Source organism: Dromaius novaehollandiae, chromosome W (genome assembly GCF_036370855.1).
Source record: "Dromaius novaehollandiae isolate bDroNov1 chromosome W, bDroNov1.hap1, whole genome shotgun sequence".
In the NCBI taxonomy this organism is placed as follows: Eukaryota; Metazoa; Chordata; class Aves; order Casuariiformes; family Dromaiidae; genus Dromaius; species Dromaius novaehollandiae.
In genome coordinates, this window is record NC_088130.1 from 47,834,748 (window position 1) to 47,950,093 (window position 115,346).

At 37.8% G+C, this 115,346-nt stretch overlaps 1 protein-coding gene across 1 annotated transcript; it reads right to left on the bottom strand.

Moving 5' to 3' along the window:
• Nucleotides 1–22,733: 22,733 nt before the first annotated feature.
• RNF180 (ring finger protein 180) lies at nucleotides 22,734–83,827 on the bottom strand. Its single transcript, XM_064499928.1, has 7 exons — nucleotides 83,699–83,827; nucleotides 78,613–78,744; nucleotides 76,275–76,370; nucleotides 72,040–72,990; nucleotides 40,652–40,877; nucleotides 36,042–36,167; nucleotides 22,734–26,071 (listed from the first exon to the last, which is right to left on the bottom strand). The coding sequence occupies exons 2-7, from the start codon at nucleotides 78,712–78,714 to the stop codon at nucleotides 25,872–25,874; spliced, it is 1,701 nt and encodes a 566-aa protein (XP_064355998.1). The 5' UTR covers nucleotides 78,715–78,744; nucleotides 83,699–83,827; the 3' UTR covers nucleotides 22,734–25,871.
• Nucleotides 83,828–115,346: the final 31,519 nt, after the last annotated feature.

The window sequence follows — 115,346 nt, forward strand, 5'->3', positions numbered from 1 at the left end:
CTTAAATCACACAGAAAATGATGTGGTTTCCATATAAGTGTCATTACAGCGCACCACAAACACTGGCTTAATCTGCTTTTGGTACATGGCAAATGCAGCATGGCTCATTTTTACATGAAAATGTAATATGGGTTGAATCAAATGATCAGTGATCTTTTATAAGGAAACTTGAGCTGTTATTCTGCCTTATAGGCTTTCTTAGCTTTGCTGCTGTGAGTAATTGCATTGAAATCATGCCATTTTCAAGGGAAATACATACTGCAAGTGTCTAAGTCCTACTTAGGAGGAGTCATCCATCTGCTTTCACATCTACTAAATTCATAGTTTTTTAATGTAAGGAATATAATTTTCAAGTCTTATTTTTTGGCAGCTTGGAACAGTTTATGTAACTTTCATCAAAAACATATTTTTTGGTGTACTATTACTTGCTTATAAATACATGCAAATTACAAAAATGTATATTTGTTACTATGTCTTGTCAGTTTTCATTTCTGTTGCTTGTTGGTATTGCCAAAATTATTGTATCAATGGCTCATATGAAGAAGAAATACAAACAAAAGAAAAACATCCTCCAAGGGATCACAGGAGATTGTGTTACTTTAAGTCCCATAAAGTTATTTGTATTTGAAATTTCTTTGTTTGTCATCCAGCCTCTACGAAACAAAGGGTTGGCGGTAGGAGGAAGAGAGCAAGCAAAAGTAGCGGGAAGAGGGAAGATGAGTCTGTAATGGCCAGGGGCCTTGGCAGTACCCGCTGAAGAGTTATGCCAGTGATTTTCGCAACGCTTTGCACTGGCTTTCCTCTGCTCTTACTAGTGTTAACTCTCCTTGTACTAAAGCAAATATTAACTTGAGTCAGTGCAGGGTTAGGCTAGGCAGTATTTTAATGCAGACTGCTTTTGTAAACCCCACTCCAAAGCAGAAGAAACCTATTTGGAAGAGAAAGGGAATCTCCCCCGCCAAGTTCTTCCATTCATTCTTTCCACGGAGATAATTTAACACAGAGCAACATATTATTCTAGCTAATTCTATTGTTCATCCTGATTTCTAAAGATCATCTGCACTGTAACTTTTAATACATAGGCAATAATTAACTTAAAATACATGGTAACTTCTCATTTCACTATTCTTACATCCCTCATCTCTAATAAAAGTTATATTACTGAAAAATTAAGTCACGCTACAGATACTACCGGAATACCATACTTACTTAAATCTGAAATCATTCTGAATTAAATTGTTCCCTGATTACTTTCTATGGTGTGAATAGTTTTCCTGGAGAAAATGAGCACCGGTGTGGCCCAGCCGTTCTTCGTGAACACGAGACATGGAAGCACACGCATTCCACCACCAGCTTTTCCGTGCATAGCCGAAAAACCCTCAACTGTAACTCTCATTGGGGGCTAACTTGCTGCAAGCATGTAAAGGGGAAAAATAACTTCATAATACATAGATGAGAATACTGGAAACATGGTAATATGTATTTGTTAGGCTCATGTCATTTATTCCACTGTGAGTCTGCATGGTAGTGGCTACGTTCCCTATACTGAGCAAGTATAATAATGAGATTACGAAGAGCAAAATATATGCATCGCCCCAGGGGCTTCTTTCCATTCTTTTTTCGTATTAGTCTGCCATTTAATAAAGCTTTTGATGTTAACAACGGAATTAAGCCAGCCAGTGTCGCCCCAGCGCTTGGCTCCCGGTACGTGCCCACGGGGCGGGCACCTGCCCTCAGCCCTCAGCCCTCAGCCCCCGCCTGCCGGGCGGCCACTGGGGGCCCAGGCACCCCGGCGCCATCTTGGCCGGGGGTTAGCGGCGGCGGGCGGCTGTGGCGCCCCACCTGTGTCGCAGCTGGGCTTGGACAGGCCCCAGGGCGGCCCCTGTGCGCCGAGGTCCTTGCACGCCGGCCCGGCCGGGCTGCCCCGGAGGCTCCGTGTCTGGGCCCCGGCAGGGAAGGGGCCGGGGGCAGCAGCAGTGGGCGGGGGCGCGGCCTGCGGCGGCCTCCTTCTCTCCCTCCCTGCCTGCGCGTAGGTGGGCTGGGCGCCGTTGTGCGGCCTCGGCCCAGCCCCGGCACTGCTCGGGGCGGGAAGGACGACTGAAACGTGACTCCCTCCCTGCCTCCTAGGCGTGAGGGTCAAAGAAACGCCAGTTCGGAAAGCATCGCCCATAGCCCCCCTCCAGGTGTCGAGGAGGCTACGGTCCTCCACGTGGTTTACATCTGCGGCAGGAGGAGAGAGCGAGGCAGAGCATGGCGGCAGCTCTCGCGTTGGGCGTCCCTCTGCCGTCTGCTGGGCTTTGCGCTGTGCCCGGGGCGCTGGGACTGCTGGGCCCAGCCCCGCTGCTGGGGAAGGCTGCTGCCGGCCCGCTGCTGCCTTGGGGATTTCTATAAGTCACGCTTGTTTTGGCTGTCTTGTCTCAGCTTTAGAAGGAATTGTTAGTTACGGCAGAGCTTGATCCATCAATGGCTGTTCAGGCTGTTGCTGTTTACTGGTACGTTTGCAGAAGCACCACGTTCACTATATGTAGGGGTTTGGCTATTTTCACTCTTTTCACATTGTTTGCACTGGGGAGTTGGGTATTCAGGGGTTTTTAAAGTGCTTAAGTTTTTATAGTTTTGCCTGCTTGAGCTTTGTGTATTCAGTAGGACGTTGTCACAGATGTTTCTATGCTGGTTCATATATAAAACTTCACTGGTCAGATAAAGCCGTTTCAAATGGTACCTATTTCTGACAGGTTTCACGCTGCACTGGAGAAGAGCTTGGTATGCGGCGGTACACAGCGTGGGGGAACTTTGTGGGGGATAACGCTGAACGTTTTGCTTAGTACCTGCTCTTCTTTGGTTCAGGTCTCCCTCCCCTTCCTTCTGCCAGGACCCTAAAAAAGAAGTATGTGCTTTGTTTTGTGTTATGGTTCTGTTTTTAAATGTATAACCAGCTGAAAGTAATTCTATACATTTCAGTTGAAGTTGCTAATATCAGAAAAAAATGTGAATTATCAGTCATAATTTTCAAAACTGCTGCAGATCCACAGGGTTGGTTTGTGCTGTGTGGTTTTTGTTTTGTTTTTTGTTTGAGGAAGGCAATTTAATTTTCAGACTCTCCCAGCAAACAAAAACTGAAGTTGTTTTAAATGAATGCTGGGCCCTTCTGAGAATTTGGCTGTTTGCGACGTGATGAACGTAAGGATAATAATGGGAACCTTCATTTTTGCTCTCCTGACCTTTGAATGTTACATTTACTTTTTTTTTTCCAATTAAAATTATCTAGAAAAGGATTGAGGATGATGGTGCTTGCTGATGATGTTCCAAGGGGGTTCACTGAAAGCAGGAAGACTTTTGAGGAAACCTGGAACTGATTAAATCAGGGTATTAATGTGTTAGAATATGAAAATCAACACAAAAAGCATGTGGTTTTCCATAAGAAAGCAAATGAAAAAAATTTTCTCTTGATATTTTAGGATGGAAGAATGGTGACTTTTTAGATGATATTGACCAGGATTTTCAGTTTTGTATTTTATTAATTGTGTGATTGTGCAAACTGTAGTGAGCTGATGATTGCTTTAATTTTCTCTCTTTTCACCTGTGCAGAAAGTCTGGTAATCCTCGCTGTGGTGCAGTGGTGTTGTGTTGCTGCCGTAGGCTTGTAGTTTTACCTTTTGAAAGTTGTTGGGTGGTTACTGTGGAGGTGGAAAGGTTCATAAATAAGAAAAGTCCTTATGACTGTGGTAGTTACTGTATTGCTTGGAAGCAGAGAAGCATCAGGCTGAGGGCTTTGACTGGCAACTTTTGTCTCTTCTAATTCTTCTTCCTTTCTGCTTCATAGACAGTAGAAACAAGAAGAAAAATGCTTTCTAATGATGCTAACTTGAGTTTTGTATGATAGTGAAGTGAAATAAATTGTTTTTAAGATTCAAAAAAAAATTAAACATGATTATGAATTCTGAAGAGGAAAGGTTTGGGGAGACATATTCACCAAGACCAATGTTTCTGTCCATATATTTCATACATCTAAAAAAAGCAAAGCAGCTTAAGTCTTAATGAATCTTAACTTGAGAAAAGGATAGAGCATGTGGGAGGATCTGCAGAAATTCAGAAAGACATGGTACATCCTTGTCTTGAAACATGTTTTAAAATCCTGCATCAAGCTGTTGTGCTGCCAATAAACAGCTATAGATTGGAGAATGTATGACTACTCTTCTGAAAACATAGGACTGAATTACAGTTTGAAACCAGCCACTTATGTCCTTGCCTTTAATGTTGTTTCATGAATTTGCATTTTCTTTCTTGCCTTTTCTTGTTTCTGTTCTTTTTAGCTTTTTCTTTTTCTTCTTTGCATTAATTCCTTCATGGTTTATGTCCTATATTTTTAAACTGGTACATTTTCATCTTCCATTTGTTCTGTTCTGATGTTACCCATCTACTCTGCATGTCTTATTTTTTCCAGTCTCATTTCTCACTCATTTCTCTATTGCCACATTCCCATCTTTTTTTTTTCTGTATGATCAAAGAACAGTTTATTGATTTGTGTTCTGTTCTTCTAAATGACAAGTTGAATTGTAGTTTTGAAGTTAGCATGTTAGATGACCAAATATGAGCAAAATTCAAAACTTTCCCAGGATTAATTAGGTATAACAATGGAACACCTTCCTAAAGAACTCGTGTTCAGACTATAATGTGAGAGGAAGGTTTATTATACTTATAAAATTAGATCCAACTTCATAAGCAGGCATGAACTGCATCCTACATGGCAGACTTAGAGAGCCAGATCTCTAGTCCTGCCTTTGTTGTCCAGGAGTAACCACAGGTGACTGAGCAAATCATATTCCATATATATAGTGTACATTCCACAGATGTACTATGGTTTAGTGTATACCTCTGAGCTGTTTCTTGCCCTTCTCACTGGGGTGTGCAAAATTGTTTGAACAAGCATCCCAAGGAATAATCAGTGGGATACTCTTAATATGGAATATTGAATGGAGTTCAGCAGAGTCTGGCTCTGTTCTGTGTTTTCTGTAATCACTCAGATGACGTTACTGGGAAAATGATTATTAAAGTAGCAGATGATGTGAATCTGGAAGGGATTGCTGCTGGAATTTAGATAAATGAGAATTCATTGTGATCCTGGCAAACCGAGAATATCATCCAAACCGAGAATATCATCTTTAAAAATGTTATGAAGTTGTATAACGAAATGTGTGAGATACTGTACTTTGGCAGAAGTAATCCGCCGTATAAATGGAAGATTGGGGTAGATAAAATTCTGCAGAACAGGATCTGGGTTATTTGCTGTTGAGCGGAACATGAAGCTGTTATGAAAAAAAACCAACCACCCTGTCATACTAGGAGGTATAGTTAGTGATATAACTAGCCAGACACATGAAATAATCTTTCCACTTAATATTTACTCGGTCTCAGCTTTATCAGCTGCAGTACCCTATCCAGTGTGGTGCCTTGCAATTCAAGCAAGATGTCGGCCACTTGGATGGAGGGGGAGTAGGGAGAAAAAAATCATAAGGGGTCTAGAAAACATGAACTCCACAGAGGTTGCAAGTACTGGAAGTAGAGGACTGAGGGAAACCAAGACTGCAATTCTCAAGTTCACAAAATGCTCCTGCAAAAGGAAAGGAATGATCTCCCTCTCTTCGTCCCCCCCTGCCCCGGAATTATAGAAATACCTAATAAATTTCAGCAAGAGTGTTAGGTTAGTTTGACATTTTTTTCTGATGGTAAGGATAGTGAAGGTCTGGATTCGTTTTTTGCAGGAGACTGTAATTGAAGGTCTTACAGAAAAGGCTGGACAAACTTCTGCCAGAAGTTACATATGAGGTGTTAATCATTCCTTGGGAGGGAAATTGGATTATAGGACTTCTCAAGGTCCTTTTCAACCCCATTCTTCTTGGAATTACAAAAATTCCTGTCAGCTTCATAAGAAATACTCACTCACAAATATTCCTATAGAAGGTAAAACTGCTTTTGCGACCTTCCCCAGACTGATGAAAGGGCCTGCCATTCTGTGGAAGGTTATTTGTCAACTTCAGAGACAGATATTTTCTTCCACTGCCTTTACCATTACTTCAGCATCTTTTCTGCTTTTTAGATTCAGTACTGTCGAAAGCAGCATTTTGTAACATTCAATTACTGGAAATGCTATTCTCAATAGAGCACCAGTAAAGTGATTTAGTGACAATAACATTAGTACTGATTAAATATTCCAGTAATTTGTATGTATTTTAAAGATCAGGGTAAGGAAGAAGCGTGGAAGAAAGGAAGGGAAGGGAAGAGCAGAGACACACGTACTAGCATGTAGAAACAGGATGGGAGAAGCTGGACAGCAACAGAGAATACTTACGAATGATGAGACAGTGAAAAGGAAGGAGATAAAAGAGCAGATATCTAGGAGTGAAGGACAGAATGAGAAAATAGAAAAGGTAGTGGGATACAGAAAAAGATTAGGTCCACATTTTGCCTATACTTTTTTCTATTTTTCCTTCCATTTCCATTCGGAGAACACCTACTATTGACATTTAAAGAAGAATAGAGTGTTCTGAACACTCCTTCATCTGTTCTGTCTGTAAATATTTTGGCTTATTTTGAGGAAATGCCAAACTTTAAAACTTTGTTAATTCTACAGTGGAAAGGAGTTACAAGTATGGATGAAGAGCAGCAAGAACGTGTCAAGTTGGCTGATTGTTTTTCCTTGTAGACTTGCTATAGATACAAAAAGGTTTAGTTCTCTGAATCCACTTACAATTTTTAGTGGAGACTGCTTAAAAGTGTGAGTAACTAAAGGAAAACATATGATTCCTATTTTAAATGCCTTGGGAGTACATTTTCCAGTCTTTCGTAAGTAAATATAAAGTCAGTTGGATTTCATAATACCTATCATCTGTTGGCTTATTCCAAGCTGTATGGGGTCATTTATAGCTTTTTGATTGTAGGTTGTTGTAGATGGGATCTTGCGGTTTTATCTTAACAAAGCCTGGGGTCTCTGTGCTGTCAGCATAGCCTAAACTCTTCATGTGGTGTGTAGAAAGGGATTGTTTTGATGTGGTGGCTGCAGTAGCGCACTGCAGCCTCAGCATACCGTTGTCACAGCAGAATGAGCACGGTATTTTTACAGTGAGAGCACTCTGGCCTGCTCCCAGTCCCTCTTCAGGGCTGGACCGCAACATGTCTGTGCTCTGCAGAGCACAGCTTCATAGGATACGTGGAGCATAGGGAATGCACTTCTACAAGCTCTCTCAGAAAAATGCTCCTAAATGTGGACTGTCTTCTTCAGGAATGAAGGAAGAGTCAAAGTTTGCCTCTGAAATTGCACAAATAAAAGGAAAATCAAATCCTAGATGTACGGGGTCATAGCATAAAATCACCAGTCAACTGTAACATCTTTTTTTAAAAAAAGAGAACAGTGCTCTAATTCAGGTGCTACTTGGAGCAACTGTGTGACAACTTTATTTCAAGGATGAAGTAAATCCAAGACCATTTATATAGGATTTTTTGTTTGGGCTAAAATCCGCCTAGAAATTAAGAGGCAAACAATACAAAGTGTGCTTATGAAAAGAAATACTGTTTAATAAACAGAATAACAGACTCTTCTGTTGAAACAGACTTTGCTTTTGATGTGGGCAGCAAGTGTTCAAACCGCAAAGTAAGATAACGACAAACAGTTTCAGAACTAGTAGACAACAAAGCTGGTTACTGAAAACAGCAGTGCATTAACCTAGTAAATTCTGAAACATAGATTATATTGAAGTAGCTAATGAAATATCTGCAAAACCTAAAGCAGAAGGAGCGGAGCTTATCATTGCTATGACATACTTGGGGTGAATGAGTGACTGAGACCTGCACAGAATACCCATGGAGTAGATCTGATACTGCGTGGCCATGACCGTGATTATTGAATCAAAAGCATGAACATGAATTGTCAAAAAGTCTGATTTAAATAATTTCTCAAAAATAAATATAGGAAACTTTGGTTCACTCTTTCAGTATAATCTTCAAAGAACTGATATTCTGAGAAATCTGGAAGAAGATTCTTTTATAAAATCAGTTGTCAGTGAGTATACTCAAAACCTGCAGATATGTATGGTTTTCTTAATTATCTGTTTAAAAAATAAACAGCTAACAAGAATTATTTTCAAATTTATTTTAAAAAAAAGTTTTCAATGGCCACATCTGTAATATTGGACTGTGAAGCATCTCCATATTCCTGGACATAGAGTTCTACTATGGCTGCACCCTGACACTGTATCTGTGAATTTGGGGCATGGGGAAGCATAAGTAGTCTCTGTTTTATATGCAATCTCAATGCAATCAACTATGCTGCATTTACATTGTAACCAGGGGATTTTCCTGCTTTTATAAAAACAGTTTGCATTTATTTTTCGACAGGAATTTGTGACTTAGCTTCACCTTATGTGCTGAAATGAGGTCCAGATTTGTTCCTGATATAACTCCACTGACTTCAGTAGAAGACCTCATCTTATCAAATTTAGTTTTAATCCCACCTATGAAAATGGCATTTAGAAATTTTGTATTTTATCCAGTTTGAACCTGAAATATTGCTATATCTGCACAATATGGGAAAGCTCATGGTAAGAAACCCTTGACATCCCTCTGCCTCTTAGCTACTGAATTCTTAGGAGAATTAGTTTCTTTTCAGACCTATGAAAATGATTGTTGCCTATACAGTTTTAAAGAAGGTATATGAATTAATTCATCCTTGACATAGCTACTCATTCAGTAGTTACAAGCAATGCTTGTATGTGGCTGGGTGAAAGCTTGCAGCATTCTGTAACATTCTTTTTTATGGATGCTGGGACTTTCTGATTGAAAGATCACTGCATGTAATGAAGAGTGTCCTTTATTATTATAGATATTTGTTAGTAATACTGCTGTAGTACTACAGTCCCTAGAGCTTTGTATTTAAATTCCTTATGTAATTATCACACTCGAGTTGCATAGTACATTCACACTCTGTATAAAATATTTCTGACAAAATATTAAATTCAAATAAGCTATTTCCTCTGCTATGCAACACTGATACCTGTCAATCCCTGGTAGATTTCTGCATTCTTGGCAGTTTGTAGCAGTCTTTGCTGTACTGTGGTAGTGCATCTGCTATATTCTCTATTCCTGATGGGACTCTGGAGATCAGAAGATAATTTTAATTAGGTCGTCTGAATCCACAAGACATGAAAAACTAGCACACATTATAGTAAAACTTTGAGACCGTTAAGATTAGGTTGATGCTGAAGTTGTTTGTAATCCCCAATCACATAACTTTCTCTAAGAATAAGTTTCTATTGCTGGCAACAGATATCAGCAGTAAGTGCAGATGAATTTGTTTTGGGTCTACTTTTCCTTACACTGTCTCGTGTTCTCTTGTTTTTTTTTTTTCTTTCTGGGATGGGGTGGGGTGGTCTTTTAAAATATATGGTATCCAAGGCAGGAATCAAGCCTATTTGTTTGCAGAGCAACTATGGTAAGAGTAAAGAATGATACTTAAAGTGCAGTGGTACTTTAATGAGATAAAATAGCTTGGGTGAAATCCTGGTCAGAGTCTCAAAGGCAACATATTTTTGCAGTTATTTCCACTCCCCAACCCAGTAAGAAGCAATCTGAGAACACATTTTTCTTCCCACATATAAAATCTTCATCTTACTAAATCTGCAGAGCAATTGGTTTTGCCAAATATGTTTTAAATCAAAATGCTATGGAACTATTTTAAAAATGAAAACTTCTACTAATCTACAAATACAGTCAGTTTTGTTGGGATTGCTCTCTCCGTTTTCGAAAACCCTTATTATTTTCTTAGCTAATAATTACTCTTCTTATACTGAATTATTATTGGTTTTTTGAACAGTATTTAACCTGGTGCCCAAATGACTTTAGTTTTATATTGGCTATGTTATTTTATGATGGAAGGGATTAAGATTGGGATTTGGCTTTTCCATCCACCCATGTGTGTGAAATGTTAAAAATCTATAGCAGTCATTAAATCAGCATGCTTGCTTAATTTTCTAAGGATTATTCACCGTGCAACATTAAGTATGTATATAAGTCTTTGCAGCATTGCAAATAAATTGTCCAAATAACAGTATTGCAGTTATTTGGACAATTTTTGCATATATCATTTCTTGGGCACCTAACCTCGAATCTTAAATCTGTAGAACAAGGAAATATATTATATAACCAAATGTTTATGGGAAAAAAAAACCCTCACAGGAAATATCTTTATTTTCTATTATGACTTTATAGGTACCTTTTGTTCAAATCGAGTGCGTGCAGCAGGGGGTTTTACTGTGCATGATCTTGTGACTATCCTATTGTAGATCCACTGCTAGTAGTCAGAATTACAGTCAGAATTATAGTCAGAGAATTACGTACTGCTGAATTACATATTCTTGAAAATGAAGTTTACAGCCAGCCAGCTCCTTATAGAAGGTCGGTAGAGTGATCGTTCAGACTGTTCTATTTGTGTATGACAACATTAGTTGTCCCAGAAAGTTAAAATTTTTCAGTTTCGATTAATGCCGATAATGGTGTCACAAGTGTTGTGTAATACTTGTACAATGTATGATGATTACTTCTCTACAAGACACATTTCTAGTAATATTCCTATATTACACTAGTTTAAAATGGGTAGAATCATATCACATACAGTGCATGTTTGGTTTACAAAATAGGATATTTATCCGGGAAATATTTATTTTTTATTTTGAAAAAACCAACTTCAAGAGAATGACATTTTCATATTGCAAGCTACTAAGTAATAAATTCTGCAGTTAGCTTGATTCTCCAAATGATAGACACATTAATGATTTAGTTAGCACTGAAATGACATGTGATTTAACATGTAGTCCAGATTTTCTATGAGGCCATTAAACAACACGTGCAGATGACCACAGCTATGTCATAATTTTTAGTGTCTTAACATAGATGATTAGTTCTGGACCAAGTTCTGGGCTGCTGGCAAGAAGCCTAGCAGCTGCTGCCTCAAATACCCTTATATTTTAGGGTATTTGGTGAAAGTATGATCTTATTAATCTTATTTTAAGATTGTGTTGAGCAATGTCTGGCTTGTTCTGAGTTTAGCTTTTACTGCATTGTTCCAAATGGTTCATTAATTTGATTTATTCCTCTGCTATTCAGCATTTGTCTTCTTAACTTCCATATTTCTTCAAGTAGCGGGAATAGAGTTTGGATTTGATCCAGATGCAGAATGAGGGCACAGAATTCTAAGTGAAAATTCAAGCACAATATCTAAAGAAAAATAAGGTCTACCTACTTGACAGTAAGGATTAATTGGCTAATATATGTTCTGATATATTTACATACAGTTTCTGAGAATACTTCCTACTTGTGAAGCATTATTTCCATAAAATACAATCTAATGGTGATTGCTAAATTATGAGAGTACACTGGATTATGATTCAATTCTTTTCCCTTTTTTCCCCATCAGTTTTCAAATGCATTCATTTTCTGACATTGCTATCTGTCTTTAGTCTAATGAATATTCCTGCCATCCTGCAGAATATTAGATATCAACTTTGGTTTTTAAATCATCTTAGTCTTCTACTGAGGTTCATGTCTGCAAGTACTATTTTTGCATGTTCAAATTAAGAACAGCTATTTGTAGCCACAATCTCTCAGTCCTATTTGTATGCAAAATGTACATGTTCAATCTGGAAGTTATTTAAGAAGGTGGCTCCAAGCAATTTCAACTTATTTGTTACAAATAAAATATTTGTAATAAAACAAAAAATGATAGTATTATTACTAATTCTTCTGCAACCTTACAGTTCAAAGTAATTTTGAAATAGGCATTAAGTGTGTACATTTATGCATGAACATATTCATTAGATATATATTATTACTCTGGTTTTTCAGGGGAAGTATTCAGGGATGTGACAGTACAGAAGCATCCTACGTTTGGTACAGAAACTACACAGACACTTTCTGCAGCTGTTATTAATCATTTTGAATCTATCGGAGTTGTTCATGGCTTCACAAATGTATTTCAGAATGAGCTTAATTACTCTGTTGAAATCTGCATCATTAACAGGTAATTTAAAATAGGAGGTTCCAGTCAGCTCCAGTCATTACAATGGGTTTTGGAATTTGGTCAATACAAATAGGACATTTTCTCCTGACTCTTATGCAGTATTTAACAGGGATAAGTGCTATATTTTCTTAGAGCAACAATTGCTCAGTATTATGGTTAGAACTGTCGTTTATGAGAATGGGACTGTTTCTCTTGGAGACATGTCTTCTATGGTCAACTTTCAGTCATCCAGGTTATTACAAGTTTGAATAATGCAAACAAAGCTAAAGCGTGAATAAAACAAAACATACAGAAATTAGTCTATGGGAGCTCGACCAGGGTGTAATCATGAAAAGAAAGAGAAATCTGTGACAACCTCTGAGTATGTGACCCTGCAAGCCCATGCAGCCACTGCTGTGTGAATGTGGTCATACTTCTTCCAGATGCAAGCTGGGTTCAGAGTCGGTTGTATTTGGGAGATCGATCCTGCAGGCATATAGAGATGGATTTCTGAAGGGACAGGAAAATGGATGAAGGAGAAAACAGTCTTAGAGTTCAAACTGTGGTTAGAAGTTCTAGTCCCCTTGTACTTGTTAAGAAAGTGGATTTAACATGTGGAGGCTTTGGATTTAGCATGTAAGACTTTTTAGGGACAAAAGCCTTTCTGATGAAATCCCTTTTTCACCTTTGCAAACAGTGTGGGATAAAACTTTTTTTTTTGGGGTGGGGTGGGGTGGGGGGGGTGGGGGGAAGGTCTATCGATACTTCCTGGCACTGTCCCCTTTTATCTCCTTTTCTTTCTTTCCCTCTTGTAAGCATCAAAACTAATGTCTGGAGAGAATACAGAGTGATTCTGTCACTTTATTTTCTCTGTGCACCAGTTGCAGAAGTTGTGTTGCATTAGGTTTTCCATGGTTACAAAAATTGTAATTAATTAAAATAGGCCAGGAAAATGACAACTACGTAATACTGTATCTCTCTTCATTGTAAGAGTTGAGAACTAAAATACAAATCCTAGGGTGTTAGGTCATCCAATTCCCACTGATTTCAATGGATAGGTCAAAAAGGGACACTGGCACCTTTAAAGGCAGCTAAGACTATGTTGCTATTGGAAGATGCCCTATTTAGCTATTGTGTGCTTGAGATTAAAGTGGAATATGTGGATTTTAACACTAATTTACTTGGGCAGGTCTGAAAAAATCCCACCTAAGATTTTATTGTTTAGAGCCATGATTATGGCCCTTCAGGTTTTGTCAGGTTCTCCCCGGTGATATTTGAACAAAGCTGGTTTTTTCAGACTGTTTACTTGTTAGAAGGGAGGAACGCTGATCTGAAGAATTCTTTAAGTGATCCTAATACTAACTTAAAGGTCTTCTCTGTAAGACGCTTTTGCCATCTATTCATGAGCCTTACAGGCTGAAATTTTCATAGCGGTAAACTCACCCTTCTGCCACAAGTTTGAAATATGGAAGGAAAAGGTAAAAGCTGGAATTTACTTACAGGCAGGTTTGGATAATCAGTAAAATCCTTTTAATAATCCAGAAAGCAATTTTCCTTTAGTCAAGGACATGTAAAACACTGAAGGGGTGAGGCATTACCCTTTGTCTTCTACATTTTTGCACTGTCCTTAAATGAACAATTTATGGCAAATCCTAATACTTGCTATCCTGCATCTTGTACAATTTTCCTTGTGCCCAAAACAATGTGAATAAAATACTGTATTTTATTTGTATCATATAACTCACCTTGCAAACTTTCAGTGACAGCTCATTTAGAATCTGTATTGCTTCATCGACAGGAAATTCAGAACATGTTTTTTTAAACCAACAGGACTGAGCTACAGAGAAATCACTTTGTAGTAGATGCAATGTCAAAAATGTTTTAATCTCCTCCAGAAAAGGAAGTCTACCTGACATTCTGGGCTAAGCAGCTGTTACATGTATTTTTTTTAATCCTAAGAATCATGTGAAAACTGAAAATAGTTAAAACCATTTTCACAGATCTAAATTATACAAGCCAGACAACAGATCATACCCTCCTATGATTTCTGCTAAAAAGCACACACACAAAAAAGGAAGTGTTTCAAAACACTAGCATTAGCTAAAACCTTCTATTTGTAATTTTGCCAAAGTAATTTATAACGCTATGTCTCAAAAGGTTTCAGAAATACTGTCAGGAGTAGATAGGTCTTGTTTGAGGAGATATGAAGGAAATCAGGTCAAAGCCACAGAACAAAGCCTAGAAACACTATTAGCATTTCACAATGTAGAACTTGAGGTAATGCAATAATTTATGTAATTTCTGCTGAAAGTAGATGTCTTAAAGTTTAGTGAGAAACAGAAGTTCCTCCTTTTCCCTTTAAGTCTTTTCTTTCACTTTCCTCCCTTAGGCACACTGGCTGTACATTATCTCCTTACAATCATGTGAATTGCTTTATTCTCATTTTCCTTTTCTTTGAAAAGCCAATGAAAAAATCTAACCCTCTGGACCTACTACCTAGCACAAACGTCTCCTGATGGGTAATAAAACTGGCCTAATTGATGCCTTTGTTATTTTTCCTCATTGATCCTGTTGCAGGAGGCATGTTGGGTGCAAGGAAGAGGCACCCTATTCACGGTCTATTCAAAGGTAATACAGCCCCCAGATTGCCTTACCTGGTTCATGAGAACAGAGGACTGGGGCTCTGTAACGGGCTCCCTGATTTGTGAATACAGTTCAAACCAGGTTATTCTCCCCCTTTGAATCCCATACTGGCTCCTTTGTTATTACGACATCATATTTAACCTTTTTTTCCTTACATGACTGATTCAAAATAAATTATTTTTTTTGAGGATGCTCCTTACTTCCCCTTCTTGTCATATTATTTAATTTTTACACTGACTTTCTTCTGTCAGAATAATAGATGATGATATTCACCTTGTACAATATATGGATGAGTTTTAGTTTGTGAATCGTCAGGAATTTTTAATCCTTGAAAAGCTCCTGAGCACTCCACGTTCATGTGCATCCTGCATGTTAGATTTAGTGTGTATGTACTACTCTGCAGCAGTCACACGTACCAACCACATGGTGTGGTAACAGTATTTCTGGAGGAGAAATAGGTAGATAGGAGATATATGACCACTGTTAAGATCTTCTTTCAGCCTGGGGATTTGGGGGCCCATGTCTTAAGACAGTGCGGTAGGTAATAAGAACATAAGAAATCTCTCTAGCATGAAGCAATAGCTGTGCTAACTTTTAGCCTCAGCTCATCTGGATGAGAATGAAAGAAAAGATCGGGTAATGAAGAATAGTTCATCCTATAGAAACTTCTCAAACACCCAGTTATTCCTCATTCATATTCTCTGTAAGCTGGTGACCTGCTGCCTGCATTTCACTGTACAGTCTGTAAATGCTGTTCCTTGGATTCTGACATCGTTTCAACAAGTTAAAGAATGGTGCCTCACTCCAACTACAGTGCTGAGTTCTAGGTACGTAAAAGACAATTATAGGAAACTGTGCAGTTTGAATTATCTATCAGAATTCTAGATTATAGTTAAAAACATTGTTTTAAAATGTTTATGAAATATACCACAGTCATTCTACAATCAGATCAACATTTAAGTTGTTTAAATGACTAGTAGTTAATAATTTTTATTCTATTATTTTATAATATATATCTATATTACTTTAACATTTTTTGAATTTGTTGCAAGCCTTTGAAGAAAGCACAGATAAAAGAACATCAGTAATTGCAGTGCCTGCTACAGAAGGAAGGATTTGTCACATTTCCCAGAAAATGAGGGAACACTTGTGACAACTTAGAATGGCCAGAGAGGAGGGTTTGCACATGCTCACCATGGTTCTCAGCAAAGACTGCGACAATTCTGACTGATTGAATGCGATGAACAATGTCAAGGCCAATACAGTATCTAAAAACTGCATCTCCTTTAACATGGTAATAGCAAACACCAATTTCTTATTAAGAGTTCAGCAAAATCATGTTCATGTTATTTTGCTTTTTATTTCCATTAGCGTTAAAAAGTTTCACTGGTATAAACATTTATTTGAAATAAATACTGAACATTTTGTTAAAATTCATCAAATATCTCTGACAAGGTAAATCTATTTTCTTATTCTTTAAAAAGTAACTTCAGAGACAAATGTTCATATATTTAATAATTCCTTTGATGGCTTTGCTAAACTAATCTTTTTCATATTCTTGCTGAGTTGTATTATAGCAATGATTCTAATTAATTTTGAAAGTCACTGTGCAAAAGTGGTAGTTTGTATTAAAAAAAAAAAACTGTTGGCTTACCAATATCTAAGTAACTAGTACAATCATAACAATGCTTATATAGGTTTAACCTTATTTATATAGATGTTTGTACAACTGGTATAAATAGCCATTAAATTAGACTGTCATAGAAGGGAAAAGCATTTCATCAAATATTTTTCCTTATGACTCTCTATTTAGTGGGAAAGAGAAGTATCTCCAGAGTTTTAATCAGGGATTTTGCTTTGATATGCTATGGTTTTAATGTGTTTGTACTATATTTCTACTTTCTCCCTATATAGTAACAGTGCTCTGGTCACTAAACTGTTATGTAGAATAAGATTATTGTGATCAGTGATAAATATATTTATTATTATATATAATAGATGCTGTTAGTTTATGGGGAGTGAGGTTCCTCAGGTAGAAGATACAGGCCTACTTCATTCTGTGTTGGTCACTTCCTGGGAATAAAGGAGAAATGCCTGGAGAGCTGCAGCCACTGAATTTGCACTTGTCTGTAGCAGTCACCTAGAGCCTGTTGTTCAGGCAGAGCACGGCCAGTTTGCAGTGTCATCTGACCATGCTCCCTGCCATGCTGGCTCTATTCCACGTAAGGATTTCTGCATTAAAAGGGGAGCAGATTGCAGCAATATCAGGTGCAGAATGATGCAGTGGTACAGTAAAAGGGCTAGTGAGAGACCAGATTTGTCCCTAACAGCAGGTAAAAACAAGAAGAAAGAAACAGATTTTTGAGTTTAAGGGGAGTTTTACTCATCTAAGAATACTATTTCTGTTTTTACCTAGTATTTCTAAACCCCGCATTCTGAACATGATGATTTAACTCTACTACCATTAGTTCCTTGCAGAACTGGAATTGGACATTTCAGATAAAGTGATTCATAATTTAGATGAACATGTCAATAATCCAGTTAAGGTATAACAGCATAACCATGGTATAAAGAATAAGAGCAAGTGAGCTAAAGAGAGAAAAATGTTAATCCATGAAAATACAATCAAATGAAATAGGCCAGAGGCCAATAGGAATTCTTTCCATATGTTTGCTTCAAAATGTTTGAATTTGAGGGCCTCTATATGATGAACGTGATCTTAAGTAATAAACAAAAGGCAGAACTTTGAAAAGGATGGTGGGAATGGAAATGGGCCATAGGTTTTATTTAGAATCGGTTCACTAAGTGTGTAAAGTGAAATGTTAATTCAAATAATCCACTATGAGAATTTACAGAAAAATATTCTTACAAAATAATATAGGAACAGATGAATACTATACTTGTGTATTATCTAACACCCATTAGAGGAAAGCCTTAAATAAGAGTTACATTGAATTTATCTCTAAGCTGTGAGCGAGTCTGAAGAAAGTTTTGGACTATCTGATCATACCTCTGCATCACTGTAAGCCAGTAACAAGGTAAAGCAAGCTTTTCTAGAGAATTTTCAAAACTATTTAATTTCTGTTCATCACTGTAGTGTCCAGTGCATCACAACAAGAATGTGAGTACTGTAACAGAGACTTATACCACAGGAGAACGGCTGGGGCATTAGCAAAGCGAGTAAGGCAGTCTTTCTACCACTTGATGTGTGTGAACAGCATGTCTTCTTCATTGGGCACTGCAGATGAGTCACATGGGAGAAGGCCTGTTTGGAAGGTTTCTGAATATGAGCAATGAGTTAAGAGCCTATACCCTCTTTGTAAATCTAGCTCCAAAAGCGCCGAGTTTATTGTCAAGTTCAGTTCATCTCAGTTTCACATTTTTGTGCGTAGCATTTATCAGGCTTTAACCAAAGAGTTGAATGTATGAAATATTAAAAAAAAAAAACAGACAAAACAACACTAGAGCACAGTGCAAGATTTATCAATCATCAGAAACCACAACAATGTGGGAAAACTAACAATGGTAACAAAATTTTAATAGAAAACTGTTCTGGAACAGAATCATAATGTCAAATTCAAAACCTCATTTTTCATTTAGAGAAGCTCTGAGGTGCTTGAGAGAGAAATCAAGTAGGCAAAAAAAAAAAAAAAAAAAAAAAAAAAGACATGCAAGTTAGACATCATGACATAGTGCAGGCAGAACTGCTCTGAGGACCCGGTGGATAAAAATGACAGTACATTAATACTACAGAGTAACCTGAGGAAACCTTCATAAACTTTCAGACAGCAATTAAATCATTTAAGGCAATTATTCTTTTCTTCATGAGATGATTTTCTGCTACCATTGCTGAAAGCCATCTGTTTTATTCAACTTCTTATTTGTGGCTGTTGTGGCAGCAATTGCTGCTTTTCATCAGCCTGAGATTCATGTTGGCAAGTTTAGGAAACCAAGGCCAGATTCAGCAAAACACTTCAGCTTCTGCTTAGCTGTAAGCATATCTTTATATTTGCTAATTTTGGTGAGACTTGTGGACAGCTTTAACATTCATTGCTGAATCCGAACTTCATCTTTACCTGTTTGGAAGACGCTTTTCTAGAACTTGACATTTTACTAATCTAGTCCTTGCTTTTAAGTGTACTGTAATTCCTGTTACTGTATGGTGGTTGGAGTCACTGCTTTACCTTTCAAGAAAAAAATATAAAGGAATCACAGTTGCTATTGTATTTAAAGATTTAACTATAATTCCATTCATTATGTTTGAAATAAATTTATTTGCCTGCTTTTGAGATCTATCCAGTATACAATGTCTAGAGTGACTCATTTCAAAAAATGTTTTGTGTTCATTGTGTATTACAAAGTGCACTGTTTTATTCTTACAGTGTTTTTCAAAGAAACAGCTCAACAGTCTTTACGAGCATCCTGTTTTACAGACAGAAATATTGGTGCAAAAAAGAGTTGCATGACTTGCTATATCCCACCGTAGATCACTGGTGATGCTGACAATGGAGGTTTCTTCACTCTTAGGTTTGTGTAATTACTACTTGATTACTTTACTTATACTTGATAAAAAGCTGAGACGTGCAGTAAAACTCATCTTTCTAGTGAGCAAGAAAACAAAATTTTTTGATAAATCACACTGTAATTTATATTGTGTTGCCTGAAGCAACTTGCTGTGTGCACTATTTAAAGGCTTAGACGTTTTCTTTGCCTACTGAGGATACTTGGCTAAGCAATATGTGGGGGAATGCTGCTAATGGAAATCTTCCAGAAATCTCCTCCTTACCAGTGGGTCATAGGCAAAATCCTGAAGAACCTTATAATTTTAAACTTCCTATAAAGCAGTACATGCTAAACCAGCTTTTTTTTTTAATTGAGTCAATAAAGAATAGAGTTAATAACTACACAAACCATGCATGTGTAATTGGCTGTCCAGTGATTTTAATGATAATTTAATGATAATTTAGTTACTGTTGCCAAAATATTTTTTAAACTGGTGGATTAACAGTGTAATATTTGAATTTAGATACCATCTTGTGCTTGTAAAAGTGCCTTTCATTTGAGGAGCTCGAAGTGCTTTGTGCATTTACTGAACATGGGGAAAGGGAAGTTTTGAAGCATTAGAACTTGCTTTTAGAGATTCAGAACAATGGGAATTTAAACCTGTAAATCACTGTGAAAATAGTGAGTTTGAGGAATAACAAATTAGGGAAGAGAAGAACTCGGATATTGTGGTTTATGCTATTGTTATCATTATCCTGTATTCCAATCTTAAATAAATCTGCCAGTATAGCTTGGTAATTTAATGGCATTATAATTTATTTTTTGTAGTTTAGAATCTAAATCACTGTCTAGATGACAAATAAAAATGAGTTTGGGAGTCTTGTTTTAATTCCTATTTGAGTATAATACAAAACTACCAGACCATTTTGTAGGTTGTGCAATTGTTCATAAAAAATGCACTGTGTGGGTAGTGTAAAAGAGTTTTCACAAGAAAAACCTGCGCTCTTTAAGACAACACAACTAATCATTAATTTCTATAGCCATTCAATTCACAAACTGTTAAAAAAAAAGATCCACTTCTTTAAGAGGGGTCCACTTTAAGGGTCCACTTCTTTAAGAGGAAGCCAGATAGGGCTAAAGATTGTCTGTAACATACTAGTTCCCTGCAAACATGGTCTGCTTGATAAGATGTAAAAGAAAATTAACATATTCTTCCCAGAAAGTCTGATTCAAATTATTGTAGAACCAGTTTAACTTCTGGCAGATGAAATGCATACATTAGCTAGCTAGAGCCATCTGCAAGGCAAACACATTCTTACCTCATATGTTTCTAATTAGAACGTTTTGTCTTTCAGGCACTATCAGATGCCATGCTATGACTGGTAATGAATTCTGAAATCAAGTACATCCCAAAGGATTTAAAATCTTCATGGATTAAGGAGAGCCTTTTGTGAGTTTCAGTTATTTTCACACCTTGTCTGTAAGTCTAAACAGTATTTCTTGGATAGCAACTTAATTATATGAAGAGCTGATATCCCCAAGAGAGGGATTTTTGGGGCAGACTGGGATTACATACAATTTTTTAAAGTATTATTTTTCACTTGTTCATTGAGTAGGACAATCATGTAGATTTTTATGTCAATACCCAACATCATTTATTTTGGAGAGCTAATACAGTGTGGCTACGTGCAGATTTCCCTTCTGCTCAATCTGAATTCCATTCTCTCGCTGAGAAATAGTGGAGTACAGTACAAGATTAGCATTTTAATACTCATTTTTTTATGACAGAGTAAAACCTATTTTATGAAATTAACTTTTAATGCTTGTATGAATATCAAATGACTTAACATGATCTTTTTATTGGTGGCATTTACTTTTTCTGCTTCACCTTCTTGTTTGAGGATAAAAGATTACATATGCGATATATTTAAGTGATTGCTTTATTACATTTTAATGCCTTATTGGAAACACTGAAATATTTCAGCTGAAGAAAATATTTGATGGAAAATAAAATAATTTATTATTAATTTAAAAGACATCTTGCAAAAAGTCATAATAACTGCAGTTTTCTCATCCGAAAACCAAACTGCTAACCTAAATAATCCATCACTAATATGGCATCATATAGTGATGTATATCACTTGCATAACCTCAATCATGAGAAGCATGAAGAATGGTTTTATTTCACTTGTAAATTAGTATTGGCATATGGAGGGCATGAGGCTGAAGGAGTCTTTCCAAATTCTATACAGAAATAGGATGGATGTTTTATAATGTGGTTGAGTGATGGCAGCACTGTTGATGGCTCTAGAGGAATATCTAGTTAGGATATGATGTGGTACTGGATTTTAGAATATTTTTCAATCTCAAAAACTATTTGCTTAAGTACATGAAGGATACTGACTGCTGCTGCAATATTAAAGCAAGTGCTAATAGATAAATTCAAAATTTCAAACAATCCGACCTGTTTCTTTTTTGAGTAGTAACATTTTTCAAATACCATAAACAAGCCTGGATGAAGGACCACGCTTGTCCCCGGAGATGGGTGTGTAAAGACCTCAGGCCCCTGACAGCCCTCAGGAAAGCAGGCCGGCTGAGCAAGGGCCCCGAGGGCTTTTGGCTCTGTGGGTAAAACCAACGCATAGGTTCCCAAGCTGCTCCTCTGTTACCGTTCTCATTTCATACCGCCTTGATTGAAGCTGAGGGAATATTCAGTTGTCTTCTGGACAGTGGTCTGTAAAGTAGCTTCGTGGTGTTAATGCTGACCCTCCTTTTCCTTAGCCAGGCTGAACAGAACTCAGCACCTGCCCCTGCCCCCAGTGCGGCTGCCCAGTACCTGCCCTGCAGCGGCTGCTCGCCTGGCCTCGCTCACCTGCTGCCTTGCACACCTCTGTGGTTCCTTCGCTTCTGCTGCCCTGCAAGCACCGGCAAAGCTCTGGCTCCTGGAAATCTCTTTAGGGAACTTCCACACAGGGGCTCAGAAGTCACTCTGGAAAGATCTTTGGATTTTGTCTGGATATATGTTTTCCTTCTGTTCACATTTGCTTTCGTGGGTAGGTACGTTGGCTGTGAAGGAATCCATTTCCTTCGTTCCTCTGTTTCGTAACAACCGTTCCCTGTGCAGCTATCATTCAGGATTTTTTTTCTTTTAAAAGTGTGGGAGGGAAGCAAGATGACTGGACCTTTGGCAGGTAGAATAGCTGTGAATATATCCACTACTAGGCATGAAACTCACACACTTCCAAATGTGCACAAAGTGCCTTTCCCTGTCAGAGGCAAACCTCTCGGTCTCTTCCTGGGTTTGTGCTGCCTTCAGCGTTTCATCTGTCTGGACTAACAGCATCAGCACCGAGTACTCTCCATTCATAGAATATGTTAAGTGCCCTACTTTGCCCCAAGATGGTTTACAACAAAAGCTGACTGTTCCCTGGAAACTACTGAAACAAATAAAAGATTGCTAGTATGAAAAGCGGTAACCATAGTAATAAAAAATTCAGCAAATCCCAGTTGCACCCCAAACAACAGAATAACAAACATTAAGTTGATTGAAAAAAATATTAAAATTTAATTCCACCATGAAAATTCTATTGAAATGGCTGCAAAATATTACAAACAACCCAAATTTTACTGGAAACATTTTAGTACCACTGTAGATAAGAAAGACAAGATTGCAGAGCAGGATTAACTTCTTAACCAGAAAACTGTTTACAAAGGACCTACTCTTGCTCCCACAGATATCAACAGCATTTCGTTGGCAGAATTCAAAGAAAATCAAATTTGAGCCTTCAAATTCTTACTGTATTTTTACAAAAGTATTTATTTGGAAAGAGCAATAAAGGAAAAAAGTAGAATCTCTCTACACTTTCTATTTTTTTTTCTTAAGGAGGATCTCTCTCCTTAAGAAAAATGTTGCAACTGTCTTATTTGTGTGCCTTTGCAATCTTTTTAAACTAATTGCCCCTTGGAATTAATAATAACCAATATAAAGTAAAACAGTATAGCCCAAGAAACAGTTTACTGTTTATGTCTCAGAGAAAGATACAGCTGTGCAGTTAGAAATGCCATACAAAATTGTTATCCAGACTAAATTTAGGAAAATGTAGCCATCCTCAGTTATCAATTTTTACTGTAAATGTACAAAAGGGGCCAATATTACATTGGATTTTTGACTCTCCTTCTTGTCTTTTTCAGAATAAATCCATGGTAACATGCTATTAAAAATGATATAAGTAATTCTATTCATATACAATTAGTGATATCTATATTATGTTTCTTATGTGTCAATATATTTTGGAATATTAACTTAAGGATATTACTTTATCAGATATCCTAAATTAAATTATTTTAAATTATTATCAGAGTTTCAGACTATCAGTATGTCAGTTAAGTTAAAGTAATTTTTTAAAATACATCTTATTTTAATATTTTTATAAGATCAAAAGATAGAAGCAATTTGGCTGAACAGGTGAATCAGTCCCTCTCTTTGCTGAGATAGGAACAGTAAGCTAATAAGACTAAAGAGAGACAAACAAAAAAATGCAGCTAGAATCCCAGTCCTGGCATAGATGAGAAAAATGTTTAAAATTTTTGATAATTTTTGAGCGTATGGACCTACACATCTGGATGTAGCAAAACATGAAACTATGACAATAAAAAACTAGCTTTTTAAAGACTTGTTTATATCAATATAAGAGGAAATCTGCCATAAGCTTTATTACACCCTTAAACTTATAAAATATCATGCCTAATGCCACCAGTAACACAGCCAATCTCTTATATGTGAAGTAACTGGATATACTGTAATTACATAAAAATCATTTCTCTCATGACCATGACTACACCGTGATGGTGAATTTAAATTACTACATTTCCTTTAAGTTTGTGTACATTAAAGAAATGATGGTGAAAAGCATTTATTTCAATTAGCATAGCTAGACTGGTAATTTTTAATTCTGCACATATATTCTCAAACAGATACAGCAATTATTTTTTGCAGCCTGTAAGGAAAACTAAGTAGTGGATTTACTGCTGTTTTTCAGATTAAATAAAAGTCTCTGGTCCTGATCACTTCATAGCCTATAAGAGACTGAGCTTGCTGGCCCTGCTTCAACAAAGAAGCATAAGCACATGCTTAATGTTAAGCACACCGATAAAACCTCTGATTTCATTCCATTCCATCACATTTGGCAGATGGCAGCTTCCATAACACATTTCTCTTTGTTCTCTGCTTGAACAGGGGAGTACACCACCTACTGAAAAACCACAGGTCTCCCACACAAATCCTAACACCAGAGGAACTACATACATATATGCACATGCTTTTCAAGATTAAACTGCATTGCTCTGTGTAGAATTATGCCCCTTCCTTGTACTTTCCTGAAAAGTAAGCTCTTTAACTATGTTGTACCAGTCTTTGGCACTTGATTTCTGCAAGTTTCTGATATCCCTCCTGTCATTTAAAGAAGTTCTTTCACTTTCATTTGAAAAATACTGTGTAAAGCAGCAAGTATGGACCAAATGCTGAACCGGCTGCAGTTTGGTACTGTAACTCTGTGATCTTTACATACACAAACTATAAAGTGCTTTAGAATCTGTTTACATGAAAGGTGCAAATAAACAGTGTCCTCTTACATGGTTTCCTTGGAGACACATAGTACTGGTGAGCCCACACTCAGGGGTATCCTCAAATTGTTACAGTAATGGAAAAAACATATGAATTCCACACAGCCATGCATAGGCTGAATTAAAACCGAAGAACACTTCTTTCTCCTGTATTTACTGGGGTTAGTGTCTCATGGCATCACAGCCAGCAGGCCTGCTGCTTGCCCTCCTTTAGTTCTGTGTCTTCCTAGATCCATATGCAGTCATCTGGATAGGTAAAAAAGGTATAGTGCTACTCTGGAAATCTGTGCTAAAAGGGTCCCTTTAATGTGCAGAACTTGGAGTTGTTAGTTGATTCATTCTGATTGCCATTTGCTGAAAAGGTGAACTGTTAGCAAACTGTGCGGGATCATTTCTCTTCTTGGTTAGCAGGCTCAGAGTATCAGGCACTGAGTAGAGCACATCCCCACAGCAGAATGCTGACAGGTCTATCAATTGTCAAAATTTCCCCAAATTTGGATTATGTGATTGAAAGAGCTCTGATAAATGTCTATATAATGCACAGTGCAGCACTTCAGTGCTTGTAGTCTACTGTCCCCAAAAGATCCGACTATAAATGGGGAGCATCGTCGTTTTTTTATATATGAGGAATTGAATCACCCATAAGTGAGATGACTTGGCTTAAGGTTGCAAAGTGTGCCAATAGTCAACCCCCCAAATGACCCTATGGATCATGTTCTGTTGTAATGGACAGAACTTCCCTAAGAACAAACAGTACTGTATATTTCTACAGAGTAATTATTTTATACATTAGAGGTAAAGTCCTGCTCCCATCTGAATCACGGCAAAACTCCCACTGAGTTAAGTATGATCTGGATCTTACATTATATTTGGAACCAAAGTCAAGTACTTTGTCACATATAGCAGAACTATCAAGCAAATAGCCTTACAGCATGCTTGATGCAGTCTATTACAATTCTTAATGATAAAAAATGCAATGTCAAACATTGTGCCTCTTTAGATTGTTATTATCATGGTTCACATGACTGCTGTTTTCTTAAACTGTAATTAATACAAACTAAAAAGGGAAAAAGAAATAACAAAGAAAACAGAACACAATAAATCCTATTACCCAGTTGACAGAATAAATGTAGATTATCGCCATATCCATATCAAACCGCCATCCACGGCTATCATCCTCGAAGTCCATGTAGTCCATCCTGTGAGCAGCATGTGGGAAATGCCTCCTTGTTACAGTAGCTGAGCGTCTTTGAAAACCTGCTGGAAAACAGAAGAGGATATACAGATCCTTATAAAAGCAACTACACTGAGTACAAAATAAGAAGTTAACCTCCCCCCCCCCCCAGTTATTTACAGAACAAATGGAAGCAGGCAATCTTACACCTCACTGCTGGGTTTCCTCACTTTATTGGACAAGAAGCTCTCTGGGGATTTGACTTTTAACGATCTAAAATGAAACTTTTCTTCCAAGTCTGGCAAATAATATTTTTGTTTGGATTTGGTACTCTCTACTATAGTAAAATAATATGCTTATGTCATCCAGATCTATGAACATGTCTCTTTTGGTGCCAACTTCCACTGAATTTGATTCAGTCATTTGAAAGTAAAAGGCTCCATATACTGTAATTAATTTCTTGAGTCATTAATCTCTGGATTCCCTGAGCCTACTCATCTGAATTCTTCAGCAGTCGAGCCACCTCCCTATGCATACACAAATACCTAATGAACACATAGGTCAACAGTGCAAAAATATTTGAAATCCTATTGAATTAACTGAATTTTGTATTTGATTTTTTCTCAAAACACTCTTCTGACCAAGATCTATTTCCTTGAACTTGCACTGATTGATGGCAGAGCATGTCTCTATATACACATACCAGGTTAAAACTCATTTTCAAATTACTGTTTGTATGCTGATAATTCTCTAAATATAACTTGGGACACTGCAAACAGGCTTTCAAGTAAATGTAAAAATCTAGTGTGAAAAATAAACCTCAAAATACTTAAAATAATAAATCTAGATACACACTCTTCTACTTTTAAACTCTTCTGTTTTGAAACTGGTTTGGTGGATCTAATGCTGAGGAATCCAGAAAAAGATTCATCACCCACCATGCCACTAAGAAACCCCTTTCCTAAATAATAAGCCTTTTAAATAAATGGCTCATTTGATTTTATGTTTCTATTTTAAAATTGAATTAAACTGCAAATTCTTGTATAATTTTCTTTTTAGCTACATTATTTTTGTAAGCATTTAGGATAACCCTTCTGGCAAGACAGAAGCAGAGAGAACAACTTCAATGAAAGAACATAGGGACTGGCATAGTGGGCCAGAGCACCGGTCCATTCCATCCACCAGTCTCTTTTTAATAGCAAGTAGCAAATGATATGGAGAGGTGCAAAGAATGCTTTTTTGAACAATTACACAATAATCTGATCTAGGGGAAAATTGATTTTAATCTCCAAAGCAATAGACTTGCTTTTGCACTAAAACTGTAGATTTATGTGTCCTGTTACTCTTGTTTTTTAAAAGACTACTCTTGTGACTATATTCTTTTCATCTTTGTGACTCTGCAATCCTACTTTGAATCCTATAAAGCTCTTAGCCTCAAAGATCTCCTGGGCAGGTCATGGGCTAGTTGTGCAGAAAAAGTGTTTCATCCATTTAATTTTTTTCTCTTCAAATGTCTTTGAATATTTTTTGAACTTTTACTACAAAGAAAAAAAATCACTGGGTAACAATACCCTACTACTCTGATTTGCAAGTTTATTAATTTGTACACAACGCTGATTATTGCAACTTCTTCTCTCAGGAAAGATTTTTCCATGTCTAATCATTCTTGTCACCTGCCTCCATGAAAACCCTCTATTTCTGTCATTTTGGAGATGTGTGATCAAATCTAAGCAACTGATTTAAAGACTTTCCAGTATTTTACAGCCTCAGTGTGACTCCAAGAATGGCTTCTTTGAATGCAGGACTCTGCCAAAAGGTCAGTCCTCCCCAGACTTCCCTATATAGTAAGAGAAGCACTATGTATGCACAGTACTTGAATAAAAGCTGCTCGTGAGGGTAAAGAAGCCTCTGATGGACCAGCTGTGTTAGGCCCTGGCTTATGGCATGGGGAAGAGGTGGGAGCTGCACTGCAGAGGCAGACAACCTGACCTTACCTGTGATGGTGGACAAGGAAGGACCGCATTCATACAGCTCTGGATTTATGTACAGCATTCTGTTTTCAGGTAAAATTCAACCTTTATGATACATTCTTTGATTTTGGGAAACAGGTTATCACTGAACTGTCCAGACACTTTTCCCCTAAATTGATATAATGGATTTTGGAACCTCAAGGTGGGGGAGAAACAGTTAAAAGTGCTCCCTTCAGTGGGCATCACTGCATAGCAGTGTGCATCAGTGCACACTCCTCAGTTGCATCTGCTAATGTGCTCCTTCTAGGCTAGCTTAACTAGGCCTTCCTGAAGTTCCTCAGTCTTCTGCTTTTGACTAACATAAATAATTCTGTATAAATTGTGTTCACATGCCAGTAATTTTCATTTTAATACTCTCAGACTTTATTCAAGATAATTGACAAATACATATATATATATAAAGTGTCCTAATTAACAACTTTGGTGGAATTGCACTATTTTTCCTTCTCAATGGAGTGTTCTGAATTAATGTTTTGTCCAGAACTTGTATAGCACAATTTTTTCCATGCTTTCCAAACAAAAACTTTCTCTCATTGGTGTCCTTTTTAAGATAATTTATTGGAGACCTTTTGACTCCTAATAAAATAATTCAGTTGATTCTTATGTGTTCATTTAATGACTGATTTAGCAATGTGACTAGACTACTGAGACACAGATTTTCATTGGAGAATCAGTGCTGGTTAGATATCATGATATCATATGTAGATTAATTTTATTTCTAATGATAATATGCATCAGTTTGTCATGTACAGATATTAAGTTTCCAGGTGTGTGTCTATCAGAATCTCTCTATTACTATTTATCTTATTTTGGAGACTATACATGAAATCTTCATGCCAAAGAAGAGAGTGGTGAAATTTTGTGATGGTTTTCAGTGACTCCAAGTGGGCTAAGATTTGCCTACAGCTAAAAATGCTACAGTGACTCTAGGGAAAAAAAAAGCAGGGATTTTCTTTTATAGAGCTTTAGGTTGGAATACTACAAATTTTATGCAAGTGCATGAGCTAATCAACTGCTTAAAGAGAAGTATGATATGGACTGTCCTTTTTTTATGTTATGTTTTCAATTACATTAATTTAAAACAGTATCTTTGATTACTCAAAAATAACATCAGTAATTCAGTAACTGAATAGTGAAAAATGTTACTCTTCTTTAAGTATCCTTATCCTGCTATGAAGATGTAGTTTATGTGAAAAAAGCTCATTAAAAAACCGACCTCAACTTCAAACCTCAGTTTCTCTTAATTTCTTTTGTAACACTTGTTAAATATTATTGTCACATATAAGTCTGGATTTATGTTATTGTGTTCTTTTTTAATTGAAATTGCAAATGATGTTAAATTTTATCACTTATGTTGTAACATGATCTTTGCCTTTTACACATGAATTTTGGTGTATATTATCCTCTCTGGAGGGTCTCAGTCAAGACTGCTATCTGTGATTTCTTTTTATTTATTTCTATATTTGTAGCAAATAGAACAATTTAACAAAATGCTACTGGCTATTTTTGCATCAACAGTTTGGGAGCATCTTGCAGTCCCAGAATTATGTAAATATTTAGCTACGTTATTTAAGAATTGGTAGTCCTCGCCTTCTAGAGGATTTAGACAAATATTATCTGTGGTTTCTATCTCTATGTAATTTACCTTAAGCAAATCTGCATTCAATTTATCTTAGATTAGACTTTGTAATGTAATCATTCTACATTCAAGAACAGCAGTTTCAATATAGCAAACTATCTATTCTGTAATTGCTCTTGGTATAGAAAGCCCCAGAAAGACTGCTGGCACTGTAGTAATGATACGAATGCAATCAGGAACTGCTTACTGTACAACAAGTGTAATCCCTGTGGCTTCTCTGAGCATAAGTTAAGCAATTGAAAATTGATGGCCAGTAATGTGGAACAGATTTTAATTCTTTTTGAAAGAATTGCTGAATTATTGAAATAATAGTCTCCTTTTTACCATCTATAAATTGATTAAGCTTTAGTTGAAAATGTCAGTATTACAACTAGCCTCTAAAGTGAATTCTGGAACTTAACACGGGCTAACAAAGAACTTTTTTTTTTAACCCTGAAGTATATTCCAAAAGACATTTGGATATATATACACTACTGAAACTGAGTAGCAGATTTAGACACTCTGTCTGATCATGCAGATCGCTTGCTGCAGACTCTATGATCCATACTCTACTACTGTCTTTAATACGTTCTGACATGAAAAATACCTTCAGATGTCTCTCTCTCCAGCTAGAGTGGAAGTAACCTGTGGCTATACATAGCATTTTAGCCAACAGCAAATAAAGTCTGAGAGCTGTGAAGTTCTCCAAAAACTGCTCAGTAACATGGTGTAGGGGTTTTGACTTACGAAACAGAAGAGCTGATGGAGCTCCAAATCACATCTAATGTATTTGTTCCTTTTTTAAAAAAGAAGTCCTGTCTCATTTCAGGAATACAGTCCCTAAATCATTTCTATAAGCATGTATTTGTTAAAATATATACTTTACATAACTTTCTTATGCATGCCTGTGTTGCCACTCTGAACATGGATTTCCACTCAAATCACATGCACAAACATGCACAGTGCCAGCAGAGTCTGGCAGACTTAGTGGAAACCTGTAACTGAAAAAAACCCCAGAAGGCTGTGTGCAAATTATGCTTTTATACTGATAAAAGAGTACAAATCAAAAAGGATTTTCACCAGATCATGAATAGGCATATCTGTTGCATGTGTCCCTGATGAAGTTTTTGCAGCCTCCTATTGAGGTGCTAATGATATTCAAAATAAGACTACAAATAATTTAAAATATTCTCCCTATTTTACAAATTGATGGGACTAATTTTGCTACGACTGAAGGTGAGATAAGAGATAGGAAATTCATCTTTAAAAATATGCCTGAATGAATAATATGTAAGCTACACCTACATTATAAGTGCTCATGTAAGATTAAGTTACCTAAAAGTAAGTGTATCAGATCTACCAAGGTGATTTTGACCTGATCGCTTGTTTTGATATGGCCAGCAGCAGATAGACAGATCTATTGAAACAGTGTAAGAAAAAAGGCAAGTACAGACTGACACCTTCCCACATGTTACTGTGCAGCAACTAGCAGTTTAGGCCCCCTTGGAAGCTGTGCTCAGAACACTGCTAAAAAGTCACTGATAGGCCCTTCTTCCTGTAAGTTTGGCCAATTGCATCTTTAACCCCTTACACTTTTGGCATCCAAAATATTCAATGGCAATGAGTTTCTTAATTTAAGTAAGTAAGTGCTTTGTGAAAAAAAATATTTCCTTTTGTATATATGCAGCCTATTGCCTTCATTGACAATATTCATTGGCTGTTCCTTGATGTGTCTAGACTAACATTTTCATTTGGATCAGGATGCATACTTTTGAACCAGATCTCATATTGCCCCCACTTACTGCACTTTGTGTCCTGTGGTGGAGCAAATAAATTGGACTCATTCCAGGTGAAACTAAATGAGAAGATGAGCTCCAGGAGCTCAAGTAATGCGCTCCAACCACTAGTGGTCATTCGGCCTGTGAAATCAGAAGTAAGTCGTCCCTCTGTCCCCTGGAATGCACAAGTGAACATCTGGTCCTCAGCACCAATTGTTTTGCCCTACCTATTATGGCTCTACTAACTGCTAATGTAGAGAGCTTCTGAGAGCTATTGAACAATCTTTCCTGAAACACCTTTATGCTATTCATAACTTCACAGACCACTTGTATCTGCCTCCTGTAATAGCCCTTTTCCAAACTAAAATGTTGCAGACTCCCTTTGTACAGAAAAGCTTCCATACCCTCAGATTGTCCCTTCTGTATTACAGAAAGATGCTTCACCCTGCTTTATCTTTCTTTGAGATGATGTAATCAAAAGTATATGCAAAACTGAAGATGTGGGATAATCAAAAATCCAGACAATGACATAACGTCTTCCATTTTGTTATGTTCCTAATAATTCTATTTACTTTTTTGACTATGGCTGTGCATTGCATGTTTTCAGAAACCAAAGCATTTCCCAGACCTCTTAAGTGGTCATAGCTAATTTACAGCTCCTCATTGTGAATATTATATATTATGGAGCCTGCACAGCCTCTGGGCAAATGCTCCCCCACCTAACTGTCTGCGTGGTGAGAAAGTTCTTCTTACATGCAGTCTGTTGCCTCTCATCCTCCTGCCATGCAGTACTGTGAACAACTGGCTCTGTCCTCTTGAATGCCTCCTCGTAGGTCTGGGAAGGCTGCTCTGAGGCCTGCCGCAAAGCCTTCCCTTCCCCAGACCGAACAAGCCCAGTTCCCTCAGCCTCTCCTCACGGGGCAAGTTGCTTCAGGCCCTGAGCATCCTGGTGTCCCTCTGCTAACCTTGCTCCAGTTTAGCAATGTCTTTTCTGCACTGGGGCCCAAAATTGGATGCAGTATTCTATATATGGTCTGCTGAGTGCTCAGGAGTGAGGGATCATAGCTTCCCTCAGTCTACTGGCCGTGCTCCAGTTCATGCAGCCCAAGATGATGATGGCTGCCTTCGCTGTCAGGGCACAGTGCTGGCTTGTGCTCAGCTTGCTCTCCATCAGGATGCCCAGGTCCCTTCCAGAGAGCTGCTCCCCAGGCAGTGCCCAGCCTGTGTCATTGCCAAGGCCTGCTCCTTTGCATGTGCAAGACAGCATTTGTTCTTGCTGAATTTCACGAGGTTCCCATCAGCCCATTTCTCCAGCCTGTCTAAGTCTCTCTGAATAGCAAGCCTGCACAGGAGTCTATCAACTGATCCTTCTAGTTTTTTGTCATCTGCAAACCTGGTGAGAGAGGACTCGTTGCCTCCTCTAAATCGCCAATAAAGATAACTCTTAGCTGTCAAGTTCGTTGTTACTATCATCAGCGAGCTGAATAATTCAGTATCATTAGTAAACTTTAGCAGCTCATTGTGCATCTCTTTTCCTAACCACATGTGAGTATGCTGAACTACATGGACTGCTGTGGGATTCCAATGACAATCCATTGTGGTTTGCTAGATGTTCTCTTCCGTTGTACTTTCCATCATATATTCCATCTTTTGTCTTGGTCTGGTTTTATTTGTATGTGCTCTGCTGAAAGAGGCCTTTATTTGCTGAAGGGTCTGCTTCACTGCTTCCCACATGAAGTTTACCATTGTTTGTCCTGTACTTGTTTCAAGGACACAGTGTTTCTACACTGTTTTCACAGAGGAGGTATTATCCCAAACTTCATGCTTGCCTACCAGCCTTCTCCAGTATGTGTGCAAGCTGTAACATATTCTGGTTATGCTAATATAATAGCTAAATTGCAAGATTTGCTAGTTAAAATGAACTATGAGTCCTATACTTCCAACAACAGAAAAGGGCATACATTACTAGCGAGATTTTTGAGAGGATGGCAGTCATCCTGTATGAATGCCTGCAAACATATGTCACACTGATTCCCAGTCTTGTATCCTAATCCCTAGCTTGGTCTGAAACCCTCCACCAAACTCAAGTACCAGAGGCATCCAGTTCCTTCCCAAAGCTAAGGCTGCTCAAACCAGTCACCATCCTTCTCAGAGCCGGAGTTTTAGTTTCTCCCTCTCCTACCCCAAAGCCTCCCTACTCCCCTACCTCAGGTATCAGCTGCACAAACCTCTTGTCTCAGAGATCAAAATCTCATTTTTTTCTACAGCCCTCAACTTCCGAACTCCTTTTGCCCCAGGATCTACACTAGAACTTCCAGCTTGCCTACACTCAAGGTTTACCATTTTTATGTCCAGAACCCTAAAACCACATAACATATTCTGAAAATGGTTTTGTCATATGGGAAAAGTTGAACCATACGAAGTTTGAAAATAGCAGCCAAATTTTCTGTGACGACTACACCTGTTAGATATGTACAGGACAAAAGAACATGCTTTTCCAGCAGGGCCACGTTTGTTTTTTGACAATGCAGCACTTTGTTATGAAGAAGCAGTTATCCTCATAGTCAAAACTCTGCATTTTTCTGTCCCTTTCTAAGCACTGTAATCATATCCCTTTTCACTCCAGTCACTTCACTAGTGTGACTTACCCCTTTCAGCTCTTTTTTCTTCCCATGCTGCATTTTTTGCTTTCTGCAACTCCATCCCAGGTTTATCCCACTCACATTCTCTTCATTCAAATTCCTCCCTAAAAATATTTCTTCTATAGATTGCACAAACACTGACCCATTTACAGATTATGCTGTTACTTTCCTAATTAAACAAAAAATAATCTAATTTCCCTCCTGCTCTCAGTGATGTTAAGGTGTATTTTTGTGAGTTCGTCTGTTATGGTGTCAGAAGTCTTTTGCTCCAGACACGCTCAAGCCTTCTGCCTGTGTGTGCCCAGCAACCTCCTGAGGCAGGGATTATAGGCAAAGTTAGGAATACCAAATATGGAACCTAAAGAGGTTTTGAGCACAATTTAGATGCAAGCCCAAGAAAGTGATCCAGGGAGAATATATTAGCCGGTTGCATTTTGAACTGATACGAAACCTGCAGTAACTTTTATTCAAGTTGAAAGCCAGAGGAAAGGGCTGTGGTAGTGACACTCGTATTTAAGAAGGCAAAGCTTCAGACAGCTTTGTCTTTAGGGTTTCCTACCGACTGTCTCTAGCCGTGTTCCTATACCATGTGAGGGATTTTCAGGCTATCCTTTTGAGATACCTAAGTCCAGCACTCACTCTGAATTACTTCTGTAGGACCACTTGCCTGATTTTGACGTAGTACACTGCTTAAGCAGTATGAACCTTTTATGAAGCTCAAGATGATAGCTTTTCACATATATGAAATGCATCATTCATATGACATTATAACACATACATGAACCATGTCATATATATAATGTAATAGATTACAATAAAACAATAAGCTCAACATCAACATCTAAACTACATTAACTGCCTTAGAGAAAAAGGAACATTTTTGTTTTTCCTGCCAACAGCTTCCACCTCTGAGCAGTACCAAAGAACATCTGCCAGTTCTCAAAGTTCTCAAGTCTGCTCATTTTTGATAGCTCAGAGCATTCCTTGTTATTTTCAGTATCAAATCATGAGGTTGTGTGACACAGTTTTATAAGTAGCAGACCACATTTTATCAAATCTGACCTGTAAAAAGGCCTGTGTAGACAAAGAGGGTATGAGAAGGATGTTCTGTTCTATTTTTTTCCACATGCTTTTAGAAGCAATCTATATTGTTCTTATGAACAGGAAAAACAGATTTGTTAGCAAGACTCAACACTACAGAAAGCTACTAGATACGTAAACATAGATGAGGCCTGGTGAAGAAAGGCCTCATTAGACTGAAAACTGGGAAACTTGCATAAACAGTGAATCGTACATTTCACTCCTCTAGCTTAAATGTTTTTCAGTTAACAATTACTTATAACCATGGCAATGTTTAACTATTGAAGTACACTTCCTTCATGTAATAAATAGAAAATAAAGGAAAACTAAAGAAAAAAACCCTCTCATTCCATTTCGGATGTATAAAACAAGGAATACAGGATAATATCTATGAAATAATTCCAACTATTTTATATGACCTCTTTCATAAAATATTCTGGATTTTTTTGGTGTGTATTTCTTTATTGACCGCACCTACAACTGATAACTTTTTTTCCAGAGTCATTTTCTTTACTCCACTAGGCAGACTAGACGCGATAAGCTTTTCCAAACAAAAAACTGCACATACAATTATCCTGATAATGTGCACAAAATTAAAGATTAAAGAATAAAAAGAGTTACACACCCAAATTGCCTTTATACAATTTGTAGCTTATCTTTAGATTTGGAGAACTGTGTATAAGTCACATAAGGAGAAATTTTAACTTTGTTCTACTCCAGTAGTCATCCATCTCTGATTCCTTATTGCATGCATTAGCTATTCAAATGTTCAAAAATTCAAATTTTTATTTTCAAATAGTGTACTCAAGAGTGAGTGGAGGTTAGGGAAAAATACAAAAAATACCCATTTAATTCTGAAAATTAAATTCTTCATCTCCAAAATGATATAGAAATGATTTTCTTACCTTCAAAAACTCTGAAGGCTTTCTTGCAGCTTGGAAGAGGCCATTTTGCAGAATTTGATCTTTGAAAACTTTCTTTTAATTTCAAATATTCCGTAGGAAAAAAAGATTTGGTAGAGTTGTTCAGTTCTATAATAATTAATGGGAAAGAATATATGCATTAATGCTGCAATTACAGCAATAATTTTCTTATGTTAATTCTACAAAATAAGATTACCTCATCTACCGTGTAATATTTTTTCTGATTATTACATACCTTTAGATCTCCTCAAGTTTTTGAAAATCACATAAAAACAAACATGTCCAGATACAGCAAGAACAAGTCTTAAACATGCTCTTCTAATTCTCTACCTCCAGACTAAGGCATTTAGGAAAGATGATGTCAAACTGTACATGAATGAAGCACATTATAAATCAGGCTATTTAAGTTACAAGACAATGAAGACCTCTATGAATCAATGAATGTGACTGTGGTATTAATTCTCCATTCATGCTATTTTTTGCTTTAACACCATCAGTCAGTAACAGCTGGCAATAATGGAAAGAGATGGAAAAGTCTGAAAAATTATCTGGATAGATTTTTTTATACTGTGGATTAAAAGGAATTACTACTTAACACATTCTTAGAGTGATTAATGACACACTGGAAGATCTGAGGAACTAACTAGATGGACTGCAACTCAAAAATGGCAAAATGAACCTATCTATAGTCATGTATCCATGGAAAATAGATTTAAAAGATGAACATAATATCCTATCACAGAAAAGAAGTGATTTGATGATAACAGACAGTTGCAAGCTAACGGTTAACAGGAAAATTTTTTAAAGCCCTAATTTCAGTTGCTTGAATGAACATTCTCCCTTCCAACTATCATGGCTCCATATAAATACTAATAATAGAGGTTGTTTCCACAACTCATTGTGTACCTTAAAAAATAGAAAGAAAAGAAAGGCCCTTCACAGGTCTTTGAAAAGCCTTATGTGTTATTACTATACTTATTATTACTTTGCTGCAATTTTGCATACCTTTAATAATCAATAGTTAGTAATTCTTTAAGAGATGAATCTTCTCTGACAAATCTGAGAAAGTTAAACTTTTTGTGAGCAGGCTCCACAAAGAAAAAAAAAAATCTGACAGCAAGCTACTGAGCCCTTTCATCACAGTAGCTCTTGCTACATAAGAGGAAGGGGTTAGCAGATTGAAAGTCAAAAATGCACTGGTTCTAAAAAGTCTTTCAATGTGCCTTTCCATATTTCACTATGTCAGAATGCAGGCAGAATTGGCCACACAGCATACAGAAAGTACAGAAATCCCCAAATGCTTCTATCTCATTATGGGAGAAGAACAGTGCTACTGCACCTACAAACCTGCATCAGTGAAGGGAAAGAGGCCATTTTTCTTCCTAAATGTAATTGAAACAAATTGCATATTTTTTCACTAGTGCTTTTCAATTTTTATGTAAGAGCTATATATGGCACTGAATATATTTTGATTAAGTACTATCAGGATTCAGAAAAATAGCCTCTGATGAGACTCTGCTTGCCTCTTGCAGGATCAACAGAGAGTGTTTTAGTTTCCTTTTAATGGCCATAAAAATTGAATCAATTCTTTCAAATTGATTGTCCAGATTTAACCACTGAAATCTCTGGTGAGGCATCTAATTCCTGTTTTTCAGAAAAGGCAGTGACCACAACTCTTACTGGCTTTTAGAAGGTTGCTTGGTTAGGCTTTCGGGCCGGCCAGACCAAGCTACCTTGCTGTATGGGACCCTTTCCTTCTCGCGTGACTGGACTTACTATGCACAAATAGTGCACTCAATCTCTGTTTCTTAGAAGTGGAGGATTTATTACACATGGGTGCCAGATCTGGCACTTCTTGGAAACATTTTACATGAATCAAACTTCAACCTGAATGAAAGTGCACAAGCCCGTCCTGGGCTCATTCTTTCACCTAATACGAGAGGCATTTAAAAGACAGACTTCCTGGAAGTGGGTTGCTATAATCAGATCAAATTCTGTCCTTTTTCTCAGGTGAGTCCTTGGCACTCTGTCATCTGACCAGAAGCAAATCTATCCCGAAGGGAAGGGCTTTCTGTCCTTTAAGGAAGATGGGAATGTACCACAGACACCGCCAGAGCAACCTGTCTGCGCTGGAACTCACGCTCAAGGGAAGCAGTAGAAGATGCTCACTTGTTGTGGGCAACAGGCCAGATTAACTGTCCTCCTGAGTCACATTTGGCTTCGTAGCTCTGGATTCGGCACTCTTTTTCTTTATAATTGGTGGTTAATGGATCTTTTTGCCTTCATCTTTTTTTGACTTGTTACATGCATCCTTCTATTTTAGTTACATTCAGTTTGCAAAACTGTACAAACTAAAAAGTGAACTTCTGAACATATCCTTAAATTTTTTTTTGACATATCCTTGTAAAATAAAATGCAATTATACAAAAGGAAACTTACAGAAGGCATCCAGAATAAATTAGGGGAATCCAGAATAATGAGGGAAATGAGACAGGCAGGCTGTAGCATTAGTGGAAAATGTAAAGAATGTTAGCAGTTCTGCTTCACTGGTTGCTCAGACCGGTAACAGCAGTGACTTTAACGTAACTTTTAAAAGACTTAATAAACCTCCTGAGTAGAAAGTATCTACTACCCTTTATATTAGTCCTGCGCCATTTGTATTCCCTAATATGTTGATTCTATTAATTTCTCTAAGGATATGATATCATCATCAATATTTCTTGGTTGATTTATAAGCTGTTCAACATGTTATGCATTGGCAAATTACAAAATATTTTTCTTAATAGATGTATGATAAAACAAAGTCAATTTAGTGTATCTGTTTTCAAATATATTGCTAAGTCAAGCATATACTGCTATAAATTGTATAAAAGTATACAGATAGCTGTGGTAAGGTCATACGGATTTCTCTGATCTGAAGTTATTAATTCTACACACATATCCTGTACTTGTTATGACTCTCTATTCCTGACACTGTGTTTACAGTTTAGCCACACAAATCCATTTCCTCAGTAAAGCTACATACTTTTCTAAGTATTCAATTGCAACAAATAATCCTGGAAATATTTCACTTAAATGACAGTACTTCAGAGGTGTTAGAAAGGTTTGCAAATACATTATAGCCAGCATCCGTATCCTCCTTCTGCTCTCCCAGTAATACTTTACTGCAGCAACCCTGTTAAATAGCTTTTCTTTATTCATAGCCCTACAGCAACTAAAAGCCATTCTGTAGTAGTGAAACCCACTTCATCTGTACATCAAATCCAAAGAAGCATTGAGCATTAAGCAACTGAAGTGAGAACAGCTTGAAGCCTCTATACACCAGACAGGCAAGGTGCTGAGAGTGCTCAAGCTTCAGTTTCACACGCAGTTTTTCTGCTGCAGTGCTAGTTTTTTCAGTCCCTGTCCCTGACCGTTGGCTCTTGCCACCTGCAGCACTCGAGTGAACCATCCTGGGAAAACTAGTATGGCTGAAAAACGCCTCCTTCCCACCCCTGTGAGCTCTTTTTCAGACAGTTCAGTTCCTCGAGCTAACGTGTCATCCAGTTCTACGACGCTGAGCCTCTTCAAGGAATAGTCTGCACACGGCCAGAAATAGAAGCTGGGTAGCTCTGCTGCTCAGTGCAAAATCATAACTTAATTCCACAAAATCTGCATCCCCAACCTGTCATCACCACAGCACTCTCTCTCCCCGTTTAAGCAGGATGCCTGCATGATCTCTGCACCATGCAAAAATAAACAAATGTTCCATATGGCTGAGTCATTTCCATTATTTTGTGACCATCTATGCATACTTTTAAGTGCTGTAAAGGGCCTGGCTCCATATACCATAGTGGAATTTTATCCATAGTGCTGGAATTTACCTTTTAAAGCTCCAGGTGTAAAGACTGACCCATGCTGTTCCATGTATACTATGAATAGCACTACTTAGCCTTTCTTATTCCTACACCCTTTCTGACCTCAAACAACAACCCCTACCCACGAATGTTTTCCTACTGCAGGAAGTCAGGAGTACGAAAGGTGAGGGTGTAAGAGGGGAGGAGGGCAGAATTTAAAAACAATATTAGAATTCTATAGTTCTGTCAGCTTTTATTTTCACCTACAGCTAAATTAAAGTCATAAAACCAAGAAAAGAATCATTTTTGTCATTAATTTAATAATTTTAAAATGCCTTTTTAGTGAGGTATTTTGAGGCATGTTTGTAATGTTTGGAGTTTGTGATTATTTAGCAAGAGGAAACCAAAGAAATATGAAATATCAAAACCCCACTTCAAAAATCAAAAGGTTTTGAAATATACCTCCAGAGTAATTTCTTACTGCTTAAGAAAGCCTGCACGCAATAGTTCTAGGAAGAGCTAAATGCAAAGAAATCCTCACAATGGATAATGAGACCAAATTCTGCTCTGTGTGGATTCTGGATTTACCCCACTGCATACTCTTATTATTTCTTTGGACAACAGACTATTTTTTATGACTATACTTTGTTAGCAGGCATTTACTATGCTTTTACCTACATACTTATTCAGACCAGAAATAGATGAAGAAAAAGTTATAAATATTTTTCTATATTGTAAAAAGTTTAATTTTTATACCTGTTTGGAAAAAGACTCTGGCAATTGTAGTGCGACACAGTGGACATGGAGTGCTGGCTGGATTGTCTTTGGCAAGCATCCTTAAGCACAGTTCACAAAAGATGTGGTGGCATGGATAGCACATGTAAGGATTGAAATAAATATCCAGGCACACTGCACAGAGATAGCTTTCTTTATCTCCTCTGAATTCATGCTCATCATCTGTATGCAGGTTATCATTTGCAGTCTGCAAGAAGGAAAAGAGAGAGAGAACATTTCTTCACAGCGCAGCTTATAACTATTTTGGATAAACCAATCAGCAAGAAGGTGGCTTTAAACAATGCCTAAGAAGTCGGTACAAACTGTGATATTCTTAACTTTTAATACACGTTACTTTTAATGAGATAATGAAACATATGGACAAGACAAGAATGTCACAACAAGCATTGAGGAAAAGGAGAACAAAAGTCATATATTAGACAGTAAAAGAAAGGAACAACAAAACCAAAAAGTTTGACTAAAACTGTAATATTTTCAGATTTCTTCTTTTAAAACAGATTTTAACAATTCATATGTAACTTTATTACCAGAATATCTGCCAATTTTCCAAAGAAAGGCAAAATGAAACAAACAATTCTAAAAGTAACCTGTGGATTCTTCTGCCTTTGAAAGGTAATTTGTGAAGGGTATGTTTCTGCGAGACTCAACAGTGACTCTCAGTTAATGACCCACAGTTTGAAATAAGCCACAGCTTTATCACTATAATGGAGAACCCCTGAACCTTAATGTAGAACGGAAACCCTTCTAGCTTTTCCTTCTAGGAAACCCTAGCAACTTTGGCAAATGCTTGTTTTTGCTAGCATGTATGCTATGAATTTTCTTGAATGGATGTATTTGCAGGGGGGCATGACTGGACTTTCCATATTGTCTACATGCCATATGAGCATAAAAATGTTTATATAGTACCCGGTTCCTGCTTTGTTCTTGTAAAACGACTAAACTTTTCCATGTAAGCTGAAGATCTTATACTAATGGCCCCCAAAGTTTTTGGCTTAGGAAAAATATATTTTCTTCATTTCTACGGGAGGAACACAAGAAACAGATTTACTTGGCTCTGTTTCCTCTGCCCCTACTCTCCATTTCATAGCTAACAGAACCCAACATACCCCAGTATCCAGCAGACCCACCGGGAAAGATCTGAGACAAAGGAGGGTGCCAGACACTGCCGAGTGTCAAAACCCTTCTCATATGTCCCTTGTTCTAAACTCTCAAACCATACCTAGTGACTCCAATTTAAGCATCTTAATTCTAAGCTGTCTTGTAGCATCAATGACTTCTTGTAGGCTCCAGCACCCATACTTAACAACCTATGCTCTAAATGTCCCTTGCTCAACCACTACCCCATACCTACCTCCTTGCCAGGCCTGCAGAAGTCCTTATAGACACCTATTACCAACATTAAGCCTACCTCATGACTCACTGCTACCCAATATATAATGTTCTGTGCCAGAGTAGCTGCATGATTAGCATCTAGATCTGCATATTCACCAGCTGTCTGTTAGACAGGCCAATTTTGACACTTGTAGGCCATGGCAGACTATCACTGCTACTTGTGTACCAAATATTCATGATAATATTTTGTGCCTGCTCAGAGAGTGGGAGTCTCTATGTCTGTCTCAGGGATGATTATGTTTATGGCTTACTGCTTTGGATTTCTGCTGTTTCTCATTACAGTCAATCCCCTGCTATCTGGGATACTGAACACCCTAACAATATGAGTACTATGGAATGCATTTGAAAACACAGAGCAGAAATATTTACCTGGGAGGATTTATCAGTCCAGATGTTATGTAGACTGCTTCGGAGGGGAAAATTCTCCTTCTATCCTTGCATGCTTAATGTAAAGGTGCATATAACTGTAGTCTTTTGCACAGGCAACTCCTTCAGCACTCTCTTACATGAACTATCCCTCTTCTAAGGGAGAGCAGTGGGGTGGGAGGCAGAAGAATACATAAAGCCACATTTTTACCCTTATACACCAGAAGGAAGAGCTGATTTGCTGCACATTTGGGTGCCTCACATTTTGAAAGAGAACAGTTTGCATACTCTCCTGTGCTCTCTCAGAAGCTCCCGTTTGGTAGTTTGTTCCATGCTATTTGTAAGCTATACATAAATGAGACTATAATGATTTACAACTCAAAAACTGAGTTTAAGCCTTTAATTGTACTATATACTCAGAATATTATACCCAGGTTTAAAAAAGTTTGTTATAGAAGAAAGAATGGCTATAGATCCTGCTTTGTACAGAAATGGATCAAGAAGAAATAAATACTTCTTGGTTACTGCTGGAAAAGAATGATCAGTGGTTTCAGCATCATTTCCTAAAGAAATGCAGCTTATGAGATTGCCCCATCTATGCATCAGGTGGTTCCACAACAGCTTTTGAATCCTTAGTCAATTGTAACTGAATTTGACAGAACAGTTGAGATCTGAAGTATACTGGCTTCCTGCAAATTTCACTAAAATTGACAGCTAGGTTGAGTAAGGAGACTGAAATGAGTGCCACCATTATGGGAAAGTCTGCAGAGTGCCCTCACCGGGTGCCTATTTTTTTGCCAACTAGTACAGTGAAAGCTTGGAAGAGGAAAGTGGGGATACTGGATGAAAGAGGAGTATTGAAAGAGGCTTTAGAGTCTGGGGGGTGTACTTAGGGGTGTACAGAGTAAAGAATGTTAAGGAAATCACAGAAGGGAGCAGACATAATGTGGTAGCTATGGAGGATATGAAGAAGTAGGAAAGCAGGCTTCACCATTACTTACTCTTATTCAACTAAGAACTTGTAGTCATTTTCTTTCAAGTCAGTGGTAGTAATAGCATTAATATATTGTTGCTTACTAGAAATTATAGCCTAACTTCTGCAGGCTAGACCAGTGACTTTTTATGGAGATTTAAAAGCAAACTCAAAACCCAAAACCAAGTACAATTTTAAAATGTATGAAATCCCTATCAAAAGTTTTTACTTGACTAAGCTAGCAGCAGTTCTTCCAAGTCAGGCCAAAATGTCCATTGGGGTTTGTATGCCTTCGAGCCTCTGTTTTGGTTGACTGGTATAATGAATGCAAAGGGCATCTTTTCAGGCTTCTGGCAAACCTAAGCTTAAAACATATAGATTATAACAGGGCAGACAGGCCGATGGCCATGGCTTACATTTCTGTACAAATTAATAATTCACTCTGAACTACCTGCACTCTAAACTTCTCCCTATACAACTTCTCAGAAAAACCCAAAGGCAAACTACAAACTTCAAAGCAGAGCAAAGCAGCTTGAGCAGCTCTCTGGAGCTACCTATTGCCAAGAGCCATGTCCTTCTTTCAGACTCTCCCCGCTACATTTGGGCTGGATAAATTGCCCAAAGGGAAAAACAACTGAAGGACATTTTCTTTCACTGAGAACTTTTGTTTAAAGCAAAGAGTGTATTTATTTTTATTTTGTGTATTTAAAAGTAGCTTTAGGCAATGGAGTTCTTCAACTCTTGATTAAGTACTTTGCAGACCATGGCTTCTAAAGCAACAATTAACTATGGGTAGAGAGCTATACTTTCGTATATAAGGTTGTAAAGTGACAACACTAAATGAATATAATAAATAATAAAAGTGAATATCAGAATATTCTGAACAGATAATCACACTCCAGCCTCCAGGTAACCTCTTCCACACTGCAGAGGCAATAAATTGCCTGTCGTCTTCTCAGAGAAGATATCCTCCTGAACACTCTAATTCCCTTTCCCTGCTCTATTCGAGTCATCAAAGGTTGTTCTGAGGTCATGTTTATTCATGAAGGTTACTACTTTTCAGACCTGAAAAGGCCTTTTGACCCTCCAAACTTTGTTTTTCCTCACTCTAGCAATCTGCCTAATCGAATATGCTTGATTTGATTTGCCTAATCAAATATATGTACACGTATTAACTTTTCCCTATCAATCTTGAATCGTTTCTATCTTTAGATAATGATGGCCACAACAGTATTACTACAATATTTTCTTAGTCCTGAATGATCTCATAATGAACAGCACAGGCAATTTAGTTTCCTATCTAGTTAAAGTTCATTGAATTATTATGCACAGGCCATAATGTTACCCACATATTATACATGCTACAAACTGAGCCAGGCCAGTAACTCTAAGTCTCCATTGACCTTATTATACCCCTACCTATGATAATTATCTGGTCCATTATTTTAGTATCTGAGCACCTTACCATCACAACTCATCACAGCCTGTGTGGTTAGCTGAAATTATTTTCTCTAACATGCATTCGCATTTTTTGTGCTTGCCGAATGCAACTTTCTACTCTTCTTCTGGTGGCACAAAGACTCCTGGGTAACCACTACAGTCCTGCTGCAGGCAGAAGTTAACTAGGAGATGCTACTAAGACTGAAATTACTGGATTAATTCACCACTCAGTGGAACATCAAGCCCACCCTCATAAATGAGTACTTTACTGGAGTCTATCTAGGTAGGTTCCGTCTGCATTTTTCTTCTCTGGAAATGCAGCTATTTTATCACGAAAAAATATCAAGGTAATATGGCAACATCTAATTTTCATAAACCTAAAACTATTACAAAGAAACAAGAGAAATGGCTTATCAGGGGTGAATTTAAAGTTTTAAAGCATATATTTATTTAATCTGATTGTTAAGGAATCATGTCCTTTTACACATTTACTTAAGTTTTATTCTTCCTACCAAAGTAAAAGATCGCCATCTATTAGTTACATCAAAGCAGTTGCTATCTATATCTAAAGTGGTGTTCTCTGCTTGTAATATTTCTGGTATGTGGTAAAAAGAGTCCTGTCAGTTCACATATATAAAGACCTAGAGAATCAATAAATTATTTCAGCTGAAATATTAGTATTATACCTGTAAAAATAGCCCACCTTTTAATTTTGAGATAACCAACAGATTTGCAGCACTGAAATAACAGACAATAGTATGTATTTATTTTTCCACGCTACTTGCAGGCTTTGCGTGAATGCACACGCTATTATTCTGTCAGGGAAAATACTCATAATAAAATGAGTTGTGAAAGGATGTCTGGAACAGTGTCGCTATATTTTGGCAGCTTTGCATAAATATAGTCATAGTATTCCAAACAACGCATCTGAAATTCTTCTTGTCATTCAGCATAAATCTGAAGCATTTTATAATGATGCATGACACAATCTGAGTTAATAGATAGCATACAAAAGGCCCCTTTGTGCAGAACTCCTACTCTTACCATTAAAATAGGCCTTTTCCTCAGCACTACAGAGCAGAACGAGCCACGGAAAGAGGCCAGTTCAGAGATGGAGTTCCAGCGCTGTTCTCAACTGCACTGACAGTCTGCACTCACATGCATCTCCATTTCTGGAATGCAGCTTCATAAATAACATGAGACTGTAAATTTTAGTTTTCTGCTAAAGTTTCACTGTTCCTGGGATTTGTCAGCTCCAAGTCACAGTTCTCTCTGCCTATATAGTCTACACCTGCTGCTGTCCAGACTGCAGATAATGAGCAGAACTGCACCTGAGTAAATCAAGGGGAACTGGTCAGCAACTGCACAGAGAGGCTGCAAACGGTTATCAGAAGACCAACACAAGGAAAGGTACACAGAATTTCTGGCCACTAGATATGTTTGTAGGGAACTTGCTATTGATTTGAACAAAAAGATGGGTTTGCTGAACTTAACAGGCTTTTTCAAGGAATTTATTTAAGTAAATTTTATATAAATTACTTAGTAGTATTACATAAACACAATTTTTTCAGTCATTATTTGCAGTGATTACACGATCACTCAAATGTTATTAATATGACATAACAACAGAGATTTACAACACAGGGCAGAAGCAGAACTGAGAAAGTTGTTGCCTTTTATTCTGCAAATACTAGAATTACGTAAGAACCATCAGAACTTTGACTGGAAATAGTAGTTTAATCCAAATAAATGAACCGTGCCTCTGTCTGCAATTACATGGATGTGCACTATGGTAGGTACTACCCTGACTCTCCCTCTGGGCACCTGCTGGGACATGACATGTCCTTTCCATTGGACTGGACAAACAGCATAGCGATTTAAGGAATCTGCAAGTATCCTCAGTTTCCACAACCTAAGTACAGCTTGTGATATGTTATAGTAAGAAAAAGATTCACCAAGTGAGATCAATTTCTTCAAAATAACTCACCCTAAAATTAGGATCCTAAATTTATATTGAGACAATTAAAGAAGTGTCCCAATTTTTAAAAGTTTTCATTATCTGGATGGAGCAACTGGGTGATGTTCTTGCTCAGAATAATCAGACCACCTATTTAAGAGGCCTGACTGAGTTTCTTAAACATGATTTAATTATCATATAAATAGATTCCATATATAAACCATACTTAAGTACAACATTCACTTACATTGAAGGAAAAGAGAGACATGTAAAGGATTTCAAATAAGAATACACTTGAGAAACTTTAGGGGAAAGATCAAATCTTGTCACTGTAGGTTATTCTTTTATACTTTGATGACTAAGATAACTACTGAATAATCCTAACTTCACTAGAATTGAATCTTTGAATTTACTTCCTATGTAGTTCAGGGATGACTTGAAGAAATTCATACATTTTTTCCTTAAAAAAACCAAACAACCAAACAACTCACCAAAATATATAAAAATATGTTTTTACTTCAAAAATGTCAAGAAAATGAAGGTAGCCTTTCCAGTACTAGCTTTTCCGGCACTACAAATCTGCAAGAAGTCCAAATCCATTGGATTTCTTACAGAACTTGTATTTCCTTTCTGAAAATTTTCTCAAGTTAGAAAAAATGATTAACGCTTAAGACTCAAGTAGGAGTCAACAGCAAAAACAAAGAACATTTATAAACAGGCCAAGCAAATCTTTTTTTCCAATTTAATTTACATAGTTATTTTGACATAGTAAAACTTGCAGCTTATAATCCAACTGTACATTCTAACATTCTAATGTACTACACATTCTAATGTGAGATTAAGACAACAAAAACAACCAAAAATATAAAAGTATTTCAGATATCTTCATGTAGCAATAGAAAGAAATCTTGTTTTCTTCTTTTCATGCTACCTCTGAGGACTGACACTGAAATCTGATCCTGTTCTGTTACAAAAAATTCAGATGGATTTGCAGTAACAAAATGCAACCCAAATATTGCTCTTCTGAAAAATAAGATATAGATACTCAGTTTGACTAACCATCTCTTTTCAAATCTCCTCTGTTATATTCTATCGGAAAATATAAATTATAGTTCTGTGATGGCAGCTGCCAGCAATAACCATTATATTCTTTCCTCAATATTTTATTCAGTCATATGCAAAGTCATTCAAACTGTGCAAAAACTTGCTTTCCCTTAGATTTAACCATTAGATGCCTCACTTTGGAGATGTAGAACCTGGAAAGTTTCAAAGGGTTCAGCTGTCAGGATACTGATATTTAAATAAATCCTCTTTCCAGATTCTTGATTTAAGCAGCTATTATCAAAATATTTTCTGTCAGATGAGCAGAGCAAAATGTTTATTTTTTATTTCTTACTATAAGTGGGAAATCTTGTATACACGCATGTATGTTTTTGTAGCAATGAGAACTTTAATATACACTTCCATATATACTTCCTTTCACACAGAGCAAACCACATTCCGCATATAAATACTACAATTATAACATGCAGAAATTATTTTATGCAAGACATGAGTTACCTATGTTGTGTAATAAGCATATGGCATCCTTCTTTATTCTCCCCAGAAGTTTTTTGAAGATAAGGCCATTTTAATTTTTAGGATGGCAACACTTCCCTTCTTGTGAGCCTTCTTACAAAAGCCTTGAAGGGACTGAATAATGAGCTCTTACGATTTCAATCTTTTCTCCCTATTTAAGTTTAATAAAGCAGATTTTTGCTTCTTGTTACAAAGCTTCTCAGAAACCAATATGAAAATCCCCCAAAATTCAGAGAATTTAAGGCTTTTGAATGACAGGATGATGAAATGGAAAAATGCAATTGAACATCTGCTATTTTACATTTCTCTGACTTGACTGAAAAAGTAGGATGCAACTATTAACCTTGGTGCACGAGACTCACCAACACAAGGATTTAAGAATTACTGTGCTAATGTGCTCATAAACACCAGCCTGTTGCTTTTAAAAATGTAAAAAAAATACAGTTAAAACGAAACAATAGTGTATTGCTGCATAAATGTGGGTTTGAACTTGTCTATAACACTGTGTCACCTTATAAAAAGGATTTTAATACCATAAAAAGATTGTGCTCAGGGCTTGTTTAGCATGGAGAAGAGATGGCTTGGGGTGATGTAATAGCAGCCTTACAACATTTATGAGGAGTTCACTGCAAAGATGACTCTTTACATGGTGCATGGTGGGAGAATAAGAAACAACATGCATACGTTGAAACAAGAGGGGTTCAGGTTGTGTATATGGAAATTTCCCCCTCCCATGTGGACCGTCCAGCAGTGGATTGCACTGGCCAGAGAGGTTGGGCAGTCTCCATCCTTGGGGGTTTTCAAGACCTGACTGGATGAAGCCCTGAATAACCTGGTCTGATCTATCTGACCTTGCTTTGAGCAGGAGGTTGGACTGGAGACCTCCTGAGATCCCTGAACTGTAAGATAAATTATTCTATCATTCTATCAGTTTATTTGCTAACTAATGATTTTCAGTTTCTAATAATTCTCTTTTCACCTCTTTTTGTTATTTGGCCTCTGCCTGAGTTACAGAGACACTGAGCTTTCCACATAGCATCTTCTGCTACAAGTGTTATAAAATGCTAGATTTTCTTGCTTTCTGCTTGCATTGCTAATAAAATTTCATCTGCAAAGGAAAAAAGTATTTTACTGTATTTTCCACGGGGTATTTTTTTAATTCAAAATTTCTCTTGCCTTTGTGCAAAGGAAACATAGCCCTGTAGATGAAGCAGAAGTGGCAGAAAAAGTCTGGCAAAAAAACAAACTGGATGAGGAAAAAAGAAAGCCCCTCTTCTGCTCCTCATTTCAGGGATGTACTCTGACACAGGCTATATATAAGGAGGTAAAATTAAATTTCTACTTGCTTAGCACCTCTTGGATAACAGTCCCGTAGAGGAAGTCTCCCTGCCATTCACTAAGCTGGGATCTGTTCCTGGTAGCAGGACAGTGACACTCTCGATCAGGTGCACTGCTACGAGGTGATGTTGACTGAACGTGGTTCTTTTTCGCTGCCTCATGTGGTGCAGGAGAAGGGATCTGCCTCAAGACAGGCTCCCAAGTGAGTCTCTTCAGAAGAGATATGAGATGCAAAGACAATTCAATGGAAGTGCCACCATGGGACGCTGCCACTGCAGTGTTCAACAGCACAAGATGACTATTCTGGTGTGAGGGAGGGTGAAGCTGAATTGGTCTTCTTGCCTTAACAGAATCCATCCACGTTCTGATTAGCTGCGTAGGACAGTGGTAACAAATGTGTATTTACATTTGAGAAAATGTGCATAGTGATAAGCTATGATTAATGGTAAGTTATGATCCTGCTACCTGTGTGCTCAGTGATAAGTTATGATTCTGTTCATTCAGATCTATTTTGTGTTTTTGCTGTAACATTTACATTCATGTTGCACACTAACCTGGAATATATCTTTCCATTATTAGCACAACATAAATCAGCACTGTACTTCATTTACGAAAGGATCAGTACAGAAATGCGCTTTGTGTTTTCATTTTCTCCTACAAATATTCTTTTGATAAACTAATCTCTTTGTAAGAAGAAAATGTGCTTCAAACCCTGTGCATTAATTGGACTGTAACAGAAACTGTACTACAGTATTTTAATCACATCACCTCCAGAAACCGAAGCTACTCTGGCACATTCTGTTACAATTGTAAGAATTCCAGTCTTTTGGTAATTTTATGTATTCATCTATGTAACATCTCCAAATAGATCTCCATTAACTTTCTTCACTGTTTTTCCTCCCTTTTTGCTTAAATGCACAAATAATTAAAATGACAAAGTTTCTTTACAAAGAAACACTTTTACAGGAAACTACAAAATTAAAACAAAAAGAACAAAAAATGTTTTAGTAAATGACCGACAGTAAAAAAAGATCACCTACGAAAAGTTTAAAGAACAGCTAGATTCAGTCCTAAAATACTGCAAATCTCTATAGCTAATTAAATTGTCACAGAAATCCTCAGCAGCTTTTGCTGGTGCCACCATTCAGACTGGTTAAGTACGTAGATATATCTCAGTTTTCTGAAAGGTCACAAGAGGTGTTCAGGAGGTCCTGTTTCACTTACTGATCTCCCTAAGAGTTACAGGAAATCATGGTCAACCAGAACATACAGGAAACAATTTTATGATTAGGAAAAAAAGAAAGCAACAAATTTTCAAGCACAGCTCTAGAGTTTGGATATCTGAACTGGAAGAAAAGACTAAGGAAGAGATGCTCAAACATATTTTCAGTGTTCCAAGAAAACACAGCTGAAGCAAAATAATAATAAATAGAATCTGACAACAGTACTCATACTTTTGGCTGCAACCAAGCACACAGAGACTGAGAATTACAGCAAATAATTTTGATATTCAATTAACCAATTAGGCAGTATCTAGAGAATTCACTATTCAAACAGAAGCAGCAGCCACATAAAGTCTAAGTTAAAAAATAAGGTATACATGGAATAATGGAATAAGCTCTAGAAAATACAAAAAAAGGCCTTATAGTAGTTATTGCTAAATTTAATAGACTCTCCTCCTTCCCTCCCCTCCAAAGCCCACAAAAGAAGGAAGACCCAAGTTCCTGTTCCCTAAAGAGAGCCATCAAAGAGCGCTAATTTGGACTTACAAATGGAAGTAGTAGTTAAGGGCCCAATAGCAGAAAACCATGTTAGTACGCTGCTGTGCACAAGCTAATAAACTTTTCCTCCCAATAGGGATAATTAGAGTGTGCATAAGGCAGCATTAGTATGTCTACAATAATTCCTGTTCCATAGACTGATTACACCGTCATGCATCATAGACATGGTCAACACCAATTGCTCATAGTAGCTCCATTAACAATAAAATTTGTTCATAGCAGCTCCATTAACTTTCTTCAAGAGCTAAGTCTGTCCTCCTGCATAATGCAGAAGAATCTGTGCTTAAGTAGATGAACACGAATTTAGCATAGAAGAGTGTATTCAAGCTAAATCAACACCGAGATAAAACTGCTAGAGAAAGCTTCCTTCATGACACTAAGTTTTGCAAATTTTTCTTAGAAGTTGAAAAGTCAAGTAATATGTAAGGCCTAATCTTCCTATTATTGCTTACATTCATACAGCTGAGTTCAAACACAATGCTGACTATAACTGCCCTGATCAAGAGGTACGAAGGGTGCGACCAGCACAAATGCTTACAGAGTGCACAACACAGCCAAATTCTCTAGAACCCAGCATTTCATTACTAAAAAGAAGTTTTTTAGCTCTCATTCTGCAGATAAACCTTTAAATATAATAAAATCCTGGACTCCTACCTGAGATATGCTACACTCACTTTTTTTCCTTTTGATGAGCGGATGTGTTGAGAGCCTTGGGTAGCTGAATGAGAGAAGGCTTCCACTGCTGGGAAGAATCGTTCTTTGAGGTTAACTGATAAAAGTGAACTCTTCTTTAACATATTTTAAACATTTCAAAAAACTACCTATATTAGATACATAAATGTTCTAAGCCTTTTTACAGAATAATTGCACTTCTAATTTTATTTTCCTTAATGTAGGCAGCATCCTGTATCCTAGCTTATCAGAATGGAAGAACTCTTTTCTGATGATGAAATATAACAATCAAAGACAAAAAAAATCCAGTATCATAAAGCACACAAAGCAAACCAATACTATTGAGTTTGACTGCAATTAGTTGATTTCTAGCTAGTAAGGTGTGATCATTTTTAGATGGATTATTTGTCAGTTCCTCAGACAAAAGCAGGACATATTTGTACAAAGCTCACTTGTATTTGTTCAAAGACCTAAGTATATTAACAGAATAGAATGAATTAAGCTTCAGACTTTTTGTTTTATGGCTTTCACAGTGAATTCAATGGAAGACTAGTACTTTATTTTGGGTTCTTAAAGAATGCAAGCTAAAGCCCTCAAGCAGAATATCCACCGTAAAGCCTTTGTGAAGGGTATGACCAGCACAAATGCTTACAGAGTGCACAACACAGCCAAGTCTCTACAACCCAGCATTTCATTACTAAAAAGAAGTCTTTTAGCTCTCATTCTGCAGATAGACTTTCAAAAGTAATAAAATTTAACTAGTAGGGACAACCTTGGAGAAAAACTCAGTGATGCAAACTCTTCAGCTCTTAAGCCTGTCTGCAGTCTTAACTGTGCAGTCCATCAGTGTCAACTTCAGTCATTTAACCACAGATCACTAAGTGGAGAGAGTGGGAACAAAGTGGCAATGGAATGAACTCACCTGGGAGGGAGATGCTACTGGGAAGACACAGCAAAAAGCACAAAGATGTGTCAAAAGACAACTACCAGAGAGAAAACCAAGAAACTTAGGGGAGAAGCACTGACATGGCTAAGGGGGTATAGTCTTGAAATGACTTGAAAATACTATTTTAAAAGATCTTGTAAAAAAAATCCCAAACTAGTACTAAAATGTAATAAAATCCAGCTAATCTTATTACCAAAGTTTATATGTAAAACATCATCATAACGCCCCAAAATACTGTTCTTAAGTCAATATCTCATAAGCATAACCATACACCTTTATGATTAAGAACTACAGAAGCTGTGAAAACAAGATTCTTTCATACATATACTGCATAATTTCACAGAAAGCTACAGAGTTAAATTGTACTTCCATGTTCAGAAAAAGGCTGACTGAAGTGACATACTGTACACTACTAATAAAATTTTCATGCTCAGTGGTAGGAAGCAGCACGTGGTAACTCTTGAGTAAAGAATGTTGCATTTACTTCCAAGCATTTCTAATAATATTCAGAGTTGTTAAAATTATTCAGCTACTGAATTTTAGGTTGCTAGGCAATCACACAAAAAGTCAGTCCGTACGAGCTCACTTTATATAATGTGTACTTCCATTTTAAAATGTAGAGCTTACTACGTAAGTCTTTATAGAGAAGTAATCAACAAAGATGCCAACATAAAGGTGGTACCAGAGAATGTTCGTTTGAAAAGATTAGACAGCAACAAGGAAAATTAACTGAAAAAAAAAGTAAAACCTCACCTAATTTTCAAAATTGAAATACTACTTTTACTTTATTACCAGCTCTAAAAAGGTCAAATGTAATCATCTCTAGCATATATTAAGTCGGAATGAACTTACAGTTTAGCAGAACAAAAATAATCAAGAATGGTTAACAAAAAATATAAATGTATTTATATTCAAGTGCTTCCTTCTATTTTGTGGGAAGAACTGTGGTGTGTGCAAGAGGGGAGAACGATACCTTCATGACTTATTTTTTCTCCTTCAGCAGAGGACTCTGCAAAAATTTTTTTTTGACACCACAAATGGACTTCAAGCTTTTGTGCACACAACAGTGAAAATCTGAAAAGTGGGATGCATGGGCTGGACCTTCCTCTGTGTGTCCTAGATGAGGGCTAGTTAGGCTCAAGGGGATTTCTTTTTTTGGAAGGACTGAATGCCTCCCTTCCTACTGCTAATTCTCAAAAAAATTTGGATGATTCAAAAATAAATTCAAAGATGATGTTTTGAAGATTCAAAACATTTAAATAAATATAAAGCATTTCCATTTCCCCCGTCGCCCTTTTTAAGGCACGATGAGCACATTCATAATGATAATCAAAAAAGGGGACCTCAGCACTGAATCCCTGACCATCCAATGCTGCTTAACTGTTAGTTAACTCCTTGGCACTGTTTTGGCCTGCTCATAACTGGATACCACGTGGACACAGTACAGAGACTGACCTCAGAAGTCAGCATGGACAATCTACTGTATTTGGCTTCTTCTGTTCTTTGTACAGTTTGCATCCAAGTTTGCATCCTAAACATCATCCCATGTGCTCAGGTCATACTCCAAGCCCTGCAACACCTACTCAGCTCCATGCTGCAAAAATTACCACTCTGCTAATGCTACAACACAGCCCTTATGTTCAGACATTTTGAACTGACACAGGATACCCAAGACCTGATTATATCTTAGGACCACAGAGACACCATATGGGGCTCTGAGGAGACCCGGAGCCAAGTGATTTGAGGTATGGATAAAACTAGTATGCTCTGGGGGCAGTTAGCTCTTAGCAGAGTGCACAGTACCAGGGCTACCAGGCTTCAGGTCACAGGATAACTCCTCGGCCCTCTTTTTCAGCAATTGCAAATGTACCCAGCACGTCTAAGTGCCTGTCCTAAATCTATCTGAACTAGCACATGATAGAAATATGATTTGCAGTGGCTAAAAAGTCTTAGAGGTATATAGAATAGGACTGTAAGGTTCTCTGGATCACTGAACCCAGTATTGTAAAATTGTGGGTAATAAGACGACAGGTCCATAGCCTGCCTACTCCGTATGCCAAAGCTCCTAAACCACATTCCAACATCCTCAAACAAGTCCATAGTTTAGTTTAGATTCATACTGAAAGACACAAGCAAAAACTAAACATCTAAACTATTAAATGGCAAGAAATCAATGACAAAAAACGTTAGGAAGCAAACTATGAACTTGTCCAGAGGTCTGTACCATATATCTGCTTTCACCAGTTCAAACTGTGTGAAAAATTTCTTCCTGGCACCAAATCTAGTGATTAGGTTACCCCTGAGAGTGTGAACACGACACATCAACCAAGCATCTAAGAACTTAATGCCAAGACATCCTGCCTACCTCCTCCTCAAGTGTGGCAAATTTCCAATGCTTGGTGATTTTCTAAGTGCCTAAGTATTATACAGATAAAAACCTCAAAACCAGTAATATAAAAAAAAAATTGTGTAGACTGGTCCTTTCCTACCCCTGCACTGGTGGGAATGATGCTTTGAAAAGAAAACATTAAGTTAAGGACCTGAGACATTGCTTTTAACAAAAGGTTTGTTTAGAATATAAGACAACTTTGCTCTTTTACTTTTCACAAGAAGAACATTTAATTGTCTGTGTTTACAAGAAGAGCACATGACCTAGCAACTGGAATGATACACTTTTAAACTTTCAGATAATTGTCCTTTTGAAATACAGAGCAAGAAAAGGTACACACACTAACTTCAAACAGATGCTGGTCTCTCATTTTTCTCCTTAAGTAATCTTACTTATACGCCTTTAAAGTACAAATACCACAGTCAAGCTGTTTACTTGTATGAAAGGAAATTACAGGTCAAAATCCTGAACTTCTTAACGGAAAAAGAACCTCAACTATTGATTTCATGAAGTGTGTAGCTGTACGCACTGTAACTGCCAGAATGACAATCTGAAAAGATCCCTTGTAATTGAGCTGGAATTCTTTTGAGAATTCAAAGGCTAACGTGATTCTGAAATTATCTATAATTTTGAAAATTTATTTCAGTTAAAAATTGCAACAATTGCTACAAGGCATCGAGATACTCTGATCAAAACCCATGAAAAGTCTTCAGAGAACTCAGCAACTATCTCTACTTTCTTGGGTCTGAGCATGACCTGTTTTACCCTCGGATTTCAGTACAGTAAATTGCATTTCCAGACAACTATTGTAAAATGTGAAAATGGTTCATTATTTTTCATTTAACTAAAGTTCTGAATGAAACTACTTATCCCCAAAAGTTCACGATAGTTAGCTGGCAAACAACTCACCTCTTAAAATTTGAAATCTATTACCTAAACTAGAATCTCTTCAGCACTTATTTTAATGAAAGTCTTGCTTTTCATAGTATTTTGTTACCTAGGCATTTTTAGTTTCAAGTTCTGCTTGGTGATGGATGATACTAATTTATGTAGACTCAACAGTATATATTCATTAATATCTTAAAGATGCAGATAACAGCTCTGTGAAAGCATATATCATCTTTTATAACATAATCAATTAAAAACTGTTTTACTTGCCAAATGAGACTAAATTAATAATTCAGACTGCTCCATGTTGCCACAATCAATATAGCAGCTTTTAACTCAAGTGAGAAAAATACTTCTAAGATTATGAGCTCAAAAACTGGAGATGATTTCTGGTTCACATCAGACATATACTAATATGTATGTATATTTTATTTTATATATGTATTTGAAAATTCTTGCAATTAGGAAACACAGTCTTGTAAGAAAAAACAATCCCCCAAATGCCCTATAAAGCAAACAGATCATGACTTTATGAAATGTAACCTTCTGTAACACTGTAACAAAAATCTAGTGACAAATCACTAACCACTGTTCACTGCTATTCTTATATGGACTAATCCTATGTTTTACACTGACGGCTCTCTGTTTCTGAAATGTCTGTCTGGGTTGTGATTATCTGTCAATAATGCAAAGACGACTGGCTCCTTCCACAATCATTTGCATCTGGCAGGCTTCTTAAGACATACCCAGAACTGCATGACAGCTGACGTTAAGCTTTCAGGGTCAGGTTGGATAAATAAGCAGCTTATCCCCTTCCATACGGTATGAAGAAATAAATTCAGCACAGAGGCACTTCTGTGCAAGGTTAGTGCAAATACTTCTGCACTATGATCCCAGAAACAGGGGTCTATGGTGAAGACACCTGAGTGCCTCTGCCTGGATTCAGGTCGACTCGTATAGAAGCACTTAGATGCTTCTACATCACGCTCTGTCACGATATCGCAAAAACATGGAATCAACTTGTAAATATCAACTGTACCCCCGCTAGTTGTCCTGCGATACAGGGAAGGACAGCACAGGAACTCGGGAGCATCTGCAGAATTCAGCTTGCTCCCTGACTCGCTTATTAGGCATGAGTTCAGCTCTGGCCCAGCCAGATCTATAATAATTATACATGCAGTGACCAAAGTGCCTTTACACCATGGTTAGAGCATCCATTTTATTTGCTTTTTTCCCCATCATTTCCATCACTTGGAAAATCCCAGGTTTCCCATTGCTCCAAATAATGAAATATCTATGCATACTCTGCATTCTGAAAGAAAAACTCTTGCCTGGAAGAAGTGACACATTTAGTTTTGCATCAGATCAAATTTAAATTTGATGGCTTGGGACAGCTCTGGCTCACCCTAGCGTACCTAATCTCAATTTATCTTACCTCATAGTCCATGGTCTGTCAGTGTCTCTAGCCTGAATACAGCATGTCACTGTTTCTCCCATAAGTCAGAACTTTTTCTCCCACTGAGCCCTCCTGGAACTGTCTAACCATCATCCATCTCCTCAGCACCTATTTCAGCCACGGTGACTAGAGAACACAAAACTTGTTTTATTTCTAATTTTGTTAATTAAATTCATTTCAGAAAGTAGGCTGCATGAAGCAGAGATTATCGATTTTACCTACGCTGAAAAATACTCAGTATGCAGTATTCTGAAGTTCTGTGAAACAAGTAAAGATGCTAGGATATCCTAACTGTTAAAGCTTTCAATTAAAATACTACAAACCACTTCCTACAGAAAATCTACATAGCTGAACAACTGTTGTTTATTAACCAAACTGTTCGGTATGAACTCCAGCAATATTTAAAGCAAATGGTATAGCAGTTCTTACAGGGAGCTCTTTGCAGCTCTAATGCCCTTAGGCACTGTGACTGTATGCCTGGTACGACTGCACTCTGATAAACTGTACATTTAACTATTTCTGTCCTTCCAGAATGTTATGTCCTTTCTTCCAATTTGTGTCTAACATATGCATGCTTCTATATCACGAGAAACACTGCAATTTGTGGGCTGGAAATCATCTGCGATGACGGCTGCTGTTCAGATATAGCACAATCTTTTCTAAAACTATTGGAAGAAAAAGAACATGAAATAATTTTTGTAGGCTTTGGAAGGAATTTGTAATGCAGTATGAGAAAGCTAAGTCGAGCCAAGTCCTCCTTATGGAGGGAGTGAAATAAGCAAAAGAATTAGCCTTAATATACTGGCAAACTTTTTACTTTCAATTGTGTAATTTTTGGTAACCACATATTTGGCATCCTTATAACTTGGCATTATTGCTAGAATACTCTGTGGCGGCTAAGCAGTGTTGAGATAAGTCAGCAGTGTATCTTTTGCTAATTTATCAAAGCACTCACTGCAGTGGACCATGCTTCTAAAATCTGTTATTCCTAAGAGAAAAGACAACAGCAGGAAAAACACTCTCATTGCTCGATATAGTAAAAGAGTACAGCATGCTACTATGCAATATAATTGTTATTAATGAGGCAGTGTAATAGCTAAAGCTATGCTAGTAGTCCCAGAACACATTCTCACTTTCAGAGCACATTTTTTATTTTCAGAAATTTCTACTTGACATTAAAATTTTGGTACAGAGATAAAATAAAAATGCTGTTGACTAAAGTTCTCTGAAAAATGGCTGGACATTTTTTCTGCTATCATATGATACAAATATAACTTCTGTAACTTCAGGTCAGTTTTAAAAATACTTACAGCAACTAGTTAATTGCAACTATGTTTATGATGTAAACTACAGTGTTATTGCAGATGCCCATGTTCAGTCAGGCTACATGTAGCACAAAGGTCTACAACTAAACATATGAGAGAAACTGTCCTTCCTAGAACCAGCTAAGGATCTCTGGGTCTCAGGCTACATCTTTAGACGACAGTTATCCAATGTCATCAGCATCCAGGTTACAGGGGCTGCATGTCTGTTCTTCGGAAGGGGCTGAGGCACAAATGCTCCTCTAGAATGCTCCTCTGCATTTTTCTTGCACTGCACTGCAGTGTGGAAACTGAAGCACAGGCCTCTGAACGGGATATGTTCGTTTCTTAGGAAGCTCTGGAGTCACTAGACACCTAGTTTGCATGATACCTTTGCTATTTGTTACCATGCCCATTTTTTCACCCAGAAATATGACCACTGCCTTATGAAAAGAGGGTAATACATAACTAGATAGTCAGTCTCTTCAGTGCCCAAGTGTTCTGTAAAATATTTGCTGTCCATCACTTTTCATTCCCAAAGTGGAACACAGAGTTGCCACTGGGGTCTCAGATTGGCACATTCAGCATTAAACAAAAACTATTTGCATTAATATCCATCACGAATTTCCCCACGTAAATGGTACTGCTTAGCTACTGAAACTGATCTTAAGAAAGAATTAAATACATCTTTCTTTCCAAGAAACTGGTCTTCCCCCGCTCTTTACAGAATATTTTATTCCACATAGCACATAGGACAGCATTTACTCCTTCAGAGTTCTGAAATTTTTGAGGAATGTTTCAGATTCTGCTTTTGAAAAAAAACAGTCTCTCCCCCCAAATTGCAGTAACTCTTACAGTAGTATAAAAATGCTAGATAGAAGCAAAATATAAATTTCCTTACTACATTTTAAAGCAATGTATCAATGGGACATGCTAGGTGACAATAATTCATGGTTTAATTACATACATGTGAGTATATAAGGCTACAAAGCTCCAGTGCAGATACAGAAGTCCATCTTATAAATTTATGAAGACAAAAGATCAATCAGTTTTTGTATTCACATTATAGAAGCAGAGTATCAATACACTCTGATTATGTAATAGCTATCTTCATTCCATTCACAACAAATCACTTCTGGATAACATCTCATACATTTCCACTAAGAATGATGACATTGTTACAGCTATCATCAGAAACATTCATCAGCTGAAGACATTTGCTCCTGGGAATCATTTTGACTGCAAATGAACAAGACTCTGTGACTGATATGTTTTCTATGAGGATGGTAAAAATATGAAACAAAGAACCGTTAGCAAAAATAGTAAGTATAAGGCCCTGTTCTGATGTTATAGCTCAGCTGATGTAATGGCTATTATTTCTTTGTCTCCAACCGTGCAGTCCCACCTGTATTCTTATGCTGTCTGTACCAATCTACTGAACTCAGCGTGAGCCGAATTAGGGAGAGAATCAATAGACAAGAATTTATGAGTTTTGCTCTGTTAGTTTTCACCTGTTTTACCTCTCTGAATCAGGTCACCGTGGAATCAGATGAGACAAGAGAAGTAGCCAGTTGTGGCCAGAATCACGTGGGATTCCTTCTCACCAACTGTAAGATGAAACCACTGCCTAAGTTGCCTCCTCATATTATTATTTAAACTAACAAGATAATTACATCCTGGCAAATTTTGACACTGGTGTGTGGTTCTGATCATGTTTGTATTTTGAACACAGAACTGTGAAAATGGCCCAGCCAGTCATTCATAAAACTATGTTACAATAATATATCATGGACATGTTGATTCATATGCTTTCCTTGCAGCTGATGCACAGGAAAAGCAAAATTCCTGAAAAATTCTGGTTCAGTCACAACTCCACTATGCCAATCCAACAGTCCTGATTGATAGTCTGGTATTCTTCAAACAGCCTAAACAAAGTTGCTAGTGCGAACCTTGCAGAAGGGCACAAGATTCAGGATAGTACAAGTACCACACCTTTTGCTCTGTATTTTGCCAAAAATTAAGCTGGATTAGTAAGCTTGCCAAAGGCAACCCCGTAAAGTACCAGGTACCCTGAACTCCCTGAACTCTGCATCCAGCAGAACTTCCCACAGAAGTATGCATCTTGAATCATCACACTCTAAATCAGCAAAGGTAAGCTACTGGCACTGGTAAGTTTGAGCATCAACACAGACTTTAGTGGCAAAAATTTCAACAAAGCAGCGCTTCTGTGAATAAATTAGGCACTAAACACAAAAAAAGATTCAACTGTTACTGCACTACGCTAGATCAGACAGGTTTCCTCAGTGACACTCCTAAAGTCATAGGAAAATATACAGGATGTTCTCAAATAAGCCATGAAAATAGTTCCAATTTGCTTTTTAACTAATACGTCTTAACTTACCTTTTTCTTAAAAGGAGAAACACAAAGCCAAGTGAGTAAAGGATGCTCTCCAAACTACGTGTTCCATCAGCCCCCGAGCTCCTTGCCTGTTTCTTCAATATCCAAATGTAAGTGCGAGTTGACAGGCCCCACTTCTTGTCCCCATTTCCTACTTCCACATTTCACCCCTATGTGTATGTAAAGGTACTTTCTAGCAGCGCTATTTCATTCTTTTTCCTGCTCCACCTCCACTTCTGTGTGCAAGAACTGAGAGCCTCCGGTGATCCTGCTCTGTTTCATCTCACTCCCTTCTTCTCTACAGTTCAGCTTCAAAACAAAGCACAGCAGGCCCAGGGAAGAACTGTGTATGTGTATTTGCACCTCAGCTCCATTAACTTTTGTTCTGCTTCTTCCATCTTCAGCTGCAGTCCCATCCAACCCAGCAGGAACATAAGAGACAGCTGAAGGAGAAAACCCAAATTTCCTCTGCTCTCTTATACTGAACAGCCTCACTCTTGCATTCAAGATCCACAGTCTTGTAGCTACCTCTGTCTGTGCTGGGTTTCTTCCTTCTCCACACACAAAGGGCTCCTTATAAAAGGAATACTGAGGCACAAAGGAGAACAGAAAATCACTTGTGAGCTAAATATTTGTCTTTTAGATCACTGGTTGAAGGATCTTGCTGTAGAGATTTCAATACATGTGCCATTTTAGTGCACATGCAGTACATCTTCTATATGACTAGGAAAATACTGACAAGCACTCTCTAGTTTCCATTTTGAGGTTTAAGAATTGTTTTCTTCCACTGTGCTCAAAATCCCACTTGCTATGTGCTTTCACGAAAAATAACTTGAGCAACTGAACTCTACCTGCAATGATTATAAAACCATACTGCAGTCAAAAACGCAGCAAGTCTGCCTCCCTCAAAACATGCACTGCCATATTTGAAAAATGACAGAAGGCTGATGGAAGACAAACAGGAAAAAACATTGTTTTAGAGCACAACTAAGAAAATGAAGATAAGATGAGGAGAAAATGCACATAAAAATACGCAGAAGGAACTGCAGTAGTCCCCAAGCCTCTTGATCTGATACCACCTCTAGCTCATAAAGGGGAAAGAGAAACAGCCTGTTGCTGGAAGCACAGGGAAAAGATTGTAGAGAAATTTACAGCCAGATGAACAGATACTCTAAATCTACATCTATCTGGAGCACTGGATTTGCTGAGATTCAAAATGCTGAAGAAAATCTGTGTTAGAAGCAAGAGGAAAAATAAGTCTTCGTAGCTGAAGGTGATGGACTAGTGGTATAGGTAAAGTGGAACACAGAACTCGTATAATGTGGTGCTGCAGGTGAAATTCTGTACGATCTTCCACCGCTATTGCCCAAGACAGGTTTTACAGAAGTTCAATCTAGAGAACAAGTGAAGTGGAGAATAACTGGGAGCCTATCTCAGCAGCCTGGCTAAGCAACCACTTGCTATCTCAGCTCTTCATTAAAGAGTGAGATCGTATCTTACGAACACTGGATCAAGCGTGACTAGTGCCATGTTACTCCCAGGCGAGCCTCATCGTATTTTGTCCCCATTGTGGCAGGTCACATTTCAGCATATCTCTCTAAAACTGCTCATACTTTTTGTATAAAAACAGTTTCGGTACACTAGCCAATGCTACATTTATGCTTAAAGTAAGGAGAATCAGGATATTTTTAGAACAAAAGACATCCAAGAGACAGACATCAACACAGTAGTCAATAGCATTCTAAATATGGATATATTCCAAACAGATTAACAGACTTCAGTCCAGAAAAATTCATCTAGTAGTAATTCTAATTAATTATTTATATCCTCCTGGAACAGCTTACTGTTAGAGGCCAGACTGGTCTGTTGTGCTGCAGCAGGAAATAACATATTGCTACAGTGACTACAACAATGATATTCTGCTTTTCAGTTCAGTAATTCCCTATACAAGAAATATGATCATTTAGGAGATATGCTCCTGTCCAGTAGATTTATTCTAATGCACAAAATCAATATTTATTTTGCTACTATACCAAAATCTGTGGTCCTCTTCTCATTCCAGGCTGGATTTTGGACCCACCTCAAGGGGAGCACTACTTAACAGTTCGAGTGCTGTAATTGTGCAGCCAAGAGGAATTACAAGGTCTACCTGTATCTAATACCCTCAAACAAACAATCTATTTATATCTTTTTTTAAAACCTTGCCTCTTCTGCAGCAAGTGAGATTGAACACCGAACCCATTTAACAGTTTTTTAAAAAGGCAAATAATGAAGACATACACAACTGTTCATACACAGCACAACATTTTTTCCTGTCTCTTGTAGAATCTTACTTTTCCATGAATGTCAATAAAAATAAAAAGTAGTTCTATAAACCAAAGAAAATCTGCCAGCTCTACCAATAACGTGTAAGAATACAGTTGTTAATGGTATCTGCTTCTACAAGATCCAAGGTATTAAGTGGCAGTGATATATTTAGCATGCATCAGACTTGAGGACATATGCAAATAAATGAGACTCAAGAATAGCTAGGACATGTTGCTTTTGAATGTGCCAGTGTTGGCAGGTCTGCTGCTATGGACCCCGGTTTCTACGGATTTGTGCTTTATGATTGATATTTGTTCACTTTCCTAACTTCATGTACAGCCGTTCCCCACATTAGGGAACTTAAAGGGTCTCACTTGTTTATCTACCGTCTTGAAATTTTCTTTAAAAAACAAACAGTTATCTGAAGATAAAACTTCTATCACACTATCAAGTGTGGCTGAAATGAACAAAGAGGGTAAAAAATATTACTAGGGAAACAGGAAAAGACAGAGTGTAAGTTTGTTGCAAAAAAAAAAAACTTGACTACCCCCAAGTTTTTACCCTTTTCTATAATCTTTGGTGTAATGCTTCTTCCTAATCATACATCTCTTTTTGCAATAAACCTACTATATTCAATTAGAAAACACTCAGAATGCTCCCAAGTCATTCACTCTTGCCAATTCAGGGAGCCCACTGACTGTAACACTCCTCATTGGATGGTTTCTTTCTCTCTAATGTTTTATCTTCCTTCACCACGGCTGCAGTCAAGTCTTCTTTCACTTTTTAATGAGAGGCTTTTGCTCTGTTTCTTATTAATTATATAGTTTTCTATTTAGAAATACTAAACTTATTTTCTTAACCAATGGATTTTCTGTATGAAAACTGATATGAAAAGTATAGTAATGGAATAAGGACATAGTTGGAGCTTCATTTTTCTGGTAAAGCGCGTTTCAGAGATGCACTGTAATTTTAGCTCTCCTCTTCCAGAGACATACTAATTTTAATTTACAAGTGGAAACTGAGATATTCTAAATTACATCTATTTAGATCTTCTAATTTTACTTTTAAAAAAGTCCATGTGTATGCTCTCCTCATTCTGTACATAGAAGAAAATGAGAAATACAAAAATATGAAAATACAGTCATTTAAAAATGTTCAACTTTTTAAGCTACAAAAGATTCAGATTTGATTAAGCTTTTGTAAAACTGTTGGATTTTTTTTAAAAGACTGCAGAGGAGAAGCCTTATTTAATGAGGATGAATCTGCTTCGTTCTGACTGACAGCATTATCAAAAATGTGAGATCACCATTAAATCAACTGTATTTCTTCTCTTCATGTTCACTACATCAAAATGCTGCCTTGTTGAGCCCAATCTTTAGAAAAAATACATCTAAACTCCTATTATTCAAATAGAAGGTAAAAGACTTTAAATTTAGAAACTTGATTGCAAATTCCTAATAATGGGAACTGACAGACAGGGCATCTTCACAAAAGGCAGGTACTCTCTTGAAAGCAAATTTAAAAAGAAGAAACACACACGCTCTCCCCCACAATTCCAAATTGTATTAAATGTGAAGCCTGTTCCTAGCTAAGGCTTTACCCTGTAAGAATCTCTAAGGACAAGTTCTCCCTTCTGATGTGTAATCGTTTTAAGTGTTTAATTTAAGTGTTGATAAAAAACACTAGGGAAGTGCATGATGTTAGAGAAAACACTGTTTCAAATAAAAACTTGGGAATAGTCAGCTTTAAATATGTACATAGGTGCAGGTTTATAGTGGTAAGGCTGTTACAATGCAACAGAGGAAATTCTTGCTTTCTTTAACTTCTTAGACTAACTAGCATAAAATTTTACTTTGGATCTGAAAAACGCATTCAGAAGCCCAAAAGACTGTCCACCCACCCTCTTCAGCTTCAACAGCAGATATTATCTTTCCTTACATTTAATTCTGGAATGCAGCTACCATATAACATCTCTTCACTATTTTTCAGTACTATATATGATTTGTTTCACTAATTTGCACTTTAATTTTCCATTTTCTACTAGAATGACCAATAGGTTATCAAATTTACAAATAGTGAGGATGTATGCAATCTTTTCCGCTCTACTTGTGTGACATCTGTTTGATGCTTATAATCACTTCTACTTCTCACTACCAAGAATGCTGGAAAAGCACAAACAGGTCAGCCAAAATCACTGCCTTTTTTTTCTTTTTCTAAGCTTAGCAACCATGAAGGGTGGCCTGACACAAGAAGTAGCAAGTGCCCCTCTCTTCTGGAAGATGGTCATTTAAGGCATTAATGCTCAGGGACTTCTGCTACGCTGACATTATTTTATAGTATTTATATATTCTGAAAGTATCTTACAGACCAACAGCTTATTCATAAGTACTTTGCTGAAGCGAAGGAATATATTCAGAGCACAACCAATTATTTCTGCCTGCAGTAAAGCTATATTAAGACAACGCAGCTACACTACATTCTAGTCTACCCTCAAAATAATCATAAAAATTCACAGTATATAGTTTACAGATACAGTGAGACAATCTTGATATGTTGTACTTCTCTGGTAGCTCCGTGAGTAATTTCTTCTCCTTTCCAACACAAGTGAAGAGTAAGTTTGCAATATAGAAATAGTGACGCTGCAATGGATAATGCTGCAATGGACTAAGGATATAGTATTATATGGTCAGGCGATGTATTTTATTAAATCAATTAATATACACTAGTTTTTCTAACTATCCATGACAGAAGGCAAGCAGAGTTTGTTCCTGGACGGGTAAATTTGTTGGCAAATTTGCAAGGCTGTTTATCCCACTTTGGTTATTATTAAGCCCAAATTATGTAAAAGGCATATCAAACAGTAGAACAAGTCAGGACTCACGTTGCCCTCAGAAGGTGTAACCACCACAGCAGAGGCCCTGAGAAGTGGCGAGAGAGGGTATGGTGCAGAGGAGCCCAGGTATGGGATGACACAAGATGGGCACAGGCCAGCACTGGAGAGCCCACAGCTATAAACAACTCCCCAATGGCCCATTAAAGAAATGCAGACCCAGAGCTGGACAAAACTGGTTTTAGGGGTAACAAAGAGATCAAAGTAACAGTATCTAACATACATAAAAGGCATCACATTAGTAAATTCAGACGTAATGTGGTACTGCAGACCAATGAGGAAGAGCAAAGGTGTAAAAGTGTGTTAGCAAACACATAAAAGTGCCCGAGTGGATTCTGCAGTGAGGAAAAAGAAACCATAAACTTGGACATCATATTCCTTCTGGTAAAGGACTCCAGATGCTGACAACTGGCTGTAACACCCCCCCACACACTCCACAATGAAACTACCAACTTCAGCACCCAGAGGAGCAGCAGAATGGTGAGCGTAACACCAGGAAAAGAGGAGAAACTAAGAGGCATGTCTAACAGTTACAACTGCATTATTATTCTTTCTGTAACAATTAGATTTGGACTAATAATAATCAGACTTTTAAGATTTCAATTCTACTAACAATAAATTCTTCCCTTTATTATTATATATATGGGGTTTTCCTCTTTGCCCATAAACAAGGTTTTGATTGTAACATCCTGCAGCCTTGCTGCTTAATGACCGTTAAACCACTAATGCTGTAACATCATCATTACAACATCACTATTCCAGAAAGAGCAAATCATAAAGATAGCAGGCCTGTGTTCTCTGCAGCTGCGGGTTAACATAGAAGCACCTCAGTCGAAACATGAGAGTCTTCTTTTCTCATGGTTTGTTGTGCAGTAAACATAAGTTTAAACAGTTACTTACAAAATTACTATGCTATTCTGAGAACTGATCCAGAGCAGGAATGATTCTGAAGTCAGCCATGGTAAACTCCCTAGCTGGAAACATTTTTATGCATATTTGATCTTCACTTCTCTTTCAGTCACTCTAGAAAGTGAATGAGCAAGCCAGTGTGAACACCTCCCATGCTGAAGCACATCATACAAGCATGAGCCAGGTAGACAAAATGCTCTTGCACTACTGCATCTCTCCACCTTAATCCTGAGGATTCACAGTAAGTCAGTCACTACAACTAAATATTACTTCTTACTAAATCCATCACCTTCTGATACAGATCTCAGGGTATGGGATTAGGAATTACCTTCTTTCCCCTGTATTCCCTCTTTACTCAGTCTTAAGGAACTTCTCTAGGGTCTCATATTTTTTTGACACAGGTCACAATCTTTAGACCTTGTAGTCATTGCTTGCTTTTCCAGCTGTGGTTTCATTTCACTTCCTTCTCATCCTGCCTTACTTTGGTCCCAACACTAAATAATACATTTATTCTTGCAACAACCAGTTAAGGAATCCGTAAGGAATCTGAGAATAATTCTTTTTACAAGTAGTATCACAGCAGGGATGTCTGAAGTCCCACTGCACAAATCCAGGATGAGACACCTGAAGGATTTACACTTTAAATACAAACACAGCAGTGCAAGAAAAAGAATTTTAAACCGATTTACACATGAAGGAGACAAACATCGATGATGTGACTAAGGTCAGAAGTTAAACCTTCCAAGTCTAGTGCCTTTGCTACAAGACTGTCAGTTGCCAGCGATCATCAGTGTAGATATGAAAATTCAAGGCTGCAGGCCAAGATAAGAACATTTAGCACAAGATGGTGTGGTTAAACAATCCAGTATTTTATCCATCTGTTTATCCTTAGTTCTGATTAACACCGGGAGCGTGAAAGCCAACTTACTTCCTAGGGGCTGACCACTGGTCACCTTTGTCAGACACACTTCCGTGTTTTAGAAAAGATACAAAAGCACTGGTGATGTGTCAAGTTATCAAGTGAAGCAAACGCCCAATAATATTTTCTTCCCCCTGTATATCAGGATCATTTCCAAGAGGACACTGCAAATTTGAATGTAACTGTAGAGTCTTCCTCTACATAAAATGACTGTAAACAGAAATGAAACAAAACTGGGAGGAGCAAAAGACATTTCTTTGACCGAGATCTTTCAGCAAATGATTACAAGTTTCAGACTTTAGCAAATAATGCAAGCATACAAATTCCCTTTCACATACATCTTGTTATAACAGAAATACTTCATATTCTTAGCTACAACAACAGTAACAAGAACCACTATTTATACAGGCAAATCGCTAAACATAAGTCACTTCCCGTCACACTCTAATGATATGCTGTATGCCTAAAAAACCCCAGGAGCACACAGCCACTAGGCAGGCATCCTCCTCGCAGGCAGGCAGAGCCTTCGCTTGCTGAGCAGGCGAGGAAGTTTGGGTCCCCCTGCTGCTCGCAGCACCCACGCCGCAGCGCAGGCCGCGCAGTGCAGGCACAGCTCAGGAGCTGGCAGCCTTGCTCCTGCTCACAGTTCAAGGTTTATACACTTTAAACTAATCATAGTGTGCATTCAGTCACGAGACCACGTTTATGGATCTATTTTGGCTTACTGCATCAGCCAGAATATGTGTGCTGAAAGAGGGAAGGGCAACTCGACAGACGAAGTTCTCACACTACAAAATAAACTTAGAGAACCAGCCTATGCTGGTTTCCAAAGAAAAAGAAGTCCAAAGTCTGAAAGGGTTCATTCTCTCAGGCTGCTTTCAGGAAAAGGTTTAATAAAAAGTGAGATGTACAGTAACTTTAACAGAGATAAATTAAAAGGTTCGCCTCCCATCACGGCTCTGTACAGGACTTCTTGAAAGAGCACTTAAATGAAATGCTCCCCACTGCCACTTATCAAAACTCTTGCACTCCACCTATCAAATGTTCATGCTTTCTTCTACGTGTGAAGTTTTACCATCTGATTACTTAAGTGTATAGCAATAAGCATGCTCAAAATCACGGTTTCAAAGCACCACGGCCTACTATTCTATGTACCGCAGTGACAATTTGCGCCTACATACAAAAGAGAGGTGTCAGAGCACTGAAGAGAAACGCTGGCAAAGGGAGCTCGGAAGCAAAGGCAGGACCCCTCGGCTGGCACGAGGGAGGGGAGGCTGCTAACAGGGACGCAGCACCTTTCGTGCCATGTCAGCCTGCAGAGGGGGTGCGATGTCCCAAACTCCTGGTGGGAAAAACTCTCCTGGTGGGAAACACGCTGCCTGACTGAGAGCCTGAAAAGTATACATTTCAGTATTAAAATAGTCCCGTTTAAATAGTCCATGCCACAAGCATAGACTTTCATCAAGATTAAAGAAATCAATGTCCATCAAGGAACAAAAGCAAAATAACTTCCCCTCAAACACACTGTTCAAAACCAGATGATTTGTTTCACATGCTTAGTTTTGAATTCTTGTACTTTGCAAATTATATGCAGATTTAACAACTGTATATCATTTGATATATCAAATTTAAGAATAATGTAGAGGAATTGGTTAGGCAAGGTTTAACAAAGAAGAGATTTGAAAGTATATTTTTCTTTCTCCAGCTACCACAAATTAGGAAAATTTGTGCAAAATTTCATTCGAGAAAGTAATCTCTTGCAAAGATGAAGGTGGCTGAAGACACCACAGGTGACATGACTGCAAATGCTCATATACACTGTGCTTTTGCATCAACATTTTATTCAATAGAAGCAATGAGGTCTGGAATTTTTAAAACCATTTTAGGGGCTCTGACACTTAATAATCTTTAAATTTATCAAAAGACCAGCATCCAATGCTAAGACATCCAGAACTTAGAAAGGTTCTTTACTCTCAGTATCACAGTCATTTTACAAAGCCAGAACAAGTTTTCATAATATCACAGTGCCAACTGAAATATTTGCTAACACAAAACAAAAACAAACAAGCAAAAAACCCAAACTCAGGCTTCCCCCAGATGAAAGTATATACGTCATACTGAAAAGTCCTATGATATGTCCTGGACTCATCACATTTTCAAGCTGGGTCTGCACATTTAATTGAGAGGGACAGTCTCCATGCAATTATTTCTCGATCTGGAATTCACTGCTCCACTATGATCTTGTACTACCTTCTAAAGGGTCTACTGATAATATCTAGCAGAGTCTGAAGTCATTCACTGTCTGAGCAGAGTGGAACGGTATATAGCCTATATAGCCTATTGTTTTAAATGCAAACTAATGAAAACAATATAGCATCTTACTTAAGCGTAGTCAATTAAAATAAGCTTAGCAGCTTCTAGATAAGGCATAAATACTAAATTAAATTAGATTGCTATCAAATGTAAAGCAATCACACAAAAAATCTGTGAATTATGGTTTATGGAAGCTTTACATGTCACTGTACTTCAGTCATAGAATATTCTAAGCCTATAACAATGACATGCCTACCCAAAATGGGAACGATTTCTTAAGTAGGTATTATTTCTCTGATATGAATTACTTAATGTGTTTGCTCTATCTGGCCACACAGTATTTTATGGCAGGAATTTTATGAGAACTTTTCCTTTGAAGACATGCATATCATTAGTCTTTCTATTCAATTTCCTCTGAGCACACAATGACTGTGTTATTCATTTTAAGATACATTCCCCTTTTTTTTGCCCCTCTCTCCCCCTGTAAAAATCTCATGACAATCTGTGGTCTTTAATTCTGTTCCTATTTAGATGGTTTGAAGAAGGTAACTATAACTGTATAAGTGATATGAATATATAACATTTTTGTTATATTTGTATCCAAAATATCTAGCTACTAAAGACATAATGATAATATAAACAGCAAGGATCAGCTCACTATTCAAAGAAAAATATTTCTGTTTTGATAAATAATAAATACAAACATCTTTTAAAAAAAAATATGCAAAAAGATACTCCGAAACGCCATTACTTAAAAGTTAGGAAATCCTGAATGCTAGTGTTTCCCATTTAGAAGATATGAATGTTCAGATTTCCTTTGATCCTATTGATTAAATTTTACAGTATTTCTTCACACTTCAAGTTTGTTTGTTTTTACATCACAAAACAACAAGAAGTCCAACAGAAACTAGTTACGTACTTATCTTTACCCATCAAGATTTGATTCTGCAGAGGAGGAACTGATCACGTTGAATTAGAAAAAAATGCATGCAGGAAGCGATCATAAATATGTGTTTGCAGAATACGTAACCTTAGATAGTACCATCTTAAACCAATATTAAAAAAAAGCATCAAAAATAGAATGATTTACAAAAGCATGCCAAACTTTACAAACATAATTCATTTTAAACACCTACCTGTTTCTGTAGCCACCGTTCTCGCCTTCTTTGTTTCCTCTTTAAGCTTTTCAACTTGTTTCTTTCTTTCTTACTCAGCTTTTGGTTGAAGGAAATACTTGCAGGCTGCACAAGACCACCAGGTGTGATGCACTGTTCCTCTTCTACAGCACTTGTAGATGAAGAACGGTTCATCACAAAAGGTGACTGATCAGCAGTGGCACTCCCGGAATATTGCCCAGTAGCTTCAAAATCACATCCACTTTCTGTTACTCTATGTACCAATGTGTTACAGGAAGTAACTCGAAACCTTTTCTGTAGTTCATCAGCATTCACACTGTATTGGTCCTGAAAAGCAGTATCGTCTTTCTGATTGGACTCTAATTGCAAGTCACATCTTGTGTAAACAGGTGGATTTTCATTTTGGCCATGGCAAATAGTTCCCACACTGGAAGTTCCATATAAAGCAGGCAACAAAACAAGCCTCTCCCTGATACTTAAATCCAAACTATGTGATCTTCTGCGAAAAGCTTCTACAGTGCATGCATCATTCATAGGCCAGGCAGCAGACAGGTTTTTCCTTTGATTTAATGCCTTTAAGGGAAGTTTTTTACCCTTCATCTCAAAACTGGGTGATCTGACTTCCAGACAAAGTGCTTCTGTTAATCTTCCAATATCATTGTTCTTTCTGGCCATGTATGAAAACCCTTGATTTTTGATTTCCAAAGTTGCAGCTACCAGTATGCGGTGGGGATCCTTGTTAAAATCACACTGAATTTTGCGGAGTGATAAGCGTTTTGCTGATGGTTTTGCCAGTTTAACAGAGAAAGCTGGCTGATAGTCAGTCCGACTCTTGCAGAAATGTATATTTACAGACTGTCCACAGGAGCACTTTGTGTTGCAAACAAAGTTAAAGCCCCCTAAGCGGGCCTCACAGAACGGACAGTGTAGTTTTCCAGTTGTCCACTGTGTCTATTAGCAAGAAAAGAAAAAAGAACAACAGATTCATTGTAAATGAATGATTAAGAAGCCATTACTAGATTTACTTTTCTCCTTTAATGAAAAACAAAAAGTAAACCCTTTTAAACACAGGAAAAGAGACTGCACAGAAAAAAGAAAATCCACTATAAATAATGTTCTCTCAAAAACACTGCTTGCTGAAGTGATAACTGATTCTAAGAAATCCAGAACAAACACACGTTTCAAAATATAGAGGCTTTAAATTACTTCAAAAATTTGTCTATAGAGAGAATAATGCTGCAATACTAATGAAAATATTAGATCCTTTAAAACACTGAAATTAATTTCTTATGTTAGCCTGGAATTGGCAAGCACAGTTTCTCACTTGAGTTTTCTGAGTGCTGATACATCTCTTGAATACTAAGTGCAGAGGAAGAAGATTTCTCACAAGATGAGCGTAGCTTTTGCTTTGCTTACCCGACAATGCTTAAAATAGTACTTAATGTATTTTGGTGTACGTAGTATTACAGCATAATCTGTGTGCGGGTACTGTCACAAACCCTTTATACTGTATCTTTAAGGAGACAATTATTTTCATTATTTGTAATTTTATGAAACTCATTTCAATTCTAAAGCCACTTTTTCAAAGGAAAACTTATAACAGATCTATAAACACACACTTGCACACTCAGTATTTTCAGTAAATATATTAATCTGTTCAGCAGAAACATTTGTGAGGATTAAAGTTATGCAAGTGTTTGCAGGATCAAAGCAAAGATGAGAAACAACATTATCAACTCTGGTCACACATCACTCGTGTGCCTGGAGTTGTAAGTGAAGTTCAGCTCTGAGTGTTACAGATGCTGCCCAACATTTCTAATTAGGCAATGCTTTTAGTTGCCTATACCTTTGCAAGTTTGATTGAGAAGATGTTGCCATGACTGACACTTGTCTGAGTGAATGCTTCAGAAAGTTTCGGTAAAACCAATTTTGCAGTGTCAGAAAAAGCTTGTGTGCTAAAAAAGGTTATTTTTTGTTATGTAACACTAGAAAAAGTTCTGGAAACTCTTCCTTGAGAAACTTACTCCTGTGTTTTGTGTTAAAAGCTCGAAATTTCACAAAATGTAAGAGATGTGCCTTTTGTTGCACCTATGAGAATCTGTTTGAATCTGAACATGTTATTAGCCTAGAGGAAAAAATCTCAGTTTACACATGCTCAGTAAAGCTTTCTGAAGGCTTTAAGATCCCTGGAAATTCCTTGAACATGCACAGTACCTCTCACAGTTTATAAGGCTGACCAATTTGTGTCTATGCCATTCCTCAGAACAACTAAGCTGGTTCAAAGACTTACTATGAGCTTCCCACGTTCCATTTCGCAGATGCTACAGGCTAGGCACTAAAACTGAGGAAAAAGCAGTCTCTCTCTAGTGCCTCTAGCGAGTCTTCTTGGCACTCTGGTGCTATGGAACACTAATTTGGATCTCCAAATGCAGGGGATGGACGAGCCATGAGAAGTCAGGGAAGAAGGTAAGGAGCCCGGTAAAACGAGGAAAGGAGGAGACGACCTGTCCTATGTGCATAGAGACTGGGAGATGAGGTGCAATACAAAGGAGTCCAGGATTAATTTAACATGAACTTGGAAGTGGACTGTGGAAGTACTGACTCAGTAAAAGAGGCAACAGCCTAACTGTGGAGGAGGTGGTAGGGGGAAAATCAGCAAGATCTGAAAAGAAGCTGAGGGGACACAATTTCGTGATAGGCTGCATAAAAAGGTAAAGCAGGGAAGAGCCAATTTAAGAATTTCTGTACACTGAAGTGTGTATGAAACCAAATGAGATTGGTTAAGAACAGGGACAGATGGCAAAAAAGAACTGGCTAGGAAGCAGTAGGTTGTTGCAGCCTCCAAACAGACTTTGTGCTTATGTAAAATGATTTAGCCTCTGATTCAGAAGTCATACAGGAGGAAATAACAAATGATCACAAAATTATTCAGATCTGGGTAAGAAAGAACTGTGTAAAAAGCCCATACATTTATCCATAAACCCACAGGACCTTTCTACAGAAGTCAGAAGGGAATGTGGCAAGACTTTCCAGGATGTGAAAGGACAAAGTCAGGGCTAAGACAGCTGAAGGCTTTCATACAGAACTGGATTCTCTGTCTCTGCCACCAGAGGAACACTGCTCCTCTGCAATCTTGAGCAAATATTTTAAGTCTTTTCTGCACAGCCACTGTCTGTGGTTTTCTTATTTTCCAGGTCTCCTGGAAACCTGTATCTCCAGGCTTTTAAATGCAGAAGGCTGGGCATCTACAGCTGACCGTGAAAAGTATAAAGCTAGTTGCAATACATGAAATCATAAAAAAATACAAAGTACTAAAACAAATCTGGGTCTTTGCGATCAGGCATTCAAGATTAAGAAACTCAGCATGAAAATACCTCCTCACTGCTCAAATATTTTTTCCCCAAAGGGGAAATGTTTGTGAAACAGATGCACTATTTTGCCATGCAGTGCTGAAGTCTAAGAGATCAGTAATTTTAAGAGCTTAATTAATGTTTAACAAAATAAAACACAGGGCAAAACAAGGAAGACAGAAGATGAAACAGATTTTCTTAATTTTTGAGTGCTTAGCTTTACAGTCATAACCATTTTTGCTTTGCATATTATTTTCAGGGTGGATTTCTGATGTGAATCTTGTAATATAGTAAAGCTTAGACACTGCAGTTTAAGCAGAAAGGAATGCAGGTTGCGTGAGACTCAAAATCAGGTAAGGCTGATCAAAAAAATCTTACAGCAAAAGACTATCACTATTTCTGCTTCTTAAATCCATGCAATAAGATTAACTTCTAGAGGCTAAATAATTTAAATACTCAGCTGAAGCAATCGTTTCAACAGCAGAGTTGTGAGCTGGTTTGTAATTTCAAATGGGCAGATAAAACTCAAAAGCAGGGACACTGCTTGTCATCAGACCTTTGAATTTACAGAAGTGCATTTTCTATTCATATGACAAAATAGCACAGGTGATGTAAAAGAGAGACATCACATTATATTCCATCATTCTTATGGCCAAGAATAGAATATTCCACTTCTAGGTTTTGTGCATATAGAAAAAAATACTCAAGAGGAAAGAAAAAAAAACCTCTGTAAATGGTAATGATCAAAACTACTGATGGAAATTCCCTCAATAAAAAAAGTCTGTATGTGATATGTGGACCTCCTTGGAAAAGTGCCTTTGATATTTGTTCCCCATACTTATTTCATTTTTATTGAATAATAAAAATGCAAGTTAAAAAAATTACCTTTTCAATGACACATTTTACCCACTCTGGAATGGCTTCTAAATTCACATGCCATATGTTGCAAGTCTCCTGAGCAGCAGCTGAATGCTGAGGTGTCTGTTAAACACAGAAATATTGTATTGATATTCAACATTCATGTATGTTTTTTCTTTGAATCTAGCCAGAAATCAGCCACCCAAATTCAGTAAATGTTTTATTAACAACTGATAAAACTCAAAAGATGCTGTGCATTCTCTAAGCCAAAAATAAAGTAGATGCTGTCAGTAATACTCTATTTCTGAATCTAAGGAGAGCGGACAGACTCTGATAGGGAGGCGTTTTTGTTTTGTAAGAACAGAAAGTATGCCATGGTTGATCTTCCAAGTGTATTAGGAAACTGACTTCACAAACACTGTCAGTTTTTCAGTGAAGACAGGACAAAGTTAAGTTCTGGTTCATTTGAAAACGGTGGTCAGTACCAGAGAATCATTCCACAGAGTTTCAAATTCATTTCCTAAAAATGGTTGTTAGAATAACTACCTGAAAACCCGAAGACTTTCAGTAAGTTTTATTTAGTTTTTATTTCAATAATGTGACCAACTGCAGAGGAAAAAAACAAGATTTCAAAAATATTCATAAGAATAGTGCTGGATTTTAGCTGAGCTTCCAAATTGTAGCATTTCACTAACTGATGCTAAAATGAATACAATTACGTAACTATATTTTAGTGCAAAAGGAATTAAAACATTTTAATATAATTTAGAATGACAATAAAGTTATAATGCAGGCTAAGCTATAAAAACACCTGTGGGGAGCATAAAAGTCTTAAAACCAGATGCTGAAAGATATGAACATGGAAAAAATCCTGACTCCTATGTTATGAAACTCATGGGAATAACAGTTCTATTATACTGAGAAGTGAAAGTGGCTCTATATAAGGAAGACAGAAGTTTTTAAAAGTTCTTCAATCAATGTCAGCAGAACTTAAAATACCCAGATAAATTTGTTTGCCACGCTTGCGTTGTCTTTTTCCTCATACCTATAGAGAGTACTTGTACAAATATCCCTGTACTTAAAGTTGGATATAATTCTGACTTACAGTGCTTATACTGCATTCATAACTTCAATGTCTGATTAAGATTTGCTGTAAGATTTTGTCCTCCCAAAGTCTCCTTCACTTATAACTCATCTGTGTGTTCGATTTAAGTTCTAAAATTCAGCAGGGAAAGAACACGGTTGCTAACATACAGAAAAATATTACTCTTCTCATCTTAGTAGAATATTTGCTTTCCAGTGTCTCAGAAAACACTGGTAACCTATGTTTTTTATCTGCTATTTACATGAACACAGAAAGAACTTTCTGGTTGTGTGCACAATGAAGGTGGATCTCCCCTAGCAACCAAGAGTACCTGGTTCCACCATGGCACATCCATGTAGCAAAGATACCCTCTACTGTTCACTACTTCTTTTCCCGTAAAAAGAGTTGAAATTATCTCCAAGCCCTCCCCCTCCACTCCAAAACCCAAACCATACAAAAAATACACAGCTTTTAAAGTAAAAAGACACATTTTCTTTCACTCCTTTGCATTGCCAAGAAAACCAAGATAAAATAAAAAAAGCCATATAAATATAAAGAAAAGATCTTCTCTGTGCTGAGTCCTGAGATAGATGTATTTGGTAAGTATAAATGCATATTCAGGTAACAAACCATTAATTCATGAAGCTAATCAACAGAAATTGATGTGTACAGATCTACTAAATGCAGATGTACTAAATGTTGTGTACAAATGATACGTTTAAGCATTATGAGCAATGTTAAAGAAAAAATTAGAAGACAACTTCCTAGTTCTTGGATAAGGAAATGATTTTCTACCCAAAGGGGCTCTGTTTCTGATGATATTATTTCCCATCATTTTGACTTATGTGTATGTCAGCTATGAATATAAAGTCTGTGAAAGCATCCTTGGAGAAGCAGTAAAATTAAGACAGCTATTTGTCTCCTGTCTTTAAAATATTTCCCTACTTCTCAGCCATGACATGCGGATTCCTTGGCTGGAAGAGCACCGAGAGCTCCATGTTGCAGACATACATCAGGCCAGAGCATGTCTTGCTCTACTGCAAATGTCTGTATTGAAAACACTGATTTCTGACTACTAAATTAAATACATGTAGATGAATAAATAGGGACTATTAATAATACTAACTATACAGGAGCTTAAAAAATTATATTTGTTTCTACCTCTATTGGTTACACCCTTCTCCAGTGCCAAAAAGAATGTTGCACATACAATACTCCTCCTATATTTAAAACCAAAGGCACCGAAAAAGGTTACAAACCCCCTTCAGACTCCATACTTACTTTAGATGGTTCTTTTCCGTGACGTTTTATAAGGCAAACAGAATTTGCTATGTATTTTCTACATCTCCAGCAACGTAGCACATCAGTCTCTTCATTACTCATTTCCACTTGTGATTCCTCAGATCTGTATGCCTATTTGTAAAGACCACAAAAATGTACAACTCAAGTCACCTGTTAAATCCACACATGCTTGCCTCTTGCAACCCCCACGTCTATCAGTAGTCTATCTTCACTGTAAAGGAGATTAATATTCCATTTATAAGCAAAATTTTCTGATCTTGTACAGCATGCTACCAAAAACATTTTAAATAGCAAAGAGAAACAGCTGTTTTATTTCCAGTTTACATACAGAATTAGAAAGCAAAACCCCTCCAAATCTAGAAAATAGACCAACTTCCTCAATGTTTACACAAGAGAACTCTAGTCCTCCCAATTTATATCCCCTCCTCCAAACCACACTACTTCCCAGAATATGTCCAGAAAATTAATTCCTGATTATAATATACATTAAATATGTGATGCCATATAACAAAAAAGAAAGCCCACATAGAAAAAAAGACTGTTTTCTCACCGGGCATCTGGAAGCTTGTTCCCTTAAATTATTTTGTACGGGAGGACCAGCGCTACTGCTGCACTAAGTCAACAGGGCTTTTCACTGACCTGAATCAGTCTGCTTGCAAAACAGACTTAATTTAAGACAACACCCAGAAGGAGAAGACAGCTGTTTTTCTGTTTGCACCTTACTATGTTCTGATGTCTCTTTGGTCTTTTCTAATCTGATTCCAAAGGCTTGTCTTTTGGGCAAGTTTTCTTCAATGCTCTTCTTTCTACTGACTTCTGTTTTTATCCCCTTGTGCTAGCTACATGAAAAGAAACCTAAGATGACCTTTTACGTTTACACACTCAACTCAGACACTATGCTATAGTTATGCCTACTTGTAGTGTTGAAGTGCACAATGCTTACTGACAAGGAAGCTGTGCCATAAAAATTCAAAGGAATGTTAAAAGAATCTGTGTTCTTCCACAATCCAAATGTCTGATTCTGCAATTCATTTAACAACTTCATTTCTATTTATTTTTCACTAAGAAAGAAAACTCAGGTCCTCAACCTAGGCTGTGTGCACAGTATGTTGACTTACTAAATCACATAAATCTTTGCATTTTTCCCATTTCCATCTTTCAATCTTCTGATTTGTTTTCTGAAGGAATGAAAGACTATGAAACAAATAAACACACTGGTTAAACCTTGTTTTCCATTTGTATCTGAGTTCTTGTTTCAGCAGAATTCCTACTCTTTCTAAATGCGCAGAGTCTGAAATCTGGTTTGACAAGAAAGAACTAAAACAAAGCGTGCCTACATTAGACTCCTAGCTCAAGTGTACAAACAGCTTTTAACGTGTAGATCCACACTAACAAAATGAATGAAATGAAATTTAAGCAAGCATTAATTTTTTTCTTGCAATTTTACACAGTAAATTACAATTAATTTTTGTGAAGATTCCAGTTGTTTTTGTTTCCAGGTAAGTGAATGTAAGAACTTAATGTAAATGAAATTGGTCAAGTAAGAGATCATAGACGAGACACTGATGGGAAAGAGAATTTACACTGAAAGTCTGTCTCGTTCATGACAAAAAACTGATGATTCTAATGCCTTGACTTAAACAGAATCTCCTAAGTTTTTATTGATCTGGCTATGCCAGTGCTGCTTTCTGTATCAGGCACATTTTGAAAGTGGAATAAAAATGCTAGGCCTGTCTAGGAGTAACTTATATATTAACCCCCCCCCCCCATCAAACTCAGGTTCTGAAAGACTTAACAAGCAGCATGGATCACTTTGCTAAATATAGCATTAGACTTCACAAGGTACTGAAGGAGTGATTAGCAGTTGTGAATTTGCTTGTATCAGTCAAACACCTTAAAGCTGTTCTAATTCATTCATTCTTGCCAATTTCATAATACATCTTTAATTTAATCTTACAAGAGCTCAGTGAGAACCTCAAATCTAAGACTAAGCAGGAAGGACTGAAAGATTTTTTTGCACAATAAGGCCAGCTCAAATGTGTATTTCAGGTACAGTCATACCCCCTGTCTACTAAAGACACATTCTTGAAAAGTGTTACAGTTAGTACTATCCATCCTCCACATTATATATACCGTATCTGTGTATTCAAACTGTATACAAGTCTCTATACATCCTGTCCCCATTATACTAATTCTTATGGAAAAAAACCCTGCTTTGCTACCCGTTGAGCAGTTGCTTCATTTGAGGCTGATAACAGCTACAGGAGGGTGATAAACAATTGGTAGTGCACCTCTGAAACAACAGATAAAGAAGTGACAAAGCGGTGTTGCTGTATTGCAAGACAAGTTTGAACTAATGCGAACAAAGGTCGTCTAGTTATCCGTGACATCTGAAGTGATGTAAACTTCTCCCTACCTAAACAGTGTCCAGCAAGCAATCACTGTTTTACAGCAAAATAAAAGCTCTTTTTTTTGCTTTTGATAAATACTTTAAAAGTATTTTCTAAGTTCTGCATAGACCTTTCACTTAAAAATACACTTTCATAAGAGAAAGGAATGTATAATACATAATAATCTACACAGCACAGGTTGTATTTTTCTGTGATTCAGTCCCAGAAAAGCCAGCACGAGAGGGTCCTAACAGTTCCTTCGCAAGCTAGAGTCCTCAGCCCTCATTTTTGAAAAATGTCTGTCTGACCTTCTCTTACAGACCTTTGATGGATATTCCCCAGCCCTCCCCACCTAGTTCAATACCTTGTTATCTTTATAATTATAACTTTTCCCCTTAACATGTAGCCTGAATTTTCTTGTGATTTAAGCCTTACTCTTTCCCTTATCCACCATGAATACGGAGAAGAAAACGTCTCTTTTGCTTATGTTCAAGAACGTTTTATAATTTGAAGCACTTGAGACATTACCTCCCCTTCAAACCTGTCTTTGAGCCAAATAAATCCAGTTCTTTTAATCTTTCCTCACAGATGATGCTGTCTTGATCTCCAACTGTCACTGCTATCGGGAACTCTTCCAAATAGGTCACCTATTCTTACATCACAGTGCTCAAATCTGCACGCGGAACACAAAATGAAGTACTGCCAGCACTGAGGAGCCTGGACTGATTATATAAATTTCTAACTATACTGCTATTCATGTACTCCAATATGATGTTATTAAACACGTGAACAACGTAACACTCGATACAAGCAAAAAAAATGACTTATTAGGGCAGAAACTAACACAAAATTCACTAGACCCTTTCGAAAAAGCTGTTTCCTATATTTATAAGAACAGGAAAGGCTGGAAGATTAATAACCAACTCTCTCATGGCAAACAACTTTAATATGCAACTTCTGCATGAGATCCTTACAAGTTTCTGATTCATACATGTTCCTTGAGATTTTATGGGGAGAAGAAACAGGAATCAAATTTTCCTTCCCTTTATCTGGAAAACCTATGAACACCACCACTGGAAGCTAATAGAACTATTCACAAAAAAACACGGAAAATTAGGTGAAGGATGAAGTGACAGACATAGCAACCAGCAAAATGGTTCAGTTTCCTGTTTATTCATCACTTCTTGAATGAGACTGTTTCCCTTTTGGCATCCTCTCACTAGCAGGAGGTTTTTTTGTTTTTTCTTTGTTTTAAATCCCCTTTGATAACTACACTGAAGTTTCTTATACAGTCCAAACTGTATAGTGTAGTTAGCTTTGTGCATTTCTTGTCAAAAAGAATAAGAAAATACAAAGCAAAGCCCAAGAAAAGTTTCTTAAATGCACAAAGTAAAGGACTAAACATAAAAACTTATTTCTGTTGAAAGCCTGGTCCAGAATTTCTCCTTGACTAGTTTCCCCCTCCTCCCCAAATACATAAAAATAAGAAAAGAAGTAAAGCAACCCAAGTGGTTCTCAATGTTTTTTTGTTCAAGCCATCCATGACTTTTCAGGACACTGCAGCCACAAAGATGACAGTAGTAATTAGGCTGCAGCAAGAAATTAGGGCACAGGAACTTAAGCTTTAGCTAGTGGGAGTTTTGAAGAAATGGTAGATGAGTGGCAGCTTTGAAGTAAGATGACAAAGAAAAGTTGTATTAAGTCTCCTAGCCAGCATGTGTCTGGACCAGAAGTTCCTGCTCCCAGAATGAGACGAACTGACGCTTTGCTGGACAGAGAAATGATCATGGAAGCTACTAAGGTACCTGTAGATGCTGGCTGCTAGCTTCTGATCTTGCAAGTATTTCTGCTTAAAGAGGCACCTTTAAAAGAATAACCTGCATGTCTCAATATCTGCAATAAAGTGACACTTTGATGGGAAGTCAGAAAAAAAGTGTTTAAACAACTGCCTTCAGATTGCCAGAGAAGCAAAGCAGCAAGATGAGCAGAGTGCCATACAACCTGCTCCTGTGCCAGCTCCAGCTGGACTATGAACCCTATTTTGCTCTACCATCTCAGCTGCTGTGTGATCAGCTCTCAGGTGACGGGCCACTGGTTGGTGGGAGCTGGTGGCTAGCAGGTGACGCCGTTCAGTAAGAGTAGCCCGAGCCATTACAAGGCAGTTAACATAAAAACGGGCAGGAACACATACAACTTATTAGTCGTTAGTTAAGCATATGCTTAACTTGCTAGAAAATCCCAGTGCACGCTGCCGAAGTCAACAGGTCTGCACGACGCAGCAGCACAACGCGAAGTATCCACACTGCTCTGGCGAAGATCACCGAGCGCAGAAGCAGGCGCCGAGGCGTGACGTGCCCGGGCGGGCGGCCTCCCGCACGCCGCCGCCCCGAGCCCAGGGCCGCGCACCCGGCCCGCCGCGCCCAGCGCAGCGCCGCCCGCAAGCCACCGGCGCAGGGGCCGGGCTCGCTGCGCGGGGGCGGGCGGGCTCTCGGGGCGCCGGCAGCCGGCGGGAGGGGGCGGCGGCGCTAAGTTAACTCGGCGGCGAGGCGCGGGCTGCCCGCGCCGCGGCCGAGGCGACGGCGAGCGGGGCCCGGGCGCGCCCCGGGGGGAGGCGCCCGCCCCCCTCGCAGGGAGGCCTCCCGCCCCGCCCCGCGGCTCCGCGCCTCGGCGCTTACCCTGCACCGCGAAGGCGCCGCCGCCGGGCTCCGCTCACTGGGCCGCGCTGGGCGAGGCTGCGAGGAGGCGGCGCGGGCGGGGGAAGGGGTTGCGCAGCAGCAGCTGCTGCTCCAGCGAACGGGAAGAGACGTGAGACAAACGGCTGCGGAAAGCGCTCCGCTCCGCCCGGCCCGCGAGGCGGCAGGCGCAGCCCCGCTAGCCCCGGCCGCGGGGGCGCTCAGCCCCTGGGGCGGCCGCTGCTCCCCCGCGCGGGGGGTAAACAGCGCGACCCCGCGGTGAGGGGGAAATGGCGCCGCCCTGGCGCGGGCCGGGCCGGTGCCATGTGGGGCGGGGGGGGGGGGGGGACGGTGTCAGGCCCAGGCGCGGCGTCGAGGGCGGGCGCGCTCCCTCTGCTCTCCCGCCGGGTGGCGAGGGAGCGGCTCAGCGCCCGTGGGCTCCCTCCCGAGGCGGAGGATCTCAGCAACGGGTTGGGGAGTGCTGAACAGGGCTGGCTTTGGGGAAAGCACGTTTTGGGCGGTAGCAGGCCCTTTCTGCGGAGGCAACAGTGCAGACGCTCCTGGTGCTTCACGCTGCCGTCGGAGGTAGCGCGGGGGCCGGTGCTGTCCTCTGAAGACCGGGCGGCCCAGGCCAGCGCCGTGAGCCCTCCATGGTGAGCGTCCGTGCCTCCGTGTCGAAGGGGGGCTCGCGTGCCAGGCGGGCTCTGTGTCCAGCTCGGTGGCATGTTGGTCCTTTAAAATAGTTCTCTGCCTTGATCCGGAGCTTCAGAAACTGCTAAGTGTAGCTGCATCGCTTCAGACATACCCCCCTTACACGCGGAGGAGGGCTCTGAGGTATCAAAGTGTGTCATACCGAATAGGAGGATGGTGGGAGCATTGCTGAGGAAAAAAAATTCAGAGTATGACCACTTTTGGCCCATGGAGATGGTTTGAAACACTAAAACCTCCTTTTCACTGTTACTCCTGCGTTTATGGTATCTGAGTGACTTTAATAGGTGACTTGCTGTATTTTAATGTGAATTCTCTCTGGGTCAGGATAAGCTTCTGCTATCACTTAGTTATTTTGGATAATGCAGGACTCTGTGTGTTTGGGGCCTTCATGGATGCAGGAGTGTAGTATCAGTTTTTAAGTGCTCTCATTTACCTGAATGTGTACTAATTTTTTGTTCTTTGCTACCCTGTCATGCTAACAGACTGCCTTGTAGCAGTAGAATTATTTAGTCTGTTTTTTTCTTGGAAGAGCATATAGGTCTATTCAGTTCCTGCTATCTGGAGTCCTAATCATGAGGAGAGCTTTCAAAGAATAGTGTGATACAAATATTTTAAATAACAGTGTAACAGCACTCAATCAGAAAATTGTGATTTTCAATAATTGCTGCTAACTATAAGACTTTATCCTTTTCAGTTTTGTGCTTAAACACTGTAAATTCAGTTGCAGGGTTTTTTCCCCCCTTTTTAAAAACTTAATTGACACTAAGATGAACGACTTTCCTACCTTACCATTTTATTATTCCATGGTTAGAAAAGCTTTCACTTTTATTTTTGAGAAGAGGATCATTACGGTCCTTTGAGTGGTTATTACTGTTGGTGAGATGTAGTCCTGATTACTCTTTTTTGCTTGCTTTATGTAGGCTCAATAAAGTAGGTCTACCTAAAGATGCTTACAGGTGGGGTGCTTACAATAATTAACTTTCACTCATCTCCGCCATGACTGAGTTGTGATCTTCTCATCTCTTCTACATGAGAGAGATGGTTATTTTGAAAGAATTTCTGATAAGATACGGCATGCTCAAATTTAAACAGTGCATCAGTGACAAATAGCTGCAGGTTATAACGCATTTTGTAGCAGGCTTAATTGGTAAAGATATGCAGAAACAAGCAAAGGAGGGAAATAAGTAGGAAAAGGAGTAAATAAAAGACAGATTAATATGACTAGCTGCTATTTTACGGCTTGACCTTCTAAGATATAAGAATATTGGAAATATTTGAGCAGAGAGCTCTTATTCTTTTAGAATTTTGCCATATAACTGTACCCATTTTATTCCTCTCAAGGAAGATGTAGAATTGTACTGCTGGGACTTGATGGCATCCCATGCTTAAGGAGAAATAGCAGTGAAGATGGCACTGGGGGAAAGAAATGAAAGGCACAGTATGTTGTATGTCACAGAAACAGCAAATAGAATGAGGAAGAAAAAACCCTTGCTACTAGTGGCTTTTATGTGATAGTATTTTGAGGATTTTGTTCAGCGTGTTGGATTTTACTAAGCGAGAGGAACGCGCCATTCAGCTGTGTGCCATGCAGTTGTCTTACAGAGAGTTTGTCTGCTGCAGGAAGAGTGCAGGGCAGCTGTCCTGTGCGAGATTAGAGAGGGTAAAATGGCCACTAAGAAGGTTAACGGATATTGCTTGCACTGTGGTGTTGGGATACAGGACAGCCTGGTGCAGAAGTTAATTCTCAAGTGGAGTATGTATGGAGTGCTTTTTACTGGAATGGCCCTTGGGTCCATGGTGGGCAGTCCAAGGTACAATGCCACGCTGACAGAGAGTAAATCAGGAGGCAGAGACTGTCTCTGAGACAAGGATGGGACAGCAGGGAGGCTGTAGTGAAGACTATATGCAGTGAATTGGTGAACACTGAAACACACTGTCATGGTGTGGTGATTTCGTGCGTGGACAGTGGTACATCCAATTTTCATGGCCCGTGAAATACATAGTCCAGTCCACTGGTTTCTAACAAATGATTATATTTGCCGGCAGCCACAACAGGGATAGTTCTTCCTTGCCAGCAGTGATGATGAATCTAGAAAAAATAATTCTTAGCTATTTAGGAAACTGAATGACCCGTCTTTTGTTCCAGTAGAGTTGCTTCTTTATTAAAATACATCTGCAATAGAAGGAATTACTTTTTTTCCAGTTGTTTAGTAGTGGACCAGTGAATACCACAGGCATTAACTTAGTTCTGTAATCCCTGGTCCTTTCACCCATTAGGCTGTCCCAGTCAGCTGGTGTTGTCTCCAAGACTTGGATATTTATCATTTGATCCTCTGTGCTGGGGCACCGTATCTTAGAAAATGGCTAGAGAGGGGGCATAAGGAGAAATGACTGAAAAAATAGTTGCCATTGGACAGACCTGCTGGATCAAGCTTGAAACAGAGCACAGGAAGACACTGCACGTACCTTTTTTCTTCTGAGCAACTTGCATACTTGAATAGCATTGTCTTAGCAGAAGCCCAGTGAGCAGTACTGTCTGGTTTCACCCTTTGCTACAGGATTCATTGTTGGAATAACTTTAGTGCCACTGGGCATTACAATACCCCTAAAGCATAACGTCACTGTATGGAGATTATCATCATCTTGCATTTTATTATTCTTTGAAAAATATACCCCTGCTTTTCAATTTGACTTACCATTTAACAACTTTTCCTATTACAAGTAAATTCTAAGAAAATGTTATTTCTTCCCCTTTCCCTGGTGTAAGGGTGAGGCGTGGGCACCGCCTGGACTCCTGGCAGGGACGGATACACAAACACAAGGCATATGATGGTTGATATGGAGCATTTATTACCTCTGCGTCTGAACGGGGGTTGCCCGGCATTTTCCCGATCGAGGCAATAATGGAGCGGGGGATCCCTGGCACTGCTGAGCGTCGGTCCAGGGTGAGGAACACCAGGGGGGCACTAGATGAAGTTTGTATGTACTGTACACATGCGCAGTAAGCATGTTGAGCTCATTGTTATTCCCAATTCAAAGCCCAGGTGCAGCACCACCCTGGCTCAGGCTCAACTACGTGACTATGGGTCAACATGCCCTGTTGATGCTCCTTTTCCCACGGAACGGTCTGGCTAGCTTCCATTGTCTATCTCCTCGACATTCTTCTGCACTTTCCCATACACCTGGAAAATAATGATTTTGTATTTTCAGTTAAGGTTCTAAATCTGATTTGTGAAGCTAGTTATAGTCTTGTAAGAACTGGAGAAAATCATAATTTAACAAACTATTTGTTTCATTTTGCTTCTCTTCAAAGAACAATCAGATCAGTCTAAACTTGCTGTGTGTGGTCAGAGGCCATGTTAGAGCTTGTTTTTTTTTTTTTTAGTGTTTAAGTTGTTCAGGAGTAGATCTAATAAGTAATTCCTAATACCACTTATCTGAACTTCATATTCATACTCAAATATGACATATTCAAACTAGTAAGGACAGTGAAGTTGATTAGTTTGTGTTGTATTTACCACCTGTTGGAAACTAGTTCCTAGAAGTTATTCATGTAGAAAATAGACCTAAGGTCATTTCTCTCCACCACCTGTATTTATTCATCGCCAGATTTCCTATAACCCAGGAGAGCATACTAGTTACCAGCTAAAGACAAGAGCACTCTTGTCTTTTGCTCTTCAATGGCACAGCTTCAAAGAACTTATGATATATGGGGCCATAAAGGATGGAAGAGAACATGCCCGCGCCCAAAGGATTGTAGTACTCACATGGGAGTGGAAAGTTCAAAGATCTTCAGGGACCACCTTAAGTATTTTACACTAAGCAGACATTTAAAAATATGCTAACAACCCTATGAAGAAACAGATATGCTGTTTTATATTTAGTGTGGGTAAATAATAGGCACATTACAGATAAGCCAGTCATGTAACTTTTAATCAGGACTTTTGATTAAGTGATTCTGCTTAGATTAAATGAAAAGATAAACAAAAGTATGTCTTCAAATAGAATGCTGCACTTTAAGAGTCAGCTTAGTAAGCTAAAGAAACTACACTGATAACTCAGCCAGTCTGAACTGTTCAGGAATTTGAATGGAGAGAAAGTGTGGAATTTCTCTAAGTTAAATTTATTTAAAATGTCTAGAATTTATATCCAAGCAAAGAAAAATACTTTCAGAAATAATGTCAGACCTAAATGGATAGTTACTTCAGGAATGATTTTAGAAATATATGGAAGCCTACAAGGAGAAGAAAAAACCAGAAAGGAATAAAAAAATTACTGATTAGCAAAGAAGAGCAAGAGTATGAGCAAGAATGTAGAGCAAGAATAAAAACTGTTTGAATTGAAGTTGAGTTAGAACTTGCAAAGAATACTAAAAGAGATCTAGATGACCCTGGGCATTAGAGAAATGGAAAAGGAATGAGATTCAATTGAATAATATGCAAGGTTATGCACTTGGAGACTGCTAACAAGATTTTTTGCTACCAACTGAGGACCCCTCAGATGGGGGTGATATGGAGGAGAAGTATCAGAGTATACTAATTAGTCACAGACTGTCTGTGCATTGGCAGTATGATGTAGCCCTGAAAAGGCAAATTGTGACCTCGACTGTGGGTGCCTTCCCAGGACCTCTACGGGAATGTTGACGCTCTGATAGTTCTTCATGTGAAATAATATAGATAGTTGTAATCACCCATTTTCAAGAAAGAAATTGGGGCTGGAACAGGTGCAAAGAAGTAATACTAGGATGATCAGAATGGAGAGAGCCTGTCTTATGGGAAGAAAGGAGCTTTGCTTACATAGTTAACAAATGTTGGGGAGAGAAAAATTTCTCTTTATTGATCATCAGTGAGGAAATTACTAGAGATTACAACAACCTTATTTAGCCTAAAAGATATTGAATATAAGAAAAAAAATGGGTATGAACTGGCCATTAAGAAAGTTAGGGTGGAAATTAAGAAGTTGTAGCAGGGAGATTATTGGAAGAGCATCTTAAGAAAAGTCATTAGGGTAAAACACCAACTAATCTGAAGATGAAATACAGCTGTATGATGTGAAGCTTACAGCAGCTGGTCGTGGGACTTAAAGATTTGGAAAATCCTTTCCAGTCCTTTGTTATTACACTCCCAGCTGATTTTTGAAAATCTTATACTTTTTGGGAAAAGATGATTTAGGTAGTTTACTTGGTAATTTGCTATCTTGTGATTGAATGTGTCTCTGTATTTCTTAGTTCTGATTTTCCTGTCCTATAAGAGGCAATGCCATATCAATGCTTGAATATATATAAAAAATTTTGTAAGAAGTCTAAAAATATTTCTTATATACTTCAGAAATGATATAAAGGCTTTTTTTAAATGCTACTGTCATTCAAGCCCTCCAAACAGCTCTGCACAGTAATTGCTGTTTAGGGGAGTTCTAGCTTTCATGAGACTCCAGCATCATCTGCTGTTTTACCGTTGTCTAAATTAAACCTTTGCAAATCTTTTCGTCTTCCTGTGTTTTATAGTTTTTAAGAGCAGCCTGGAATTCACTCCCATTCCAGAATTATCACTTTCACTTTTTCAGTAGGAATGCGTAGAAAGCAGTGAAAGTTTCTTTCACTTGTCGGTGCTGCTGCCTGCATATAACAGACTTGTTCTGAGGCTGAGATACAAATAATTTAAATGAATTGTCCTATTATATTGAAAAATGTCTAGATATATGGTAAGAAATAAATGGGCAATAAATTAATGCAGATATATGTAAATTATGTTAGAATCAGCTAGTTTATGTACATGTTCCAGTTTAAGACACATAATTAAAAATGTTCAATAATGAAAAACTTATGTTTTACACTCAAAGAATAATATCGTCATTCAGGTCTCAATTTCAGTTTAGGAAATAAATCATTTTAAAATAATTTCCAGCTTTACTTTTTGGAAAAGTATGTTGATTATTTATATATCCCAGTTTCTGACAAATCTATGACAAAATAGTTTGACAAATACAATGTTGTGCTTGGGACTTGCAATTTGTTAACAATAGCAAAACAAAGATAGGACTTTAAAACTTTATCATTCTAACATGATACTGTGTTCAAATATTCTTTTGTTGTAGTCAGAAGAACCTCCTACACTCGTGCCTGATTATGCGTATTTTAACTCTTACTAAAATACAATGTCTGATTTTGCCAGATTTCACAGAAATCAAAATTCTGTTCTTGTCATATATTCATTGAAAGTTGTATAATACAGTGTGGCACTACAATAAAAAACATTTTCACTTTATTTATTTATCTGTCATCTATCTAAATGGATTATTACTTGGCTCCTTTTGCCATAGAAGCCCATCTGTAATCCTTAAATGTAAACTTTGATTTATCCCAGCAGAGGGTCACATTAAAGTAACTATTTCAGGTGCCAAAATTGAGCAGTGATGGGCTGAAAGGAGACTTCCTGCTTCAGTGAGGTGTTTCAGGGCAGCTGCGCACCTCCTTGAGTCTGTCAAGACTGAGATTTCTTAAGGGGTGATTCACTGTTCCAGTGCTCTTACAGGTTGCTGCCAGAATTGGTAAGTAAGAACGTACACCCAGCTAGTTCATAGAACTGAACTCTTCAGGTAGAAGCGCTGGTTCTACTAACTGCCTAACAGCACTCACTTCTATGGCTCTTGACATGGTTTAGTCACATTCCCCACCTCAGGCTCAAGTCACAGCAGACTTAAGGACAGAACTGTATGCCTGCAGTTTCTGAGCAAGACACTAGGCTTAAACATCCGGAAAACTTTGTGGTTCACAGCATAGGTATCCATAAATTACAGGCACTTTAACAGCTGGTTGGTTGTGGAAGGATGGTATTCTGAATCCTTGACACAACACTTGTTTTAGGTACCCACACACATCCTTTTAGTGCTATTTAAGATCCTCACATCTGCATGGTATTGGCAGATACAACATGCCCTTCTGGAGCAACAGCTGGAGGCTAGATTCAATACCTGAGGGCATCTCAAATGGCAGTAAGGGCTTACTGGCCCCTGAACTAAGTCCTAATCAATGTCCTGCATCAAACTGTATCTGAGATGTCAAAAAGTAGTTCTTAATTGCCTAAGTGTTTTAGTTTTTAAGGCCTTTGAATTCTGATACCAATGGCAGTGTAAGGCATGATGCATTGCATCAGATACAGAATTAAGTTCTTAATTACTCATTTGCTGTAGCTGCTGGTATGTCTGATTAAGCTCATGTGTTCACTCTCTCAAAAAACATGCTAAGATGCTCATATATTTTTATAGATTCTTGCTTTCTGTAACATTCCATTATCTTCTCTCTGTGGTTCCAGAAAAGGCCATGAGAAGGACATTATTTCAACAGAAGACTGATTAAAAATGTTAAATTGATTGTTTATGAATATACAAAAATTGTAATTATGCAGTATATAACTTCAGAGCAGATCTTAATCTGAACAAGAGCAAGACATGGAAGGAACAATTAGCTGATAAACACTGAATCTGAGCCATTTTGTTGAATACACTGTGTGTGAAGAGAAGAGTCCAAGGGAAAGACTGATGGACTTACACATTGAGACACAGAGCTGATTTATACTAACTCTTTGTCAAGTTGTCATCCATGTGAAAGATACTTCCAGTTTAACTTGTATAGAAAAGTTATATGGGTAGAAATGGATATTACAAGTTACAGAAGTACAAGGAGCCATAAGTATGTTTGTGTGTGTTCATTTATAGGCTTGATCCTACAGTTTACAGTTGGCTGAAGCTGCTCTGTTAGCAGAACCTCAGCAAAGTCAGTTGTACTTTGTACACTGAGTTGTAGGTCAGGCCTTTATATGGCATTTTACAAGCAGAGTGATCAAGATGTGAGTTGAAGTAATGAAAAAGATTATAACATTCTCTAATCATATGATATTTCTAGTTTACATAGAGAGCAAATTGATTTTAGGAGGCTGTATACATCTATCTAAGCTTGAGTGGAGGGCTGCAGAACACACAGTCTTTACAACATAATAATACATGCAACTCTGCCTGCTTCCCACATCCACAGCTAGTTTACTCAGACTGCAAATCCTTGGGGAAGGTGCAGTGATTTTTTGTGCATCTTCAGGGATGAGCATGAAAGAGCCCCGGTCTGAGAGTGGAACTCTTAAATGATGCCACAGTATAACACTGACGATGAAATATACAGCTGGCATGTAATCACAATTTTACATTAGGTGGAAATCTTCAGCCAATACCTTATCTTCTGGTCCATGATATCACTCTTTCAGAACATGCCAAATATTTGCTACAACAATCCCTCTTGTTCTCTGCTGCAGAAATTTAAGATCTGTGGTTATGTATTTTTCAGTTTGCTTTGATGCACATTGGATTCTTTTTTCCCTTTGGTTAGATCATTAACATTGATGACATATAAGAAACAATAAAGTTTGGTGATTTCTATGTTAACAGTGTTAGACTACAAAGGAGCCTGTGGTTTCATGCTAAGTGCAGCACAGGAAAATCATAGTAAATTAATGTGCAGTGTAAATAATACGGATTATAAGAAACCATTCTTAAATTTTAATAATGAGTAGAAAACTCCATCTGTACTTCCCCCAGAATATTTAATTCTTCTTATTTGTTTTAAGGTGAGGGGAGATGGTAAGAACCAGTAGTACTTTGCAACCAAATTTACTTTGTTACAAGAATCCCTGTACAGTTATTGCATATATGTAGGGGCTATAGAAATGCATGTAGTACTTTTTCCCTGTCCTTTCAAAGTTGAATGCTTAAAAATGTAATTCTTTATTAACAAAAAGGAGAAAAACAGAAAATATTTTAATATTATAGTGAAAATGTAGATTTATTTAAAACTTCAGAAAAAATATGTCAGTGAAAGCATCTAAATAGATGGTTAGAAGAATCCTAATAATGTCAGAAAGTCCTGTGTGCTCTGCATGTTCTCACAGCCAGGCAACATGCCAAGGAGAAGCTAAGTGACAGGTCAAAGAATCACATTTCATACCTGGCGTGTTGCCCATCTCAGCTTAGCAGTGAGAACCTGCTTGGGCTAGTGCTTGGACAGCTCCAGGGAAGCTGGAGAGATTTATGGATTGGAGTTCTCCCTCCTGGACACACGCTTGCCTTTCAGTTTTATGCTTCTGGTTAGTCACCATGTGTAGAACAGCACATCTGCCACAGCTGTCTGTTTCTGGATGATCCTGGGACACGTGCATCTCCCAGAGCTTCGTTACCTGTGGTGTGGCTTCGAAGTGTCACATCACTCACAAAAAGAGCTAAAGATACCATTTTTGCCTCCAAGAGAAGGAGCAACTAGGTGTCATTAGCAGGCTCGTGTCCATAACCATGTTCTTGTGTCTTCTGACCTGAGAAATCAGATGTGTGGTTTGGCAGCCTTTTAATGTGCCTTTTTAAAATAAAGTAGGAAGGTAGGAAAATTCTATTTGCAGCTACTCACAGTCTCCCATCAGGTTGAACTGTAAATGATCTGAGCAGTACTGCCCTGATCTAGACTGGTTGTCCTTTGCAGTTACAACCCTATGCTACCCAGGATGCATACATTTCTCTTAGCACCTTGTAGAAAGTGCATGCTTGGGATAATTACTGAAACCAGCTCTAGGTATCTGCCTTTGTTTTGTCTTTTTCACCTTCTTCTACTTCTTCATGTTTTTTCTTCTAACTGTGTATTTTATGCACTTTTTTGGTACTTGTTTAGCTGATATAATTTTTCTGCAGTAATAGCTTTTAAACATTGTCTTTGCCCCCTTTGCAGCCTTTCATATCTCTTGTCACAACCCTAATTTTCTTGTGTTGTGGTTCTTATCTATCCTTTTATTTTCATTGAGTATTTTTTCTCTGACACTGTTTTTCTTCTTTCATTTGTTTATCAAATATCTCCTTTCCACATTAAACAGTGCATGCATACTCTCTCTTTTCCGCATTCAGCAGAAACATACTGACAGTATCTCTTGCTCTCTGTAAAAATACATATGAGATCATCTTGTGTAAAGCAAAAGTACTGACTGTGCTTCCAGATAGCTGGCCACCAAACAGATAAGAAAAGATATAACCATAGTTTAGATCTGTCTAGTAAATGCTGGGCTAAAATTGTCAACTGTGAAAGCAAGAGGCTCAGAAGACCAGCAGAGGGAGTGAGTTCCTCAGGCAATACCCCTCTATTAGGAGTGCCCTGGCTCCAGCCCCCAAGGGCAAGCGTCAGTGTGCCAGCACAGGCACAAGCAGAAAGCTTGTGAGATGTGCAACGAAGGGAGATGACTAAAGTAGTTCAAAATATTGAAGCTGTCTAAACAGAAAGCACTGTCTTGAACTGGTTACAATTTTTATTTTACTAGTAAAGAGTCTGAGAAGTTTAAGAGCTAAGAATATAGAAATAATGGTTAGCTGACTGGAAGTATGAGACATTACTGAGGAAATCATTTTAATTAATGGTAGTGACATATATCTTCATGATTGCTACAAATCAAATATTGATGAAGTGAGATTAAGCCTTTAATAGGGAAATTTATTTCATTACTAGCATATGTAATTTTTCACATCTGTTCATTAGAGTGTAGACTGAAATGATGCATCTTCTTGCTGAAATGGTTATCGATTAACATAAATTTAATTGCTATCTATGGAAAATATGTAAACAAATGACAAAAACAACTCAGAAAAGCATACCTGTGTGATGGCCAATTAATTCACTGGTAGTGCCTGCAACATTATGAATCCCATTTTGATTAGTATGTCGTGAGCGAGCGACAAGGTAAAAATCGCTAAATTTTTTTGCAGTATGTTCATTCTTACTGATTCTAAAGATTTTCCTGAAGTACATTCCTGAGAATGAATGGGAAGGGTAGGGCGACTTACCCATGAGCCATCAGCATTTTGCAAGCAGTCATTAATCTCTAGTTATAATGAGCTCTAGGAAAGGTGTGGACTGTGCTCAAGTATATAACAACTGGTTTCTCTCAGTTTTTATTGGAAATAGGAAAGGATGAATAGAGATGAGATGCAGACAAAATGGACTGACCTAAATACCAGCCCAAGTGAAAACTTGGCTTGCAATTATCTGTTTGGTATCCTCCATTCCTTCCATAATTTGCTGCAATTAATTTTCAGTTCTTTTAAAAACAGTATATTGAAAATCTGCTGGGGAACAGCCCTCTTGTGCCTCTAGATTAGAAACAAAATTAATAGGCTTGGTTAGTATGAGCTAAAGAATAATTGCTCAAACTAATTGTGGAGAGGTAAGTGTCAAGATTCAACAAAAAGTCAATATTAGGGACAGTATCATTCAGTGTGCCTTATTAATGATTCAAAGAACATTTTAATTTATGGGTTGGCAATGTTCTAGGATGCAGTTTTAGATCAGAGCACAAGATAAAAGGAAATTACAGAACGATCTGTAGTTCTCCGAAAGTATGCTGTGATGAAGTTCATGGGCAATAGGCAGAACTAAATTACAACATAAAAAACGCCCAAAGGAATTCTGGGCAACTAATCCAATCTGTAATATGCACAAAAAATAAGCTTGGTTGAAACCTGGGCGAAACAAGGAAGCTTACTTTTGTTGATCTTTAAATCATGCCAAAATGCTGTAATATTTATCGAGACTATTGTCATTGGCATGAGTAGGGAAAGCCTATTTTTCTCTGTAGAGGGGAATTTGCTTTCTTTTGATAGCATTTTCTCAATATATAAAAACTGTATTATTTATAAACTGTGCATATAAACTATTCATTTAAAACATGGAAACTACTTTTAGAATTCAGTACAAATGAGATGGAAAAACCAACAAATCCATCTGAGAATTGTCAACAGTACTTACTTACGTATTATATATTTGTTCAGCAAAGTACCACCAATTCTACCACAATAGAACTAGGCATGCCTTTGGTCTTTAGGAGCCACTTTAAGAATGTCTAGTAATAACATCTAAAGAGAGAGAAGACACAAACATCTTCCTCACCATAATAAATTGCAAAATATTATGGTAATTTTTCAGTGACCCCAGCTGAGAGAGGGTCCTATTGTGCTAGGTACCATATTGAGACAGAATATTTCTCCTAGAAGTCTCATCTCAAGAATCCAACTGGCAATGAGGAAAATCTTAGAGGTAGTGTTATCTAATAAAATAGAAACATTAAATCAAGCATTATTGTAGAAAGTGATGGGCACCTGTGACACTTCTTTGAACAATCTGTTAGCTCTGAAAATCAGGTTCTGAATTAGCAGTTTGATAACTTCAGTCAAATTTGTATTCTCCTCAGAAAGGGAGGTGTTTCCAGGTAATGTTTTCCTCTTAATTTATCTTCTTGACTAGAATATGTATAATTCAGATCTTAACAGAAAATGAAAATTTCAGCAGGTAAAGGAAAGTGAACTTGTTGTCTGTGAAAAACATAAAGCTGAAATATTAAGGGATGCCAGTGATTGTATGCACTGGAATTATTAAGAGAACACTGAAATTAAGATTTCTTCATCATGTCAATATATTATGTCCCTGGTCCACATGTGATAGCTACAAGAGGAAATTTAACTCTTGGTGAGGAGATGATTGTTGGAGGACCGATTAGGTATTTGTGGCAGTAGCTGCTGTGATTATTTTGGTACAAAATTAAGAAAGAAGCCAGTTCTTGTGAATTGTTTATATAGATAGGAGGTTTGAAAGACACAATATGTTATTATATGTATGAAGGGGTATTTCTGACAGACTGAGCATTCAGAAACGTTTTACCAGTAAGTGCCATTTTTAGGAGATTTTTCTGTTTGAGACTACTGCTTCTGTTTTGAGGGAACAGGTTTGTAGGAAGAAGTAATAGCTTATCTTACTGATACGACTGGAATAAAATGAGCAGTGTTTCAGAAGGCTGACCTGTAAAAAGAGGCAAGCCTTTCTTTAGGTATGAAATGGAGGTAAGCCTCAAATGAAGCAGGGTGGTTTCTTTGAGTTTAACCTAAGTAATCTGTGAGAGAGAAAAAGTGAAGAAGAAAGGTTTTAGTAAAGTACACATGACAGATGGAAGAGAAACAATAAAAAACAGAAATGGGTAATTAACACCTTTGAAATAGTGAGCAGTCATCAGGAGATAGGCCTTGACAAAATTGTTATGTGGCATAAAATCAATGTCTACATGAAACCATTATTTTTATTTTCTAGCAGAGTTACCAGTATTAGTTTCCAACCCTGTTTTCTCCATCTATTTTGTAGGTCTTTTCAGAGATTCAGAATAGAGTCAAAAGAAGTAGTAGAAGTTTGCCAAAACATTTGGAAAATGTTTCCTTACCGATAACTGAAGGAAATATTTACAGAGCATATCTGTAATATCATCTTCTAATAGCATTACATTAGAACTCTTAAAGTAATTTTTGCATAGGTTTCAATAACAAGGTGATCTGTGAGAACCAGTTAGTGGTATTTCCTTAATCTTTTAACAAATTTGCATATAATATTCAGATGGCCCATTCAAAAATAGATACATTTTCCCTGTTTTTGCTTGCGGATTATCTGTCAGTTTGATAAGAAAAAGATGGACAATCTTTTCAGAACTGCTGCAGAGCTATGGAAGGTCTTCGCTATAAATCACAGCTTTTGATTTTAGAGAGTTATATTCAGTATTTTGAAGTTTGCTGTCTTAATGGAAATACGTATGTTTGTCTGTGGGTTGCAAATTGCTGTAGGTATATTGACTGTGCTGTCTAGAAAGGTGAAGTGGTATTTTGGAGGATGTTTTGGAGACAGTTTGATGATATGGTTTGTGTAAATTAACAAGACAGTCTGTGTTTTTACTGTATACAATAGAATTGTCTTAGGTTAAAAAGATTTCATTAGATAATTATCTAAAAGTTGATTATCCTTGAGGTCACTCATGTAGAGGATACTTTTTGATGCCCATAATTCAGAGAAAATTCCTATCACTGAAGAAAATACTGTTGAAGATGAAGTAAGTGTAGCAGCATGTTTGAATACAGTCTCTGCCTTGGTCTTGTTCTCACAAATACTTGAGGCAGTTTATGTCATGATATTGGGATGTTTTGTGTAGCCTGATGATGACCATTGTGGCAAAGATGCCACAAAGATGTGGCAAAGGTTAGTGAGGTAGCTGATGTGTAATTTATGGAAAAATGTTATGTCTTAGAGCAAGACCCCTGGTGTGAGGAGGACTTGAAGATGGTCTCTACAAATATTGATAATCTCAGTCAGGGTAAATATTGTTAAGTACAATAGGTCTTCCAGGGTTCCCTGGTTTGTTTTAGATGCTTCACAGGATTCACATTCAGGGATAGAAGAATGGGGAAATAAGTGCTGCAGATATTCTTGGATATGCCAGAGAAGGAATGTGATGTGGTCTTTGAGTTCTGAAGTGAGTGGTATTTCTTGCATTATTTGTATTCTGCAGATATTTTTTCCTAGGGAAAAAATGCTTGGTAGAAAAGAAGACAATGCAAATTGACTAAAAACTCAACTTTTTCAAATTTTTTCAACCTTTTGTAGGTTTTGGAAAAGACATCTGGTTTGAGATAACAGAACAGTCTAAATGACTGGCACATAAGTTTTTGTTCTAATTTTTCTATCATTTGGCAGATGTGTTTGACTGACTTCAAAAGAAGATTAGAACCTTGTGAAAGGAGTAGGTAAACATAGTATTTGTAATTAGATATTCCTAAGAGCAACCACTACTAGTAAACAGATATTTCCCTTTGGAAGAGGTGTTTTCCCCCCATTATTCCTCCCTGAAGAGTCTTCCATACGCTGACATGCATTGTTTTAGACATTAATCTAAAATACCTTTAGTGCATTTCTTGTTGCTGTTTCTGTAGTCACTATTTTATATTTGGTGTAATTAGCTGTCAATTCATTACCAGTAGTAAGGAAGCTCTAACTTGAAAAGAAACTGTAGTGGCTGAAATACATGAAGGTAGATATTATTGTTTGTTTTGTATGTTAACTTACTAACTTTCCTGATTGTCCGGAAGCCCACTGTTAGTGGGAATGTCATGTGACAGCAGTTTGTTTGCCACATTACAGTAAATGTGTAGTTGCTAAAAGCTCTAAGGGACCACTGTTTAAGAGACGTCTAATATTTGAGAAAATAAGCAATATATGAATGTATGGTTAATAGAAATTAAGCACACACAAACGATCAGTTAAATAAAAGTTTTATATTCCAATGCAAAGATGAGATAATAGGGGGTACTTAGGTCTCATCATTTCATAACTGGTTCAAAAAGTCATTTGTCCCCTGTTGTTTGAATGGAGCCGGCTCTTTCATTCAGTATGTTTTCCAGGTCATACTGGGGGGCTGTTCTACAGGCTATTGCAGAGTATGACTTCCTCTAAACTATAGAGATGTACCAAACCTGGCTTGAGAATCAGGAGGGGTCTACTCAAAGCACCATTGAGTTAAGTACAGGTATTTGCCATGGCTTGGCTAAAATTAGCTTTTGCTGAGCTCTGTCATACAGTGGCTAGGCTCTCAAAGGTTCCTGAGCTAGCTTCTTTAAAGCTAGCTTGATGATTGCTAGTACTGTGGTGCTGAATAATGGCAATGTGTACCCAGAGGGTTTCTCAAGCATCACTGCGGTCAGCGTTCACTATGAAATGTGCTTTCCCTTTCTGCTATTGTAATTTGTTTAAAAATTATCTGTGTTTATAAAATACATAAATAGGAGAGAGCTGAATTTTAGGTGAGTCCTAGTGCTTCTGACTGATTTTTGTGAGCATTTACTCTGTGGCATGGCAAGTGCTTTCAGGTGTTGTACTTAAAAAATTGAAGAAACTTGAAGAGTAACCCTTCCTTTGATATGCCTTGGTCGCTAATGTGTCTCTTTTGTTCTTTTAAATACAAACTGTAATTTTTGTCTCTAATAGGTGCTCAGAGTGGGGATTTATTGGCTCTTACTTGTTGTGTCAGGTTTCATGTGTAAAGCACAGATTGGAGAGGACTGTGATTGTTCTCTGCAGCATGTATGCCATGGCTTTAGTACCTATTTAACACCAAACAAACAGAACAAGTAAGTACAAAACTCTGTTTAATAGTTGTCCTGGGCTATTCAAGAGTCACAGATTTTTCCCTATGTAGATAATGATCATGATGGAACATCAAAAATGCAGAATGAACCTGTTTCATTCCTGAGTATCGATGGGGGGAAAAAAACATTATTGGAAAAGCTGATTCCCCTTCTCTTTGTCCTCAACCTAACCAAACCAACTGAAAACCAGAAAAGAAGATGCTTTCAGGGGTCTGCCTAGGACACTTTTATAGCTAGCACCACAACTATCATTACTTTTTAAGGGCTGGGTGCTGGCCATCCTTTGCCTCATCGTAAAGGTGGGCAGGAGAACACTGACCCATAGAAAGTCCTTCCTTGGACTTCTAGAATTGATCCTGCAGTCTCAGACCTATTCCAGGCTGCTCGTGTTGGGAAAGTATTTCTGACTTTCAATGACAGATACTAATTCACCTCTTTCTTATCCTGCAACCTAGTGACAGGCCCTTACTTCAGGGAAATAAAAAGACGTTTGACTTCATCTTTGGCAGAATGTTTCTAGCAAGTGTGATGTTTTGGCTGCTCCTCTCCCATCTGTTGAAGTTAGCTACCTGAAATGTAGCAAGGGACAGAAGCTGATGAGGGGAAGGAGGAAGAGTAGGAATAATGGTACCACAGCTTGGAATGAAGAGGTGCACAGGAAACACCTGTCTAGCTATCCACCCAAACAGGGTTCCAAAAGTTGCCAATTGCCTTATGGATTTGACTGTTTATCCAAATGCTAATACTAATGCTAATTAATGCTAATTTAGCAGTAATGTTCTTAAAAGCCTATAGTGGCCTTTAACTCCTTCTTTGGAGACTGCAAATCCCAGTGTACAGTATATCAAAAACTACATTAGTAAATCAATTTATTTGACAATTTCTTTCGTATCATTTTAACTTTTGAACCTGTACCATCTATGCATTAAGGATGAGTGCACAGTTTATTGCTCTTTTGGAACCTGACTTAGATTCATTACACCAAGCCCTAATCCTCCTTGCATTCAAATAGAGTTGTATCAGTAATCAAAGCAGAAGGATAGTCAAATGGAAGCAGCACATATGGTAATAAATCCCATGAAAAGACCACAGACTGTAGCATAAATCTACCATCTGCTGTAAGATTTACAGACTCTCTTTTTGCTTATTAGATGACAAACAAATAGATTACCCACCCTGTTAGCCCATGCTGACAGGGATTTTTCCACTGTGTAGTAATAAAGTCAGCTTGGGCTGAAGTTTGCCTCATACTTAGAGTTGCCTGTCTGAAACTCTTTGGCGTATGTATGAAGTCTAAGGTGTTACTTCTAGCTAAGTCTCCCCTCCCCAAACTGAGATTAACTACTGAGCAGTCAGTGTAACCACTAATGCTTTCTCAAAGCATAGTGAAAGTGAAAGGGAAACATTTTTTTACTGATGAGGCAGAGCAACTGTAAACCTGCACATACAATGTAGAAAGACATAGGGATGAGAGCACAGCATCCTCTTCTTAGCTGAATACTACACCTTGCCATGACTTTTTTTTGCAGCTGTATAGAGGGTCCTTTTGTTCCAAGCATTATCCAGCAACCTGACCTAGTTGCTTCTACATATAAGTAAGATTTACCTCTGTGCGGAGGGAGTCCATTCAATGCTTTTTACTTTCCCAAACTCCAGTTAAAGTTTGTTTTTGAACCGGAGGGTCAGGCAGCAGAGCAGGACAGCAAGGAAGCTATTTTCCACTCCTGCAGAAATGGTGGTGACTTGCTTGCTTTTCACAGAAGCCGGCTCCATGCCCGTTTCATTTGGTGCCAGGACTCCCGGGAACATGTGGAAGAATCTCAGTTTCTGTGGGAGAAATCTACATCAGTATCTCCAAAGTGTGCCATAAGTCCACTGTTCCTCTCCTCTGCTAACTGGAATCCCTTAACTGGAAGGCAGGAGTCCCTAGTGCTAAGCAAGTAAACTGCATCCAACAGTTTGACATCTGAACTGTCTCGTGTTTAGACTGGAACTGGCAATTGTGCTCTTAGTGAGGCATAGCACCCTCAAGCCCTGATGCTTTGCTGTCCGCCTGAAATGTCCTTTCAAATGAATTTTTCAACTCTGAATATAACATAGCTGACAATATTGATATTTTAAATGTCTGTATTTGACTCCAGAGTTAAGATCTCAGAGATAAATGAGGCACCTCAGCTCTTTTTCTCAGAACTCTTGTTCCACAGCACTGATCTGCATGCTCATTTAGATCATACATAGGTTTTGAGCACAGAGCAACAGCTGCGGAGAGGGGAATTAGAATCTGAAAGGCCTGATCTGCAGAACTGCTAAACACACAAAATTCAAGCAAGTCCTCATAGAAACCTTTGAAACTTAAAAAATCCAGGGAGAAGTGTTCACCTCCAGTAAGAAAACAAAGCAAAAAACCAAAACAAAACAAAATTGAAAAGAGAGAGAAGGTTTAGGCACCTGGTACAATTTTAAGAGATACTAAAAACGCAGATAGACCATAAATCTGTTTTATTGAAGTGGATTTCTGTAATGCTTTATGCTTATCTTTCTAATAGTATTTTCTCATTGATTAAGAAGTCTTGTACACTTCCAAACTGAAAGGTTCTTGGTTCACTTAGACAATGTTTTATTTGTTCATCTCCGTGAAGATTTCTGCTAGAAAGCTCATTTCTTCCATTTTTTCCTTGTTTGAGAGTTCTCAGGCTCATATGAAGCTGGAAGACTCTCTGGAAGATGGAAGAAAACTTTTCCTTTCTGAATATATCCTTTTAATTTCCAAGATACATTTTTTATACAGCTTTAGCAGTAATGCCCAAAATGTTTTTAACTGTTAGATAAATAGCAAGCGCACGGATAGCAGACTTAGCAAATACTTTAGTCAGTCTCCTCTAATTTCTGCTCTTTCCTTTTGATCAGAATTTCCTTAAGAATTCAGGATTCCTCAGATAAGGCTTTTCCCCCCTGCTATCTTCTGAAAATTTTGAGGAAACCGGAGTACTTTTGCTGAATCAGAAACTGGCTGATTCTCTAGAACTCTCGTTCAGTGTGAATAGGAATGCTAGAAAAAAAGACCCTGATACTGTTAATGATGTAGCTATTTTTTAATGTCACACAGAAATGGTGGGGAATTGCTCATATGTTGGTTAAAATTATTACTTTATACGTATCACTTTCTTACACAGAGAAACAACTAGCAATGCTATTTTTCTTTCAGTGTGCTGACCACCTAATGCATCCCTTCTCTTAATGACTGTTATTTCGTTACAGGAGGTAGGTGCAGCTGTTACGCTGCATGTACACAGGCGCTTGCATCACTGTCTAAATTATACCAATGCTTAACCAAGCAAACTATCTCAAACAGTTCTAAGGTGCACAAGAACCTCACTGTTGTCATTAGTCTTCTTATTGCAACTTACTAGTAAATTAAACAGTGCAAGGGAACACTCCTAGGTGCTGCAATTCAATTGCACCTAATGTGAAATTGTTAGCGTGGCTCCTAGTGTGTTTTTGGCCCAGGCTAGCTAGCACACTTCCAAACAAGTCACACGAGAGAGGCTGTGTCATGTTGTTCATTGGCATAGTGAAGGCCTAGTAACAATCTCACATTATGAGGCTTACCGATTCCCTCTTTCGGAGTAGCCATCCAGGGGGACCTAGACTCCTTGTCATCTTGCTGGACATCCCAAGACCAGCTGATGCAGAAATCTGCTTACCGTAATCCTTGCCTCAAATCTCAACCAGAAGTGACAGTGTTCACTATAACAAAACCCTTGTGTACTAATGCATGGAAAGACTTGCGAGTTCTCAGTCACAGGATCTACTGCTGTGAAGGCAGCAATCCTGCTTCTTAAAATGCATGTGAAAGTACGTTTCCCCACTCATATTAGACAGTTAAAAGCAAGCTAAAAGTGCAAATGCAGACTAAAAATCATAGACAATATATATTACTGAAGGAAGCTGCATTAGGCTTTATGAGATACACAGAAATCCCAAAGACTTAAAAAGAGGGTCAAGTACAAACTGTTCCACAATATCACTCTAAAACCTACCTGCTCTGTATGTAAACATCCAGTTTAGATCAACTGGTGCGGATACTAGCAGTGCAGACTATTGTGACTTAAATGCACTCTGAGAAGATAATTTAGCTTTGTGTGAAAACAATTGATAACGCAGTCATGTAGCTGAAGGAAAATGATTAACTCATATTCTCAGGGGCAATTTCCTCCTTGCTTAAATAGAAAGATATCAAAGAAACACTTGAACACAAAGAAGGCAAGATATTTAATTGTTAATCACACCTGTCTAAGTTAAATAGATTCAGAAGACTGAGATAAGTTGTCAGATGTTTCATGTCCTCACTATTCTTAAGTATTAGTAATGGAAATGGAATTCCCTCTTTAAGACCTATTGAAATCTGTTTTGCCTCAAATCCTAGATAGCACTGACGCACTGACTAAAGTCATGAGTTTCATATCATAATTCCTTACTGTTAAGGCATCCTTTATCCATTCTACTGATGTTTTCCTACATTCTGGAGCAATCTCATTGTTCTTCCTGGATAACAGAATATTCTGCTTGTTGCATGCTACTTCTGTGGAGTTGCAGATTCCAGCTGAAGGAATCAAAGAGCCAAATAATACAAGTACAGAATCAAGAGTAGCTGAAAGTTTATTGTCACAAATGCTGGAAGATCTGGAAGTATTTCTGTTTTCTTCCTCTGGTCAGAAAAACAGTTTTGAAGACTTCTCTAATTTCAAGGATTATCTATTTGAAGACTTCAATTTTTAAGCTTCTCTTTTCTTCCTGACAAGGGTTGTAAACACAAGGTAAAATAAATCCTGAACAGGGATTGCGTATGGCTTGTAGTGGCTGTCCATTGACAATCTATCTTGTGTAAGCTTTTAGGCTGCTTATTATGTTTAAAACTGCACATATTTCCTTCACATACCATATAACTGAAGTCATGTCATACAAGGGTACAGCGAGGAGGTATTAAAAACAGCTGTGCAATACAATTTTTTTGTGTGTGTGGATTTGATAGAATGGGAGGCAAAAATGCCACCATTCTTCTGACTGTAAGTCAAATATTCAGCAAATTATGTTGAAAAACTCAGAAAAAGTGTACAGAAGTATAACCACTTTTCTTAAGCAGCCTTGGGTTTTCCACAATGCCCTTCCAGTCTTCTCTCAGTTAAATTTTTCCATATTTCCAGGGTACTGTACCCTGAGTAGGAATTATGAGTGAATGCCATCTGAGTCACTGAGAGAAAAGGCTTGAGGTTTGAAGCATAAGGGGAGTTCTGTAGCTCCTTCTCTTTGCATAAAGTGTGCTCTATGGCTCTAGAAGATGCACAGGAAGCTGATTGATCACCACAACTTCAAAAGCATTAGTAAGAAATGTGAGAATCCCCAGACTAAGAATTTTCAGACCAAACATGCAGCAGAGAGTGGATGGGAAAAGGGAATGCAGCATGTAATCACACATGCTAATTTCTGTATATGGCTGCATGAATTATGAATTATGCTAGCATTTATAAAAATGCTAGCAAGTTTGTCTCTCTGATGATTTTCACTGAAGTCTTGACAGCTGAGCTTGGTCCTGTCAAAATCATTTCTTTTTTTGTTATTGTCATCCATGGGAGTCAGGCTGAATAAATGGTCTATGAAGTCTGATAAAAACAAAAGCAAACGTCCTCCCTTGCTTCTTTCTCATAAGTAAGGAAACATTAAGTTAGCAGGATCCTAATAGTTGTGTACTCAGTTCTCATACAGAATGGCAATAAGAGAGACCTTTAAGAACAGTAGTATTTTAATGACTCGCTCAGGCTGAGGCTGTAATTTTGTATATGGATGCTGATATTTAAAAATTGATTTCCAGAGTAGAGGTTTCAGGTGGTTAAATCAAGGCACTACATTATGGACTCAAAATAAGCTGAGCAATAGAGATACAGGCAAAACATTCTTATAAGGAAACTCTTTGGAATAATAGTAGACCAGATTTTGGATTGACCTGAAACTAGCTGTCTTATCTGGCAACTGCTTTGAAGGTCAGATATAATAATAAAACACAAGTAAGAAGGAAGTCCCTTCTCACCAGTTTGCTTATAGTCACAGTGAGTTGGCACTGGGGTGTCTTTCTTGTTATTCCTTTCAGGAGATTATCTGTGAAGACTAGATTTCTTACTCTGAAAACATTCAAAACATGTCAATATTGCTAATTTTTGACAGTGTGACTCTGAAATAGGTAGAAAAGTATTGTAGAATGAAACAAATCATTAGAAAATAATCTATAGGTGATGTAACCGGCAAAAATGGCATTCATCCAAAAACAAAAGTGGTGTGAGAAAGAGAAACACTATCAACAGTCTGTCAGTTTACATCAGTTAATTATAAATGTTTATCTGTATCAATCCACATCTTTTTTTAATAGAAAAATTAGGAGACAGTTGCTTCATTGTTAAACAGATTCAGATTTCTCTTCTCTATCCTGATTTGATGGAATATTCCTCTCTGATCTGAAAAATTTCAAAGCTGTGTTTTGCATTTTCTGTTTGTTCCGTTTGAAAAGAAAAGCATTTAAGGAAATTATAAGCAAAGTATGAAACAATTGTTTCCGGAAAAGTATGCTTGGCTGGGGCAAATCCTACTCCACTCGCTTGGGAGAGCGGTCTTCACTACTTCAGTAGAATTGATTCCATAAACATAGAGAGAAGGATTCAGTTCTTTTAATTGTCTATGTTCTAATTTAATGAATCAGTTATATTGTGTTGGTAAGGTTATGCACATGATCTTTTTTAGAATCAGTAGCATTTTTGTATAAGGTATTGTGTCCGACTGACCTGCAGTCGAGAAGTATGGCAATTACAGTACAGGTAGATGTATCCAAGCTAGCTTTAAATGAGCTGGCTTGGGTAACAGTAATAGTGAAGATACACTGCTGTAGGATGCTGAGAATTTAGATGGTCAGTTTGAAGTCCACAAACTCCTGTCTTCTCTGCCACTGTCATCAGTTAGCTACCTTTGCTTCATTCAAAGCTTGACTTGCTCTCTACCTGCACTGAGTGTTACCTCAATACCTACAGATTTCCTCCTCCTACATGATATACAACCTCTGTTTGTGCAGCCCTAGCCATTCTGCTTCTGCAGCCACAGCTGTGTGGTGTTTGTTGCACGTTCCACCTGGTGCTATGGTGAAGAGCTGTAGACAATAAAGTGGGCCGCCCTTTCGGACTTAGAACATCATTAGTTTCTCTTAGCTGAGCTAGAGACTTTGATTTCAGATGTTTTCTTCCTAATATTTTTAATACCAGGTTCCTGTAAGTATAGTAAGCATAATTATACAATTAATATTCAGGGATCAATGCATGAAAATTATATTTTAGTAGCAGACCAATTGTCAGTGCAAGCAATCACAGACCTAAGATCATGAAGGCATATCATACAAATAAGTGTTTTTTACCTCTGTTGTTTTCTGAGAATTGTTTTCTTATGACAGGTTTAAGTAGGGAAGTGCGTATTTTTGGACAAGACATTTAAGTGTGGGATTTCTGACAGCATTGCTTTCTATTGATTTCAATGCAAGTTAATAGAAACCATCTATCCATTCTAGTTAGTAGAAACCAGCTTTCCCTTTTCAAAAAATTACAAAATAACATTTGCATTTCTTACAATAAAATCTAAATAACCCGTGAGTGTTTTCTTTCTTTAGAATTTTTTTCCTACTGCATCATTAGACTCTGAATAATACAAATAAACAAGAATCTAATTTAAGATGCTACTGCGTCCTCAATATTTATTATGAGAGACCTTCCTGATACCATAATTCAACAAAAATCCACTGTCTGAACTAGAGTAATATTCTGAGTTAAACAACCTGTGCATGCCAATTGGCATTATTCAAGTGGTTCGAGAATCATGTGTTTTTCTGCCTACTGTGCTTAAGTTGACATTGTCATACAAAAATCTGGTAGCAACTGTGAAATGTATATGGTTAGTTTTGTTGGTACAGTCCACGGTGTTCAATGCACTGTTATTTCAAAGATCTATCAAAATGACTGCCTAATCAGAGAAATGTCTCTAAAATGTCATGGCTATTTCCGTATCAAATCTGTTTATTTTATGTTTAAAAAGTTTGCTGTCTTTAAGTGAAAACACAGCTTGGGTCAGAAAATCAAAATTTGCTTTTTTCTTCCGGTATTCAGTGAAGATGCCGTTCTATATAGGCCACAATTGATTGATAAGGAATGAAATGCTTCTTTCTCCTTTATAGCTGAGCAGCTCTATTGAACTAATAGACACAATGGAGACTTATTATCCTTCTCTGTATGTTAGATAGTCTCATACTTCAGTGAAAATGACCCTGTACAATGAAGGCAGAATTTAGATTTCAGACTAGTAAAATTTGTGCATTGTACACATCAGACACTGAAGGAGCTATGTTCTTTTAACAGTATCGAAGCAATAAGGAATGGTAAAAGACTGCAGTCTTTGGTCCATTAAGGTAGTTTTCTTTCAGCATCTTTCTACAAAGCTGAAGGAAGACTTAGATTTTGAAGGTTTCAGTTGTGTTGGCATGAACTAACAACATGCTCCACCAGGATGCTGCATGGGGCCTGTTTAATGAATTGAGGCTTAATTCTAGATGGAAAAGTGATCCCATGCTTCCATCTGTAGGCTGCTGGCTGCCAGTGGTTGGTAGAGGGTACATTAGGCTGCATGCGGATACTTTCTCCAATCCCCTTATGTGTAAAAAGGTAAGAAGAGCTGATGTGAGGATTGAGAAACAAACAAAGAAAAAATGGTTTCACACTGAGTATAGCTCACCTAAACTAAAGAACATGTTTTACATGGACGGGAGAGTACACGTTAGACCATAGCCATCCTGCTTCTATACAGAACTGTAAACGTGTATGATGTTGATTTTTAAATATATATATTTTTTTACTTTTATAATGCAATAACATGCTACACGTTCTCAGGTTGCTGTTACAACAGTCTTGGGCTTAAGCCTCACTTTATTAGCAGCCATAAATAAGAGAAAAGAGAATTTTTCCCAAATGAGATCAGGTCAGGCTACAAAGAGGATGAGCTATCTGCATGAAGAAAACTGTTGAAGAGGGCGCTTGTGAGGATCTTTACTGAATAGTGGAAGTGATGATGAATATTTATTTACCTCATTTGTCTCTTCAGCAAGATGTGTGAGCAAAATAATGCTGAATTTGTCTTTTCCACTAAAATGACTATGAAATGATACAAGAGAATTGTCATGTCATCTGTTCAAGTTTCCACTCTTCACGAATAGTTTTTGAGGGATTTTTCTCCTTTTTATGTATCCATCAGTTTTACTTGCTAAAATTTAATATAACAGATTCTGATAGAATTTCCTCTTTTACTGAACTGGTCATTTGGCCATTGCATACTTCTTTTCAAAAGAATGCAAAAGGTGCCCAGGAGAGAAGTTAATTCAGAATGTATGGAGCATTAAACCAGAATTTAAGCACTTAAGCTAAGGGAAGTCAGTTGATGCTGCAGAAAGTGAAACTTTGTATGTGTCTGCATGCATATAGCCAGCATCCAAAGTTCTGCACTTGAGAATATCTCCAATTCCATGACCAGGAGATTTTCAACATATGGGAAAGCATTTAGCAATAGGTTTGCCTGACTAGTTACATGAGTAGAAATTACATACAACAGGTTCTCTGCCGGAGATTATAGCCTTTGTAATTTGCCTATAACAACATTGACCCTTCCTGCCTACTTCTATAAACATTACATAGTCTTGTCTATATGCCTGTTTGCTCCAATTTTCTGTTCACACCTCTCCCTTCAAACCACTGAACCATGACTCTCTATCTCAAACTGTAGAAACCTTGATACTGCTAGTTACGAAGGTCCCCAATTTTTTCTTTGTGCGTTGACCAGGAGGCAGCCTCTACAAACTGCGATTTGTCAGGTGCGAGCCAAAAAAGTGGTTGCCACACACAGACAAAACATTGGAATAGGTTAAACTGAAAGCAGCATACTTAGAGCAGTTTAAAAGCCTAACAGATACACTTGATCTTTTAAAATTCTTGTTTACCTGAATTAACTTGAGTCAGTAAGTTACCTGTGCAAGCTAAATAGATATGAACAAGAGTTTAATGTAAGGGTCTCTGAATAGGGGCCTTTCTATAGTTTGGGTGAGCTATAAGAGACAGTTTGAAAATGACCATCATTAGAGGCTCAGAAAACAGAAAGCCAGTAAATACGATTTTTTAATTTTGGCTTTAGAAACACAGTCTTATTTAAAGTACTTGCCATTACTGCACAGGAGTAAAATATTTCCCAATGAAAATTGATGTAACTGTTATTTTGCAATCTCGTACCTAAAGATTACATGATTATGTTAAAAACTCAAAATTAAGATTTCCCCGTGCTGTTATCAAAGGCTGTACTCTGATAAACCATATAAATCACAGCTTGCCTTGACAATTACATTTGCCAATTAAGTTCTGAGCTATTCATCTAAAACACCTATTGTGTGCTATTTTATTACTTTAACAGTCTTTGATAGAATAAGACCACAGGGTATTCTTATATTTGTTCTCCTCTCTGTGTACATCTACATCAAGATAAAACTGGGATTTTTGGATTGTTTTTATACATATTAGTTAACATCTTTAAAATAGTATTTTTAAACTATGGCACAGGCTTATTTTATTTTGAATGTATTAGGTAGTCAAGACTAACCTTTCAATTCATCTAGAGTTCCTTTTGGAAAAATCTAATGTTATATTATAATCCGGCTTTAAAAAGTGAGAGATTTAAGACGTGTTAGCCAGCGCCCTAAAAAAGAAGCACAACCATCCACTATCCTATTCCAAGGTGATTGTTTCCTAGTTGCTTTACTCTGACAGAAATGCCTTTCCTCTACCACTGGTTTGTAGTCTCTTCCTTGTGCTGATGTTCGTGTTGAGGTGGCTGTATAGCGAGTTGGACCTGGGAAGAGATCTGGCTGAGAAATGGCAAAATAAACAAATAGATAAAAGATGAATTCTCAGCTGGATCAGTTTCCTGATCTGACTCATCAAGTGACCAAACAAATGTCAATGTGTTCTGTGAATGTGTTGATGAGGGTCAGGTAAACTGTCTTGTTCACTGGCAACCTGCATTTATATCAGATTAATGTAACTTGAAACCATGTTCTGCATATACCCAGTCATGATGTTAGCCAGAAATGACAGCAGTCTAATTCTGCTTGTAAAATTTTTACAAGTGATCCCAGTTAGATCTTACCTATTAGGAATAACAACTTCAAGATCGTTCAGTCGATCTAAAACAATAATGTCTTAAGCAAATTCATATGCATTATACCCCGTCATAGCAAAATTTTCATATAACGATAACAACTGCATTGCAGTTGCTGAGCTCAAAAGATACTCAGGAAAGAAATATGAGAACATGTAGTAAGAAATACTGAGAATGCTATACATGGCTGTACATAATAATTTTTAAAGATTTCATTTGGCATAGGGACAAATTTTAAGTGTAGCAATGGAAAATAATACTCATTTTTCTATTTTTTAGATATCTTTGTGAACAAATGCTAATAATCATTTGAAGTATGCCTTCTACCTTGCTTCAGAAAAAATCCAGTTAGACGTTCGACATCATGCTTTTTCAGTGTTGTTCATTTCTGCATAACCTTTAGCTCAACAGACAAAGGAATTCTTTGAATTTCATGAATGAATTTGAGATCAGAGTTTGGTAGTAATTATTAATGACTTTTTCCACAGCAACTTGTTTTTATTTAAAAACAGAAATGTATCAAAATCTGTCAATACTGTTAAGGTAATCATTCGCTTTATTCCACAGGCAGGAAAATCTGAAATATGGAAAATAAATGGGACTTATTCAAATTTACACAATCAGTCAAGGACAAAGCTGCTAATAGAATTTGTGTCTTCTGAGTACCAGCTACTGCACTACCCTCAAGATCATGTTTTACTATATGAAGTGACTTTGGGTTGCTACAAAAGAGAGAAATTACATCTCTCCTGTCTTCCTGGTAATCTGTGCTCTAATGAAGCACAAATTAATTCAGACTTAATCCATTGTAGTGGTTTAAGTTTTACCCCTTACTACCTAAGTCCAAATCTGGATTTAGGCAAGTGCAACTAGTACAATTGTACCAGGTCTCATGCTTAGAGGCAGCCCCTGCCCTGCTACACTAACAAGAAGATCTGGGGGGGAGACAGGTTGCTGATTATAAGCTTTTACAAGAAAATTTGTGAAACTGTATTTCTGCTCAGGAAAAGGGACTGCCTTATATTCAAGCTAATCCAGCAAATTTTTTTTTGATGGTGCATGCAAGAATCGAATAGAAAACTCACCAAATATTGCTTTTAGCACTTAAAAATAATTCCACTGGATTCGGTGGATGGTAGTTAATGTTTCAGCCTTTCCTGACGTTTTTGGACCTGCTTGATGAGGCTCATGACCAGCCAAAAGCTTTGTTATATGATGCATACAGGATGAGACATGCTACCAGAATCTGCAAATCATATGAGCATTATATAATGCGACGAAAGTGGATTTGATTTATGCCATATCTACCATAAAAGCAAGAGATTTTCTCTTTAGCTATTCTCCCTTTATTTTCTCCTCCCTGTTTTCTATCTTTTCCATCCCTGGGTCCACATAACTTCTGTTACTGTTTTTCAAAATTATGGAATATGACACAGATGATTTGACCCTATTGGATGTGTTTGATATTGTTTTCCAGTATAAACACCATGCCCTGATTTGCAAATGAATCACTGTCATAGTGAGCACAGAAGTTCCTAGAAAGACTGTGGCTCTGCCCTGCTTATTCTCAGCTCCCCTTGAGGGCAAAATTATCAGAAATGGCATCCTGGTGCTGCCCTCGTGTTACTGTAATTTTTCTCATCATTATGAACTTTAACCACTTGGGAAGCAGGTCAGTTAGCAAACAGAAATTTGGTGGTTCCACATAGAGGTGTCATCTTTCTGGAGGTTCTCAGTAAAACATTTTTTCTACGTTCAGTTTTTCGCAATGTAAGTTTCCTCTTGGGAGATAGCACATTTGATGTTTTCTTTTAAAAGGTTAAGTATCTTTAACAATAGATTGTGAGTGGAACTTTTCTGGATGAAAAAGTAAAGAGGAAATATTTAAGCAGAATGGAAATATAAAATCTCTGAAAGTTTGACCAAGGAAAATATTTTAGTACAGTTAGCCTCCGCATAGTATGTAACTTGCTCTCCAGTATACTTCACCCTGAGTTTTAACACCTTCATCTAACTATCAAGGAAAAGAAGGTGATCTTAATACCCCCGGATCGGCTCACAAGCCCCAAGCTGAGAACATGTATTCTAGTATGTAGGAAACCTGAGGCTATAGAAAAAAATGAATAAAATCCTGTGGTAATAGAATTTTTGTATTTTGTGGAGTTATAGAAGATGGTGACCTTTCTGCTGGCATTTCGTATGTATTAAACTTTCCAGGTGCATTTAAACTCCTACTTCTGCTTCTTCTTCTTTTTTTTTTTTAATTTATCACAGGTTAACTTATTCCAGTGTCAGATTCTATTCCCTCTTTCAGAAGTGAAATTTGTGGGAGAATTCCTACAGATCTTGATGTGAAAACAATCTCTCTATAGAACTTTTTAAATAACTATCCAAGAGCATATATATTAGCGTCAGAACATTATATAATTGTTTGAATAAAATCCTTTTAGGCTGACATTTTTCTGAAGTAAAAATAATAGGCTGTTTAAGTAATTTCTGCAATCTGATTTTCTAATTTCTTCCTTGATTTCTTCAGTCTCGCATTCCATATGATTTTCCCAGAGTGCTTGCTATTACTCTAAGCTCCTCCTGGCATTATGAGTCGTGAGAGATGTCTGAATATTGAAAAACTGTATTTCGTTACAAGAGATAAGAATTTGTGGGAGCTAGGAGACTGTGCAAATTTAGCCAGGCTAGATGCCAAGGTCATTTTTTTTCCCCCTTAAGCCAAACAGGAAAATATATAACTTTTATTTGAGACCGTTGTGGTCTCTGCATTTTTTTAAGAGAATTTGAACTTGAAGTCTGAGTGAAGCAGACCGTGAAGTAAGATAACTGTGTAGCTTCTTAGTAATGTCTAGCTAGGTTATAGATACACAGAAAACTTTCTGCATACATTGTTGGATGACTGAGCACTGCAACAGGTTACCCAGAGAGGTTGTGGAGTCTCCTTCCTTGGAGGTACTCAAAAGCTGTCTGGACACAATCCTGGGCAACATGCTCTCGGTGACCCTGCTTGGTCAGGGGGGTTGGACTAGATGATCTCCAGAGGTTGCTTCCAGCCTCAACTATTCCGTGTGATTCTGCGTACGGAGCTACAGTATATGCATTATGGGGCTTAAGGTGCAAGAAAATGGATCAATATCTTTAGGGTTTAAGTTGATTTAGATTTACTATTTATAGTTGTCTTGAGGGTGACTGGATTCTGAAGGTAACAAACTGTGGTAAATGTTTTAAGAAAAAACTCCGAGGAAGAGTTTCCATACTTGTAGTAGCAAAGGAGAGGAAAATCAAAAGGAAGATCTGCTTTCAAAAGCCAACACAATCTGGCTCTGTAATTTTATGATTCTCTGCCAGTGAGCAGCATAGGAGAGATCAGGATGAATGAAACACAGGGGAAGAAGACACCAGTGTGCATCAGCCGTGAATTTCAGTCAACCAAGGGAAAATATGCAGAATCACATTTCTGTTAATGCATATGAAAATTCTGTAACAACAGGGAAGTTTACTCAGCTATGAGGTAAAGGGAATAAAATTCTGTATTACAAATCTGATGAAGTCATTGCTAGGACTATAAACAAGGCCTATTTTGAGTCAAAAGTATTTAATTATTTTTACTGACAAGAATTGTTTACAGAGA

Bases quoted from the DNA above. Each gene is read 5' to 3' on its own strand.
- RNF180 (XM_064499928.1), bottom strand. From the start codon at position 78,714: ATGAGTAATGAAGAGACTGATGTGCTACGTTGCTGGAGATGTAGAAAA. The intron at 40,878-72,039 runs GTAGGTGTTTAA...TCCTTCTTGCAG, and splicing joins AACGGTGGCTACAGAAACAG to ACTGCAAATGATAACCTGCA. The intron at 26,072-36,041 runs GTAAGAAAATCA...GTTTTCCAGCAG, and splicing joins AGCCTTCAGAGTTTTTGAAG to GTTTTCAAAGACGCTCAGCT.